Source organism: Plecotus auritus, assembly GCF_963455305.1.
Source record: "Plecotus auritus genome assembly, chromosome: 4".
NCBI classification, from domain to species: Eukaryota; Metazoa; Chordata; class Mammalia; order Chiroptera; family Vespertilionidae; genus Plecotus; species Plecotus auritus.
In genome coordinates, this window is record NC_137775.1 from 53909766 (window position 1) to 54053944 (window position 144179).

Consider the following 144179-nt stretch of genomic DNA (forward strand, 5'->3'; position numbering starts at 1 on the left):
ATTTTCACACTGGTCTAAGTTCTGGGGTTGATGGTTTATAGGCACTACCGTAATTATAATAGTTCTTTGACACCAACAAAAAAGAAATTCATTACTACGTTGAGAAACTTTTAATAAACACACAAAACAAGAGACACATAAAGATTTAACTAGAGATTTATGTGGCACTTCTTTAATTTGGGGAATTTTTTCCCACTGTTCATCTAAACATATTATTTTAAGATATACATATTAAAAAATATACATATGAATCTTAGTACAGGCTACACCCAGATAAAATTAATAAAAACATAAACTTTGGACCATTCTTTCCCCAAATTAGGAGATCTGGGAGAAACTGTGGTTAAGCCAATTAAGTAGCAGGTCAAGTTTCTGGGATAAGTGTTCTTATAATGATTCCCTTTGAGTTTGCTCTAAATCCAGACACATGTAATTTGCAAATTACTCTCCAGTCACATAGTAATCTCAGGCACACAGTCAAAATATCTGTTTCAAAAACAATGTAGCCTTTGCATTTCTCACTCTCTCTTCACAGGGTAATTTCCTCCTCATATTTTGTTTCAGTCACATTTGGAAGAACAGAAAATACAATAGGAAAATAAAATTTTCTTTTTTAAAATAAAAAAGGTTATTGTCACAGACCAAATCTGAGATGGAGATGTGCATCTGAGATTTCTATCTGGGAGTAGAGCTCTTGGTTACAAACCTTGTGAGGAGTGAGGATTGAGCCATAGAACAAGGTGGGCTGAGATGGAGCCTCAAAAGGAGCCTCAGCAAATTCTGTGCCTTGCTCTGGAGTTGTGATGACTCTGAAGTGAAGCCCCAAATTGAGTTAATGAGACTCAGAATTCTGTCCCTCACTAGGTCCGGTCATTGAATGAAGCATCCCTCCCCACCCCTCCCCATGAGAAGGTACAAGCTTGTGTGAAGCAGCTCTGTTTGGTCAAGGGAGAAAGACTCAGCCTTAAGCTTTCACATTCTTTCTAACATTGAGGTACAACTTAAAAATATTTATTGGTTAATGCCCCTTGCCATTTTGCATCTATTGACTTTTAATAGATACAGAACCAAAAGAGTTAAGTTAGTAAAATATCTATAACTGAGACGACAATAAGTGTACTGAAATAAAGGTTTTCTAAGTAACATATGTATTGCAAAATAAGCCAATTATTTTTAAGAGTTTATTATTTAGGGGATGCAGAGCAATATATACATATATATACACATATATATACACATATATATACACATATATACATATGTGTGTATAATGATATAGCATAATATATCACAGATAATGATAAGAATAAAAATAAAAACTGTGATGTCAAAAGAAGCAAACAATGAGTTTTTATTCAGCATAACACACCTAGAATATGTTAACACCTATTGCAATCAGAACAAGTTATTTTAGGGAAAAATTAATTTGTCTTATATCATAACTCATATGCAAATGGTTAAATAATTATCAACTATTACACATAAATTTAGATTAAAATGAAAATAGATAAATCAAGGAATTTAGAGCCACATCTTATTTCTCCTTAGGAAGAATTATTTTTAGTCTGCTTGTGAGAGTGTGGGCAATTTAAAACATAAAAATTATATGGCCCCAAGTTTCATAAACATCATGTTGGAATGCACTTGGATCTCTTCTTGGAGTCCCTTCTCTATTATCAGACCAGAAACACCTGACTTAACCTCCTTTTCACCTTTCTTTGCCCATTCTAACTGTTGGATTTTGGTGGTTTCCAGACTATTGAATGCCAGTTTTTTATTTGCTAACTATCAGGAAGCTGGTGTCAGAAAAGACGCAAAAAGAAAATGTAATTTCCCTAAGAAGAAAATGATAACATAAATGGAGCCTGCTCTTTCTGACAAGGAAAGAATAATTGTCTTACTTTTTGAAAACACATGAAAGCCTATTATTGTTAGTATGGGTTGTCATATAACCTTTGGAATGAGGTGTAATATAAATGCATTTAATAATAAATGACTATTGTTACTATGGTTACAATATGTTTCTCTGATGAGAAATGATGTCTTAAATCAATTCTAATGAAATAGCTCAAGGCTTTATGACACCACAAGCTACAGAATTCATTAGGACTCCTTCCTCTCCTCCTTCTTCCTTACCTTGAGCACCATAGGCATCTGTCGCTAAAATCATGTGGACTCTTAACCAGCATTATAGCTTATTACTACTTTATTTTCATCCTCACTGCTACCTATTTAGTTGAATCTTTGTCATTTCTTAGCTGGCCTTTGCAGTGGTCTTCTAATGAACTCTGCCTCTCATTTCCTCCACTAAAGTAGCCCTCAAATACCTTAGTAAATCAGAGACCAGACGCATCTTACTTTTTTTTTTTTCAAAATCTCTTACATAGCATTTATAAAATGAAGTACAAAAGTATTTAGCATAGAATTCAAAGCACTGCCTCAGCTCTGTGAATCCAATTTATATCATGTTCTTCATTCTCTCATGTTCACTCTTGTCACACACTATCCTGATCATACCAGGAAAATCAGTGCATCTATGACATTTGTATGTGATCCCAAAGCTGAGTATGTCTTTCCTTATCTATATGTCTTTTATCCTATTCAAGGTTCAATTTAACACCTAATTTCCATTAGTTCTCCCTTATGGTCAAGAGCATTTCACTGTTGACTGCCCATAATTTGTTTACTTTTCACTTGATATGAATTTCAGCATTATATCTTATAATATAGATATACCTGCTTTAGAATAATTATTGTTTGTTCTAGTATTTTTGTTCTTCTTTATCTTAGAATCTAGTATTTTACCTTATATGTAAGATGCAATATATCAAAGTGGTGAAGTAACTGGGCTGTGGAATCATATCAACCTGGGTTCTAGTTCTGAATCTCATATTTAGTAGCATCTTGAACAAATTATTTAACTTCTTTAATTATAAGTGTGATCCTAGAGAAATAGTATGTTTATAGTGCCTATTTTAGAGGGTTCTTCTGAGGGTTTATTCCATACATATTTATCAAGACACTTCTTTGGTCCAAGCATTGACTGGGGTGTATACAGTGAAGATAAAAACTAGCGATGCCTACCTCCAAAAATTATTATAAAGATTGAATGATATGATGTATATGATAAGCACTTTATACTTACATTGCATATGCTGAAAATGATTAGTAAGTAACAATGTAAACATTTATTGAAAAACTACTAAATACAGGATCTGTGGTTTCTCTAGAGAGAAAAGCATGGCTCTTAAATTTCAGAGCTTAAAGCATAACAGGAGAGCAAACTAATAAGCAAGCAACATGGTGCAGAGAGATGGGAATTCATGTACTGAGTATTATGAGAACATAGGGATGGGGTGTAATCCAGTACCAGTGGAGGGGAGGAGGTTAAAGGAAGACACTTTTGTCAGCTCTTTATGGTCTGATAGGGTTTTTCCAGATGATAAAAAAAGAGTACATTCTAGGCAGAAGAGGAGCCTGTGCAGAGGTAGGAGGCATAAGAGACCAGAGGGAAAAGATAAAGATCTACACGGAATTGGGTGAAACTAGAAAATGTGGCCAAGGGCAGGAAGGACCATGGGAGCCAAGTCATGATGAACTCTGAATGTCATGCCAGGAAGTTTGCACGTGATCTTGAAATTCATAAGGAAGATTTTAATTGGGTTAGGAATATGAATGGATTTGCATTCCTGAAGGATCATTCACTCTAGTTGTGGTGGGGAGAATGAACTGAGGAGAAAAGCTAAACGCACAAAGAGAAGTTGAGGGATATTACAGTAATCCAGGCAAGATGGCTATACCTGAAAGGCTTTCAATAAATGTTTGTGGTATATATCAGCAATTTTAATAATTTACACCCTTCAAATCCAGAAGCAGAATCTGTTATTATTTTATTACTATTTAGAATTGGCCCACACTACAGTTGTCTATTTGTAAACATTTAAGATGTATCCACTTTGGGCCAGCCATTACTCAAATATTACATGGCAATGTGAATAGGTAAAATTATAAAATATAGTCCTAGCCTTCCAGGAGCCTATTATTTAGACACCAATCTAACACAAAGATATAATGAATAAATATTAAATAATAAATAGATAAATATACACATAATAAATAAATATAATAGATTTTAAAATACCAGGTGGACTTCAAAATACCTGGTGAGTGATGAAAGAGATTGCTATGGACTGGGCTGGTCAGGGAGCTTCATCTGGCCTGATCATGAGGAAATTTGGCTAAGTGAATTTAACTAAAACAACTTAAAATGCAAATATTTGCATGTTGCTTCCTAATGATTAAAACTGAGAGGACTTGGTCAGATAGACCATGTAATATTTTGAGTTGAGACAATATTAAATAACTGTTGCTACCTTTGGCATTTTTAAGGCAGGTAGTCATAAACATAGTTGGATATTTCCTGATCAATCATCTTAGTCACTTCAAAATACCAATTAGCCTTTGCAAACGTTAATAATACAGGCAATAAAGAACAAACAGCAGCATGATCAAAAACAGCTGCTGTTCTCCTGTCATACCAAAAGATGTGAGCAATGTTTCTACACAAGGGCCCAGCAGAGGAATTGTGATGAAATTTCTGCTGCAGACCCATATATTTTCTATCTAAAGCTGCTTAAAGGCATTTATAGGCAGTAAGGACCGTAATGGTGTTGCTGATGTCCCCTGTGTGGAGCGTCCTTATATAACAGGCAGGTCACTTGTGCAAGCCTGCCATCGCACTTGGGGATAATCTCCCCCAAGCTCTGGATAAGCTCCCCGGGATCCTTCAGTGCTCTGCTCTTAGGATCTTCAAGAGTTTTAAGAACCAGCTGCACAGACACTTAATCAAAATGCACTCCAGTGTTTCACACAAATGGGATCGTTGCCATCAACAAAGACAAAAATACGATTTTCCCGAGTCCACCTGGAATGGCCACTTATGCCCTCTACACTGCCTGCTCAGAGATTTTGATTTCCATCTACTTGATCTTCTCTCACTCTTTCCCCTCCTGCTCACCCCACCCCCGTCTTGCTCCTGGGCCAGTAGGAACAGAGCATCGAGAGAAAGTATGTCTGATTCTTTAGCAGTACATTCAACTGATATGTTGAAAAAATCCATTATACATGAACACCTTCTGAAATATTTTTCTTTATATTCATCTGCCATAGAAATGGGTATTGTTTATTTTGAGCAGTTCATGTAAGTTCAAAGACTAAACTCTCAAATGACTATAACTATCTGATCCCGAAGTATCTCAAATACCTGTATATAATTTCTTGTATGTTTGGATGAGCGAGGAATTTAGGCACATACTTGTAGTCTTAGAAAAGGCAACATTTCAGATGCATCTACCTGGACTTACAGCAAACTTAAGCCAAAGCAGCTGATACACTGGCTCAGGGAAAATGAACTTTCTAGAGCCAGCACAGTGGTGTCCAGAGTGAGATCACTTAATTATAAGTTCATACAATTTTGGAAATTTCTCCCCGAGGATGGACAGGAAAGGGTTGAGCAGCTACTCTTGAGCAGGATGTGACTGCTCCTGGATACAAGCCCAGGTGAATGATCCAGAGTAGGTCTTGTTTTCACAGCCACGGCAGCCTTCCAGCCTCTCTCCCTTCCCCAGCTGCCCCGGAGGCCCCCCACTCTTCCATGCGCACAGCAGTTCTTTCAGAGATTGGCTAATTACACACCAAACTTAATTTAATTTCTTACTAGCTCACAGCCAGACCGCATGTCCCAGTTTCACATAGACTTTGGCATGGATATGAGTGTGAGTTCTAGGTAATGAAATAGGAACACCAATATTGTCAATACCTGGCCCTTAAAAAGCTCCCATCTATGTCCCTTATATTCCCCCCTGCCAGCTGCTTCATCCAAACAAGCATTCTGACCTTGAGAGCCAAGTGCTGAAAATGACAGAGACACAAGATAAACGAAGCCTTGGGTCCCTGAGTGTCTGGATTTTAGTCTTTGCTGGGGTCATTCTAGCGTTTCTTCCTCTTAGAATATGGCCCTTACTATAGGAATGGTCCTAACCTCTAAGATTCGGCCTTGAAGTTCAACCGAATCCCTGAGTCCTCAGTAAAGTCTTCTCCCCAGCTGCACCAGAACTCTAAAACCCACTTCACACCCTGTGGTCACTCTGTTCAGATCTCATCCCTGCAGGAGCTTCTCTCCTCTAAGGCCTAGGAAGTCCCTCCTGCTCTGGTGTAGTCCAGCCCTTGGGCAAATCCTATAGTGAACTAGTAAATAGACATCTACCTCCACCCCTGTCTGTCACTGAAAGCTTCTCTTCCCTTATGTCATGCAAATTCCTGTCACTCCAGCAACCCTGAATTATAATATCTACCACTTACATCTCAGTAAAGTTGCCACTCTGCTTGGACTCCACCTCACTGCACCAAAATTACTCGCCAAATACTCTGAATATTACTGAAGCAGGCTAACCTGCACTATTCTCTACTTCTATGTCAGTAAATGTAATTCATGTGTGTGGTTCTATTGCTTTATATAATTTATTTTGTATAAAAGGCATGCTTTTGTAATTTTATGTGCATCTATTTTGCTGATGTGTTATAAAAATCACTTGAGAGTGTTTATAATTCAGGAAAAACAGTAGTTGCTTTAAAATATCTGTTTTAAACATGGAGAAAGCATGGCATAAACAATATGTTCAATTGGAAATAAAAAAGCAGTGATTGGTTAAAGATGCTGCTCATAAAGGCAGTATCATTTCCAGTTGTGATTTTACCTTGAGGAATGGGAGAGAAAGGAGGCATTTCTGATCAGAAAGGAATACAGAAAAGTCCATAAATAAAATCTTAAAAAATGTGATTATAGAAAAACATGATCATGACCATTCTAATAAAAAAAAGACAAGTCATGACTATTGATACCAACATGTTTTTGTTAAAAAATATATTAATAATGTCTCCCGGGCTCATTATTACAACGAATGTGTGTCATCTGCATAATGAAAATGTTGTGTGTGTTTTTAAAGAAAGGTATGCAGTCATATATTGATACCAGAAAATCTTTATAATGAAGACCAAAAAAAAAAAAAAATAGCCAAGATATAAAAACATGGTAGACTAGAGCTCTTGAACAAAATTTTATAAAATTTCTGCTGCCATTTAAACTATAAGCAATGGTTAGATATGTAAAAAGCTACTTTGACATTATAGTAAGCAACCAGGATCTGTGGCATATCTTGGGTAAAAAAATGTTAAATGTATTATGTGATAATTTGTTGAAAAAACTATATTGAACATAAATTATATAAATTAACAAACAATGAAAATTGAGATTGTTAAAATTATCCTAATTTTTGTTATTATTTGTCTGCTCTTCATTCTTACTGTAATCAAGGTTAATTAACTGATAGTTTTTCATACAACCTTTATTCTTACGTTTCAGAAATTGAACAAGATTGGAACTGAAAGGAGGCAGATGAGCAAAGCTTGCGTTTTAGGTGTCTTAAAGATTAGTTTAAAAAAACTCAGCTAAATTGTATACTTTTGATGTCTCAGCTTTTAAGTCAACCCAGACTCTGAGTTCTGCTCTAAATGCAAGGACATCGGTTACCTCCATTTCAAAGCTCTTCATTTCTCAGACTGAGGTGTTCAATTTTTGAAATATTCCAATTCCCTCATGATCAAATGGTTTTTGAAAAAGAACAGAAGCTTCTGAAACATTGTCATAATAAAAAAGGAAAAATAACTACAAAAGAATAGATTCTTGCTTAACCAAAACTAAAAGGCAAAAGGACATATTCCAAATATTCCATCCAAGGACAAAAACCAACAGAAAACCTTTCAGCAGGGGCAAGACACTGCAAATAAAAGAAGTGTACCAAGCTTGTATGTCTAAAAGAGCGAATAGTTACTTAAACTTTTTAATATAGCTAACTAGGTATAAAGAAATAGAGCAGAGAGGAGGATCCAAGATGGCGGCATAGGTAAACACCTAAACTGCTGCCTTGCACAACAATTTCAAAACTACAACTAAAAGACAAAACGTCTATCACCCAGAACCATGGAAAAGCTGGCTGAGTGGAAGTTCTACAACTAGAAGGAAAGAGAAAAGAGCATTGAGACGTGCACAAGCACTGAAAAGCTGAGGTACGGAGGCGCGCGAATCTGGCTGGCGGCAGGCAACTGGAAGCACTGCTTTTTTCAACCCGAAGGGAGACAAGCTCCCAATTACTCCAAACTCCAGTTTCTGGGGAGACGCGGGGGACCCAAACTCCTACGGGGAGAAGCTGGACTGTCTGCCATCAGGTCAGAAAGTGAGGGTGGCTTGCTTGCAGGGCTGCATGCAGGAATAATTGTTTACTGTGCTGGGGCGCGGAACGTGGGGACGTGGTCGGAGACGCAGAGCTGGCTAACTGGCAGCCATCGCTGTTTGCCACGCCCTAGCTTAGTGATGCCCTGAGATCCCACCCCACACAACCTACAAACCCACCCAAGCTCCAAGCAGTGGCTTTAGCATATGAATGGCCTGCCCTGTCGCAGTTTAACCTAACAAACTTGCAGCCCGGGTCAGACAGCTCCAAAACCTCCAAATCCCAAGCAAAGTGGAGAAAACTGTAGTTCTCACTGTAGCTCCTGCTGGGTAGCCTCAGACAGTAGCTGACCTGCACCCCATTGGAGATCCAGAAGCCAGTGTACCTAGTGGTCAGTGTGAGACACCAGATTTCAACTACTCACATTCATAAGTGACACATTCAAGAGGCAGACTCAGTGAGCACCAAAGCCCCACTGAAACAAGTCCTGCCCCCTAAGCGTGTCTCCAGAGCAGCAGTTCTTCCATTATAGACACAACGGGTCCTCACAGCCAATTGACCTGGAGGTCAATTCCTCCCAGTGTACCAACAGCAATCAAGGCTTATCTACACCAAGACTTTGCACTCAGCCCACAAAGGGGTGTAACAAGAACATCCACCTCAGGTGATTGGGGAGGCTGAGCTACTGGCCCCTATAGGTCACCTACCACACAAAGCCACTCCATCAACACAGGGAAGCAGCAAAATGCGGAGACAAAGAAACTTGTCACGAATGAAAGAAATGGAGGAAAGCAAACTAATGGACGACATAGAGTTCAGAACCACATTTATAAGGTTACTCAAGAATCTTCTAAAAACCACTGAGGAACTTAGTGAGACTTTAAGGATCTTAATGAGAATGCCAAAAAAATGGAAAAGGACCAGTCAGAAATTAAGCATACACTGTCTAAAATAAAGAATATACAGAAACTCAACTGTAGAGCAATGTACCCCAAGAATCAAACCAAATATCTGAAATATGAGGAAACAAAAAACACCCAAGCAGAAAAACAAAAAGAAAAAAGAATCCAAAAATATGAAGATAGTGTAAGAAGCCTCTGGGACAACTTTAAGCGTACCAACATCCGAATTTTTGGGGTGCCAGAAGAAGAGAGAGAGCAAAATATTGAAAACCTATTAGAAGAAATAATGACAGAAAACTTTCCCTACCTGGTGAAAGAAATAGACTTACAAGTTCAGGAAGTGCACAGAACCCCATACAAGAGGAATCCAAAGGGGACCACACCAAGACACATCATAATTAAAATGCCAAGGGCAAAAGACAAAGAGAGAATCTTGAAAGCAGCAAGAGAAAAACGGTTAGTTACCTACAAGGGAGTACCCATATGACTGTCAGCTGATTTCTCGGCAGAAACTATGCAGGCCAGAAGGGAGTGGCAAGAAATATTCAAAGTGATGAACAGCAAGAACCTACAACCAAGATTACTCTACCCAGCAAAGCTATCATTCAGAATTGAAGGTCAGATAAAGAGCTTCACAGACAAGAAAAAGCTAAAGGAGTTCATCACCACCAAACCAGGATTACATGAAATGCTGAAGGGTATTCTTTAAGAAGAGGAAGAAGAAGAAAAAGGTAAAGATAAAAATTATGAACAACAAAATGACATCAAATATATACCTACCAACAAGTGAATCTAAAAATCAAGTGAATAAAAAATCTGAAGAACAGAATGGACTGGTGAATATAATAGAATCAAGGACATAGAAAGGGAGTGGACTGACAATTCTCAGGGGGAAGTGGGTGTGAGGGGTGCAGGAAGAGATTGGACAAAAATCTTACACCTATGGATGAAGACAGTGGCGGGGGGTAAGGGCATGGGGTGGGGTGGGAATCAGGGGGAGGGGAGCTATGGGGGAAAAAAAAGAGGAACACCTGTAATAAACTGAACAATAAAGATTTATTAAAAAAAAGAAATAGAGCCACTTAATAATGATAATTGGGCAGAGAAAGTATGAAATGTTAAAAGACTATCATTATTCTTGTATATATGTTAATACGAAAAGGAAATAATGAATTTCAGTTAAAACTGCAAAATTTACATTAAGAAATGGTGCTATCAAAGTGGTAAGTGTTTGTACATATACACAAATCACACACATACAATCACACACACACACACACACACACACACACACACACACACACACATAAAGCACTTAAACTAAATAGCAAAGATCAGTCAATTCATAGCCCTTGTGTTCAGCTGTCTCTCATTCATTCAGCAATGTTTGGTCTTCTATAAGCCGGGAACCATATAAGGCACTGAGGCTTCCATGATGAATGCAACATACATGATCCCTCAATTATGATTCTTAGTAACCTATTAGGGGAAATGGAAAATATTCACATAATCAAGATGATACAATAAATTTTCAGGAAATTAAAATGGAGGATAAGTGACCCCCACCCCCAAAGTGAGCGTTTTCGTGGTTAGAAAAGGAAGGCATTGATGGAAGCACCCTCAGGATCAGTCATAGCAAGTCCAGTCATTCCTGAGCCGGAGTCCAAGTGTATATGTTCCACACAAGCTGCATAAAGAAAGCAGTGATGCACGTGGCATCAAATTTTTCTTGTCAGAGTGTTGTAACTTTTCATCTTTATATTGAATTATAGTACAAATGACAGTATAATTTAATGAATCACATTTTTAAAACCATTTATAAATAAGTACATCCAATATTCCACATGGACATATATTCGGGAATCATTATGAAGGCTATTTTTATTATCTTTTTAAGAAATATTAATGCTATAGTGGCAAAGAAAGAGCAGCAGTGTCACATTCTAGGGACCAACATGCACAGTGTGATTGTTGGACCAAGAACACATAGCAAAATCTCATCTTCTGAATATTAAAACACAAGTTTCAGGCTTGTTGGCAGAAAAGCCCCAGGAAATAAGAATCTGCATAAGTGGCCTGAAGCTGTCTCTGCAGAGTACACCCAGCCCCTTCCCCCATCCCTTTCTTTCCCCAGGGCACACTCTCTCTCTCAGAGTATCTCTTTCTTTTCCACTACACACTCATCCTGAGCCCCTTTATAGTAATAGCACTGAAGAGATCCAAAAATACAGTGGCTTTCCCTTTAATAATAATAATAATAATAATAATAATAATAATAATAAAGGGTTGCAGTAAAAGGTGGCATTTTACCATCATGCAAAAACCTCTAGAGTGCCAAAGGAAATATTTTACAGTTCCTTTAATAGACATACCATAAAAGCATGTTCCAATAGTTTTAATTAAGAGATACATTCTCAATAAATTTACTTTTCATTTTTATTATCAAGATTTCTTTAGTATTTTGCTTTGATTAAGTGTATATTACTATTAACGGGTTATAATAATATAAACAAGAGCTTTAAAAAACACTTAGAATTAATGGTTGCAGGAACTTAATAGAAACAAATTTTCAATCCACATTTTTTAGGGGTGCATAGAAAAATGATAGCTAATCCATAAAACATTACAAGCATAAAATGATATCACTTTAGCATAAAAGCCTGTGAAGAAATTTGAAATTGATATATAAGTTCAAGGAGGAAAAGAAAAGTTATAAGAATTTCAATTATTTCAGAAGTACTTGTTCATGTATTGTTAAAATGCATAGCGGAAGATATTAAATCATTGTGGTATTTGTATTACATTTGTTGCACTTAAAACAATGCAACAGTTTTATTTTAAAAATCTCAATATTTAGTGTATGCTGACAATCATATCCTTTAAAATTATCTAAACTTGAAATGAAAAAAAATTTTGGATATAACTTTAAAATATGCAAGGAGTAAAATAATTTTCAATATTCTCTTAGGTTCTATTTTACTCATTATTAGTTTATTTATCCAGTCAACATATCCAATCAAAAAGAACTAGTAAATACCAGTAATTGGGATAAATGTGAGGGCTTGGGAGTATGGGATTTTCTAGAGCTAAAATAAAGATTTCTTAAAATTGAAGGGTTCATAGTCTAGTAAGAAAAATAGCAAGTAATAAGATGATATTAACACATTATAGTGTTGTGATGAAGTTACATGCAAGCTACTATGGAAGAATAAAAAGGACACCAAACTCAGGCTATTGTGGGGTGAACAGTTAGAAACGACATCTGGATTTCACAGGTTGTATGAGGAGCCATTTGCTAAATCCTATCTAATAAAGAGGGAATATGCTAATTGACCCTTGTGCCTTCACAAAGATGGCGGCACCCACAGCCAATAAGGAGAGAATATGCTAATTAACTGCCACGCCCTCAAAGATGGTGGTGCCCCCACCCACAAGATGGCGGCGCCCAGTCCCCTCAGCCCCGCTGGGGTGGCAGGCATGCCTCCAGAGTCCCCCAGTCCTCTCAGCCCCCCAGCCACCCAAGGCCAACCCAAGGCACAGGCAAGCCTCGGATGGCTGCTGCCCAGATGCCCAGGGCCACCCGAGGCTCAGGTAACCAGGGCCGGCTGAGGCTTGTGGTGCTGGCAGTGGCAGCAGCAGAGGTGTGATGGGCATCGCCTTCCCCTGATCGCCCAGTCACCTCCCGCTCCTGAGGGCTCCCGGACTGTGAGAGCGGGCAGGCCAGGCTGAGGGACCCCTCCCATCCAGTGCATGAATTTTCATGCACCGGGCCTCTAGTATTAAAATATTGTTAAAAGTTAGCTGGGTGAAGCCTGTGTATGTGTATATGTGTTGCAAGACCGATAATGAAAACCGATCCAGCTAGAAAAATTAAGCTGGAGATGAATGTATGTCACAATAATAACCTGAAATATTCACTTGTGGATGTTCATCAGTTCTTCTCTGAGCCCTGTCCCAGAAGTACCTCCCCCTTAAAACATGAAGACTTGGTCACCCAGACAGGAATTATTACACTGAAACCAGAGAACAAATGCACCTGCTTCTCAGCTCCCACCTCAATTAATTGTGTTGAGTGTAAACCTGTAAGTTTGAAAGAAGACACCATCACATTGAAAGAGTTCTTTTCCAGCCCACACACCAAGAGCAGAAATATCTCCCAACCCGGGTAGAGAGCATGTTCGGAGAGGAAGAGGGGAGTTGGATGTATGGTAGGGTCCTCACTCTGAGATAATCTAGGGACTTGATAGGTTTATTTACTAGTTTTCATATTGTTCATTTAGCATCATCTGAATGCAGAGAGCAGTATGTCTACTTCACCAATGCAGTCCTTGACACAGCGGCACAGTGAGGAGGTGCAGAGAAGGTGGTAGGGAGAAGTTCCAAGACGAGCCCTACCAAAGTGTCTAACTCCGCCCGGATGAAGTGGGCAGGAGTACTGAACTTCCCAATGACCCCCGGACCGATGAAGTTATGGAGAGAAAAACTCTCTGAGACATCCAAAGGCACTGCCCAGTAGATCATGAGTACATGGTTTCCTGCAGGAATCTAAAGAGATTTGACCACCAGTTTCAGGGACCCACAATAGGAGTGACATTGGTATCTCTTGAGAAGCCAGCCTGGAACCATTCAGATCTGAACTCACACAGGATGCATGCTCACCCTCCTGCCCCAGACTATCCCATTGAGGGAGGTGGTCAGGGGAGAAGACATATAGAAAACATCCTAATTATTATTGTATTTCAAATCTAAATTGACTAAAAAAATATGGATGATTTGAATGGAACAACCTGGAAAATGTCTAGATTAAGGTGTCTGTCATAGCGTTCCAAAGTCAGAAAATCAAATTGAGTAATTGAAATAAAGAAAGTTACATTTTTGCACATCAGAGCCTGAGACTTGGCTATTTATAGCTACCACAGATGAAAGGCCTTGTATGGCAGACTAAGGAGTTTGGGTTTTGTCCTGCAGGCAATGGGAAGCAATTGAAGAATTTTAAATAGAACATGAGAGAAGCAGACCTGAATTTTATAGAACTGATTTTAGCAGCAGTGTGGAGAATGGATGGGTGAGTTAGGGGATGGGGATATAGAAAAGCAGAGGAAGGGTGCCCAGCAAAGAGCCTTTGCCCTAAACATGGAAATAAATAAGAAAGCACAGACATGAATAAGCTGTGACCGTGAAGATGGAAAGGAAAGGACTGATTTTGGAGTGTTTAACTGACTGATGTCTCCTCCCAGCTCTGTCCATTCAACCTCAGTAGTTGGTCAGGGAGCCAGATTCTGACCACAATGCCACCAGTACGCCACTCCTGTTTAAACCAGTTTACTGCTCCTGCACTGGCCCTGGCAGCTCCTAGATTCATGCTCATTTGCCATCACGCTTTGTTTTATTTTACTTCTACTTCTTAAAAGGTGACAAGTTACCACCTATACACACTTTACACCCTTTTACAGGTAATTGCATTGCATTACATCTATTGACAGCATACCATAGCCACAGTCCTATTATAAAGTATTTCCAAATTAAAACTATATAATTTAAAACACTATTTATTGACTGAGCATATCCTTCTATCCCAAAAACTAATCTGCTGTTTCTATAAAAGCTTCAGGCAGAACAGTCAATGAGTTAAATATAGTCTCAGAGAACACAGTTGTTTGGTTCAAATCCTAACTTTAAAACTTGTTAGGCCCATCATCTTTAGCAAGTTAATTTATCTCTCCATACCTCTGGTTTATGGTCTGTAAGGTGGGGATGATACTAGCACCCACTGGGTTTAATGCACTTAGCACAGGGCGGAGAACAAAGAAAGCACACAGCATGTCTGAACAATTGACTGTGTGGCAAATTTGACATTTCTTAAATGTGTTTAAAAATTTTACTTGCATTTAGCACCAAGAAGTTTCCTCACCAAAATCTGTCTTCTGCTAATATATATTCAAACAAGGTGACCTTCATATGAAAAATCTATGGATACAAAAAAAAAAAAAAAAACAACCACACAATTCACACATTTTTCATTAGTCTTCCCTTTGTTTTGGTCACATACATACAGATATTTTTCCCTCTTGACACTAACTCTAAAACACTTTATGGAAGGGCAGGGTGGAAGCTGTTCTCTGTATTTTATGAGTTCAGATGTAAGCATTCAATTTACAACAATAATAAAGGCAGATAAGAAATAATCCAAATGGAAAGAAGACTTTTGCCAGTTGGGTTATTTCTGCTGAGCAGAATGTTTATTTTTTTCATAGAACAAATTAGAAGTTTTCCAGATGGTTTATCTAAAGTATTTTTCTCTCCCCCAGGCAGAGGATAAATTAGAAGTATTATAAAAAGGTCATTCCCACATCTCCAAGAAGCACATTTTCATAATTAAAAGAACTAAAGTTTAACCACGTGTGAAGTGATCTCTGTTCAACATATGAGTTACACTTGTATATATTACAGGTAATTATTTCATACAAGGTTTGTAAAAAATATTTTAAAGCAAATAATCACCTTTTGTGGCCTTTTCTTTGTTAGAAACACCACTCTTCATCATAACATCATAACACTAGCAGAAGAAATGCCTTACACTCATTTGCCAACAGCAAAAAATAGAGAGTTTTATGCAGCTGGACAGCAAAAAACATCTAGGTGGGCACAAGATTTGTCGTATAACAGCACATTGTCAGGCTGTTATTGGAGAGGAAAGGGGTTTTGTCTCTGGGACAATATCTTCTGATTAGGTAAACAATTTATTTCTGACTCAATCCTCCAGAGATGGGGAAGAGGGAAGAATTTAATATTGAGTTTTGCAGGAGAGATTTTATCACTTGTCAAATTAAGATAGTTACCTTTGTGGGATGGAAAATGAATCAGAGAACAAAGCTTGTGGCTGAAGCAGACATTTCATCTAGATTCTAGGACAGTTTTCAGATTGCCCTTTGGTCTGCAAGTCCACAGGACAGGGTCTCTGGCCGTCAGAGGAGGACAGCTCTCCACCTGCCAGTCAAGCAGAAGGGAACCCAAGCTTACAAACCTGTTGTGAGCTTTTATCCTGGCCATGAACATGTTGTAAATTATGTTCCTGATCATGCAGTTCAGCAAAAGGAGCAGGAAGTTACAGTAAACCCCTTATCCACAGGGGATACATTCCAAGAACCCCAGTGGCTGCCTGAAACTATGGAGAGTACTGAACCCTATATATAGCTTTTCCTATACATACATACCTATGATAAAGTTTAGTTTATTATAGGCACAGTAAGAGAATAACAACAATAACTCATAGAATAATTATAACAATACTAGAGGCCCGATGCACGAAATTCGTGCATCCTTCCCCCGGCTGCCAGCACCGGCTTCCCTCTGGCACCCGGGATCTGGGCTGGCTCCCCTCCGGCCACCCTCAGGCACCTGGGACCCTGGCTGGCTTCCCGCTGGCCCCGGCTTTGTCCAGAAGAAAGTCCGGTCTAATTAGCATATTAGCCTTTTATTATTATAGATGCTGTAATAAAGTTATGTGCACACAGTCACTCACGTCAGGGGATCTCTTGCTGAAGTCTTTGTATGGGCTTAATGCTTTCTCACACATCACATTGCCTTCAGTCAGGATCCATTTTCAGTTCATGTCTTCCACCCTCAAATTCAATGCCTTTACGATCTTAACTAAGCACTTAGCATGCACTTTAGCTGTAACTTTTGCATTTTCAGGCGCGACAGCAAAACTAGCATGATTTCTTTTTCCTTATTCACAATTTCAGGTATACAAGATTCGTTCTTACTGTAGATCTTAGCAACCTCAGCACATGAATTTTTTTCTTGCCTCATTAGGTTGAAAACTTTCAAGAAAAGAAAGCACTTTACTTCTCTTTGGCATATCAGAATTGCCAGCATCACTACTCTTGTGCTTTGGGGCCATTGTTAAGTAAAAAAAGGGTTATTTGAGCACTGATACCACAATAGTTGTTTTGATAACCAGATAGCAACTAAGTGACTATTCACTTAGCATATTCAGTATGGATATGTTAAACAAAGGGATGACTCCTGTCCCAGGACAATAAGATAGTGAAGACCTGGAAGGGTGGGTAGGGGCTTGGAGAAGGGGGGTAAAGGGGGAGGAAATGAGAGATATCAGTAATAATATCAACAATAAAAAATGCTCTTAAAAAATCAATGGAAAAATATTCTCGGGTGAGGATCAAAAAACAAAGTTATAAATTGTTTATTTGTGGAATATTCCATTTAATATTTTCAGACTGCAGTTGATTATAGGTGACAAACTGTGGAAAGTGAAACCACAGATAAGGAGACTAATATATCACCCAGTAATTATGCAGGCAAAACAGGATGATTCCAATATACAAGGATTCCTTTTTTATTGATAACCATGAGGCAGTTGAAATTTTAAATTAAGAGATATAGTAGAGGCACTTATTGCCACATCTTTGCTCTTCCATTGTTGTTTGAGAGAGTCGTATGCACTAGAGGTAAACCTCATTTTTGGATAGTGAATTTACTTATGGTTGGGGACCTAGTCAGTTATTATGGAAGACGATTTAGGGTCATCTTATCATTTTCAAGTCTCAAATTCAGGAGAGTGAAGACATAGTAGCATCATCTATGATCTCTAATAACTGTGGAACTTGCTCAATGAAATTGTTTCTAATATAAGTTACTATCAATGTACCAATTCATTAAAATGAGAGATAAGCAGAATTATTTGGTCTACAATTAGGAAGGATCAACCCGTTTCTTATTATTAAAAGTTTCTCCTCCCTTCCTTCTACTTCTACCTGTGGCAATTGATTGGAAATCTTTTATGATTCTTGTTCTGTTAAAAAGTAGACAATGTTATAGTTTTAATGTTATCATTTAAGTCTAAATGATCCAGGGGAATTTTAAAGACTATTATCACATCTCATGAATAGTTTGAACACCAACTCTTAAGTCAATAAAGACTCTGTAAGCTCCTCTGCACTATTTCAGCTAGGAAGTAATAAAATAAAATTCCTTAGAATTATTTAGCTCTTTGAAAAAAAGATGTACCTTTTTTTAAACATATGTAAAAGAGTCCCTTCAATGTTTTCCCAACTTCCCTTGACTCTTTTTTATCCTCAAAATGAGAGAAATTGGAGCTCTTAGCTTTCCAAATAATTTGGCTTAAGCAGAACAAGTCTGTGGTTGTTGTTACATGTGTGGTGGGAAAACCATCTCAGGGGCCTTTCTGAATCCAAGCTCTGGGTTATCTGTGGAGGGCAATATGAGCCTATACTTCTATTCAGCAGCCTCCACAATGTCAGCCCTCACCCTAAGAGGAGGCGGCATCCTCATAGTCTCTCCCCAAAAGCTATTTGGGAGAATCTTTTCTTGGAAAAATACTTGATTTTCTAAATTCTTATATTGCTTACAATTGATTTCAGTTACACTGGGAGGGTCCAGGGAAAAATTATTTACAACCATTGCCTATTTTTCTATTGAAGAAATGCTTAGATATTCTAGTATTATTTTTGTCACCCATCTAATAGTTCTTTGTATGGTAGTTTGTTAAAAAAATAAAATAATTAATTTTAATATTCAAATTTAGTTTTCCTTAGAATATGTGTTCTTGGAGTCATGCTTAAAATGTTCTTTCCCATCCCTTGGCCATAAGGATATTCTATAATTTCTATTTTTTTATAGCTTCACCTTTTACATTAAGTATTTAATCTGGAGGTTAAAGGTGTTAACTTTTGATTCTGGTCTCAGGCAGAGATTACACTTTATTTTTTCCATATAATTAAAGAGTTTCTTTATACCATCTGTGATACAATTCATATTTTTTCTCTGATTAATGATATTACCATAAGCTGAGGTAATATTACTATTTAGACATGAGTTTTTCCTGTCCCAGTTGTCTAAGTATCATGAGTTTTTCCTGTCCCAGTTGTCTAAGTACCTTAATATTTGGTAGAGTTGTCTCCCTCTTTAACCAAACTTAATCATGAATGTGTGTTCTTCTTTACTTATTTTAGAATCAGTTTGTCAGTTTTCTCAAAATTTTCTACTGCAATGTTGATTAAAATGGCATTACATCTATAGATTAATTTGAAAAAATTAGAATTACATTTTTCATTTATATCATCTATTAATGTAGTTTAATCCTTTACTTAGTTTTCTTATTTACTTTAGTTTATTTTCTTTAATATTTAGGTATTTCCTATTTATTTATCTCCTTTAGTATTTAGTTGTTTTTTTTAATTTTTTAAAGCATTTTAGTTTCATGCATTATTTTATTAGATTATTTTTAATAACTTTATAGTTTTGATTCTTTTATGAATGTTTTTAAATTTTGATCATATTTTATGCTTTCTGTTCTTAGTTTAGAGAAGCAGTCTTAATTTGTAAATTTACCTTGGATTTAACAATTTTGTTGTATTTTTTTATTCTAATTGCTGACTATTCATCTAATGAATCTTCTGTATAGATAGTTTGCATCTGTAAGTAATAACCATTTTGTCTTTTTTATAGCTATTATTATTTTCCTCAGATTTGGCCAGTATTTAAGTTCAGTAACAGCTGTTCTAGTCAATAGCATTCTGGTGTATCAAGATTTTACCCACTCAAATGAGTCTGTAGTGCAGAGGAGAGCTAGAAGTAAAAGAACTCCCACCAAAATAGCTATTCAAGATAACAAGCTGGCCTGACAGAATATCTAAAGCTCCGGGGTTAGAGATAGAGGAATGTATTATCTATAACAATAGCCTAGCTAGAGTATAAACATACTCACAGTAGCTCCCCAAGCCCCACATTCCATAGGGTGTCATAAGTGACAGGTGGAGTCTTCATATCCAGTAGACCCTTTGCTTGGTAGTGTGCTACTTTTATCACAAGCAGTTAGGAAGGCTGCACTTCTTCTGAAGGGAGATCAGATGCATTCACTGCAGGACTGTGTGCTGTATTCCTGAAAGGCATTATCTGACTTTTTGAATTTGAGGCTGCAACAATCCCCACAAATAGCCCAGGTGAAAACCCAGTCAGGGCCTTGCAATTGTGGCACACTCTGCAAGATGGCAAGACGTACAGGGGAGCCCATGGCAGTCCCCACATTGTGTTCTTGTTGGTTCCCAGTAGAATGACAAAAAGTGAAATTTGCTGCTAAGTATCATGTTAAGTTTTTGGTTAGATAAGATCTATAATTTCAGGATATTTTCTCCAGTTTTTAAAGTGGTTTATTTTAAAGAGATATTGAATATTTTAAGTGCTCTTGCTGTATCTATTGAAATAGCTATGAGATTTTTTTAGGCTATTAATGTGATAAATTATAGGTATGTGAATGTTCTCATATTTGTAAGATAAATTGTGCTTCATGACAATATATTTTATATACACTCTGGGGTTCACTCAGCTAATATTTAACTTCGAGTTTTGTATCTTGTTTAATGTGAAGTGGGCCTAAATTTTCTTTTCATGGAGTGTTATTTTCTCTAAAAGCTAAGGTTATATTAGCCTTAGAAACCAGATTTCTCTTCTTTTCCAATTTCGTGGAGCAACATATCTGTCTCTTTAAAGTTTGTAGAGCACATGGTACACCTTCCTGGGTGTGAGTAGAGGGGTGCAGTCTTGGTTTGTTGGGATTTTATTTTGTCTTTGAATTTTGTTGCTGAGAAATTCTGATTACTATTTCAATATTCTTTAGTGATTATCAGTAAATTCAATTTTATCTTTCACTCTGTAAAGTTTTATCTACTTTGTCTAAGTTTAGAATTTATAGAGTTGAGCATATTTTAAAATGTCTCATATCATAGTTCTTTCCCCTTTTTTAATATGTGTAATTTAGTTGTTATTTTTGTTCTCTGTTGCACTGAGTTCTAGTTTTCTTCTTGTTTCTTTGGACTTATTCTGTTACCTTTTCTCTAGTGTCATGCTGAATACTTACCTCATTTGTTTTTACTTATTCTTCATTATGTATTTAAATCTTTAAATTTATCTCTAAGACTGTTTTTGTTGTGCCTCACAATTTTTAAAAAACAATGCTGTCATGGGTATTCAAACTTAATTATTTCATTGTTTCCTTTATGAATTTCTCTGACCGAAATATTGACAGTTTTTAGTTTCTTGATATAAAGACTGTTTTATTTTTGTCACTTTTATATTGTTACTATATATATATATATATATATAGATAGATATATATAGATATAGATATAGATATATATATATATATTTCAGAGAGGAAGAGAGAGGGAGAAAGAGATAGAAACATCAACGGTGAGAGAGAATCATTGATTGGTGGCCCTCTGCACACCCCCCACTGGGAATCAAGCCTGCAACCCAGGCATGTGCCCTGACTGGGAATCAAACTGTGACCTCCTAGTTTATAGGTCAATGCTCAACCACTGAGCCACACCAGCTGGGCAATAATTTAGTCTTAAAAAACAGAATAAATGAACAAGAAGAACAGAAATAGAAAGATAACGTTGTATGGTTGCCGATGGGAGATGGGTTAGGGGGGTGGGTGGAAAAGAAGATTGAATTAAGACGTACACAATGGTTGTTACAAAATAGTCATAGGAATGTAGAGTACACCATAGGGAATATAGTCAATGATATTCTAATAATTATGTATGGTGTCAGATGGATATGAGATGATCACTTAGTAAGTTATATAATGTCTAATCACTAGGGTATACAAGTGAAACTAATATAATAATTTCAGCTGTAACTGGAAATAAAAAAATGATTTAAAAAAAGAGTTGTCCAGTACCATAGCTATCACACAGAATTTCTAATAGTCCAAAACAACATTCTATTGTAAAACCTTATATTCATTTCCAAGGACTATATCCTCCTCCAGTGTAGTTATACTATAAAAGAATCTTTCAAGTGCTCTTATGTTTTCTATATGCTTGGTCTGATGACTTTCAATAATAGTGGCAATTTGTAATGTAGCAGCCTCTCCAATACTCTGAAAAATCAAAGCATACAAAAACTATTTCTCTTGATACAGGTTAGGATCAAATAAAAGAAAAAAAGTGTCCAACATAGGAAGACTACTCCTTACCTTATGAATTTTTGGTAGAAAAAATGTTTCTGAGGTTTATTTCTATGTTTTGCTGTATAAAAACACATAAGAAAATACACACCTCAGTATTTTATGGCATGTTTATTTGAAGACTTAAAAATGAATGTTTTTTTTATCAGATTATGAATGAACCAATTATCAGAAATTTACTCAATTTGAGAGAGAGAGAGAGAGAGAGAGAGAGAGAGAGAGAGAGAGAGAGAGGAGAGAGAGAGAGAGAGAGAGAGAGAGAGAGAGAGAGAGAGAGAACATAGCTGTGAGAGAGAAATATTGATCCATTGCTTCCTGTACACACCCTGATCGGGGCTCGAACTACTAGGTATGTGCCCTGACCAGAAATGAAACCCACAACCTTTTGGTGCATGGAATTACACTCCAACCAACTGAGCCTCCCAGCCAGGGTTACTTTAAAATCTACTGTAATTAAATATATGATTTCTTTGCTATCTGAGTGATGTCTTCATTCTCCCATACAGAATACTTAAATAACTGTATAAACTTAGAACATGCTCAAGTCATAAATGGCAAATATATTTTCTAAAAATAAGATCAGTTTTTACTTTATCAACGGAATTTCAATAGCATATTAAATTCCTGAGATTTCAATCATCTTATGAACCTAAGTTCCTATTGCTTCCAATGAATCTGTTCTTGCTAGAATTCTGAAGACCTACAAACCATAAACATGAAACTTATTTACCAATTATTCACTTGTCAAGCAACTGAGTACCTACCATATTATATGCCAGCTAATAGAAAGCTACATGGTGCCTACCTGACCACAGAAAGCTCACACTCTAGTAAAGGTACAAGGCATTTCACTTAATGGTATGAATTCATTCATGAGTATAGCAGGGCGATTCATTGATAACAACCAATGCTTTCATTTCAAATTTAATAATTCCCTTCTGGCTGGTAACCAATTCCCCACTTTTCTAGCAACTTGGGCTATTCTCTCCCACAGCCTCAGAGAGTGCAGGTGCAGAGAAAGGGTTTAGAGTCAAAATAAGTTGATCAAGGATAACCAAAAGTCAAATTCATGCCAGGCTGGTGTGGTTCACTGGTTAGCATCAACCCATGAGCCAAGAAGTTACTGGTTTGATTCCCAGTCAAGACATATGCATGGGTTTCGGGCTTCTTCCCTTGTGGGAATACAGGACACAGCCAATTGATGTCTCTCTCTCATAGATGTTTCTATCTCTCTATCTTTCCTTCCTCTTAAAATCAATAAAGACATATTAAAAAATCTACTAAAAATGCCTTATCAAATGCATGCCTTCAATAATGGCCCTGGAAACAAGTGAGGATAATGTAAGAGTAAGGGCCATGTTTTTATTTCGTTTGTGTTTTTTTGTTTGTTTTTGTTCCATGGCCTGAAAAGTGAAGTGAATACTCTAAAGCAGTGGTCGGCAAACTCCTCAGTCAACAGAGCCAAATATCAACAGTACAATGATTGAAATTTCTTTTGAGAGCCAAATTTTTTAAATTTAAACTTCTCCTAATGCCACTTCTTCAAAATAGACTCGTCCAGGCTGTGGTATTTTGTGGACGAGCCACACTCAAGGGGCCAAAGAGCCGCATGTGGCTCGCGAGCCGCAGTTTGCCGACCACGGCTCTAAAGGACCAAGAGAGTTGTAACTAATTGGGATGTCTGAGGAGGAGCTATGAACACCTAACATCCCAACAAAGGATTAATTTTTGTTAATAGAAGGTTGTGGCAGGTGATAAAACCACCATCTATGATTGGAGACTCATTAGACAAAAGAGCTGATTTGGGCCTGCTTCCCATCTGGAACACTGGAAGGTAAAGGTTACACTTCCTCAGAAACTCTCCACATCACCATAGTCAGGAAATTAGAGTAACAGCAAAGACCTTGCATGACATGCGAGGGGTAGAGAGAGCCTGAGGCAACACTCAGTTCTGCTGCACAAAATGACTTAGGAAAACAGCCAGAATGTATGCGCCTTCAAGAGGGAACAAAAGTGGAGAGGGAAAGAGTGTGTGTCTACAGACCCGAAGGTGTCTTGGGGGACTGACAAGAGGATTCACAGAAGAATAAGTCATGAGCCAGAGTCTGGAATAAAATGGAAATGTAGACACTCAGGGGATATAAATAAGGACAAATGCAAATAATTGGGGACCAGATTCTGTAGTCCCTGTTCCTCAGCCCCAACACCGCCATGCCATAGTCTTACATTAAATACCTAGAAATGTAGGTGTCACAGTGGAGTTAAAAAGGAAAAAAAAAAATCCCTTAATAAATGAGTTTAAATCTGAAATATACTAATATATTACTGGGAAACTAATAACTGAGAAACTAGAATATACTAACTTTTCTTTCTCAAAGGATAAATGAGGTACAGGGCTTAACATAGAAGCAAAATTGATTTATAGAAATAGAACTTTACTGAATCTCTAATGTTTGTGGATATTTAGAAAATAAAATGAGAAGAACTTTTCAAAATGCTTAAATTTGAAAAATAATTAAGGTTCCAAAATTTTACCTTTCTTCCAAGTTAGCTTGCTACAGATCAGTGCATGCTGGCAGAAGACATAAGACTCCTAGGTCAGTGATGAAAGACCATTTATTACTCAAAACACTAACAGTGGCCAAATATCAGCATTTTTGGTGGCATCTCCCTGAACCCCAATTCCCACAGGCAAAAATAATAGGGCCAAATGACACAAGCAGTGGGATGCACTACAAGAGAGCAACTCTGAATTTAGGAAACCCCAATCTTTTATAATGAGCAGTAAATATGCCTGCCTTTTGCTCTGAAGAAAGATTCTTCAGGGCTGTTCACTATTAATCATCATGAAAAAGTTTATTTTTCTAATATGTTGACTTTTGTTCTGATATAATGTTTTAATGTATACATGAACTGAGTTTTCACCATTTCTTCTGCAACTGATTTATCTGCTATATAGGTTTTGCAATCTACTTTAATCCAATGTACATCTCCCTTTGGTCTTTTATCAATGCAGTTAGTATGCATTTTAAAGTGCTCCTTGGCAAAGCCCACATGGGAAATGCTGATGTAGCATGCCTAAAAGGCAGTTGCGTTCTCAGCAAAATCCATGCACTGTAACGTTAAGTGAACAAACAATTGACAAATAATAATAGATAAATGTGTCCTTTTCCTTCCCTCTCCTTGCTTTCTAATCAACCTTGCATACACACTTTCTAAGCAATGCCTTCAAAACACAGTATTGATGCACATGCATCTTAAGCGGGTTTCCAAGGAACTAGTATCAGTTATTCTAACTAAATATAATTTAACTCACCTCACCGTTAACCAGGTATTTTATAATACTCAGAATATTTCAGGATATATGTGGACTATAATTTCACTCATTCATTATTTCAACCAAGATGCCCTAAAAAATAGCAATTCATTTGAATGGTCTAAACATTTATAAAATCCTCCTTTCTATTAATCAACATCAAGTTTATTTTGTACCATACTATACTATACTATACTATACTATACTATACTATACTATACTATACTATATTCACATACATACAGATACCCAGTGGATATTAATATTTTTGTGCCCACATTCCTTATAACAAGCACATCCCACATTTATCAGGTCTGCCTGTATTACCTTTTCTATATTAAAACACTCCTTTTCAAAACCATTAAAAAGGGAATTTCAACAGAACCATCTCAATCCTAAATGGTTCAGAATCACTTTCCTTAGGAAAATTTTTCTTTCTTCAACCTTAGGTTATATTACTATTTTGTTCCTTAGGCATATGTATTTGCGTATGTGTGTTTGTGTCCATGTTACAGAATACCCTATGATTCTGAAAGGATTAGAAATGTATTCAGATGTCACCTTCCAATGTGCATCATAGATTTTTTAATATGGTTATATAAACAACAACAAGAAAAACCTGGAGTCACTTAAAAATGCTATTTACTCCCTAGTGTAACAAGATAACAAAGAATACAACAATGTTCACATGATTATCCTATCTAATAAAAGAGTAGTATGCAAATTAACCACCACTCTGCTACACCCACTAGCCAATCAGGAGCAAGTATACAAATTAACGCAACAAAGATGACTGAGGCCACGGAGAGAGCAGGAGGCTTGGATTTCCCTGGCAATGGAGGAAGCCAAGCTTTCCGCATACCCTGGCCAGCCCAGGCCTCCACTCAAGGCTACAAAGTTTCAACTATAGAAGATAAATAAATCCAAACAAAAATGGCGGCAGCCACAGAGCTGGAGAGAGCAGGAGGCTTGACCTGCCCCCGGTGATGGAGGAAGCCAAGCTTCTGCAGCCCTGGCTGGCCTCAAGGCTACAAAGTTTCAATTATAGAAGATAAATAAATGCCAGAAACCAGGGCCTCCACTTGGGTCACCGGGGGGCATGGCCAGCCTGCAAACCACCACAGGCCCCTCACCCAGGCTGCCCCACACCCCAAGAGAACCCCCACCCTGATCCGGGACACCCTTCAGGGCAAACCAGCTGGCCCCCACCCGTGCACCAGACCTCTATCCTATCTAATAAAAGACTAATATGCAAACTGACTATCACTCCAACACACAAGAGGCTGCCCCCATGTGGTCAAAGATCCTGCCTCCATGTGGACACAAGATGGCCGCCACAAGATGGCCAGCTGGGGAGGGCAGTTGGGAGGGACCAGGCCTGCAAGGGAGGGCAGTTAGGAGTGACCAGGCCAGCAAAGGAGGGAAGTTGGGGGCAACCAGGCCTGCAGGGGAGGGCAGTTAGGGGCAAACAGGCTGGCAGGGGAGCAGTTAGGCATCAACCAGGCTGGCAGGGGAGTGGTTAGGGAGTGATCAGGCTGGCAGGCAGAAGTGGTTGGGGCAATCAGGAAGGCAGGCATGCAAGCAGTTGGGAGCCAGCAGTCCTGGATTGTGAGAGGGATGTCCGACTGCCCATTTAGATGGATATCTGACTGCTGGCTTAGGCCCAAATTTTGGGAGGAGGACATCCCTCGAGGGGTCCCAGATTGGACTGGGTGCAGGCTGGGCTGAGGGATACCCACCCCCCACCCCCCGTGCATGAATTTCATGCACCGGGACTCTAGTTTCTACCATAATAAAGAACCACAGCGTCATTACAAACTTTTCCAATCAACAAAAGGTTTACTCCGTAAGTAGATCCTAGCTCTATTGATAGTGCCAGACATTTTTGTAATAAGGCTTCCCTGCATTTCTACCAGGAAAATTAAAATGTGGTCTGATTTACTATGTAGCAATTTGAAAACTTGTTGTAACTCTAAGAGAGCATTTCTTTAGCAAGTTTTTAATCAATCCAATTGAAATTTATAGCTTACTTAATGATGAAAAAGAGTGAGGTACTAAAAACATACTGATTTTCTCTTTAAATAAATAACAATAATTGAGTTCTTGGTATGTACCAGATACATATATTATTTAACTCTCACAACATATAAAATAAAACAATTGTAGGAGAGGTAGGTTCTATTATTAGTCCCATGTGAGAAATACTGAGAAGTACATAAGAGAAAGAAATATTTAAAACTAGAGGCCCAGTACACAAAATTCGTGCACTGGAGGGGGGTCCCTCAGCCCGTCCTGTGCCTCCTTGCAGTCTAGAACCCCTCAGGGGATGTCCACCTCCCAAGGTTTGGGCCTAAGCCGGCAGTCAGACATCCATCTCACAGTCCAGGATCCCTCGCTCCTTATTACCCGCCTGCTCGCTGCTCCTTATCGCTCGGCTCGCTGCGTCTGCCTCCTGGTGAGGAGGGACCATGGGAGGGCTCCAGGGTGTGTCCAGCCCATCTCACTCAGTCCTGATCGGCCGGACCCCAGCAGCAAGCTAACCTACCGGTCAGAGTGTCTGCCCCCTGGTGGTCAGTGCACATCATAGCAAGCGGTTGAGTGGCCTTAGCATATCATTAGCATATTACACTTTGATTGGTTGAACAGATGACCAGATGACCAGACACTTAGCATATTAGGCTTTTATTATATCAGATAGAGGTAGTGGCATGCCAGTTGTTGGGGGGGGGGACATGTCCAGGGGGTTGTAGAGGAGCGGTTGACCCCAGAACAGTGTATAATATATGCCATATACATATAAATATAAAATGAGGGCTGCATTGTATATAGAGATGGTAGTAGATGATAGATAGATGATAGATAGATAGATAGATAGATAGATAGGTTGCATTTCTACAGAGAATTTGAAAATAACACAATTAAAAGCCAATTTACTTTATATTACGAACATGCACTAATGGTGAACAAATATTCTTCCCTGAAAATAATATTGTTTTAAAAATCCAAGCCCCAATAAAAAGTTACAATAACAGTTGATGTTTAAATTAGCTTAGTATTATCACTTACTTTTTAATAAATATTGAATTCTACATGGTCATTTTAAAGTTGAAAATACCATGTTTGGTTGTATAATAAACCCATGAGAAGCATTATACCAGTAATAAAAATTATATATTACACAATGCTGATAGCCATTCACAGCAGGTAAGTTGTTGGTCTTTCTCTAAAAGCATTTTACTCTTTTCCTAGGAAACTAAGACAATGATTACCTTTCTTTCCAAGTTTATATTACATAAGTACATACATACATACATAAGGCAGGGTTGGGAACTGGATGGAGGTTTGAGAGCATTTGGTATTATTTTACTATAGGATTTTGGACTTCCCATTCCACTTTTGTGACTTTTACCATACCTATTCATATTGATCCCACTTCTGTCTGCGCTCTCTCTCTCTCTCTCTCTCTCTCTCTCTCTCTCTCTCTCTCTCTCTTTCTCTCTCTCTCTCTCTCTCTCACTGAAGATGAGGAGTTGGTTCACTGAGCAACTGTGCACACTAGTCAATCTAGGGCCTGGAACCAATTTATTATTGTTTTATTCAGTTACTATATGCACATTTTGCATTTCACTCCAAGTTCATTCCTGTATATCTTAAGGATGACCTACTGCTGGGACTGACCAGCAGACCCTGAGCAACGAATGAATGATTACTCTGACACAAGTTTCTAAGAAAGAGAGGGCTAAGGGACTGGCTGTTTAAAGGAACCAGACAGCCCCATTTGCCTGCCTTCTTAGGCTTTTATTGTAACAACAGCTTGAACTAAAATTAACTATTAGATACTATCGGCAGGGTAAGCATCCTTGAGAAGACACATGTGTCTGTAGTGTCTTTAAGCAAGGATGTTTTGAAGTCTAAATATAAAGATTCCAATGAAACACCTGGGGGCTCAGACTTGTTTGGAAAAGTCAAGGCAGGGTCTGCCACCTTTGGCAAGGTCCCCCTAGAGGCCCCCAACCTTTGGGAGATTCCTCCTTACAGACTTTCCAACCAAGTCCCGTGCTTTCCCATAACCTATGTAATCCCCCTTCCCTGAGAACATTCCTCCCCAGTCATATGGTCAGAGGGAAAAGCTCCCAGCAGACATGTTTGTCCCCTGAGACACCACTCCCTGGGCACACCTGATAGGTCCAGGATGGGTAGCTGAACCAATGCAGTCCCTGTCTCATTAGTCTGTGTTTGGCAAGAAGAGATTAGTTTCTCAGTTTGGTATGGCTCTAATAAAGAAGACAAGTAAAATTTGTAGGTTATTTAGGGAACTTATTTTCCACATATACACTGCAAAACACATAAATTGGGCTACAGGGATACAGAGAGAGAATGAAGCAACAATGTAGGGAGTGGGAAGAAAGAGAGAGAGATGCAAGAACAAATATGAAAAGACTTCAAACAATTCTTCATCCCAATTCCAATATATCCCTAAGATCTAGGATGAACTCATTACAGTCATATAACAATTGCTTTTCTATTTCAACTAGGTCAAGGGTTTTTTCATCCCACAAAAGACCAAAAAAGAAATATAGTTTATTTCTATACAACTAGGGTCTAACTCTGCTTTAAAAAAAATAAATGTGATAACATTAACAAATCCCTTTCAATTTCAAGTCCATAGAATAGGCAATTTGCTTCTATATGACTTTACAGATTAACACCAAACATCATTCTCAAAACTGGCTTAAGCACATTTATCTAAAGATGGACCATACTTAGAGAAGTCTCTCTCTCTCTCTCTCTCTCTCTCTCTCTCTCTCTCTCTCTCTCTCTCTCTCTCTTTCTCGCTCACACACACACACTCACACACACAAAGACTATACATATTTTTTATATATCCAAGTGTTATTGCTCACAGAAAGAATGATTTATGATTTGTATGGAGGCAACATGACACTGTGATCCTCCCCAGACTGAATATTTGTAAAATGGTGTTAAAAAGTGATTAAAGAAGACAAGGTAGGTGATACAAACAAACTTTATTTAACACTTCCTGGAGTAAACAATCTTGGTTTGGAGAACTACAAAATGGGATGGAAGGAGGGAAGCTTTTATAAGATAAAGAATAAAAAACAGGGCAGGGAAAAATAGAAAATATGTGGTAGGCTGGGGCCATATAGCTGATCTCATTTGGGGTGAGAAGGCCCAGAGTTGCTTGGCATTTGGGGATTAGCTGACTGAATATATTTCATTTCTGGCCAAGTGGGTCATTTAGAAAGAAGATGAAAATATCTAAGTTTCAGTTTCCTGGCATGGTGCTCTGGGTAGGAGCAATCTATCTGGAGCCTAGAAAGTTATTTCAACAGTGGCCACAGTATTGTTCCATTGTATCTCCAAATATAGGCTTTGGGTATATTACAAATATCACATTCACCATAATTCATCCTTATTATCTTCTTCATTATTAAATATAGGCTATGTTAAACATCACATGACAGTCTAGGGCAGGGGTTCTCAACTAGAAATTTTATCCATAAGGGCACATTGGCAAGATCTTGAGAAAATGTTTTGTCATAACCCAGAGAGAAGGGCTACCAACATCTAGTGAACAGAGACCACACATGCTGCTATGCACAGCACAAGGCACACCAAAATATTATATTCAAAATGCAATAATGCCAAGACTGAGAAATGTTGGTCCAGTCCTACTCATCCTAAAATCCTGAAATAGAGTTAAGCTAGCACGATGTACCATTTGTGACATGAACAGAGACAAGATGGCTTGGCATGAACACTATAGATGGGCTGAGGTGAGATAATCATCAGCAAAGTGCTTTGACAAAATATTTAAGACCCAAAGGGACAATCTATATAGATAAAATCCTAATATGCAAATAGACTGAACCGCAGGACAACTGAACAACCAGTCTCTATGACGTGCACTGACCACCAGGGGGCGTGCGCGGAACATGGCGGGCGTTGGCAGCAGGCGGCAGAGCATGACACATAGCGGAAGGTGGGATGGTGGAACAGGTGAGTGGGGGTGCCAGACCAAGGCAGGGCACTAGTCACTGTCATCGGGGTGAGCTCTAGTGGTTACTGAAAATTCTTTGCTCCCCCCCTCACACCACAGTCTCACCTGGCACTCACATCTGCTGCTGGTGCTGGCCCCAATCACTCGGCTCGAGCAGAGGTTGCTTGCTCTAATCGCCCCTCAGGGCTTCTCCACCTTCCTCTGCTTCTAAAGGGCGATTGGGGCTGGCAGCCACCTCTTGCACCCACTGCCGGTGATGGTCCCACTTGTCCCCGCAGCCGGTGCCGGAGCCACTGTTCGCACCCGCTGCTGGCGCCCGGCGCTGGTCCCAATCACTCAGCACCACCAGCAGGTGCAAGCAGTGGCTGCTGGCCCTGATAGCCCCTCAGGGCTTCTCCACCTCTCCCTGCTCCTGAGGTGTGATCGGGGCACCAGCCGCCACTTGCACCCTCCGTTGGCACCGGCCCCACTAGCACCTGCTGCTGGTGCTGGCCCCAATTGCTCCACACCGTCAGCGGGTGCGAGCGGGGCCAGCACCATCCATGCGTGGGAGCAGCGGTGGTGGGAGCAGGGCTGCTGGCAGACAGGGGACCAGGGGCCGTGGTAGGAGGGGCCAGGTGGGGGCGTGGAGGATGGGCCGAGACCCACCCCTGTGCCCACTGCAGCCTCACGGCCCACAGTTCCTTTCAAGGTGCACGAATTCATGCATTGGGCCCTAGTACAGTTAAAAATGTGATATCCATATGGATGACAAGGAAACCACATGGCAGATGAGCCTCAAAACATGGCTACGACCAATGTTCTTTGACAGAGATTCATGGACCAATTCCAGTGGAAATATTAAAGCTTCCTGAAGCTTTGGCTCTACACATGGAAAGAAGTAACCACCAGCAAAGAAGAAAAGGTTGTGGGCCACATTTCTAACTTTGCTGTCACACAAACACTAATAGACTACACTCCCCATCAACAGCAGCATCTTCAGACATGAAAGATAAATACAAGTGTGCTTGGGTATATCCCAGCCAATAATCAAGCAGAAAACAATGCCCAGGTAGGGGAAATTGATTAAAATAGAATTGTACACAGGAGCATCATTCATGCTTACCTAAAGAATAAGCTTTAAAAAAATCTTGTGTCTAAATACTAGTGTCATCATATGAAAATGTTGCCAGAGCCTACACTCTTTGTTCTGAATGAATTTCATAATGCTGTCTGAAATCTGAGCACGTTATTTAAAAATTTAGCATGTCGACTCACGTTAGTGACTATGGGTAATTGTAATTCAAACTGACAAACAGGTGGAAATAAAAGATAATTTGACAACATTCAAATCAAGAAACTATGTTTCCTTAGTCCTACGTTAATTTTTAATAAATTAAACACACCAACAAATACACCCCACACTTTGTCATAATATCATTAACTCATTTTCTTAGTCTGGTAAATGTTTATCACCACAATTTGGCTACAACCCTGAATTAATCTAGATCTTTCTTTGTAGGCCCTGCACCAGTAATTTTCAAATGATAGGCCACAGGGCTATTGTAATGGGTCTGCTAATCTGTATATTTACATCAAATACAGTCTTTGGAAAAACATGTCTCCCTTACACTATTTTTTTAATTTTTGTAATTAATAAGGTAAATATTTTCTTCCAATTATTTAATTAATTCTAATGTATTCACAATCATTAAGTGGTAGAAATACAATTATTATCAACGGAGTACTTTTGTATTATTTACAAATATAAAATGTTAAAAACCACTATCTATGCTGGGAGAACTGAATTTCTGTTTTTACATTCCTTGCATTTATGTAAAAAAATGTCAGCTAACCATGGGATATTCCTTCTCATTCCACATTTGCGCACTGTGGCATTCACAGCTGTCCAAATCTACCTTGGAATTCATATTTCCCTTCAAGATCAAAGTTTAGTGTACTTAGCTGTGGGCTTTGTTGATCCATTCTTCTTGAACTTCGTTTGGGCCCATAATTACATGCCCAATATAGAGAAAAATGTCAAAAAAGAAATAGATTTCAATTTCAAGCTTCAGAGGAGTTCTGATAATAAAAATGTGGGGAAAATGATGAAAAATACTTTGGCGGATGTACCCTGGTTTTTAGGGACAATACACTATGTAGTGACTCTAAGAAAGGATACCTGTCAATTCTGAGTTTTGGCTATTGCTAGGGGAAGTTGTCATTTTTAAAAAAGGAAAAACTCTTTTTGATGTAGAAAAATATCCAGCCATGCTACTTGCTATGCAAAAACAGTGGGATTGCTTTCTGCATGCCAGAAGCAGGGCAAAGGTACAACGCACCCACTGCTGGGGCCCATTAGCATCTTTTGTCATAATACATGGCAAATGGACCAGTAACTACCCACTGCCAATTAGAGTGATGATGAGCCAACCTAAAATAGGCAGGTGAGCAGACTAAGTGCCCCTGTGGTTTGCCAATTACCTAAATTATCTGCGGTAGTTTTAGCGCACAGCTACCATGAATACAAATATAAAACACTCTAGTATTCAGGAGAGTTAGGCGCTGCTTGGTGTCAAAAAGCAGAGAGAAAATAAGCAGGATTTCCAGAAGCTTAGTCCTAGCAATTGTGATATCCAGTATCACCCAGATGAAATACTATCCTGCATTTTGTTTGACAATTCTGTCTCCTCTAGGGAAGGCTCCTGAAAAGAGGAAGCATTAATTCTGTGCTCAATGTCACCAATCAATTGCACAAATCGTTCTCCATGATTCTAAGCAAATGGACATTGGAACAATCCATGGCACTGAAGGAAGAGTTGGTATCAGAAGACCTCAATTAAATGAAACTACTTTTACCAGAAAAAATATTATCTATAGTAGATCTGGGGAAAGAACCAGAAAGAAAAGGCAAACAAGAGAATTGCAATTCCTGCCATTGCCTCAAAGGATAAAGAAAGACTTTTTAAAAAAATCAACAATGTCCTTTGTTGCAAATCATAAAAGCTGAGCAATGGTCTTGTGAAAAGACTTTGACTTTTACTTCATCCTAGAACATCTATTTAGGTAGCGTTACTCTTTCAGGGGAAACCACTTTCATTTTCCCATCGTTCTCACATTGGAAATTACTAGGAATAATGAGAGAGCTCAACACTATTTTAAAGGCAATGCAACATTTTCCGATTAAAAAAAAATGATGCTAACTTATATGTTTAACATTTCCCCATCTTTCAGAAAATTACATACATACTTGCTTCTGAATGTGGCTTTGGGTATGAGTACATGGTCTGATGCCATTGTGTTCATGTTCACTTAGACTTCACAATAGGGTAGCATAGAGTAAATTACTTCAAAAGAAGGGTGCATGCTCGGTGGATAATATGCACAGTGGCTGTGTTTAAGGTTAATAGCAGCAGTCAGGAATCTGAGTTATACCGCTCCAGCACTGAACTAATATGTGATCTTTGACAAGTCACTTAATCTCTCATCATTCTTAACTGTAACGATAGTTTATCTAAATTATAATAGCAGATAATAATACCTTGCTTGGAGTAGTGTGGTAAGACTTGATTAATTGTCATGTGTGAAGCACTGTAAGGTCTTTGGATAAAATGTATTACTGAAGTGCACAGCATTAATATTATTCATCCATTAACAATGTTTTCTTGTGTAATGGTCCAATATACTATCAGTTTGAGACACATAGGGGAACACTGTTAAGATATAGTAATAGAAGGATAAGCATTTCACTGATCCTTGCATACATTCATGTTTTACAAACTAGTCTATTGTACAGAATATTCAATATAGTTACTAAATTCCACACCGACTGTTTTATTATGCTAATTGATAATCTACTGTGCTCCAAAGATTTAAAAAAATGAAATTAAACTGAAAAATCAAAGGGTAACAACTTTATAATGCCTCTTTAATTTACCGAAATACAATTAAAGTCACACAGTGATAGAATTGAGTGTGAATACTAAGATGACTATAATTGACAAAGTAAATGTTAGAGCCAAGATGAATAAAAGCAAAGGAAAATGCCAATACAGTGCAATGCCATGGGATACCTGTGTCGGCTTACAAAAATGAACTCTAAGAAGTCCATAGATGTCACAGAAGAGAATGTTCTGAAGAATGTTTATGTCACTGGAAACGTTTTTTGAATCAGATAGAAATGCACACATTGAAAAGTAACACAAAATTCATTATTTTTTTATTAAGAAGAAAAACATGCTGAGAAAGAATTAGACCTACTAAGCTTATCTGAGTTACTTCATATGGTAAACAGATAGGATTCAAGCCTTCCTGCTTTAATATAAGACACAAAACATGCACAGGCATGCATACGCTCACACACACACACACACACACACACACACAATCTATGAATATATAATTTAAATGTCCAATCGAATTGATAACTCCAGTGCACTTCCCTTATGTAACCAATAGGAGTGGGCCTTTTCTGTGACATATAGTAATTCCACAATTGCCATTCTTTACTTGATTACAGCCTAAATGAAAAAATGACTATACTTAGGTAAGCTGAGGGGATGGTAAATTGGTACAAAGCCTTAGATCAGATCTTAAAAATACATATAAAACCCCCCTTCTAGGAATTTAGCATCCCTATGGCTGTATTCTCATTCTCATATTTTCTCAGCAGAAAGTGTGGAAGGGCAGAGAAACTTTTATGAAGGGCAAAATATTTCTGAAGAGTAATGTTCTAACTTTTAAACTAATGCCAATATTATACTAGTATGTCACTCAATAATATATGCTTAGTTTTAGAAATCAGAAAACTCTCAAACCTTTGAGATAAAATTGACAGACAATGATGGTATGTCTGTTGCTCCTACATCGGTCTGTAACTCTCAGCAATACCACAAGCAAAGATACAAATATGTAAGTAGAAAGTGAGAAAAAAAAATAGCAGGTAGTAAATGAACAGGGGACAGTAACAGAAAACAAATAATTGGGAATATATCTTATTGATAGAATGTCATCTTTGAGGAATAAGCTTGTGTGTGAGGAAGGGGTAACTGAAAGTTTGAGAACTTTTTTCTACAAATGTATATATTTGCTCTTAATTAGCTTATTTATCATAGCATTGTGAATTTTAAAAATGCATATTATGTTTTAGCAGGACTATACCAGCTTTCTCTATGTGATGGGATAATGGATGCTTTTTTAATACACTGTTTTTCTTATTTGAGTTTTATAATATTTAAATTACTTTTATGATTAGAAAAAGAAGAACACTATTAACATTTTTGGCAGAGTATATGAAACCGTTGCTTCCTGAAACATTGACGTTTGTTCCAAAAGTTCCAAATTTTCTCTCATCACTGATAAAATCTTACTCAATATGTAGAACTTATATGATTAAAATACAAAAATAATATTTATATTGATGAACACTAGAGTCCCAGATGCTCCTACCATGTTTCATACTTCTGAACAATACAACTATAGCTTTCATGAGAAGCATGAAAAAATAAGTTTTAAAGCAACACTTAGTATTTCCTAAATGTATCGGATGGAAATTGTTTCACTTCAAAGTGAAATTTCAAGGAGGCTGCTCCAAACTAAAGACAATAAAACATTCTGGATTCCGGACGACACTTTTATAAAGTGGCTATCTATCTTCTGAACCTGGGTGCCAGAAATAGCATAAAAAGCATGGATAATGTAAAATTCCTCCTCCACACCTAAACAAATGAATGTTCATCACGCCTGCCAAGGATATCAAAGGGAAAATGAATTTCTTCTCTTCTCATAATATTTCTAAAGGGAACCATCATTAGCAGCAGAAATAATGCAAAAGAGTGAGACAATAGCAGTCAAGATTTATGTGCCAGTTGTTTATATAGGTCTCTGCTCAGTTGGATTTCTTCCAAGCCAAGCCGCCTCTATTAAAGGTAGTCATATTCACCACAATCACCCATTTGCTATGAACCACCCAACCAAAAATGTCCCCCAGTAACTCTCTATAAATACGTAAACGTAGTGGCTGATGCACCAAATATTTTTCAAAAAAATTGTTTAATCTCTCATATTTTCTTTTTAAATTTATATTACAAATGTCTGCTAAAGAAAGAAAGAAAAATATATGCTCCTATATATGACATTGTACATTTGGTTAAATCAATAGTGGGCCCGTGACATTTCTTAGAAATTACTTTATTGGTTTCATGAACTATGATGTAGTCTGGTCAGCATTGTTATACAGATTAAATGAGAATGCATATAACTTTCTGGGAATATAGTATAGCTCTGTAAAATATGTTACCACATAAAATGTTAAAACAGCATTCTAGTAATGTACAATCTTCTTGTCTTCAAACATAGTAATGCCTGCCTTTAACAAAGTCTTTCAACTCCCTAAGAATGTATTCTATTCTGTTATTTTGATATTAGTTGTAACATTATTGGCATCTTGTCCTAGAAATTGATGAAGAAACAGTGTCATTTTAGCAGACAGTGAGGTGCATTTTTAAGATCAAAGCATTAGAATTACTCACCTGGACTCATTTCTGGCTTCACCACTTGCTGTCTGTGACCACAGGCAAATTGAGTGGGCTCTATTTATCAATTTGCCCAGTAAGATTCTCATAGGAGCATCACAACAATTAAGATAAAAAATCCGTGTAACACAGTAACTAATCCTATCTAATAAAAGAGTAATATGCAAATTGACTGAACCTCTGCTATACCCACAAGCCACGCCCACCAGCCAATCAGGAGTGAGTATGCAAATTAACCCAACCAAGATGGCTGCGGCCATGGAGAGAGCAGGAGGCTTGGGTTTCCCTGGTAATGGGGGAAGCCAAGCTTTCTGCACACCCTGGCCGGCCTAGGCCTCTACTCCAGGCTACAAAGTTTCAATTATAGAAGATAAATAAATCCCAGATACCAGAGCCTCTGCTTGGGTTGCTGGAGGGCATGGCCAGCCTGCAAACCACCACAGGTCCCCTTACCCAGGCTGGCCCACACCCCAAGGGAACCCCCACTCTGATCCAGGACACCCTTCAGGGCAAATCAGCTGGCCCCCACCCGTGCACCAGGCCTCTATCCTATCTAATAAAAGAGTAATATGCAAATTGACTGTCACTCCAACACACAAGATGGCTGCCCCTATGTGGTCAAAGATCCTGCCCCCATGTGGACACAAGATGACCACCACAAGATGGCCAATAGGAGAGGGAAGTTAGGGGTGACCAGGCCGGCAGAGGAGGGAAGTTGGGGGCGACAGGGCCTGCAGGGAAGGGCAGTTGGGGTGGACCCAGGCCTGCAGATGAGAGCAGTTGGGGGGGACCAGGCCTGCAGGGGAGGACAGTTAGGGGTGACCAGGCCTGCAGGGGAGGACAGTTAGGGGTGACCAGGCCTGCAGGGGAGAGCAGTTAGGCATCAATCAGGCTGGCAGGGGAGTGGCTAGGGGGTGATCAGGAAGGCAGGCAGGCGAGCAGTTGGGAGCCAGCAGTCCTGGATTGTGAGAGGGATGTCTGACTGCCCGTTTAGGATCGGGCCTAAATGGGCAGTTGGACAACCCTTGAAGGGTCCCAGATTGGAGAGGGTTCAGGCTGGGCTGAAGGACAACCACCCCTCCCCCCCCCATGCATGAATTTCATGCAACAGGCCTCTAGTATATAATAAAATTTCATATTGTAGTTATTAGAATTTATCTCCAAAGTAATGATTTTTCCAAAAAAGAACACTGCCATTTTGCATACTTCAGGGAAACTGCTACTAAAGAGACAAATAAGAGTCAAATTTTTGTAACTATATACTGTATATAGAAATATAATTTGTTTTGCTTCATTGCTATATTGTCATTTATTTAGGATATCGTTTATTGTTAAGATTACCACAAAGAAAAGCAATCGAATTATTAAGCTTCTGGATAACTACATTTAAAAATTATGCCTCCACACATCTAATAATGTTGAATTCATTGAAAACGTTAGTTAAATTTCATTTTTGACATAAGTTATGATAAAGAACTCTTTTTTATTCATTTTATTTATTTTATTTTTTAAAAAATATTTATTGTTAAAAGTATTACATATGTCCCCCTTTTTCCCCCTTTGACTCTTTCTAGCCCACCCCCCTACCCCCCAACCCAGGGCTTCACCACCCTCTTGCCTGTATCCATGGGTTATGCAAATATGCATACAAATTCTTTGGTTGATCTCTTCCCACCCATCCACACACACCTGCCTTTGACTAAATCTTTTACTTTTCAGTAATTATTTTAAAATCTTCTAGAAGTTGAGGCATAAAACATATAACCTATCAATAAATAAAAAATGCTGATTTATTTTCCATTCCTTAAATAATACACCAAATATTTACATTTAAAAATACTTTTTAAGAATTATCTTTCTGGTATCACAGAAAGATGTTTAGTCTTTGCCTCCAGTTCCTGGACTCCTGGCACAGAGTTCCCAAAACCCTTGGGATTTCCTGAGTGGTAAGAGTGATAAAGCCTCTTTTCTTGTAATGAGGAGATTCTTGGTGGGTCCAAGAGAGCTTCAGAGTGGGTGCCAGAAGCCAGAAAGATCAAGTGTTGATTACAAACTTGAAACTTTCTGCTGTACCTCACAACCTCCAGGTTGGGGAGAAGGGCTGGAGACTGAGTTCATCAATGTCATGGACTGAATGTTTATGCCTTCCCTCCCCACTCCCCCACCCCCACCTTTGCCTTCAGAATTCAAATGTTGAAATCTGTCCCCCATGGGAGAGGTGGGGCCTTTGGGAGGTAGTTAAGTCATGAGGCTAACACCCTCAAAAATAGGATTAGTGCCCTTATAAGAAGAGATACTAGAAACCTTGCTTCCTCTCTTTTACTGTCCACCATGTGAGGACATAACAAGAAGATGTCCATCTGCAAACCAGGAAGCAGGCTCTCACCAGATACTAGATCTGCTCACGGCCTCCAGAACTATGTAAATCAATGTTTGTTGCTTCAGCTGCCCAGTCTACAGTAATTTTGCATAGCAGCCCAAACTAAGACAATCATCAATGACCAATTTCATTAATCATGCCTACATAATGAAACCTCTAGAGAGACACCTAAATGTTTGGATTCAGGGAGCTTCTGGGTTGGTGAACACATCCCTGGGCTGGTCAGTGGTCGGCAAACTGCGGCTCTGTTGACTAATGACTTTGCCAACCACTGCCTTAGGCCATGGAGCAGAGTCTTCTGCGCTTGGGACTCTTCTAGACCTAGTCTATGTACCTCTTCATCTGGTTATCCATCTGTATCCTTTATAATAAACCGATAACTGTGACTTGACTGTTTCCTTAGTTTGTGAGTCATTCTGGCAAATTATTAAATCTGAAGGAGGAGTAGGGCTATGGGAACCCCCAACTTTGAAGCCAAGTCAAACAGAAGTATGAGGAACCTGGGAAATGGATCTTTTGGGACTGAGCCCTTAAGCCTGTGGAGTCAGAAACTAACCGGATACTTAGACTCAGAATTTAATTAAATTGTAAGACAACCAGTTGGTGCTAGAATTAGTTGGTGTCAAGAGGACAAAATAATGTTTCACAAGACCTTGATTTAATGTCCCATAAATTAGTCTAATTACTTCTCTTAGTTCTGAAGAAATTGTTTTCCCCCTTTTTGTTCTTAAAAACATTGCCATTTCAATAGAAAATAACAGAAATTTTGTTAATATTAAAATTATTTACATTTGTATAGTTTGGAACTGTTTTCAAAAGTCTTTCAGAACCTTAAGAGTGTAAAATCCCTTAAATATGTTGTCTTTAAAAAAAAACATGTTAAAATTTAACCTTTTAACCTGAAATAGTATGTCTCTATATAGTATCTGTCTTTTCTTCCACTGAGCAGTTAATATCTTTATTATATTTTAATTGGTTTCAAAATTTTATTTTTTCCTGAAACATTAATATTTTTAACATCAGCTCAACAATGTGATTATATGTGTTGAATTATGTATGTGTATATATACCTAATTTTTTATACATGCATACAAAGGAAAGCAGAATTAACCTTTAAAGTTTTATATACATAACATTCGGAGGAAAAACTTTTTTATTACATGCTATCATTATGACTCTTACATGATAGCATCAGATGCCTATAGCTACAAAATAATAAGGACAATAAAAGGTTCATTCGACTGCATATTTCTTGACTTACTTGTAGCAGTTGTGGAAGCAAATTTCTGTTTTCCAGGAATAGTAACAATGTTGCAAACATCTATTTTCTGGTATAGTTAAATTAGAAATGCCTGAGGAAAAATGTCCAGATTAAAAGCAAAAAGTAAAACCAGAAGGTAAGTAAAGAAAAGCAAGGAAGCAAACAAAGAAATAAATAAATAGGAAAAATAGCTTATGTTCATTTAGGGACTTTACCCAAGCAAATGCGTTAAGAATGGAATTTATGGATTTTTTTTTTAAACTTCCTCTTAAAAGTATTGCAGCTTAGATTTCCTGTGAAGATGGCGGTATAAGTAAACATGGTACTCAGATCCTCCCATAACCATATCAAAAATTACAATTAAACTACAGAACAACCATCATTCAGGACTGCCTGAAATCAAGCTGAATGGAAAACCTACAACTAGGGAATTAAAGAAGAAGCCACATCCAGACTGGTAGGAGAGATGAAGATGGGGGATGAGCTGGTCCCACATCCACCCGTGGCAGATAAAAATCAGGAGGGATCTCTTGGCTTCAGAGGTCCCCCCTGAGGAGTGAGGAGTCCCCGCCCTATACCAGGCCTCCAAGTCCAGGGTTCCAGAGCCAGGGAAGAAGTCCCTGTAACCTCTGCCTGTAAAAACCAGCAGGAACTGTGGCTGAGTGAGGTGTGCTACCTGGAGTCCTATTTAAAGGGTCCATCCAGACATACTTGGATTCAATCCCTCTGAGCTCCACTGCTGGGGCAGCAACTTGAAAGAACCCAGGGCCACATGGGGAGGAACTGAATTGTCTGACCTCAGAATGAAAGCTGTGGGGGGGGGGGGGGGTGGTCAGCTTTCTGCTAGCAAAAAGTGTGTATAAGTTATTGTTCCTTTTCTAAGAGCCTCCCCACCCACTCTCCTCCCTCACCCTCCCTACCTGCTGCCACTAACAACAGAACTAACAGGCAGGTGCCATATCTGAGTCTCCATCAACCTGGCTCACATTGATAGCCCTGCCCTGGTTACTCCCTGAGACCCTGCCTTACCCAACTTGTGGGCCCACCCAAGCCTTTTCCAGAGGTTTTCCATACAACTGGCCTCTCCTGCTTCATACTTCAGACTTCCTTAAAATCTCTCAAACAAGCAGCATCTGGCCTCTGCATACTTTGTACTCTCTTGCAAAGAGGCCTCCATAAGACTGTCAACTGATTTCTCAACAGAGACTTTGCAGGCCAGAAGGGATTGGCATAAGATATTAAAGTGATGGAAAGCAAGTATGTACAACAAGATTACCCAGCAAAGCTTTCATCTAGAATTGAAGGACAGATACAGAGCTTCCCCCACAAAAAAGAGCTAACTGAGTTCATCACAACCAAACCAGTATTATATGATTGGGAAGTTCTTGGATATCTGTCAGGTGTCCTGGATTCCAGCCTAGGTTAACTCTTTAAAGGTAAGTACCACTCATTATTTGTATCTAGCTCAGTGCCTACTATGTAGTAGATGTTTATTAAATGTGCGCTAACAAGTAGAATTTAGTTTACCTGAATTTGGAGCTAACTCATTGAAGCATGTAAGTACTCCTTTACTACCTCTTTCTATTGGGGTGGTGGGGGGCTTCATCTCTTAGTAATGAAGATCATTCTCCTTAATTTAGGGAAAAAAAATTAACAGGTCAGCCAATCAATATAATTTTAACTGCTTTCTCTATGCCATCTGTTGTGAAGAGTTGAGAAGCTGTATCTTTCTATATTTTATATGAAAGCTATCCAGAAATTGAGCTGCTAATATCCTTTTAGGTTTTGAATGAAAAAGTGATAGGTGAATTAAAGTTAAACTTAAAATCCAAATACTTTACAAAAATTTAATTAAATTTGGCTTTGTAATACACCTTCACATTTTCCAGCACCTCTAAGAATAATCTTGGAAAATATCTCCTCCTCAGTGTAATAAAATCTGCAAGCATTCAGGACTTGAATTTATTAAAGTAAAACGCCTGAGTACAGTTCAAAGTGAAGATGAGAACTTAACATAAACACATGATATGCTAAATATTATATATTTAAAATATAATACTCTATATAGGTTTTCCTACTAGCACAGTGGAGCTCCCAAAATTGATTTAAAATGTGTTAGACAATGCCTTAAGCAGCAGAGAGACAATGATGAAGACTCAACATTGGGTCTTTAACTGAATCTAGCAAACGAGGAAATGTGAACAAAATAGATATAAATGTGGTGTGACATTGAAGTTACGCATACACATGCACAAAAAAAGTAAAAATAATTTTGGGCAGGAGTATTGTAGGCAAATATGAGAGCTGAAGAAAATGTCGAGGTGGGTTTTTAGAGGAAAGTGAAGCTAAGTAAAGAGAGACAGGAGGGAAGGCATTCCAGACTAAGGAAGAAGCAGGAAGAAATAATATATGATGAGTCTGAGGACTTAATGTGGCTAAATCACCGGGTGAGAGTGATTTGAAAGGAGATTATAAGTGTAGATTGAAGGCACAGTGTGAAGTCTATGTAATCCACACTAAGGATTTTGAATTATTTTTTACCTTGTAAGCAGCAAGAATTCATAGAATATTTTAAGCAGTGAAAGGACAATAAGTAAAATATAGCATGTTTTTGAAAAAATCATCCTAAAGCTTATTTCAAGCATTCCCTTCAGGAAGGGAACTAAATTAATATAGTAATTAAAGTGAGTATTGTGGCCCAGCCAGCGTGGCTCAGTGGTAGATCATCGACCTATGGACCAGAGGGTCACGGTTTGATTCCTGGTCAGGGCACATGCCTGGGTTGTGGGCTCACCTCCTAGTAGGGCACGTTCAGGAAGCAGCTGATCAATGATTCTCTCTCTCGTAATTGATGCTCTTTCTCCCTCTCCCTTCCTCTCTGAAATAAATAACAGTATATTTAAAAAAATGAGTATTGTGTTTTCTAGATTTCTTTCCAACCTAGGTAACTTGAAAAAAATAGTTATGAAATTTTATTTTATATAGAGCACAGTGAGGAGATAGGATTTGAGGATGAAGTAAACTTTGATTCAAAGTTTGAAGTAATCATGACATTTAAGGGGGGAAAAGACTCTTAAAAGTCAGATGCCAAGTGGCAGATTTCTGGTTTTAAGAGAGTAGCCCTGGGTGGGAGGAGGCTGTCTGAGAGGAAGGGATGGGGACAACCCGGGCTTTGACCACTTCTTGGAGGAAAGCACGTTCCGTTGGGAGTGTGAGAGCTGTGGAGGGCAGGAAGGGACTAGACCTCGGGGTCTAGAGTCAGAGTAGAAAAATTTAAAACAACCACTTGGAAAGGTCACCCCCGCAGGCACTATAGAACTCCCCGTTCCATAAATAAAAGAAATAGTTTCTGCCTGACCACCACTCCCTTACCTGCCAGAGGCATTACAGAGCTGTCTCTGTAACAAACAACCCATATAGGGAAAGGTCCGGTGTAGAACTTCCTCACTGCGCGAGCGAACCATATTAGGAAAAGTCCAGGACAAAGGGGTCCCACATTCTCGGGTCATTCAAAGGGGCCAATCAGGGAATGCCAGGCCAATGGTTATAGAGGGAAGGGGTATAAAGGAAGGGACTGCCCCTTTCAACGGCGCTCTCGCCACGGCACTTGCCTGCTGCTGCATCAGCTACGGCGGGGCCCAGATTCGAATCTGCAATAAACTTTTTCCCTGTTTGATCCAATTTGTCTCGGTGGTCTATCTCCGGGGGACACGCTCCGTTACAAGAGCCATCAGCAATTTCAGGAGGGATGAGAAGGAACAGGGACTATTCATGCCACTGAAATCTGACTTGAGGTCCACAAATTGTCACACTGTCCTCTACACCTAAAAACTCAGGAACTGGTACAATTATTCTGGATCCATCCCAAAGAGGCAGTATTTGTGTGCATATTTGTGTGTGTGTGTGTGTGTGTGTGTGTGTGTGTGTGTGTGAGAGAGAGAGAGAGAGAGAGAGAGAGAGAGAGAGAGAGAGAGGATGATGATTTACCACAATCAAGCTGCCATATAGATTTAAAAGACAAAACCCATTTATTTTATTTAATAGTTACTTATTAAAGACCTGGGAGAGAGAGAGAGAGAGAGAGAGAGAGAGAGAGAGAGAGAGAGAGAGAGAGAGGATGATGATTTACCACAATCAAGCTACCATATAGATTTAAAAGACAAAACCCATTTATTTTATTTAATAGTTACTTATTAAAGACCTGGTGAGACCAATGAAGCAGGAGACCCTGCCATCAATGGAGTATGGCTCTAGGAGAGGAGACAGACCGGCAGGAGAAATAGAGCATTCTAACAGTTAACAGTTAACGAAGGCTTACTCTGTTGCTTGGATTTCACATTCCTTTATTAATGGCTGAGGCCTACACCCTCAGCTGCATGTGGTCAGGGATTTGTCCTGTCACCACCATATCCCAGTGCCTGGAAGAGTTCCTGGATCATAGTATGCCCTCAGTAAATGTTTATCTTAATTGATTAATAGATTATGAAATACGCATTAGGATAACAATTTCAAAGAGAATGAAACTGATGCTAAAAAAAGGTTAAATAACTTGCTATGTGTATGTAGCTAGTAAGTGCCAGAGTTAGGACTCCAAGGCTAAGAACACTTGTATAAGATTTCCTATTTCAGTCATGCATTTGCCTTTTAAATATCATTCTCATATAAACACTTTTGAAACTGATATGCAGAAAAAACAGGTGTGGTCTTTACTTAGTATGGGTCAATTTTTACAGCTGAAAAAGGGAAAAACTTTAATTATCATTCAATCCACTTAAAATGGCAATGCCCTTAAACATAGGGGCTATTAGTAATACAAATATGAGGTCTCCGCTATTGTGAAAAGCCTGCTTAACTAAACAACGGGCCTCCAGAGGCAAGCCTGCTTCCAGAACTCTCTCTGGCTTGGCTATTCTCCATTTTCACATAAACGGCCAGGCCTGCCAACCCCTGAAGGGCTAAACATCTATAGCTTGTGACAAAGGTTCTGCAAAAAGAAACACTATGCACTGTGTATTCAAACTCTCCCGCTTTTCATATGTTCGGGTCACTACATGTTAAGTAATATTTGAGCATCTAAATGAACTTTTAAAACTGGCCTGGACTAGGTCTGGAAGATACAAACCTATTTATTTTCACTGCAAGTCCATAGAGAAAGATATATTGATGTGGTAGACTCAACCCTTCAAGTTGAACATGATGAAAAGTTTATTTCCTTGAAATGAGACTTTTCTAGGGCTCAAAGACATTTGGTCAGCATTTCTGAAAATCTATATGAAACCAGATACATTTATGCTCTATAAAAGTCTCATATTATAAAATGAGTTATAAATTAAACCAAAAATACCGATCACATGTTGTCATCTCCCTTTCTCCTGTTCTCTCGTTTATTTGTTTTATTAATATCCTCTAGTTATTTAATGGCATTCAGAAAATTTGTATAATATATCTTTCTATGATAAACATTGATTTTTAAGAAAGAAAAATCAAGTTAAATAAATGATTCACGCGATAACATTTTTCTTGTTTACAATGTTAAGTCAGAGAGATACATTGTTCCTAATATTGATTTAAATGGGAATGAAAAATGTCACAGTTTTCATACTGGTCCCTGACTCTTTCTTCCAGAATTAAGAATCTAAGGCTATTCCAAAAAATTAAGTAAAACTTAATGAAGAATACACGCAAAAGATACTTAGGATTATAATTAATTTCATAGTAAGCTACCTTTAAACTACTATTAATAATAATGAAATCTATTATTATTACTTACTTTATTTTAGTTGTTAAATGACACCATTTAGTGAGTTGATGGGTATTATAAATGTAGCTATTCTCAAGCCCAAGGGCCAGACACTTTTTTTCTAAAGGGACAAATAATATATATTTTAGGTTTTGTGGGCCACATACGGTATATTGTGGTATATTCTTCTTTTCCATTTTTTAAAAATATTTAAAAAATCATTCTTAAATGATGGTCTGGATCTGGTCAACCTCTGCTCTCCTATTCTAGCCTTGTCCCTACAAAGCAAAGCTCTAAAGCCTTTGCTGATACTCTTAACTTGTATATGTGGAAGAGGAAATGTTTGCTCAGAGATGAGAAAAATAAAACTTTCCCAATTTAATTGCTTTTATTTTTCTTTTCAGTTGCACACACAAAGTCTTGTGCATTCCCAAGTGTCGACAATTTCAGGGCCTGCTGTGTGTCAGCAAAGGGGCTCAGGGTTTCCCAAACACAACCTTACAGAGCATGAAATCTGAGTCATATAAAGACTCAGCTCTAATTATGCATGCAAATGAAAGGTCCAGTTTCACAGCGAACTCTGTGTATGTGAATGACCCAAAATCCTGGTGGCCTGAATCTGTCCTTTCTTTGGCAAATGGCCATTAAGTGTTCACATATCTCAGGCACTGTGCAAGGTTGAAGGAAGATCAAACCTGAAAGGCCCCTACCCATGTACCTCTTGAAGCAGAAAGAGAGATAGAAATAAACACGTGTTTAATGGGGAAAATAAACAGATGTGATGGTGAGTAACAATGTCTGGGGCAGGGGGGCGAAGGGGGGGAGGGTTGTCAATTGTTGTGTTTGTTTTTTTTAATACAAAGTTTATAAGTTGATTATGGAACTCAAAAATAGAATATTTTCCAGGCACACTTAATTCAAGTCAACAATATTCACCCAAATTGAGGTTCCATATACGAATAAAAAAGAAATATATTCATTGCTTTTATTCTGGGGTGCAGAGTATAAATAGGATAGTCAGAGAAGAGTGCTGATTTGCGTATAATACTGAATGTTACATGAAACAGTATCAACCTCTAATGGGAAAATTATCAAGAAGAAATAACAACTGCCATAGAACTTTAATAACTCTTTTTAGGACTCTGGTAATCTTCATAATTTTCACAGAAAGAACTTGTCAGCTTACCCCAGTTGTCAGCAAAGTGTAATATCCAAGAGATAATATGTCCTATTGAGAAAAATTCCCCAATTTTACCAAGGGTATTATACGCACTTTCCAATGCATTACGAATTATTAAAAATAGGTAAAAACAGGTCTTTAAAATAAATACAGAATTTCACATCCTGTGCTTTCCACATTCTTGTTAATCCATAAAATAGAACATCCTGCAATAGATCTCTTCCTCATTATTTCAAATTAGCCAGCTTCCCTAGTGTTATATTTTATTTCCTTACCATTAAGTACATCAGATCATGCTACTTACTAAAACTGACATTCATTCTAAATTGATTCATTTTTCTTTTCATGTCACGATTTTAAATTTATTCTAAATATAATCTTAATTAATCAAAATAACAAAGTACAGCACACAATTTTTTGCCATAAATGCTGCCTTGGGAACTTGATTGAATTATTGAGGTACTGAGTTATATTTCAAAAAGGGTTTGATAAACCTCATAAGAGAAAAAGTTGAAGAGAAGCCACTAAAATCAAGTTTTAAAATGTGGCCTTTGCAGAGAAAGCAAAAGGATTAAGACAGCTTGGCAAGGAGGAACAAAAGATGAAGCTAGCTAGATCTTCTCAAATGCAATGAGGTTTAGAGAAAAAGAGTAAATATTAGTTTCATTATTCAAAGAATTTGGGTTATGGCTATCAGTGATGTATAAAATGAAATGGAAGGAGAAACTGGAAGAAAATTAGGAAAATCTATCTTAAAGAAATTATAAAATAGGCCCTTATGTATCATCAATATATATGAACATTTAGCAAAATTCAATTCCTGCATTTTATTTTTAGGGTATCATGAAGGTCTTTCTAATCTCCTTCCTTTCTATTTCCAGAGCAAGACTGGTAAATCTGGGTGAAACTGCCTCTGCTCAGCTCGGGCCCTGCGGAGTTGTTTTCTTCCCTTTTTTTTTTTTTTTTTCCTGGGAGCCCACCCTGGGGAAGCAGGCACTCTCAGCTCCTCTGTGCCTTAGTGCCTGGCCAGGAAGGCAATGCCCGCAGGAGCTCTCTGCATCCAGCGCTGTCTGCGCCTGCGTGAGCAAATCAGTCTCAGTTCTCTCTCCAGCAGGAGAGAGCCTTGAGTGGTTCTGAACTGAAGAAATGTTACTTGTCCCACCAACTAACTTGTCCCTAAGTGAAGAGGGCGCCCCACTAGAATCAGCATCAGGAAAGTGGGATCTCAAGGCTCATTTTAGCATGAGCCTATTCTCTCGCCCCACAAAAGGCTGCCCCAACTTCTCCAAATTGTATTTTGCCATATGGTGATGTTTGTACTGGATTATGTGTGAGGTTCTTCCAATTATTGATCAATCAAAGTGACCTAAAATGATATGCCAATCCAAAAGCATTTTATTAAAACTGAAAAGGCATTCTATATAAGTAAACTACAACTACCATTAACTAGCTGCTCACCATATGCTAGCTACTCTGCCAAATATTTTATACTTACCACCTCACTTTTAACTTTCACAGTCTTGAGATCTATCAGTCTTAACTCCTTTCTACATTAAGGAATCTTAGCATTAGGACCAAGCATCTACCCCAAACTGATAGAGCTAATAACATGCAAATTGGGGATTCTTCTAGGTCAGGGTGGCTTTAACATTCACATGGTCCCTTAGCAAATAGACTTCCACCAAAATTTACTGTTATATATTTAATATACAAGGTAAATGAATTGAAATACTCTGACACTAGTCATATGATTTGTCTCCCAAAGCCCTTTATTATTTTTCTTCTATATACTTATTTGTATAGACACACACATATAGTACAAAAATCACAAATACATGTTATATATTGAATACATATTAACTTTATATATTAAATATACTATTTATATATTGTGAACATACAGTACACATTATTTTTTTTCTTTTTCCTTTCCTCTGTCTTTAATGTTTTCTTTAATCAACATTTATAACTTTAAAGTATATATCATGACTAACTTCATAGATTACAATCACTAGAAAATAACCATCTTATAGTTTACTATGGGTTATATTAAAGAATTCACAATTTAGATTTAGGTCATAGAGAAAAATTGCTAATAGGTTCTCATTATATCAATTTATCTTCCTGTAGTATTAAATGTCTTCATAAAATTTTTTGTTTAAAAAATTAAATACCTGAAATCCTCAAAATGTGTAAATCTAGTGAAATTGGAGAGGCTATCACTTCCATTTTTTAGTAAATAATAACTAAATTTCACTTAGGTAAATTTTAGGTTTTACATGAGACACTAATTTTCTTATGCACTCCAAAGTCAATAAAAATATCCCCTTAAGAATTTTAATGTTTCCTAAAGCAATAAAATACAGTGCTTGAATAATGACAAGCTTTATGTTTTTGCAAAAATGATAGTGACTTAGTTTATAGTTCCTTGTATGTAAATCCATTTTGTATTCAAAAGTAATGTGATCTGTAATTAAAATGCCTGAAACAAGAAAACACCATAAAAAGTGTTGGGAAGCATCAGCCCCCTAAAAATCTTTACAGACGTAAAGCCAGAAAATTTGTATTAACTTGTAGAAAGACCAAACATTTATTTTTATTAAAAAAAAATGAAAGAGAGAAAGGAAGAACATTTTAACATTGTGTAAAGCAAACTAGAAAAGTGGAATTTGACATTCTGGACTCTCATTTCAACTCTGACACTTGTGTGACCTCAGGCCAGATAGTGGATGTCAGTTTCTGCTCCATCTGCTCACTTGAAAGGGTAATTGTGAGGAAATAGATGAAAATTTCCTGCAACATACAAAGAGCGCAAAAGTCAATTGATAACTGACAGTAATGTTGTATATTTCCAAACAAATGCTAATAAAAATCTCAGATTTTCCCCAGATGATAAGGAGCAATCAATAGCTTGATGGTTCAAATCAAAACAACCATTTCCATCAAAACAGCATTAACCATTTATAGCCCTCCTTTCTTCCTAAGCCTTTAAATAGCTTTCCCTGTTTGTTGTAATATAATAGTCACACCTTAAAAATAATAAAAACAAAAAGCTCCAGTATTCCTAACTCTCAAGAATCAAACTTGGAAAGTATGAAAGAAGTGAAACACAATAACCATAACAGGTTGCTACACTGAAGTATCTCCAAATGTTCATGTGCTTAATATATAATTTCAGAGTAGTATTTGCTATGTGCTATATTCTAAAATGTGGTAAGCTGGTCATTGTAGAAACAATGGTTATGTTCTTCATAGAGCCATATAAATCCATCAATAAATAAAATAACTCTTATGGGCTAGTATGAAAGATTTCAGACATTCAAGGCAATAATAAGGATATATATCTATACTAGAGGCCTGGTGCACAAAATTCGTGCACGGGAGAGAGGGGTGTCCCTTAGCCCAGCCTGCACCCTCTCCAATCTGGGACCCCTCAAGGGATGTCCGACTGCCCATTTAAGCCTGATCCCAGTGGGATCGGGCTTAAACGGGCAGTCGGACATCCCTCTCACAATCCAGGACTGCTGGCTCCCAACTGCTTGCCTTCCTGATTGCCCCTAACCGCTTCTGCCTGCCAGCCTGATCACCCCCTAGCCACTCCCCTGCTAGCCTGTTTGCCCCTAACTGCCCTCCCCTGCAGGCCTGGTCCCCCCAACTGCTCTCCCCTGCAGGCCTGGGTCCCCCCCAACTGCCCTCCCCTGCAGGCCTGGTCACCCCTAGCTGCCCTCCCCTGCAGGCCTGGTCCCCCCCAACTGCTCTCCCCTGCAGGCCTGGGTCCCTCCCAACTGCCTTTCCCTGCAGGCCTTGTCGCCCCCAACTTCCCTCCTCTGCCAGCTTGGTCACCCCTAACTGCCCTCCCCTGCAGGCCTGATTGCCCACAACTGCCCTCCCTTGCAGGCCTGGTTCCTCCCAACTGCCCTCCCTTGCTGGCCATCTTGTGTCCACATGGGGGCAGGATCTTTGATCACATGGGGGCAGCCATCTTGTGTGTTGGAGTGATGGTCAATCTGCATATTACTCTTTTATTAGATAGGATAGAGGCCTGGTGCACGGGTGGGGGCCAGCTGGTTTGCCCTGAAGGGTGTCCCGGATCAGGGTGAGGGTTCCCTTGGGGCGTTAGGTGGCCTGGGCGAGGGGCCTGTGGTGGTTTGCAGGCCGGCCACACCCCCTGGCAACCCAAGTGGAGGCCCTGGTATCTGGGGTTTATTTATCTTCTACAATTGAAACTTTTTAGCCTGGAGCGGAGCCAAGCCTTCTGCTTGCTCTGTGGTGGCAGCCATTTTTTGGGGGGATTTATGTATCTTCTATAATTGAAACTTTGTAGCCTTAAGCGGGGGCCTAGGCCGGCAGGGTGTGGGGAAGGCTTGGCTTCCTCCATCACCGGGGGGAACCCTAGCCTCCTGCTCTTTCCAGCTCCTTGGCTGCCCCCATTTCTGTTTGGATTTATGTATCTTCTATCATTGAAACTTTGTAGCCTTGAGTGGAGGCCTAGGCCAGCAAGGGCAGGAGGAAAGCTTGGCTTCCTCCATTGCCGGGGAAACCCAAGCCTCCCTCCTGCTCTCTGTGGCCTTAGCCATCTTGGTTGGGTTTATTTGCATATTAGCTCCTGATTGGCTGGTGGGCGTGGCTTGTGAGTGTAGCAGAGTGGTGGTTAATTTGCATATTACTCTTTTATTATATAGGATAGTGTCCCAAAAAAAATGTATACACACTTTAACAGCTGATAACTCAATTTTCAATCCTTTTCAGTTTTAACTGATTTGAAATAATGGGTAAAGCCAGACTAAACTTTGAACAAAGATAAATTTATCCTAAAGTGCCATTAGACTTTTTATAATGAGGATACATAAAAGATAAAATTTATGGTACAGAACTGGCAACAGTCAATGAATTGAAGGCACACAAATACTGAATGAAATGATTCTTGATGTTTGTGATTCCCTTGCTTTGCATTATCAGCAGTGCCTGGACCAGAATGGGCCTCAGTTTGAAAACAGGCACTGACGAAAAAATTATTCATTTCTGTAGATTCTTTTAAATTTTGAAAATGAACTGTATGTTAATAAACACTGACTTTATAATCATTAAAAGTGTATATACATTTTTGGGAAATGCTGTGTGTGTGTGTGTGTGTGTATACAGGGTGTCTCACTCAGATATATATCATACCACAAGGAAAAAGATTTTTGGTGTATAGTCATCACCAACCTGGTATGAAAAAAATATTGTGAAAGTTTCAATAAATAATTTTAAACACCATATTAGAAATATTTAATTGTGATACCGAATTTTTGGACTGGACCCCGGATTCTTTGTCCACCGGAATCGAAGAATGAATCCACGGACAGAAAGTGGTATAGCAAAGGTGGAGATTTATTGAAGAATAGTACAGACTCCCACATGGGGAGAAGGAAGAGTCCTACAGAATGGACTCCCAAGTAGGGAGGGGGAGAAGGTCCCACTGAATTCCTTTCCTCATGGCTTATAAAGACTGCAGATCCCAGTGCCCCGATATCCCCTCTGATTGGTCACTATTCCCCCTTTGACATGTGTGGTTCTCCTTCCTCCTTCCCTCTGGGCTTTCTTCTTTTCCATCTGAATGAAGGGCTTCCTTCTCTTTATTTTGTAAATATAGACCTTTCCTGCCTACTTCCAGTTCCCTTGCCTTATGGATTTGTGACTGCACCTGGCTTTTGTCTTATGGAGATGTGACTGTACCTGGCTTCCTTGTGTTATGGAAATGTTCCTTCTCCCAGTCTGCAGCCCCATGCTTCTCCATGGACCCCAATTCTAAAAAATCCCTAAGTTTGCCTATGTGTCCCCCTAAAATTCCTGCTTCAATTGTTATGTCCTATGTCCTAGCAAACAGGTTGTCTGATTTTACCCAGAGGGTGTTACGTGTCTGGGACTCTAAGTCTATTTAGAATATATTGAAGTCTACACCTACCAGGCACACTTATGTCTTTAAATAAGTAAACAGTCTGTAATGCCCCCTGTAATTTTTTCTGATCTGAGAAAACCACAAAGATAATACTTTCCAGTAGACAAGGACACAGAGGCATTACAGGAACATGCATTGTTGTATATATAATCTACAGGTCAAAAACCATCAAATGTCTTTTGAAAGAGAGCATCTGTGCTGTTATCTTCTACAAAGAGTAACGATGGTCTATTTGAATTTGTTTTGTTTCACCACTTCCTTCTAACCCTGTCCACAAAATATATACCTAGCATATTTGGAGGCATGCACTTTATGACAGATTAGAGATATTTCTAATTCTAAGCACCCAAGCCACATATTTTAGTGTTTTATTTTTCCTTTTATTCTTTACACATATATTTTTTGAGGTTTTTTTTTTTTTCTTTTCTTGCACGGATTCAAGCATTCTCTTGAAAAAGTACTATTTCCTCAAATATTAGGTTAATATGTGTTGCAATATTCGGTATGTCCTCTACTCTGCACCAATTCTCCCAGGGATAGTGAAATCTTTTATAGGATTGGTTGAGAAAAAATGCATGTGGAAGCAATTTGTAATCTATGAAACGCTCTATCTGCCCAGTGCCACACAGCAAGAGGGAACACAATAGGTAACTTAATGATCAGAGAGAAAGTAATGATGTTAAATCCAAGTTATGCTTAATCTTTAACATTCAGTTTGTGTGAGCACAGGCCTGCAGGTGTTGGAACATGATGGATCATTTTGCAGAAAGGTCTTAATGCTAGGGGAGAAAAGACATAATCTATGCAGTCAGATACAGAGGAATGCCACTGCCAGCTCTGCCAACTACTACCTACTTATTAGACATATTACTCTACATAGCCACCTTGCACTTTAGTTTCATCACCTATAAAGTAGTGAAGCAGGAATTTTAGGGGGATATAGGCAGCTTAGGGATTTTTTAGAATTGGGTCCATGTGAAAAAGTACAGGGCTGCAGACTGGGAGAAGATACATTTCCATAACAAAAGGAAGCCAGGTGCAGTTACGTTTCCATAAGACAAGGAGGCAGCAACAGGTATATTTACATTAGACAAGGGAACTGGAAGTAGCCAGGAAAGGTCCATATTTACAAAATAAAGAGAAGGAAGCCCTTCATTCAGAAGGAGAAGAAGAAAGCCCAAAGGGAATAGGGAAACAATGAGGAAGGCGGGGGGGGGGGGGGGGGGGGGGGGGGGGGCGGGTAGTGGTGGGGAGAGAGGGATCTCACATGTCCCATGTGAGGTTCAACCTTTGAGCCCAGAAGTTACTACAGTAACCAGTCTATGGGAATATTGACCAATTAGAGGGAATATCAAGGCACTAGGATCTGCAGCCTATATAAGCCATGTAAAAAAAGAACCCAGTATGACTCTTCCCCCTCCCCACGTGGGAGCCAGTTCAGGGACTCTTTTCCCCCTCCCTACTTGGGAGTCCATTCTGTGGGACTCTTCCTTCTCCCCACGTGGGAGTCTGTACTTGTTCTTCAATAAATCTCCATCTTTGCTATACCACTTTCTGTCCCTGGATTCATTCTTCGATTCCGGTGGACAAAGAATCCGGGGTCCAGTCCAAAAATTCGGTATCAGTAGGGATAACTATTCCTACTACATAGCATTCTTGGAAATATTAACCTTCCTATATGTGTAAAAATCCTAGCAAGTAAAACTTCTGATGCATTACTGTCTTTTCATAAGTGTTAGCATCATTCATTCCTCGTTCCTCTTCCTCATCATTTAAATTAAACTCAGCAATTCCTTACTGAGCACTTTGTATGGCAGTGGTCGGCAAACTGCAGCTCGTGAGCCACATGCGGCTCTTTGGCCCCTTGATTGTGGCTCTTCCACAAAATATCACGTGTGACGCGCACACACAGTGCAATTGAAACTTTGTGGCCCATGCCCAGAAGTCGGTTTTCAGCTCTCGAAAGAAATATCAATCGTTGTACTGTTGATATCTGGCTCTGTTGACTAATGAGTTTGCCGACCACTGTTGTATGGTTACATAGTAAGCATTAAGGGATGCTGCCTTCAAGCATTTACAAAGCTAGTGAGGGAGATAAACACACAGCCCATTCACCCCCATACACAAATAAATAAGGACACTCAGCCAACAGCTATTTTGTTTGTTTATTTGTTAATGGTGTCATTATCATCCTCCTATTCCCTTTCTTCCCACAAACTGAACCCTGACTTGACCATCAATCATCAGACCTCATTAGATCTACCTCCTTAGTATCTTTTGCATCTATTTTATTCTTTGTATTTCCCTTCTGGTCACTATTTTGAGAAGGCTAAAAAGGGCTAATTCCAATGTAACCCTGATATTTGGGGCTAGTGATCTGAATCCAAGCCAGCAAGCTCAGTGTACATTCCTGATAACCTATAATTAAGTCCCTCTCTCCTTCCCAGATACTGGTCTTGCAGAACCTGTTAATGCTGGTGCCAGGCCAGACCATCAGAGATGGCCTGGAGACCCCCAACACCTGTGGGCCTTCTTGCAAGGCCTGCGAAAAGGACTGGAAGCGAGATATAAAGAAAAGCCCCATGCGTGTTCCTTCACTCAGATTTGGAAGGCTGTTCCTTGAGTCCACCAGCATATTAAACAGTGTCCCTCTTTTTTCTTAGAAGCATCTTTGGTTTTCTTTGGTCTTCTGCAACAGCTGGTTCCCTGACCGAGAAACCAACTGTGCTTGTCTTTTTTGGCCTCCGGTGAGGGGACAGGGCTTGGGGCCCGGGGGCGCGGGATATGCCTCCAGAAGGCGCGCCCTGCTGAGTTTAGCAGAATTGAACCGGGGGACTCCTGGCGCTCCCAGACCTCAGCCTAGGACCCGGCCGGCATCTGGAGAAAGTGGATGGACACTTCTGGACCTGTCGACAGAATCAGTAACGTAGGGGCCCCAGTCAGTCAGGCCCACTTCAGTGAGTGGAAGGGGGAGCTTGATCACCTCTCCGGAAGTCATAGGACTTCATCAGTTAAATTGGTCAGGAATCGGGTGGACTGTGTTTTTAAACTCTGAGTGAATGTCTGGTGAAAGTGTGTGAGTGTGGAGGGAGAGGGCCTGCCCTCTCTTATCTTTTGTGTGGCTCCACGACCTTGGTTACGGAGTCCGAGTGGGCCCCAACCTGCAGTTCCGCGATTTGTCATATGGCATAACGGTGACTCACCCCCACGTGGAGGTGACAAGGCCCAGCGTTTATACGGGTGCACCTTAGCTAAGACAAATCTAAGCTCCCAAGGGACATGGCCAGGCGGGCATCTGAGTGAGGATCTGTGAAAACAGGTCACCCCCTCCCTTGTCTGTCTCACACCACCGATCATCATGGGTTCGGGACAGAGTAAACCCACTGTTCTCTATTGCATGTTGGAAAATTTTGAAAAGGGTTTCAATGGAGACTATGTATGGTATTAAAATGAACCTCAAAACACTGTGGAAATTCTGTGAATTAGAGTGGCCAGCCTTCAGGGTCGGCTGGCCCTCAGAAGGCTCCTTAGATAAGGGACTGGTTGGGGCAGTCTGGAATGTAGTCACGAAAGACCCTGGACACTCAGATCAGTTTCCCTACATAGACAGCTGGTGAGAAATTGCTCAAACCTTGCCGCCTTGGGTCCGGTTCTGCGTGTGTAACAAGGGACAGAGTGAAGTTTTAATAGCAGGAGTGAAGAGGCAGGCAGGGCAGGTGAAGGCTAAGGAGAGGCAGGCAGGGCAGGAGCAAGCTAAGGAAAAGCAGGCAGGAGAGGAGAAAGCAGAAGAGAAGCAAGCAGGCGAAAAGAAACAGGTCCCTCAGAAGGGAACCCAATCCTCTGTTCTGCCAGGACCCCCTGAGGAAGTCTCGCCAGTTTTACCACCTCCATATGTGCCGCAAGCAGCACCAAATGCTCCCCCTGCAGGTCTGGAAGGTCCGGAAAATCTGGAAACACCACCCTACTCCGTCTCTCCTCAACCAAGCTCTCCAGAGCCAGTTGGGTGGCGCCTGTGTTCAGCTGATCAAGGGCCCAAGCCACAACCAGCACGTCAGATGCCTCTCAGGGAGATTCAGGGTGCCCAAGTGCTTGGTGAAGATGGGACCTTGCACGAGGGAAGGCCAGTCTATTATTATCAGCCCTTTACCACAAGTGACATCCTGAATTGAAAACATCACAACCCAGCTTATCCTGAAAAACCTCAGGCCATGGTAGACCTCCTAGAAATGATTTTCCAGACCCAGAAGCCCACCTGGGTGGACTGCAAGCAGCTCTTTTCATGTTCTTTAACACTGAGGAGCGCATGAGAGTAGGATCAGAGGCTCGGAAGTGGCTCCAGACCCAGGCCCTGGCAGGGACATTAGACACAGACAGATGGGCCAGGGAGGCCTTCCCAGACGAGGAACCTGATTGGAACCCGAACTCAGAAGACGGAAGGGCCAGGCTAGAAAGATACCGGCTGGCCTTCCTCCAGGGGGTCAGGGCCGGAGCCAAGAAGCCCACCAATATGGCTAAAATCTCTGAGGTTTTCCAGAAGCCTGACGAAAGTCCAGCAGCTTTCTATGAGAGTCTATGTGAGGCATACCGGATCTACACCCCCTTTAGACCTGAGGCCCTGAGAAAATCACACCATTGTAAATGCCGTTTTTGTAGGGAAAGCCCAGCCTGGCATCAGGAGAAAATTACAGAAACTGAAAGGGTTTGCAGGAAAGAATGCCACCGAACTGCTGGAGATAGCCAACAAGGTTTTCATCAACCAAGACAGTGTGGCAAGGAGGGAGGAAGAAAAGAGAATACAAAGAAGGGCCAATATGGTACCAGTGGCTTTTAGAGGCTCAAGCTCCCAGACAGATCAGAAAGGGAAGCAAGAATACAGATCAGGGGGGAAAGGAAGAGTGAGCCTGAGACGAGACCAGTGTGCCTATTGTAAGGAGACAGGACACCGGAAGAATGAATGTCCCAAAGGACAAAGTAAGAAAACTGGACCCCCTTTTCCACCCAGTTACTATCAACCAGAACCACTCAAAGCAGATCTCATTGGGCTAGCAATGGCTGATTCCGACTAGGACAGACCGGCTCTTTTCAGCTAGGCCCCCACGAGCCCATGGTCAGAATGAAAATTGGGGGCCAGACTGTGGACTTTATGGTTGACACAGGAGCTGAGCACTCAGTAGTCACACAGAAAATAGCGCCTCTCTCGGGAAAGGAGGTCACCATTATTGGAACTACTGGGGACCAGATCCGTAGACCATTCTGCTGCCCTCACCGATGCCAACTTGGCGATCATCAAGTAATTCATGAATTCCTGTACTTGCCAGACTGCCCAGTGCCTCTAATGGGTAGAAACCTTTTAGCCAAAATGGGTGCAGAAATCACTTTTGCTCCAAATGGCTCAGCACAGCTTTGCCTAAGTGAGGAGACCTCCCCAATGATCCTGTTCCTAGCAGTGCAAAGGGAGGAAGAATGGAGACTTTATACCCCCCAGTCAAAGGCCTCACCATTAGAACCTGAATTAGAAAAAGAATTCCCGCTGGTCTAGGCTGAAGGAAATCCTCCAGGCTTGTCTAAGGACCACACCCAGGTGCTGATTGACTTAAAGCCTGGGGCACAGCCTGTTAAAATCTGCAATATCCAATTCTGAGAGAAGCACACCTAGGAATCCAGGTCCACTTAGACTGGCTGCTTCAGTGGGGACTTGTTAAACGATGCAGGTCTCCATGGAACACGCCACTCTTGCCTGTCAAAAAGCCTGGGACTAATGACTACCACCCTGTCCAGGATCTACAGGCTGTTAATGAGGCTGTTATAACCCTGCATTCAGCACTGCCGAACACCTACATTCTTCTGGGACTCATTCCATCAGAGGTGGAATGGTTTACATGCCTAGATCTGAAAGATGCCTTTTTCTGCCTTAGATTAGCTCCTTCCAGCCAGCCTCTTTTCGCTTTTGAATGGGAAAACCCAACTACAGGGGCCAAGAAGAAGCTCACCTGGACCAGACTGCCACAAGGGTTCAAGAACTCCCCTACTCTTTTTAGTGGAGCACTAGCGTCTGATCTGTCTAAGTTCCCAGGACAGGACTTGGGGTGTGTTCTACTCCAATATGTAGATGACCTCCTACTGGCTAACTCCACACGAGCTCAGTGCTGGGAGGGAACACAAGCCCTTCTGAGATTATTAACTGAAACAGGTTATCGGGTGTCTAAGATTTGTCAGAAAGAAGTCAAGTATCTAGGCTTTCGGATCACCCAAGGGAAATGAAGGCTAGGGACTGAAAGAAAGCAGGCAGTATGTGCCGTCCCAGTCCCTAGCACCCGGAGGCAGATTCGGGAATTCCTGGGAGCGGCAGGGTTCTGTCGAATTTGGATCCCAGGGTTTTCAGACCTGGCTAAGCCTCTCTATGAAGCTTTAAAAGGAGAAGAGAAGGCACCCATCAACTGGGGTCCCGAACAGGAGAAAGCCTTCATCACCATAAAGGCAAAGCTCACTGAGGCCCCAGCACTAGGGCTACCAGATATGACACAAGACTTTAATCTTTTTGTTCACGAGAATAGGGGGGTAGCCTTAGGAGTTCTAACCCAGGAGTTTGGACCCTGGCAATGACCAGTAGCCTATCTCTCCAAGCAGATTGACCCAGTAGCCTCTGGGTGGCCCCCATGTTTCAGGGCCCTTGCAGCCACTGCATTGTCAGTCAAGGAAGTGGATAAAACTTAAATGTAAAAGTACCTCATGCTGTTGTCACCCTGATGGAAGCAAGGGGGCAGCACTGGCTGACTCATGCTCGAATGACTCAATATCAAGGCCCGTTAAGTGAGAACCCAAGGGTACGATTAGAAGCAGTGAGAACTCTTAATCCTGCCACCTTTCTACCCGTTGCTGAGGGGGCCCCTGAGCATGATTGCCTGGAAGTCCTAGAGGAGGTTTATTCCAGCCGGCCAGATCTAACGCATAGGCCCCTGTCAAACCCGGACTTGGTATTGTTCACAGATGGCAGCAGCTTCTTAGATGAAGGAAAAAGACAAGCCAGATATGCAGTGGTATCAAACTTTGAGACAATCTAGGCACAGGCCCTGCCTGAAGGATGGTCAGCACAGAGGGCAGAACTTTGGGCCCTTGCCAGAGCCTTAGAACTCAGTAAGGATAAGCGTGCCAACATCTACACTGACTCGCGCTATGCCTTTGCTACCCTGCATATGCATGGGGCCATATACAAGGAAAGGGGGCTCTTGACAGCTGGAGGAAAAGGAATCAAAAATCAGAATGAGATCTTTAAGTTACTAGAAGCAGTCTGGGAGCCCAAGGAAATAGCCGTCATCCACTGCAAAGGTCACCAGAAACAGAAAGACTCAGTATCAGAAGGAAACCAATGTGCTGATGCCGCAGCCAAGCTGGCTGCTAAAGAACAAGTGGCACCTTCACAGATCATGTTGGCCCCCAAATTACCTGAACCTCCAAAGTACACTCCTCAGGAAGAGGAATGGGCCCAGCAGGAAGGGGGCAAGAGAACGAAGGAAGGCTGGTGGATACTCCCAGATCATAGGGTCTACATCCCAGAACAGTTAGCCCATAAGGTAGTCCTCCAGCAGCATGAACTTACTCATTTAGGGAAGACTGCCCTAGAAGCTTTGTTAGGCAGATATTACCTAATTGCCCATCTTCCCTCCTTGTGTGCCTCAGTCTCTCAACGTTGCCTCCTCTGTGCTCAGAACAATGCCAAACAGGGTCCCGTGGGACCGATAGGAGTTCAGTGCTGTGGGCAAGCTCTTTTTGAGGACTTAGAAGTAGATTTTACAGAAATAGGGCCTAGCAGAGGGAATAAATACCTGCTGGTTTTTGTTTGCACCTTTTCAGGCTGGGTCGAGGCATATCCCACTCGCACGGAAAAGGCGAGAGAAGTCACTAAGGCATTGCTGAAAGATAGAATTCCACGGTATGGAATGCCTCTGACCATAGAGTCCGATAATGGCCCAGCCTTCGTAGCAGAAATAGTACAACAGGTAGCTAAGGCTTTAGGAATTAAATGGAACCTACATACAGCCTACAGGCCTCAGAGTTCAGGGAAAGTGGAGCGCATGAACCGGACTCTAAAGCAGGCTATGGCTAAGCTATGCCAAGAGACAACCTTACCCTGGACAGATATCTTGCCTCTTGTCCTTCTGTGGGTACACTGTGCCCCAAGGGCCAGGGTAGGTTTCTCTCCCTTTGAAATTCTATATTAATTCTTAATTCGGCCAAAGGGAGATTTGGGGAAATAGGGAACTTAGAAATCCAGAAACAACTACAAGGACTCGGAAAAACTGTCTTTGAGGTACACAGATGGGTTACTGACCGACTACCCATCTCTCTAGGAACAGCCGTACATCCTTATAAACCTGGAGACCAGGTTTCGGTAAAGGACTAGAAAAGGGAGCCCCTCACGCCTATCTGGAAGGGACCCTATCCAGTCATATTAACCACCCCCACAGCTCTTAAGGTTGCAGGACTAAACACCTGGATCCATCACTCCCGGGTGAAGGCAGCCCACCAGCCGAGTGATGCCCAGCCTGAGTGGAAGGTGACCTCTGACCAGAAACACCCCCTGAGGATCACTCTCAAGAAGACAGCGGATCTGGCCCATCAACCTGCTCCAAGGAATTCAGAAACGCTCTGCTGAATTCTCCCTAACACTAATCTTTCTTTCTTATCTCCTCCTGAAGGTAATATGCTCTGGTATTTCTGGATAATCATTGGTTTTATCTTTCTAATAATTCTCATTTTGTCTTTTTATGAGTGCCACCGGAACCCGAGGCTAGTATCAGGAGGAGAACTCATCTGCCCTTGCTGAGACACAGAAACACCATAAAATTACTGCTTCCCACACAGCAAGGAAACAAAGGCCTCATCGTGAATTGTTGGACTACAGCTTGTCATGCCATCCTTGGCTACAGCTGCCTTGCAGGAATAGCCATAATACTGCTCTTTGTCCTAGCGGTTCACTGTTGTGGACCCCCCACTGAACAGAAATAGAGGGAATAACATGCTCCCACTAATAATATTAGCTAGCACATAGTTGCCTCCCATAGGGACCACTGCCATGTGTCCTTGCTTAGAAACTCACTACCCAAATACGCTAGACTGGGTAGCCTATGGAAAAGCCCCATCAAGCCAGATGTTTGTTAGCTATACTTATCAGCTGGCAGCATGTTACGACTCCACTACCAAATGCATGTTGCCGGGGGGGGGGGGGGGGGGGCGGGGGGGGCGGGGGTGGAGAATTGTATTGGACAGAAAAAAATAATAGGACCTGTCACGGCCAATGTGCAGCTAACTAATGTTGCTATTATTTGTTTCAGCAGTACCCAGGGCCAACATCCAACAGGTCGCCTCCCAGATGAACTATGCAACTCTACCCTCAAGGCTACCTACACCTGGTTCTCCCCTGCAGGAACATTCTATGTGTGTGGGACCACTGCTTACCTCTGCCTGCCTGCAAACTGGACGGGAATGCCTTTAAACTTCAGAATTCCCTACAAACCCCTCACGGGATGTTAACCCCTTTGTCATTGTCCTTTTTCAGCTAGAAGCAGTTAAGAGTGGTCGTCATCCATGTTCACCATAACATCCCGTAGTCATTGTACCACAAGGCTAAGAGAAGTTTGTGGGACAAGTGGGCGGGGGGGGGGGGGGGGGGGCAGGGAATGAGAAGGCTAAAAAGGGCTAATTCCAATGTAACCCTGATATTTGGGGCTAGTGATCTGAATCCAAGCCAGCAAGCTCAATGTACATTCCTGATAACCTATAATTAAGTCCCTATCTCCTTCCCAGATACTGGTCTTGCAGAACCTGTTACTGTGAACAGTGCACTGCCCCAGAGAGAGGGTTATTAATGCTGGCACCAGGCCAGACCATCAGAGATGGCCTGGAGACCCCAACACCTGGGGGCTTTCTTGCAAGGCCCGTGAAAAGGACCGGAAGCATAATCCATGTTTGTGGGACAAAGACCACAGGGAGGGAGATATAAAGGAAAGCCCCATGCATGTTCCTTCACTCAGATTTGGAAGGCTGTTCCCTGAGTCCGCAGGCTACTAAACAGTGTCCCTCCTTTTTATTAGAAGTGTTTTTGGTTTTCTTCGGTCTTCTGCAACAATTTCATTCTTTTCATTCTTCTGCTGGCCACTAATCTAATTTCAGTTCCAATTGATTTAACTACTGCGAGTTTCTTAACTTGTTTTCATGCCTCCAAACTTTCTAAATTATTCTTTGCATTACTAGCTTGATTATTATCATTAGAACAAATTTTATTTCCTTTTTCTATCTCCTAAAACTTTTGAGTTGTCTATGTTAAACAAAGCCCACTTGTTTAAATCACCTCTTCCTACAAATCTAGCTTCTAACTGGCCAACCCATTCTAGGTCATAAAGAAAATAAATGTCTCTTAAACTCGACTTGCTTCCTTTTTTCTTTCCTCCATTTCTCAAGTTGGAACTAACTTCAATGATTTATCTTTTTCTCATCAAAATATTTTCTTGTCCAATCTCATCCAAACTTTGTGATCCTGATCTGCGTTGTTGGCATGAATTCTTCTTCCTTATTCTCATATCTCTTTAAATGTAAACTCTTATAGAAATCTGTATGCCTGTGCCTATAGATCTCCTCCACTGGAATGTGAGAACCTGAAGGCAGGGAATATCAGACCCAGTGTGGATATCCTCAGGCCTTAAGATAATGCTTTGCTATTTTGGAGAGGCTTAAGAAGAGAGACTTTCAGATGCAACTGGGTTCAGCTTCACTTGGGCAAACCAGTTCTCACTGACTTACCTTGCATTTTTCTCTCATCTACTTAGATATTACCTTTTAAAACTTTTTAATATAGTTTCCTAACTGTTGACTGGTGGTATTCAATCCCACACTCTCTTTTATTTTAGACAGTTTAACAGTTTCCTTCTCAGTGGAGTATATAGTCACCTTCCTATTTAACTATAGAGGAACCACATGATGTCATTTGTCAAATTCAGCCTTTATGAAATCCCAAACTTACAGTAGAAATGTCACAAACGGATTGAATTAATTGACCACAGATAGAATACACCAGAAGTACACAAGATGAAGATCATATCACAAGTTGGGACTCACAAAAACCATCACCTATAACTTGAGTATTTCTTATATCTATTGATGCATTACAAACTACCCCAAAACTTAGCAGTGGCTTAAAACGATGACAATTATTTTGCTCACAAGTCTGGGATTCATTTTTCTCACAGATTCTACTTCACTTAGCCTAACATGGGTTGGTTAAACATTGGGGCCTGAAAACAAATGCAAGCTGCTCTACTGGAACTTTACCTGGGGCTGTATTCAGCCCACCTATAGATAGCTTTTCCATTTGGCTTTCACAGAGCATGGTGGCTGAATCCTAAGGGTAGGCTTCATAAAAGGAACAAGAGGAAACAGTATAGCCTTTTATGATAGCCTTAGAAGTCACACAGTGTAATTTCTGCTGTAGTAACAAATTCAGGGCAGAATGTACACAGATACCAGCTCTTGGTGGAAGGAGGTCAATATCATATTGTCAAAGACATGCAGACGGGATATATTGGTACAAAATGTTTGGAAAACACAATCTTCTACATTGAGTTTAAAGATGACATCTGCAGGCATAATTCTCCTGTCTTCTGATAATGTTCCCCACTGCATATTATTAAATGTAGGTTTTTATGATAATGGTGGGGAGGAGACTAGGGTTATTGAAGGTATTGCCCTACAGAGTAGAGTTTACTGCCTGGAGTTGCGATTAAGACATTTCGTAGCTAACTACGGATATTCTCAAGCTCTAGGACACTTGTTTAAAGATTCAGATTCCACCCTAGCTGGTTTGGCTCAGTGGATGGAGCGTCAGCCTGCAGACTGAAGGGTCCCAGGTTCGATTCCAGTCAAGGGCACATGCCTGGTTTCGGGCTCGATCCCCAGTGGGGTGCGTGCAGGAGGCAGCTGATCAATGATTCTCATCATTGATGTTTCTATCTCTCTCTACCTCTTTCTTCTTCTCTGAAATCAATAAAAATATTTTTTAAAACAAGATTCAGATTCCTAGAAGCCAGAGATTTAAAATCAGTAGGTCTGACTTAGTGAAAAGGTATGTGACAAAAACATCCTCAGTGCTTCTGAGGTATTTGATTTAAGATGCACACTTTGAAAAACACTGGTATGTGATTTCAGCACATACCACATGATTAAAAAAAGGCTCAGCCATTTGTGTATTTCCAGTACACAACTCGTGTTTTGGAAGGGTAGAGTTGGGAGGGAAATGGTCATGTTCAGTGGCAAGCAGTATAACAAGCTGTGCTGATGCTTTCATTTCTCACCCTTACTGGCTTGGTCTTTAGAAGTCTTTACCAATACTTGCCACATGAGACCTGGGATGTGGGAAATAATAATTATTGATTAGGGGTAATCTCTGTACATACTTTTCATTTTAAATTTCAACCCACATCCATGTACATTTTCATAAAAGAAAGCTGAAGTATAGAAAGAGGAAAACTGCATACAATTAGAAAAGAAGGTAGAGACAGAACCAGGATTCAATGTTTCTCCAACTCCCAAGACATTGTCTCTTGGTCCACTATACCTCAATGCTCAGCATCGGTAGTGTAAAATGTAAAGTTGATATCATGTTGAGAAGGCTAAAAAGGGCTAATTCCAATGTAACCCTGATATTTGGGGCTAGTGATCTGAATCCATGCCAGTAAGCTCAGTGTACATTCTTGATAACCTATAATTAAGTCACTACCTCCTTCCCAGGTACTGGTCTTACAGAACCGGTTACAGAGGCCATGGGGCTGTGGACAGTGCACTGCCCCAGAGGGAGGGTTATTAACGCTGGCACTAGGCCAGACCATCAGATATGACCTGGAGACCCCCATCACCTGGGGGCCTTCTTGCAAGGCCTGCGAAAAGGACCGGAAGCATAATCCATATTTGAGGGACAAAGACCACAGGGAGATATAAAGGAAAGCCCCATGCGTGTTCCTTCACTCAGATTTGGAAGGCTGTTCCCTGAGTCCGCCGGTGTATTAAACAGTGTCCCTCCTCTTCTTTGAAGCGTCCTTGGTTTCCGTTCGTCTTCTGCAACAATGTCATCCAATTTAGTTATGTGAATAATTTACTTAACATCCAACGTCATGCAAGGACCATGAAAAGACTTTTCACCCCCAGCAGAAAGTCTTTGAAAACACTTGCCATAAGTATGTTTCATCCTGCAGTCATCTTGTCTCTGCAATGCAGCACTGAACACAGAGGTTTGACCAATTACTCTTTGAAACGCTTTGCAAGATAAAACACTCCTCTTTCTGAAAAGAATTGGCACCACTTTCAGGTAACCCTGCTCCCACAACTGAAGATGAATCAAGTTGACCTGCTGTCTGGGCAAGTATATAAGTTTCTCTCTTAAACTTTCTCAATTCAGGAGCCACTTTTCCTTCTTAACTGTACGTTTTTCACTTTAGCACACAACATAGGCTATCTGTACTGTAGGGACCTGTGAGAATTCAGTCATGAGTTAACTGCCACCCAACACAGACCAAAGGCTCTTGCAAGACATATGATGTTGGAGGCAGTATAATGGGCATGTTAAGCATTCCTTCACCTATTCTCCAGGCGCTGTCCTCACTATCAAGTTTAATCATCAGAAAGTGGAATACCTGGGCCATTTCTTCTTATCCCCTGCAGAAAGGCCTTCACTGAGTACAATTTAATGTTATGTTCTCAGCTTGTACAGAAATCAATACCAGAACTGTCCATTTGAACAGCATATCTGTTTCTTGCAGACATGGTCTCTTATGTTATTTAGAACCACTTACATCAGGAACCACATGATAAATTTCTCCAAAAATTTGGTCCCAGGAAAAAGTTTGTTTCTACAGAGGAATGTGTTTATTTTCTTCCATCAGAAAAGAAAAAAGAAAATGTGTAAACCAATGCATTTATCTTCTTGCCTTTCCTGCTAGAAAAATACTTAGAGCCATTTTGAGTGCCCAGCTATAGTAATTCACTCATCCCAAGGGCCTGTGGACATCTACTTGGACTTTTTGCTCCTTTTAAAATTTTTTATCATTTCATATTTGTATTTGTAGCTTTCTTGGTAGTAAAATTATGGATAGGTTAAAGAGTAGATTATTTAAAAAATGCAGGGTACAAGAAATAAATATTAAATAATTTAAAACACTATCTTCCAAGACTTAATGAATCCTCACCCAGTATTTTGTAAATTTTCTTTCAATAAAAGTTTCAATAACAGGGTTTTTTTTATTAGTTCTACCATGAAGGTATTAGAAACTCAGGAAGTCTTTTTTATTGAAAATTACCCCTTTCAGTTCTTATCCACACATTAGGAAAATCATGTTATTGTCAAGTGTTGCTGCCAATCATTTGTCAGTTACCAAAATGATGGAAAATAGTATAGTCATGTCACATCTGGACCACTTTTAACCTCCTTATTTCTGTAGCTTCAATCATTCTGGCTTTAAAATAAGGCTTATACTTCTCTTTAAATGTCTACAAGAAGATTCTGAGTAACAATGCGTGAAATAGTGTCCAAACCTAGATTTTCATAATGTATTGATATAGGACTAGTACTGCTTTACAGATTGTTAACCTAAACAAATATCCTCTTAGGTAAGTAAGAGAGCATGAAATTTAGAAGATAATGTGGAAAGTAGAAAATGTAAGAAATTGGGCTGAAATTTATGTGTATAAGCTAAAACTACAAGTGACTCTGCTCATATTCTCTCCAAAATTTGTGACAGTGTTGTTGCAATTAGTGATTTGGCCACTTAGTCAGGAATTTCTTTTGTAACCAAGCCTTCATTTTAGTGGTTCAGGATCCAAAATCATACAGATGTTTAGAAAGGTTATAATCTTCCCACCTGAATCACTTGAAAGTACTTTACTGTTTATATCCCATAAACATTTTCACATAATTTGACTGGGTTAAAGAAAATAAAGAATTGTTTTCAGATTATAAGTCAAAGAAAAGTAAAAATCTGAAAGCACTTTATAAAGAGGTTTTTACCTTCACTTGCTCATTTTCTTTACAAGGACAAAGAACTCTAATTTTCTGGGGTTTTTTATTCTGCCCCACCAGCACGTACACACACACACACACACACACACACACACACACACACACACAGAAGAGAGAGAGAGAGAGAGAGAGAGAGAGAGAGAGAGAGAGAGAGAGAGAAATATTTTCAGAAAGGAATCCTTTCTCTGATGATAGTGCTGAAATAAAAATTTAGTCCAGTGTCTCTCCCACAGATTTGGATATGGCCCTGTGGGGAATCACACTATGACTTCTAAACTAAGAACTTCACTGTGCTTCTGAGATTCTTTGTGAGGAAAATGTAAATTGTTTGCCTGATGCTTCCAATTGCTCTATCGAGTTTTATAATGAAACACTTTATATAAACAGCCCTGAAATGAATACACACAACACATATACGTACATATACATAGTAGGTCTTTGGATTTTGCCATTTTTAAATATTTGCATGAGTAGTGTGTGGAGTTGGAACATTTTTCCATGTTCTCATCTCCAAAAATATGAGGTGCATTATGTACAGATGGATGAGGGCTATGCATTAATAACAGACAGTTATTTCACTCACAGAATGAAAAATGTTCATTATTAGCAAATTCTCATTAACTAAAAATTAATTCACATCAGTAAAGGTGGTATTTAAATAAAGTACAACTTCCTTCCTGGTTGTATACCACATTCATGCAACACAGAGAATAAATGACATGGCGGAAGTTTATTTAAAATTAACCGGTCACTCTCTCTCCAAAAATATGTTGAAGATAATCTGAGTTCTGAGGTACTCATTAGAATCTACAAAAATGTTTGAGTAAGAGGTAAATGAATAGCATTATTTATGCCCTAGTTACTAAAAAGCTAACATCACACCCCAAATTGTTTTTTAAAGAGACTATCCTTATTTCAGCGAAATAAGTCAGTCAGAGAAAGATAAATATCACACGATCTCACTCATTTGTGGATTATAATAAACAACATAAACTGATGAACAAAAATAGATCCAGAGACAGAGAAGCATCGGTCAGACCATCAAACCTCAGAGGGAAGGCAGGGGAGGGTGGGAGGAAGGGGAAGAGATCAACCAAAGGACTTGTATATGCATATAAGCATAACCAATGGTTACAGACACTATGAGGGTGAGGGCACAAGGTGGGGGGCAATGGGGAGATAAGGACACATATGTAATACCTTAATCAATAAAGAAAAAAAAGAAAGATAAATAAATAAATAAATAAATAAAATAGACTATCCTGCAATATACCCAACCTTGCCTTACTTTGTTTACAAAAATTAAAATCTGTATTAAGGAGACAATAGAAGTACATGCTGTAGGGATTACATGTAATATTTTCTTTTAAGTATAATAATAATGTTTAAAAGTTCATTTTTAACTTATCTCATTTTTAATGATAATGGAATGAAACTTTCCTTTTTTAGAAACTTAAAAAATGAACTACTGGAATGTATGGGAAGCCTACATCTTTTTTAAAAAAATGTATTCCCTTTTCAGTTTTATAGCATGTCCTACGTTACAGACAGTCATACATCGCTGTCTCATTTCACTCTGGGAAGCAGAACATAAATCATGTTCATGTGTCCCTTAGATGTGCAAGATCAGGTGTTCAATGTCCACCTTCTCATCTTTTCCTTTCTACTGTGACACTGGTGACAGCTATAACAACACCTTATACTCATTTCTCTTTAGTTATTCGCTGACTGAGCTATAGATTAGATAAAGTAATTCTTAGATTTAATGAGATATATTTCTTTTCCAGCTCCCAGTTCATGTAGTTTCATGCACAGAATGGCCCAGGTGAACATTTTACAACTTTTAGACATTTACACCCTCACTCATGAGCATAGCGGCTCAGGCAGCTCTTGGGATGTAAAGATAGGTGTAAACAAATCCAGAAGCCTCTTCATGTCTGTAAACTTGATGGAATGTATGATGGGAAAGGGGGAGCTTTTCTGAATCAATGTTTGATTGGTTTAGGCTATAAAATATAAAAATGTATTTTCTTCCAGAAATACCAAGCCAGAAAATATAATTACCAAGTAGACTTCCCAAAGCAAAGTTTCCTTAGGTGGTAAAACTTCACTGCAAATTGAAATTACAAAATATTATAAAAAGCACAAACATTAAGAGTAGAAAGAGGCCATAGAAGCCTTTGATGATGAGTGCTAACAGTTAGAGAGCACTCATCCTGGGTTTGGAATGAAGAAAGTGCTTTTACGTGGCTATCTTGTTTAATACTAATAAGAAGTGTATGAGAAAGGTATTATTGTTATCCCCATTTTATGGACTATCAAAGTAACGCTTAGAGAGGTTAAGACATTTGCCCGGGGTCACACAGGCACCGTACGAAATGCTTGGACTGGTACCCAGAGAGCCGGGCTCCAGGGTTCAGATTCTGTCACTCTTCTTGACAGGCGCTCTAATGTAACCCTGTATTTTCATTGAAGCCGGGCAGGGAAGTAACAGATCCATGAGCCGTTTAGCATGCAGGGACACACCAGATCTGAAATCAAGGCCAGCTTGGCACTTAAAAAAAATTACTTCTCAAAGAAGGAGCCAGGACAGTTGTCATTCCTTAGGTGAGGCAAAAAGAAGTGTCCCTGGAGCAGGAGTTTGTGTTTAGTGTGCCATTTGGACTACCCCACTCCCCTCGCTCTCCATTCTCTCCCAACCCCACCCCATTTGCTTTGTATCCAACCTCATAAAATACTCCTGTGTGTATTACACTGGCCAAGCGCACAACTGCAATGCTGGCCTGGTGCGTGTAAATTGCCTCTCAGTGGGTGGCTATTATATTTATATTGGTTTAAACTGTTTCCATTGCCAATCCATTATGCTGGAATTCCCCCTTGCTGAGGGCAGCTGTGTTATTCTTTTCTTTGACTGAAGCCCAAGAACTATCTCTCCAACTCCTTGGGAACCAACCCTTTAAGAGTAAACATCTTGATTCAAATGGGGCCCCTTCTTATCCCACTGCCACTTGCTAAATCTGGAACATTCCCCTCTGGCCCCAACCGGTTCACATTGTTAATTTTTTTAAAAAGAGATAGAAATTGGAGTGGAGCAAGAAAGTGATGGGATGCCTATTTATGCAGAAAGTCAAAAGAATGTACCAGGAATAACACTTGTATCAGTAACTCTTCCTTAGAAGGCAAACAATTCAAGCATAACCAAGACAGGGAGTCCAGATGGCCCTGGGTATGTCCATCCAAACACCCTTTGAGTAAAATGCAAGTGTGAGCGCCACTTTCTGAACAGAATCTTCTAGCAAAGATTTGTGTCTGTCAGTACTGAGCACACATTTTTTAAGTGAAAGTTCCTTGGTTCCGTTTAAAGTTCAAAACTGGTGACTGAAAGTCAACAACTAATTGAACATCAGTAATATGCATTTCTATGTATAACTGAACATCAGTAATATGTATTTCTATGGTAATGTGACAGAATTAGGAAGTAAGTTTACAAATTTTTTAAAAATATTTTTATTGATTTCAGAGTGAGGAACAGAGATGGAGATAGAGAGATAGAAACATTAATGGAGAGAGAATCATGGATCAGCCTTCTCCTGCATGCCCCCCACTGGGGATAGAGACCCAAACCTGGGTATGTGCCCTGACCTATAATCGAACCATGACCTCCTGGTTCATGAGTCAGCGCTCAGCCGCTGAGCAACACCAGCCTGGCACAAGTTTATAAATTTAATTGTTTTCTTGCATGCTAAGTTTATCACTACAAACTGATGACTGTTGATAACCTTACCCAATTTATCCTGTAAACATAGACCTTTGATCCTAGGGGAAATAAGGGAGAAAATGTGTATATATTAAAGCTATTGATACAAGTGCAAAGGCAACCCAAAAAACTTTACTAATAGTGCATCAGTTTCATCATTCCTCATTAAGAATTCACACTTACCAGTGGTAGTTGTAAGAACAAATACAATTAAAAATAATAATTCTACCTGTTAAAAATGGACAAAGAGATTGCTGTCCCCCCTTTTCTTTAGAGCATTTACTTTAGAAAACTTAAGGTTGTAAGTACTTTCTCCTTACTTGGAAATATTAATATACAGTATATCCTTTTGAAAACTAGGTAGGCCTTTTGTCATCTTTAAGATCCAGGAATGCTTTTCCCTGGGACTCAGGAACCATCTCTAAGAAATGTAAACATCAAACATGAAGGATAAAGCGCCTCCTCTCTCTCCCAGCCTCTGTGGAAGGATAGGAGCCTGACTTCAGTGGGCACCTTGCTCCAAGTTGCAAAACTACCTCCTGACATAAAGACATGAAGTTTCTTTCTTCCTCCGGATAAAGCCAATTCGCTAACACAGATGGTCATTCCAATACCAGTTTAATTAGGATGAACTCTGTGTGATCAAAGAATGATGCTGTCAAGTCTTCCTACTTGAAGACTATTTATCTTGAAAACATATAGAATGGGGTGTGTCTGCTTGGCTATAAAAGAGTGTGAGATTTCTCTCTCTTTGCAATCTCTTAGTGACTTCCTGTGATTGGCATTACATTCCGGTTTAATGCTTATTCAAAGTAAAAGTAAATTAAAAATAAAAATAAGTTAATAAAGGTGAATACAACTTTTCTCTACTACGTTTGTGGATAAGATTTCTGGATAAGGAGAAGATTTTGTTTTTGATTATGCTTCCCCAACATCATCAAGTTTTGAAAGGAGAAAGAATCTATATAGACTTTGGATTGTAATGTGTAATGTGTAATGTGTAATGTGTAATGTGTAATGTGTAATGTGTAATGGAGCAGGTTTTCATCTTTATCTAATACACCAAAGTGCACCACGCAAACCAACCTCTGCTTCAATCAAGACCACAGTCAGACGTGAAGTGCTTGTTCTGCTTCTGCATGTATGTGTCATGTATTGGGGTTCATGAAATTAACATTACCGCCGTGTCATAGTGAAGTCTCTAAAGCAACAAAGGAAAATTAAGCTTTTCACATGTTCATGAGAAAAACAGATAAATGTAAAGTTGAAAATCATTTCAAGGAAATTTTAAGGAGACCAAAATAATTTGTTATACATATGAAGTTTCTATTTGATATTTGAGAAAGGTAATTTATTTGGACTCAATTTTAGTTCTTGTATTTAAAATATATGCCAGTCATTCTCAAAATTTAATAAGCATGAGAATCGCCTGGGAAGCTTGTTTTAATGTAGTTTCACAGGATCCACCCCTGAGATGTTGGTTCTGTGGATTCGGGGTGGGTCCCTGAAATCTCCATTTTTCATTGCACTTCAAGTGATCCCTATGCAGGTGATCCAAGGTCTCTAAATTAAAGAAACTGGTACATGCAATGAATACATGACATTCCAAAGTCCAGCCTAAATGGGAACCTCAACAAATCTAGTCTCCCTTTTACATAAGTGAAATGATTATATAGTAAATTCTTATGCTTTTATTCAAGGATTATTTAGTTTTGCACTATTTTTTCTTCATAACCAGAAAAGAAAGAATACTTATAATTATGGGAAAAACATAAAATAAAAATGGTTAGATGGATGTATTTCAATATAGCTAAAATAAATAAAACCTGGAGTTATATATGGAAGCATTATATTAATTTGCAATATAAGAAGCCAGAGACTAAGGAAGGCAACTTACATTAAAATAAGAATAAATAAAGAATAATTTTTCCTTAAAAGTCCATACCAGAAGTTTCATAGCACAGTAGAAACTTTATCTAATCATGTTGGAAGAGAGAATTCAGCATTTGAAATGTCAAACGATAAGCCTTCAATGAGTGGAGACAGAGCCACAACCACCCTTGGAGAGGCACGCGGGGTACCTGGATAGTGCACGAACTTCAGGATTTCTGGGAGGCAAGTTTAACGGGAATTACCTCAGAAATTTTTCCTTAGGGGCGCAAAATTTAAACTTATGCCACTGTGGAAAGATTAGCACTGTTGAAATTGAACTCCCTTGGTGAGAGTTGTAGCAGAACAGTATCTCCTGCTAAACCTGCTGTCGGATTCAAGCTAACCCAATCTCAATTTCTTTGCTTTTTAAAGCCCCCTGAAGCTTTATAAAATGCTGCTGATATACTTTCTCTTATGACACAGATCAGTACTGTCACAAAGAAAAGTATTCCTGACTCTATCTCCATATTTCCAATATCAGCATTGCCTTCTTATAATATTTCACATCAGTCAAGTCTTCAGTCATAGGATTCAGATGCTGCACTTTTCAACCTCACAAAATGACGGGTCATCTTCCAACACACAACAAAAACAAAATCCCGCACAATCTAGTGTGTTGTAGAACTGGATTCCTATTTTTTTCTTCCTCATTCCTTTTCTTCTCTTTATCCACTTTTATGTCTTTGTCCCTCATCTGCTCTTTTTTCCTGTGTTAATATTTAATGTATTCTATTTTATACCTTTGTACAACCATTCACCTTTTTAAAAAAGTTTATGTACTGAGCACATTAATGTATTTTATTGTATATTTTTGCTGGCTTCTTTTTTTAACCTGTTTCCTACATTAATGTATTCTAATTATGCAAGAATTGCTTTTATACCTTATGCTTTACACTCCAGCTTTCTTTCTGTCCTTGATTCCTTATATTTTTACTAATTTTAACATATTACTAATTTCCCCTATTATAGGCTAATTTGTGACCCTCCAATTTTATATGTAGACTAGAGGCCCAGTGCATGGATTCGTGCACCGGTGGGATCCCTTGGTGTGGCCTGCAGGGATTGGGCTGAAACCAGAAGTCCAATGCCACCTGCTGCTCCTGCATGCCTCTCCTGCTCATTCTGGTCCCGCTGCACCTGCCACCGCCACTGTTCGTTAGGCTCGCTACCACTCTGCTGTGGTCTCTGGGCTGCGGCGGCCAGCTGTGAGCCCTGCATCTGTTGCCCATCGGTCAGCTGAGCAGCACTCCCACTGTGGGAGTGCACTGACCACCAGGGGGCAGCTCCTGCTTTGAGAGTATACCTCCTGGTGGTCAGTGTGTGTCATAGCAACCGGTTGACTGGTCGAACGTTTGAACGGTCACTTGGGCGTTTATGTATATTGAAGTCCTAACCCTCAGTAACTCAGAATGTGACTATATTTGGAGATAGGACCCTTAAAGAAATAATTAAAGTAAAATGAGGTAATCCTAATCCAATATAATTGGTGTCCTATAAGAAGAGGAGATTAGGACACAGACCGTATTAGACTGACAAACAACCATATGAAGACACAGCAAGAAAGTCCATCTACAAGCCAACGATTCCAAACTTACCAGCACCCTGATCTTAAATTTCTAGATTCCAGAACTGTGAGAAAATAAATTTCTGCTGTTTAAGCCACCTAGACTGTAGTAGTTTATGATGGCAGCCTAATATACTCTCTGTTTCCATCTTTCTATCTTTCTTTGTATTTCATTAGAGCTCATCCTTGTGTTTTGAATATTCAGATCAGCATGCATGCCCTGGCTGTTCCTCACTTTTCTTCCTCCTATTTATTCACATATGTTCCTCTCTACTGATCAATACATGAAGTATTAAAAATATTCAAACGCGCTTATTTTGTTCAAAGATTGTCCTGTGAGGCTTTCAACTCTCTGTAGTATAACTTTTTTTAAAAAAAGTATATTCTTATTGATTTCAGAGAGGAAGGGAGAGGGAGAGAGTGATAGAAACATCAATGACGAGAGAGAATCATTGATCAGCTGCCTCCTGCATGCCCCACACTGGGGATCAAGCTCTCAACTTGGGCATGTGCCCTGACCAGAATCAAACCCATGACCTTCTGGTTCATAGGTCAATGCTCAACCACTGAGCCATGACAGTCAGGCTCTCTGTAGTATAGTTTTATCATCTATAAAATGGGGATAATAAAAGTATTAATCTCATATAGGGCCATTGCAAAAATTTCATTCATTAATCCACAAAATGCCAAGAACAGTGTCTGGCACATAATAAACCAAAGTAAATATTAGGTGGTATTATTATTGTTTCTTTTTTGTTGAATAAGTACCCATTGAACGCTTATCCTGTGCCAAGAACTACCTTAATGAAGCTCCCGGTCAAGTGGGAAAAATGACATGATATACAAACTAACCAATACATAAATAAATACTATCAGATTTGATAATTGCCCTGCAATTAATCTTTTTTTCCCTATTTTTAATTTACTTTACTGGAGTGACATTGGTTTAAAAAATTATATAGGATTCAGACATACAATACATCATCTGTGATGTGATACACAGTGATGGGGTGGCTGTTTTAAATCGGGTGGTCTTTATGAAAATGATCCTAGTTCTGAAAAAGAAAAACAAACAAACAAAAAACAGAGCCAGCCATGCAAGGACCAGGTGGCTTAAGGAGAGACACAGAGGGAATGGTTGGTGCAAAGACCCTAAGGTGGACATGGTTTGCTGATTTTAGGGAGTTAACAGAAATCTAATGTGCTAGGGGTAGCTGGAAGCCAGGGTGCATCTTATCTTCATTCTCTACCTCTGGTCTATTGTGCTCTGAAAGAGACATTTTAAGGAAATTTCTACTTGGTCCAGCTTGAGCTTCAAGTTCATTACTGAACAGTCACTACCGTGAGTCACACATCTCTTCCTGTATCCAGGGGAATGACAGCTCCAGCTGCTATCACAAGGTTTGAAGGAGATTCCCAGAAGAAGGAAGGTGCCAAAATGAAGCAATATATTTCCTCTATAGTTGAAAAGAAAGCTCCTACTGGGAAGCAAGTGTGTAGGCACATGGGCTTGGTTTGTCCCTTGGACTGCAAAGAGGAACTCAGTGCGGGGAATGGGAGCCTGGGAGAGACTGTCTGGCTGTGAGCAAGGGTGAAGGGGATAGGAGAAGGGTTGGGGGGGGGGGGCCCTCTGGCCAACCCAATCTTTCATTTGAGCAGGTTTAATACAACTTTGTGATAAGTTATCATAAGTAATTTTCATTCTTACATCTAGATTTTGCAAAGTTTCTTCGTAAATAGGTGTTATTATTTTATTGGCAGCTGGGATACTTGGGACTTTCTCAAACATAACTACTGTGCATTTTCTGGCTGGTCTTCTCACCCCTCCGCCACAGAATATGAATGTTGGGAAGGTGGTCAGGGCTGGTGAACTGCTGAGCCACTATGCCACACACTGTCCAGTGACTGGGGCTTCCCTGGGGTGAGGTGCGTGTCAGTACCTGTGTACCTTACAGAAGCTGCTGTAAACTTAAAGGTGCCTCCGACTGCTATCAGGTACCAGAATACAAACTGCATTCTCTTTTATTTCAGTCCTAGGATTTTACCATGAGGAGACACTGGACAAAGTGGAAAGATATTGTTTATAGTAAGAAATAATTTGGAACAAAAAAGGAAAGGGATATTTGGAGTAGGGACATCTGTTTATTGTGTTGTCTATCATGAAAAGAAGGTAATCCATTTATGTTTTCAGTAAGCATTTATTCCCTACCTCTGGAAGAGATACCTACTGGAGTATTTTCCCACAGCACAAAAATTCCTCTACTCTAAGGTCTATCTGTCTCCCCCAGTCCACAGAGATAGGTTGCCTACAGCTATGATTCATTCATTCATTTGACAAAAATATATTGTATGACTTTGAGAGTTGTCGGTGATAGATACACCAAGAAACCACAGCTCTGCTATTTTACTACTAAGCACAGTGCTCCTATAAACATTTTAAGATAAGCCTTGGTAGACCACATGTAGGCCCTAAAGCATGTATACCTAGGAGTCGAATTGTTGGGCATAGAGTATGCCAATGTTCAACTTCATTGTATACCAGAGCAGTGCTGTCAGATAGAAATATGATGCAAGCCAGGAATATAACTTTATAATTTTTGTAGTTACATTAACAAAGTAAAAAGCCACAGATAAAAATAATTTTAATAACATGTTTTATTCAACTCAATATATCCAAAATAGTCTCATTTGGACTCAGTTAATATTGTAAATAAATTTAATGAGATGCTCTACATCCTTTTTTCATGTTACGCTTTCAAAATTCTAACATATGTAAAGCACATAGTTTAGAGCAGCCCCATTTCAAGTACACATGTAGTTAGTGGCTACTAGACAGTGCCGTTTTGGAGGGAAGGGATTTTGAATTCTATTATTTAATGCTGCGCAAAAGGAAAATTTTACATTTACTGCAACATTTGCCTAGAATATAATAAAACTGAGTGATATGTTTCCAGTTCCAACCAGTTGATAAACTACTAAGAACCAGTTCTAATCAGTTGATAAACTACTAACTGATTGACTCAGAAATGTCAGATCCTCACTAGACCTCAATGAAAATTCCGTCCTTGCCAATGGCCATGATTCCAGAACTAGGTATGGTTCCTTATGAGTAGAGGGTAGCACAGGTGACATCACATGGTAATGCTGCAGACATAAGCAGTGTCTTACATGATTTTATAAACATTGGAGACTTTATCTTTATGTCAGTAATTTTGAAAGTTTTGAGTATATATGAGTTACCTGGAAGCTTGTTAAAAATGCAGATTCCAATTCTAGAATGTACACTTAAAAATGTAAATGTTAAAGCAGTGATTCTGATGTAGGAGGTCCAAAGCCCACGTTTAGATACACATGGCTGTATGTTGAGGGAACCTAAGAAAAACTTGTTTTTGAAAAAAGTTCTCTTGTAGAAACACTTCGAATGGATTTCAAAGGGTGAGGCTGGAATTAGGGAGAACCAATGCAAATCTGCTGCAATTGTTGAGGGAGGAAATAAGGAAGCCTGAAGTAGGGCTTTTGGCTAGAGATAGAAGAGGGTGGACGGAAGAGATTTTAGACTATTTGAACCTAGTGTGATGTGGAAAATGGAGTCAGGAGAGAGGCATAGAAGTCTGGCTGCAATGACTAGATGGACTATTGTGCTCCTATTCATCAAGGTAAGAAATACTAAAGGGAAGTGGAAATGAATGTTTGTCCATTCCCATGCAGAACATACACATGCTACTTGAATGGGTATTCTGACAATTTCTTTCAACCCATCTGCCATTTCTGGCTAGCAGTGGTCATAATGGAGCTATTGTGATATCACTGGTAGAAATGGAGTGATTAGACAGACATATCAAGAACTACTATTGCCACAGAGATATTTAATACTCTGACCCATGAAATAGCCTGAGAAGTCTGCATTTAATTCTTGTTACAAGTTAAAGCGGTTTTCCAATCAGAATGACTGTGAAATTCCTCGTTTCTTAGAAGTTTCTAGAGAACCCAAAAGTTATCTGATACCTCTGAGGGAACATGGTCACCAGAGAGACCTCAAACTAAAAGTATTCAAGTTAAGTAGACAGAAAATGGCAACACTATATACCTCCTGGGGTTAACAAGAAAGCTTTTGACTTATCAGTGATTAAGAAGGACACCAAAACCAGAAACGGTGTTAATCAGAGTCCTTGATAGCATGGCAGGAGGCCTCATCATGCCTCAGTCCTCTTCAGAAAGTTTTCAGTGAAAGAACCTTTCCAGGTTTGGTTAGAGATTCCATGCCTTGATGGACCCTACTGGATTATCAAAATCATGATTATGGCATCCAGAATGAGGAAAATTAGAGAAGCAGTCCCTCTTTAAGAAGATATAGGTATGTGCACTGCACATTGCAATAGCATGCATTTCAATAATAAGGTATGCTGATGCAACAGGCTCTTGTTAAATTGAATTGCTTCCCTCCCTCCAACACCTCAAAAGGTACCTAAAAGCGGCTTTCCATCCACTTGTAGAGAGTAGCTGGAAAGGATGTGAATGCTGTGCTGTCTCCCTCTGGGAGCTTTCTATTTCTTGAAACCAAACTTCTGTGGTTTTTACAGTTTTATGTTCAGAATTTGCCATGATTACAAGAGCTGCTTCTCAGTGATTAAAAAAAAACCACCTCAGAATTTCATATTTTTCCAATGTGGCTGCTATTTCTGCTTAAATCTAAGCCATGTTTACTACAATATTTAAAATGGAAATACACCTGAAAGATAGGAACTCAGTTCAAAAACAATGGACTAGGATATCCCATTTACTCTGACTGGCCTCCAAATATCTACCCAAATCCTTTCTTTTTCTTTCTTTCTTTTTTTTTTTTTAATGTATTTTATTGATTTTTTACAGAGAGGAAGGGAGAGGGATAGAGAGTTAGAAATATCGATGAGAGAGAAACATCGATCAGCTGCCTCCTGCACACCCCCTACTGGGGACGTGCCCGCAACCAAGGTACATGCCCTTGACCGGAATCGAACCTGGGACCCTTCAGTCCGCAGGCTGACGCTCTATCCACTGAGCCAAACCGGTTTCGGCCCAAATCCTTTCTTGAAAATGTTCCAATAAATGGCATTAAAACAAAAAAAGAGAGTTTCCTCTCATGCCTGCTGGACTTTAAGGAGCTGAAGCTTGGGTAGCTTGGTGCCAGCACAAAGCTGCTGACAATAGTGGCAGCGCATCAGCTTTGGGAGTGCCCAGTCCTTCCTGTATCAACACCGACACCTATGAGGTTGTGCCAAGGAGTCAGTTTGGGGAATTATTAGTGACAGGACACATTGTTCAAGGAGACAGAGCTGGAGAGAAAGAAATGGTGGATCCTGTATGGCCAACCTTTCTCCATCTTCTCCACTGGTCCTTTCACTCTCTTCCACCTCTAAACATTGAAGTCAAGAGGGCTTTAGTCTTCACAGCTCTTCTCTTACTATCTGTACTGTACTCATTCTACAGGTGATAACATTTGGTTTATGACCTTAGGCAGGCCATATTTCACTGACTTCCAAATTTATACATCCAGCCTGGACTTCTCTCTTGCTCTCTTCATTTGCATATCCAAACAGTTGTTTGATGATTCCATCTGGATATTTAACAGGTATTTCAAACTTACCATGTCGAAATTCAGATTTTAATTCTTCCCTTCAAATCTCCTTCCATACTTGTTTCCTCCTCCAAATGGCAACTCTGTTTTTCTGATTGTCCACACCAAAAATCTTAGTCACTCTTGATTTTTTTTCCTGTCACACCCCATATCCAATCCATTAGCACATGTTTGAGGATAAAAATATTTATCCTCAAAATACATCTAATTTCACTTCATGTCCAATGCTACCATCATGTCTTCCCTTGACTGCATTATCTTCCTCCCTGGTCTTCTGGTTTCTAACTCTGCCATCTTAACATGATTTTCTATGTAACAGCCAGAGTGATGCATCTAAAACATGTTTCATACCTTGTTTCTTCATGGATGAAAATCCTCTAATGGCCACCCGCTATAATCAGGATAAAGCCCTAGTCTGCACATTCACCATGCCCCATGTGCTAAGACCCTAGCTCCTCTCAGACACTGCTACCCTCCTCCCTCCTCTCCAGGCACATTGGCCCCTTTCTGATCCTGAAACACAGCATACTCCCAACTCCAGAGGCTGGCTGTGCCCTCTGTTTGGAACACCCTTTCAAAAAATATTCACATCTTTCTTCCCTTATTTTTCTCAGTCTCTGCTCAGAGGTCACATGATGAAAATGAACTTCCTTGAGCACCCTATATAAAAAAGCAGTCCTGCTCCCGCCATCACATTACCTAGCTTTTCTCCATCATATCTGTCATCAGCCGATTCACTACATATACATTTGCTTGTTTATTTGTGGATTGTCTGTTTCCGCCAGTTGGTGTGAAAACTCCAGGAGGTCAGAACTTTGTTTGTTTTCTTCACTGCTTATCTCCAGGACCTATGACAGTGCTTGACGTATAGTGGGCTGAAAAGATTTATTGAAAGAATGATCTTTGGAAATATGTCAGGGGTTCACAGATTTGGGTGATCATCAAAAGAATACATTTATCTGGGCCCAGTCCCAAACCTAGTAATTCAAAATTTCTAGGACTTGTGCTCCAAAATCTGATTTTCAGATAAACTCCTGGGAGATTATGATAATCATTGAGACTTAAGAACCTTGAAATCTAAAAACTAGTTCTCAGGGTTCTTAGGAAACTATCTCTCAGAACCCTTGAAGCTACTTGGGAAAGAATTTGAAGGGGCTGGAATTCCCAAAGGTGGGCCAGGCCAGAGTTAGATAGACACAGTTTCAACACTGTTATTATGACCCTATTCTACCTCCAGGCTACCCCAGAATGGGAAATGTGGGTTATAATGAAAAGTGAATGATTCAAACTTACTATCACATTTAGCTTAGAAACCTCAGGCTAGTGTCTCCTGTTTTTCCCAGGAGATACCAGTACCACCTACAGCCAAAGGGAAAATATAGAAATGGCCCTAAAATGTATCTGCACAGAGGCAGAGGGAGAAGGGAAGCCTTGGCCTTCACATTCCTAAAGGCAAAATCTACAGCTTATGTCCACATGAGACTGAGGTGCAATAGTTATTACTGGGTGCTACAATGGAAAGAACCCTGGACACCCAGGCTCTGATCCTAGATCATCTTAAGTTGGGTATGTGACTTGGAGCATGTTATGGACTAGCTCTGGGCCCTCAACTCTCTTCTGTAAACTGAGGTCAGTCCTTTCTCACCCCAAGGGCCTACTGAGTCCATGCATGATCTCAGCCCTTCAGTAACTTACAGAAATATGCCTGCAGCACTCTTCTCTCCTGAAGATGATAGTACGCATGTCTAACTGAGCAGGGTGGATGAGGGCAAGACAAAGGTACCGGACCCATGTAGAGGTCATTTGCGCCAGCCCACATAGAATGGGTCTCAGAATCCAAGACAACACATACATGTTCACTCCTTCATACTCAGACTCTCGCATCCTCATCCTGGAATATGGACAAAGAGGAAGAGGCGGCCTACATCCACGAAGTCCTTTGCTGTCATTTTGCTGTGAATTGATTAGGCCAATTGCATTAGGAGAGGACCTGTCAAGTCTGATGATGTCCTTAACTGCCCGCAGCAGGAAATAAAAAATGATGTTCGGTTTGAGTGCATCTTAAGTACTGTAATTATAACACCAGTTTACTTTAATCCTGAAAACAGCCGTTCTCCATCTCAACTCAGACTGCTCTGAAAATGACTTGCCGCTCTTTTCCCCAAGCAGGCCGGATGCGTAGAAGTGCGTGTTCACATGCTCCTCTGGGTGTACATGTGGACAAATGTATGCAGAAGGTTCTTTTCAAGTAGATTAAGTGAAATGAAAAGTTTAATACAGAGGCTCAGCAATTCTGCTAGGATCTCACTTGCAAACAGCCATGAAAAAGAAATTACGTAGGAGGGAATGAGTGGATGCTTGCCGCCTGCTGCAGGGCATCTCAGAAGCAGCAAAGAAAACCACAGGCCTGGCCAAGGATTGTGCGTCTTAACCAGCCTCCCTGGGGAACATGGCACCTGATATTGTCTGGGAACTGGATGGAAAATGACGAGCACAAAACACTCCTTCACAGGTATATAGTGTTCTTCATAGTCAAAGCTCTTTAATGTCTCCCTCAGGAGCCTTATGAGATAAGAGAGGAAGTGATTATATCCTCAGTTTGTGAAAGGGAGAAGCAAAGCTGAAGCATCAAGTAATTTGCACAGAAAATAATTGAAGTCCGTGCCCAATCGACATCAGGCCTCAGGGGTTCCTGGTGTGGAAGCCAGAGCTCCGAAATAGGAGGCCCAGAGCCTGGGTCTGAAAAGCTTACATCAAAGGAAACAAATGTCCAAGCACGGCCCCATAATGAAAAGTGATTATACAAAACTCAGTCATGGTGCAGAATAATGCAGGTAAATTCACCACTACAATGACAAATAAGTGGCACTTCACTTTAAAATTAAATTAATTTCCTAGAGCATATTTCTGGAGGTATATTGGCATTTGATGGAATCAGCTGTGCATTGATAAAAAAGCAGAGATCAGAATAAAGAAAACTCTGAATGCCTGAATTTATCTCTAAAGAATCAGTGCTACCTGCTCAAAAGGAGCCAAAGTTAATTTTAATTAATAAAAATTTAAGTTTATATTCCTCCATATCTAGCTTTTTGTTTCTTCCTTCCATTTAATGTTTTTGTTTTTTTCTTCAGTGCTGTTGGCAAAAATAAGAAAATATAGGAAAAAAAATTAGATCACCTTTAATTCAAAGACTACAAGAAATTTACATAATATAGACCAAGAACTCCAATTTCTAGCTATGACAGAAGCCATGAACAGTGATGTCTTTATTCAGGCTTCCCTTGATCCTTGCTTGAGAAGAACATGCTCAGTGAGCACTCCTAAATCACACCTGAAGACCTATCTATCATCTGTCTATCTATCTATCTATCTAGCATCTATCTATCTACCAATCATCTCTCTCTGGTGACCAATGGGGTATAAACAATGAGGGCTCAGAGGTCAGACTGCATGTGTTCCACCTTAACTCTACTACCACAGATTTGTGTGTCTTTAGGCAGGTAAGTATTCATACCGGTAGCTACTAAGTGGGCAATACTTCAAAAGGATTATTGTTTGTTTCCCTGAAAAATACATGAAATAGTATCCTATATAATAATCCTATATAATAAAAGGCTAATATGCAAATAGGCTGAACAGCAAAACAACCAAACAACCAAACAACCAGTTGCTATGACATGCGCTGACCACCAGGCGGCGCGCACGGAACATGGCGGGCATTGGCCGCTGTGAGATGGTGGAGCAGGTGAACGTGGGTGCCAGACCAAGGTGGGACGCCAGTTGTTGTCATTGGGGCGAGCCTCTGGTGGTTACTGAAAATTCTCTACTCCCGCACGCCACAGTTCCACCCAGTGCTCGCACCCACTGCTGGCTCCTGGCACTGGCCCTGATCACTGGGCACCGGCAATGGATGTGAACGGCGGCTGCTGGCCCCAATTGCCCCTGAGGGCTTCTCCATCTCCCCCTGCTCACTTGCACCCGCTGATGGCACTGGACCCACTTGCACTCACTGCTGGTGCTGGCCCCAATTGCTCCGCGCCATCAGAGGGTGCAAGCGGGGCTGGTGCCGTCAGCATGTGGGAGTGGCGGTGATGGGAGCTGAGCTGCCGGCAGATAAAGCAGACAGGGGACTGGGGGCCACGGTGGGTGGGGCCAGGCAGGGGTGCAGAGGATGGGCCAAGACCTGACCCTGTGCCCACCACAGCCTCACAGCCCACAGTTCCTTTCAAGGTGCATGAATTTGTGCACTGGGCTCCTAGAGTATAAATAAATTAGCATAGTAACTGGTGGAAAGCAAATATTCCACAAAGGTTAGATTTAAAATAGAGCATTTTGGCTTCTAGCAAATTACACAAACTGAGTGACTTCAAATAGCACAAATTGACTACCAACAAATTGGTTGAATAGGCTGAGTCCAACATAAGTCTTACTGGGCTAAAATCAGTGTGTTGATAGGGCTGCATTATTTCTGGAGGTATCAAAACTGGTAATGTTTCATCTCTCTGTGCTTTTTTTTTCCCCCCTATAATTACATCTCCTCTAACCTATTCCATCTACCTCCTTTCACTTTTAAGGACCCTGTGGTCATATCACCCCATCTCAATTCATCTCACAGAAACTGTGGTAGATAGAATAAAGCCCCCTACAATATTTATGTTCTAATCCTTTGAATCATTTTGTTACTTCTGTGGCAAAGAGAGAGAGAGAGAGAGAGAGAGAGAGAGAGAGAGAGAGAGAGAGAGAGACTATGCAGAGGTGATTAAAGATCTTGAAATTCAGAGATTATCCTGGATTTTCAGGGTAGCCTCCAAATGCCATCACAACTGTCCTTAGAGAAGAGAGGCAGAAGGAAGTTACATGTACAGAAGAGGAGAAGGCAACATGACCAAGGAGGCAGAGATTCCAGGGATGCACCCATAAGTCAAGGAATACTAGCAGCCACCTGAAGCTGGAAGAGGCAAGGAACAGATTCTCCCCTTTGGGAGCCCCACACAACTTCCAGCATCTAGCTTTCAGCCCAGTGAAACTGATTTCAGAATTGTGGCCCTCAGATCCGTGAGATAATTTCTTTTGTTCTAAGCCACCAAGTTTAGAGTAACTTATTATAGCAGCTACAGGAAACTCATACAGCAACCATAATTCCATCTGCAACTTTAATTCTCTTTTGCCATGTAACATAGTCCCAGGTTTTGGGGTTTAGAACATGGACAACTTTGGGGGACCATTATTTTGCTTACCACACTCCTTTAATCCATCAGCTCCATAAATATATATCTATAGCTCCCTCCACTCCCTTCCACATAATATACTACAGCATGGCTCTTTCTTTAAATTCTATACTTTAGTGATGGAGAGTGCTGATTTTTTGGCTGTGTGACCCTGGGAAGTTACTGATTTAGTTTTCTCACCAATAAAGTGGAGATAATTTAGTACACCTCATAGGGTGGTTGAACTGATCAAATAACATAATGCATGCAAAGTTCTCAGAGTACTGTTTTGCAAATAATAATCTCTCAGTAATGTCACATAATATGAGTATTATCCTCTTCATCACCACCATCATCAACAACCAGGTGGTAGAAAGAATGTGGCTATGTCAGTTTTCTATTACACAGTAATAGTGGCCTACACAATAATCATGTATTATTTCATGATCATGTGAGTCATCAGTTTGGCTGAGCTCACTTGAGCAACTCTGCTGGTCTCACCTAAGCTCACTCATGGGGCAGCACTCAGCTTGGCAGGCTGCATGGTCAAAAGTGACTTCATTCCATGGCCGGTGATTGATGCTGCTGCCCACAAGGTGTTGAATCCTCAGGGAGACTGGCCCAGGCTCCTGTGCATGGCAGTCTCAAGATAAAGCCTGCGTCTTGAGGTCTAGGTTCAAATCTCCCCATTGCCACTTCTGCTACATTCTATTGGTCAAAGCATAGCTCAAGGACAGCCTGAATTCAAAAGTGGGGCAAGACAGGCTTTCCCTCAAGATGGCAGAAGTTAAAAACTCACTTCTCTAACGAGAATGCTTAAAGTAGTGGGAAGAATTTGTGGCCATTTATGACAATTTATCACAATGAGCTTCAGGGAGTAGTCCTGGATCTGAAATTTTGCAAATGATGACCTTGGGTAAATCCCATAACCTTCAGTACAATAACAGCATTTAAGGGCCTATTTCATGCCAAACAGTGTAAAATTTGGAGATACTAAGACAGCCTGAGATAGGCTTCCTTCTCTACAGAAAATAGTTTGTAAAACCTGAGTGATCTTTATCTAGAGCACTGGTGTGAAGATAAAATAGGTAAGGCATATTGAATGTCTAGCTGCTAGACTCTAGCATAGTGTTTGGCAGTATCTGGCATATGTTAAACACTCAGTGAATGAGAGCTATCATTATTATTCACTTTCCACAAGAATGTCCAGATTTCACTTTTAACTTGGTATGGAATACATGCCTTCTGTAGTGGTCTGCTCAAGCTGCCATAACATAATAGACCAGTGGTCGGCAAACTCATTAGTCAACAGAGCCAAATATCAACAGTACAACGATTGAAATTTCTTTTGAGAGCCAAATTTTTTAAACTTAAACTTCTTCTAACGCCACTTCTTCAAAATAGACTCGCCCAGGCCGTGGTATTTTGTGGAAGAGCCACACTCAAGGGGCCAAAGAGCTGCATGTGGTTTGTGAGCCAAGGTTTGCTGACCACTGACATAGACTGATTGGCTCAAATAACAAAAATTTATCTCTGGAGGCTGGGAAGCCCAAGGTCAAGGTGCCAGCAAGATAGGTCTTTTTCTAAGGCTTCTTCTCTGGGTTGGTAGGCGACTGCCATATCACTGTGTGCTCACAGGACCTCTTCTTTGTGTTTATGCAAGGAGAGAAGGGCACCAAGCTGCTAATATTAAATGAGGACACTAATCCTATCATGAGGGTCCCACCCTGATGACGGTCATCTAACCCTATTACCTCTCAAAGGCCTCATCTCCAAATACCCACACAGTGTGTGAATTAGGTATTGAAATGTCTGGTATTGAAATTTCCATGTAATTTATTAGGACTTCAACATAAGATAAGAATTGGGGGGCGGGGGGGGGGAGGACACAGACATTTATTCTTAACACCATCCAAAGCTTTTCATCTTTCAAGCCCAGAGAATAAAAAGCTGGGGTGTGAGCTCTCTAATGACCTAGAATTGATTTCATAGCATTGAATTGTAGCTATCTTTTAAGGCAACATTCATAATCACAACTAAAAGTGTACATTGAACCTCAGATTTGTTCTATACAAAACACGTATACACATACAATCATATGCATAAGGTGCAATTACCAGAGCTATAAACACATAATGCACTAATTTACTCTTCAACAAAGACAGGTGTTTAAATGCCTTTCAATGTCCAGGGAGTGGCAAAGCCTGGATAACAACCGCAGTCTCAGGCACAGCTTATTTTTTTGTTCAAAGGCTTATTGCAAATCCTGGGTGTCAGAACCAGGCAGCTTGAAAAGGGAGTGGAACTGGGAGTCTGACCACCTGGCTTATAGATCCAGCATTAGCACTAACAAGCTCTGTGACCTAAAGTAACCTCTCCCAACTCCAGTTTCTTAGTGCACAATAAATGGAGGGATTGACTTAGCACATTTTTGCACTGTGTGTCATGGTGCCATGGGCTAATGTAGACCTGCAGCAGGGATAGGAGCGTGGATAGCTTGAAAGCACTTAGTATCCATATCAGCCCTGCACCCCTCCCTTGTCTAAGCCTCACCTAAGTCATTTAAAGGAAAGATCCTGTATAGGGAAAATTTAAACGGTTCGAGGTCAGTGGGCTTGATCAGAGTTTTAAACTCTACTGCGCTTGGGAAGCAACTGAGGATCTTTTTGAAATTCAGATTCTGATTCCATAGGTCTGGGAGGGAGTATTTAAGAAGCTCCTAGATGGTGTCGAATTGCCTGTCCCCAGACCATGCTCTGTATAGTAAGGGGCTAGATTACAATAGGACTCTTTAAGTCCAAATGTGTCATTTACTGAGGGAAACTATTTCTAGTGCAGGTGCATGGGTATCAAATGAGAGAGGCAGATGAAACTTGGTAATCTTAGGGACATTCCGACAGATCTCCTATCCAGAAAGCTTTGCCCGCAGAAGAAGCAGATATGAAATTACATTTGGAGGGGCAGGCACACCTGGACTGACTTAGGTGAAGTTTGTAGGTGCCTCATACTTCATGTGGAGTTCAAAGCAAATCTCTTCAAGGGGTCAGTGCAATTCTATTACCTTCTCCATTGTTCTTTTCATTTTCTCACTCCTCTGGGCTGCCTGTTTCCAAGTAAGATAGGAAATAGAAGGACCAAAATACCAATAATACGAAAGGATTTTCTTGCAGTATTTGCAGTCCTGCTGGGATTGGGAAGTAACAACAACAAAAATCTCACAAGCAAAGCAAATCTTGCTGCCATCCAATTTGGTAGAGCCCTGAATGACTGACTAAGAATCTAATGGGGAGTGTATCTATAGTTTTGGGCCTCTAAAGTCCCCCCATTATTCATTTCAATACTGGCAATTTACATACAGCTCTGGTTCCCCAATAAGTTGGGTAATTAGCTTGCTAGCTGCCCCGCCAGGGAACTAGTCTTAACACTATTATGTTCAGAGGCACCAACCTCCCTGATGAACCATATTATTAGAGGTTGCAAAGATAATCCAGAGACGAATAGTCTGCAAAGCCCCATGAAAACCGCAAAGATGAATTAAATTACATTCCAGAGACTAAAGAATAAATTGAAAATGAGGCCATCTCTTATTCAAGAAGACTTCCTCCCAGTTCCCTCCAAATGTAAACACAGGGCTCTCTGCAAAGGATGGGGTCACCCACTGCCTGGGGAAAGCAGCTTGAATTTTATTACCTTCGTGATCCCTGGCAGCATCCACACTTCAGGAGGCACAAACCCGGCTCCCCTTTACTTTGTCTCAGGTGCTGGTTTCCAGCTCTCATAACATTTTAATTAAATTTGGGCTTGTCTTTCTCGCTCACCTTACTCTCTGCATCAAAGGAGAGGCTTTTCACATGCTGCCTGGCTGGGGTCCCTGCCATTCATCCATTCCAAAAGCTGGCTGCTTTGCCATACAAGGAGAGTGGCAATTAAATCAAAGCAGAGGTAACCTAACCCACAGCTTCTCAGAGAGATAGCTGCACACAACTTCAATGTGACTTATATATGAATGTAGTGAATTCTATAATGCAAATTTACATATGGGTCAACTAAGAAATAGCTTTGCATTTGATAGTACACTGGGTACTAGGTAGTTGTTACACAATAAATAATTCATCTTGCATAGCCACTTGCTATGTAAATGATAGTCTATGTATATTAACGCATTTAGCGCTTAGAATAAAATGGACAGCTGGGGCCAAATGACTCTCTCTCGGGACATATTAGCATTACTGCTCCCCAGTGAGTTTAACTCTTCACTTCTGAGGATGGTAATGAGGATATTAATTGAATAGGACATGGGATTCATTTAGATGAAATCAGGATTACACAAAAACAAGTGAATAATTTCAATGCACCATGATGGCATTGACTTGGGTTAATAGTAATAACTCACAAATCAATCTGGTTGGGATTCAATGGAATTCAAGCAAATGATAAGCGATTTTTAAAAAATATATTTTTATTGATTTCAGAGAGGAAGGGAGAGATAGAACATCAATGATGAGAGAGAATCATTGATTGGCTACTTCCTGTATGCCACACACTGCAACCCAGGCATGTGCCCTGACTGGGAATCGAACCATGACCTACTGGTTCATAGGTCAATGCTCAACCACTGAGCCACAACTGGCTGGGCAATGTAAGTTATTTGCAAGTGTCAAACTCCATTTACATTCATTTTCTTGTTTTGCTTTTTGTTTTGTTAATCCTCACCCAAGGATATTTTCACAATGATTTTTAGCGAGAGTGGAAGGGAGGTGGAGAGAGAAACATCTATGTGAGAGAGACACATTGATTGGTTGCCTCCCACAGGCGCCCCAACCAGGGCTGGGCATGGAGCCTACAACTGAGGCATGTGCTCTTGCCCAGAATCGAACCCAGGACCCATCATTCCAGGGGCTGATGCTCTCTCTACTTAGCAAAACTAGCTAGGGCTACATTAATTTTCTTTCAGTGCCATTTGGACAAATGAAAAACACGTTTCACCTTCTAACCATTCACCCCTATTTCTTGATCACTTCAAAGCAGCTGTTTATGTCTCTTCTGCACAAACATTTGCTATCCTCTTGGATATCAAATCCATGGAAAGAAGAAGTCATTTTCTCACTTGGAAACATGCTAGCAACTGAGTTCTGGGGTCTGCAGTTCAACTTAGCCAAGCTGACACATCTAAAAGCCATCACAGGGCTAATATCCAAACTTGTCTAGATCCTTCAACCCTGAAAACACATGTCTTCTCCTGGGGAGAAGGTGGGAATTATATAAATGGAAGAGCTGTGGTAGTAAATGTTGTAACACTTTGGAACTTAAGCAGCTTTGCAGAGGAACCCTCTCTTGTTTTACCTGTTGGGCATTCTACAGGAGGGACATTTCCTTCTAACACTGCAAGAGGAATGCCAAGAGGGAGAGTAAGTGGCTCCAGCTTTGCTGCAGTTAACTGGACTCCAGCTCACACAGAAGAGATGTTGTCCTCAGCAGCAGCAACAGGACACGATTTGCTCTTGGAATGGCTCTTCTGTGTCACTGATGACATTGGAGCTCAGCCTTAGTGGTGAAAGAGAACGATGGATTCATGAGCACATGTTAGCATGTCTAGGATAGCAAGAAGACGCTTGGTAGAGTGGACACCATAAAAGGCTGGGCATACTGGAGCCAATGATGTGGGGAGTTGGAGCCATTAGAATTTGAGAGGTAATGTAAGTGGGACTACAGTTATACTCTCCAGCTACTGTCTTCTCAGGGACTGGTGCGGCAGCTGCATTTTCATATTTTAAACCAAGTGTCCATGGAATGCTCTAGGGTAGTGGTCGGCAAACTGCGGCTCATGAGCCACATGCAGCTCTTTGGCCCCTTGATTGTGGCTCTTCCACAAAATACCACGTGAGGGCGCGCACGTACAGTGCGATTGAAACTTTGTGACCCATGTGCAGAAGTCGGTTTTCGGCTATCAAAAGAAATTTCAATCGTGACAGGGTGATAGTAAGACAGAGCCCAGTCTAAGGCCTGGAAGACCAGAGCTGATGGACAAGCAGTTAGAATCAGGTTGTCAGGGTTGGCTTGAAAACAGAATCAGAATCTCAGGAGAGGTAGACTAAGGAAACTGGATGCATGACAGAAATAGATAATATTGTAAAACCAAACTCAGAAATAAATAGGTAGGAACAGAAAAGCAACAAGCTCAACTGTCAAAAAGCTAGTCCTTCAAGGTCACAAAATGCTTGCTACAGCTGGTAACATCACTTTCCCACCTGACTTTGGCTACAATATAAACCTGGGCTTCATGGTCTACCTGACTCCCTTATAGAATTCTAACCACAGCTCACCATTTACCCCAGGTGTTCCTTATGTAAGAGAGAAGTAAGAGCTCTTAGTGGAAATTTCAGAGACAAACAAGGGACAATAAAATAATCCCAACAGGAAAGTAACGAACTCTCACTTGTCATCACTTGATAAAACATACAATTTAGCTAATTTAAGTAGATTTGAAAAACTTTTCTGTAAAACTTAAAATCAGCATAATGCTTCCTTCCACCCTTCTCCTGTGGCAGGTTGTGATTAATCACAGTTGTAAAACACAAACAATATAAACATATAATTGAAAAACAATTTATTGCAACATTATTAAAATGGGAATGAGAAATCCAGAATACTTCGAATTTCTTGGAAAGAGAATAGTCAGAAGTGGTGGAAAATCCCAAATAGGAAAATATAAAAGAGATTTTTATTAAAACGGGGGTTATCAAAATTCCACCTAGAATTCAAGAGATTTGTGTATGTGATATAGGCAGTAAATGTATATACATATATGTTTCATATTTCATACATATTTGTTACACATTTTTCTTCTGGTAACACATTGCTAGAACTGTCAGTAGAATAGAAAAAGAGGATGCAGAAAATATAATCAAAAGATGGAGACAGAAAGAGAAGAGAGGGGGGGGAAAAAACAATCGAGGAGCAGTGAGTGAACAGAAAAGAGATGCAAAGAGAGAGAGGGAGAGGGTGAGGGCAAGGGAAGGAGAATGAGAAGGCAAAATATAAGGAGTGCCTGTAGAGGAAGTAAGGAAAAGAGGGGTAAAAATATTTGAGAGAGGAAATCAGGAAGGACCGAGACATAACATAGGTAAAAATATTTCCAGAGAACTCCACTGTATGAATGGATTGTTCTGTGTGCCTGAAGCAGAAAGCAGTCTAATAAAGAAGAAAGAAAAAGGGGTAGACAAAGAAAATGTATCATGATTAAGGTTAAGATGCCCTATGATAAGACTGAATGTTAATGATCTCCTTAGACCTTTCATCTAATTGGAAAGGAACCAAAGAATGTTTTTAAAGTAGGGTTGAATTAAGGGGGATATGCTTTATAGTTACAAGTTGTGCCCCTGCAGTTCTTCTCTCCTTCCTTCCTCTAGTGTCAAAGGGTAACCACCCTCAGCCAGTCTCTAGTAAATCCTTTTCCCTTCTTTACAGAGCTCTCACTCCACCAGGCTTTGTCATGTCCTGGTTCAACCTCTCTTTCTCAATCAGATCCTTCTTTCAGCAGCCAAAACTCACTCTGTCACTGTTCATCCCCATATCTCCACATCCCCTCTAACTGTTGCCAGATCTGTCTACTCTTCAGGAGTATGATATGTTCTATGGATCAGCTCATACTTACCTAAAAAATATGCTTACTTTTAAATGATATTCTTAAAATAATAATTCCTAAAATTTTCACAAAGGCCATAAATGAAATAAAAATATGTTCTCCCTTTGAGAAACATCAGATAGTACCTGAAGAGGGTCAAATGCAGACCAAAATTACTAAATACCTATCATTCAGAAAGAATAATTAATTAATATGATGTCTTTTTACACTGGTACAATAAAGGTTTTTATTTTATAAATACTATCACTATAATTAACAAAAGTATAAAGGGAGGTATTTGCTTTCATTCTACAAAATATGAGATTTAGAAATGTAAACTACTTACAAAATGCAAATAGCTATTTTCTGAACTATGAGCTTTTAATTTAACGAGCAACTTTGGAATTAACAGAAATAATACATCAATTTAATAATTGTTCATTATTGGGACATCATTAGCCAGTTAGGTCCCTAGTAGAGATTTATATTTAAAGGTCAAGAGTGCAGCTTTTAGTCCACTAGAAACACATTATGTTCTGGGTGATATCTTGATGACCTATAAGAGCTAATGTGTTTCCTAACTAAGCACTTTAGACCATTGTTAGTGGTGAAACAAGCCCAATAATGTATAGCTAGCAGAGTATAAAAAATTTTAAAGATAATGTGTCTTACTTGAAGCTCTAAAGGTTAATTAAGCGAGGATGTATTGAACTAGGAGAAGAAAGCTTTCTTGTAAAAACACTATTAAGCACTAAATTGTAAGCACAAGATTCCTAAACAATGTCATCACATAATTGAGACCCCAAAACAACTTCTTGCTGAAATATCTAGCCCAGAAGAGCAGTTTCCCAGGCAGTTGTGCCTCATCACAATGGGATTTATGAGCGAGGGTCAGAACTTTGAATTATTAATCAGCAACTAGAGCAGACATCAGGATAATCAAAGGGCAAAGACCTTGGTGTAATAATTAGTCAGAACTTTGGACATGTACGGAATCTAAATAAAAGGCATGAAAATATGCATCAAGTAAAGATGACTGATGCTAGCAAAACAATACAGTACAGAGTCGGCGAGGCCCAAGTGTGAGAAACTCGACATAATGAAAAGTTACATTATTCTAAACTTCAGGAGACCAAGTACCTAGTCCGTTATGTTGCTGAGCCAATATTTCAGTCTCTTGTTTATTGAATTTCAGTTTGCTCTACGTTATTAATATATTTTCCCATTCATTTCTTGCTTGGCTTGCAATGTGTGACTTTCATTTATATACTCCCTTTATCTATTTAACGCCTGTGTTTTAGATAGGTTGTTGTTGGTTGGTTTTTCCCCCTTTTTCATTTACTGTGTTTTTTATTAGTTTGGGTAAAGTTTTATCTCTACTTTCATATCTCCTGTGTTATTATTTCTAGGGCTTGCATTCTCTTCCTCAATAGCTCACTCTTCTGATATCTTCTAAAGGCAGTTCTTATCCATGTAGTCTCACTCACTGAAGTCTAGTGATAATGTTTTATTAAATGTTACACTGAGGCTGCAATCCCCCACAGCAGGTAGCCCGGAATCATTACCAGTCTGAATATTTTCTGCTCCAAGATGATAATGATAAGCAGAAAGCCTCAGTTGGAAGCTTACCACTTATTACTTAATCCACATTCCCTGCAGGTATATTCTGGTGTCTTCAAATGCCCACCCAAGGGTTGTACAAAAGCCCAAAGCTAAAATACATAAATAGTTTTGAAAAGGTCTTATTATACAACATAAGCTTTTGCTTTAGAGAGATTGTTATCTTACTAACAAGAAGCCCAAAGTAACCCAAGTATTTGAAAAAAATAAGCACAGCACTAAGTGCCCCTTCGAAGTATTTTGAAAACTCTTTCTAAAATATTTTTCTTATTTCAACTAAGACCCAACTAAAATACCCCAAATTGCCATTTAATGAAATGTTTAGATAAGGGCAATGAAAGCGCTTTTAAAAGAACTGTCCTCAGACATCATAAATTCTGCAAGTCAGGCTGGCTGAGCATTATTCAAATCATAAGGAGGACCGCACGACAGGCCCAAAAGGCCAAAGGCCTCAAACGTCACCCTAAGCCACACAATGGTGAAAACACACATGTTTATGAGAGCCAGGCATTTCAATTCTTAGCGGCACTTGGTGTCTCTAAGCTGCGAAGTAACGAAAAATTGTTTCTCATGATATGTGGACTTGCCAGGTCTGCTTTTGTTAAAGAAAAATATATATTGGCTAGGCAGATAGATAGGCTTTCAGATCAAATCAAAGAGGTGAGAGAGTTGAGCCCAGATGGGCTGCAAGGCTGCAGCCCTTCCTCACTGATGCCAACAAGGGTTTAAAGATAGCAATCACAGAGTGAAAAAATTAATCAACTGAGAATTGAAAAACAAATGCTTTCCCCATTTAAATTCCATTTTCAGATCACTACAGGGAAGAGATTTTTAAAATCACCTTTTTTAAAAAAAAGACAAAGCTTTAATTTCCAAGCAAAATATTTATGCAGTTTGAGATATGGCTTGCTTTCTAATGATAGCTAAGCCACGGCTCCACTAGTCCACAGGGAGTCCCAGGGAGTCCTGGGAGAGGACCAAGCACTTGATGCAAATTGGAGGTGAGCTGGGCAGGGATCTGCTTGTACACATTCATCCTTGTGGAACTTGCATTCCAAAGCGGTATGAGGAAGCTGGTATGAAAGGCTGTGCATATCATCAAGAAGAATACAATATAGTGCCTGTCCCCAAGGAACTGGTGAACCAGAAAAGAAGAATTTATTTTTTTTAGAAAAGGCAAGTTAGATATAACTATGATACAAAATAAGGAAAACAAGGGTTTTAAGAAGAATAAGGCCTCCTCTGGCTGGAGTGACCTAGAAAAGAGGTGTTTTCCTTTTTCTTTTTTAAATTTCTCATAACAAAATAAATATATATTCTCAATAGAAATTTTAGAGGATATAAATAGACAAAAATAAAAACTGTGACTCTCAGATATGGCCATTGTTAACATTTTGGCCTATATAATAAAAATATGAGCATTTAGTTAACACAGGTAACTTAAAACATTCTACCATTAGAACTAATAGGATGGATGCTGTTAACATGGATATCTATTCACAATCTATGGTTAAGTGAAGACAGATTATTAAATTGGTTGTTTATACATAAATAAGTACATAAATTGAATCATATATGCTGTGGTAGAATAAGTTTTGTGTTGTGTTTTAAATTTTTATTTCTTTTTTTTTCTTTTTAAAGAATAGGGCTTTAAAATGAATTTCTAACTTCATAAATCACTTGACGGTTTTTATATCCTAGGTCAGTGGTCGGCAAACTTATTAGTCAACAGAGCCAAATATCAACAGTACAACGATTGAAATTTCTTTTGAGAGCCAAATTTTTTAAGCTTAAACTTCTTCTAATGCCACTTCTTCAAAATAGACTCTCCCAGGCCGTGGTATTTGGTGGAAGAGCCACATTCAATGGGCCAAAGAGCCTCATGTGGCTCGCGAGCCGCAGTTTGCCCACCACTGCCCTAGGTTAACTATAACAACAATCAATAAGATATTATCTGCTTAATTATCACAAAAATGGTGAGAAAATTCAACCATTTAGACAAAAATTGTTTACAACTTCAAGCAAACAAGATCCCTCTACTACAAACATTCTTCTTATTGTGGTTTCCTAGAAAAAACGTTTCTAATTTTTCAGACGTAGTCTCAAGGTTATTAGCCAACGATTCTTGAGGAATAAAACTATTAAAGCAGAACTATGGATTTTATAAAAAAGCTTTTTGTCTTTTTTAATAAACAGAAAGAAACTCAACATGTTGATGATAAGATACAGGAAAACTATAGATTTAACTTTATATTTATGATAATGGAATGAAAATATTCTTTAACCTTCTTCCTTATCTTTCTAAGAAAAGGGTAATAGTCAACTCACTGCTTTACATTCTCAGAGACTCACAATGTAAACATTACAAAAGCCAAAGTATCCTCTAAGAACCATCTGAAAATTATGGCATCTTGTTTCAACTATAATTTTAATACACTGAATCTAAGTATTTGGGCTCTATTTCCCTAATGCATGCTGCCAAATAATCTGGTGTTATACTAGTACTAAACATCTATTCTTTTTTTATAATGTTTTTTTCTTTATTGATTAAGGTATTACATATGTGTCCTTATTGTCCCATTGCCCCCCCACCCCCCATGCCCTCACTCCCCTATTGTCTGTGTCCATTGGTTAGGCTTATATGCATGCGTACAAGTCCTTTGGTTGATCTATTCTTGATAAGGATTATTACAATATGACTTCTATGGCTGCATGATGGTCCTTTCTAGGGCTAAACCATACTTTAACAATTATTGTTGGACATTGTAAATGTTTCTAATTTTTCATTCTATATTGGTAGATTGGATTATAGTTTCCCCATATTCAGTGCCTCTCCCTAAGTTGCTTCTCCCTGTTGGAGAAGTATGCATCCCACCCAAGGAACTCAGGTGTGGCTGTGCAAATTGCTCTGCCAAAAGAATTGGAGTGGAAGTGACATGCCTCAACTGGAATGTTAAGAATTAGCTCTACATTACATTTTCTCCTTTCTCCTGCCATAACAGTGATATCCTGATGAGAAGCTGTGCCTGGGGCGAAGCGCTCCTGGAAAGAAGCTGCTCCTGAAACCACAGTTGTCTCATCATGAACATGCTAGTATACTGTGAGTAAGAACTCCATTTTTATTGTTGTGAGCAAGTGATGGTTTGGTGTCATTTGTTCTTAGAATAACATGGGCTTTTGTGAAAACTTAAAAAGCTTAAACCAAAAGTGAGAAATAACAACTCCCCCTCCAAAAAAAAAAAAAAAAATGTGGCATTCACTTTAGGGCTGACAAGTGGTCAGTGAAAAGATTATCTGGGGTAGATAGATAGTAATTCATGTCATATAATGGTGAAGCACCCAGCCTCAACTTGGAAGTCAGGTTGTGAACCAAAGTAGTGTGTTACTGGGTGAAGAACTTGGGAAACAGAATGTTATTAGCATGCCTTAGCTACTATGTGGCTTACTTATTTAGCAAGATGCTCTAAAAAGGAGGTGCATTTTAAAAATAACTCACTTGTCACAAAGAAAAGAGTCAAGAAACACTGTGATTACAGTGTTGGAAGACACAGCTAGTTTTTTACCAACCAGGAACAAATATAACTGAAAAAGCCTTTGGCTGATAAAGAATAATTTAAACTCAGCTTTGCATCGCTGGTGTGCCTCAGTGGTTGAGTGTCAGCCCATGAACCAAGAGGTCATGGGTTCGATTTCTGATCAGGGCACATGCCCCATTGCTGGCCAGCACATGCCCAGTAGGGGTGTGTAGGAGGCAACCAATCAATGTTTCTCATAATTTGTTTTCTCTATCCCCCTCCTTTCCTCTCACTCTAAAATCAATAAAAACATACTTTAAAAAATTAAAAACAAACACAAAACAACTCAGCTTCATGCAAGGCCCAAATCAGGATCCTTAAAGCTGAATTGTTAGCACCCAGTAAATTCAGATAAAAGAGATTAGAAGTGTGGCTTTCCCAAATCCCAGCCTGAAAAACTCAAGGTACCCAGAATTATGTGTAGAGAGTCAAGTCTTGAAAATATTGTGGATGTGAGTCCTGGAATACAATCCAAATTGAGAGCAAATAAATAAAAAACTGACTATGTTTTTTAACTGAACTCTCCAAATTGCCACAAACCTGACCTCAAAGGGATTAACTATTTGAGAATTAAAATAACCCTAGAACAATAGATTGAGAAAGCTTAAGGAAAATATGTTCTGCACAAAAGAACCAACAGAATGAGAACTATGGAATGGGAGAAAATATTTGCAAACCATGTATCTAATAAAGGATTAATCTCTAAAATAATAAGGAATTTATACAATTCAAAAACAAAAAAAAAGTAATACTCCATTTTAAAAATGGACTAAAGACATTTGTCCAAAGATGAGATACAAATGACTAACAGGTATAAAAAAAGCTCATTGTCACTAAGCATCAAGGAAATTCAAATCAAACCCATATGAGATATAACTTGTTAGAATAGCTATTACTAAAAATCTAAAGACAAGTGTTGGTGAGAATGTGGAGAAATTGAAATTCTTACATAACTGTTGGTGGGAATGCAAAATGGTGCAGTCACCATGGAAAACAGTATAGAGATTCCTAAAAAATAAAAATAAATAAAAATAGAAATAGAACTATGTATCATATGATCCATCAATCCAATTTCTGGGTATAAAGCAATTGAAATCAGGAATATGAAGCGATATCTGCACTCCCATGTTCACTGAAGCACTATCCACAATAATTAAGAAGTAGAAACAGTTTAAATGTTCAGTATCAGATGGATGGATGGATGGATGGATAAAGAAATATGCTACATTTCTTTTTGGGTCCATTTGTAAACTTAATGTTCTTTTCCATTTATCTGTCTTCCAGATGAACAATATTGTAACAACTGTAAATATATATATATATATATATATATATATATATATATATATATATATATATATATTAGAAGCCAGGTGCACGAAATTCGTGCATGGGGCGGGAGGGGATCCCTCAGCCTGGCCTGCAACAATGCCAGTGTCCCGCACCCCGGCTAGCCTCTGGCCAGAGGCCCACCCACCCGCCCTCCCTCCACAGGCTGGGGGGTGCGGGACACTGGGGCTCGTCACTGGGGCGATGCTACCAGCATCCAGCACCCCAGCTGCTATGGTGCCGCCATCTTTGTGACAGAGTGATGGTTAATTTGCGTATTACCCTTTTATTAGATAGGATTTTTAGAACTTGTAAAACCAGATACCCCCAACCACCCCTATCATTACTCTTATTTTTCAAAATTGTATTGTCCATTCTCATTCTTTTTATCCTATAAATTAACTTAATAATTATTTTTGTCAGGTTCCCTCCAAAAGTCATTAAGAGAATGATTCCTCACATAATTTATAATTTATTTGGAAGAATCAACATCTTAAAAGATTGAGACTTCTTGTCAAGGAAGATGGATGGATGTCACTTTACTAATTCAAGTTATCTTTTATTTTCTTTCTGAGTAGAGTTGTCTATTCTGTCTATAGAAAGTTACAAAATGTTATTGCAATTGGAATAATAAACAGATACTAAGGTTTTGTACATTTTTAAATCTTTTCCAACAAAATCTTTTGGATTTTTAATCAGGCAGCTATATTATTTACAAATAATGATATTTATATTAATTTGTAAAATTAATATATAATGTTTCTTCTTTAATTGCACAACTAGAACTTCATGAATAATGTTGAATAATAGCAGACATTCTTGTTGTGTTTGTTATTTTAATAGTAATATTCTTGTATTTCAGCTTTCAAAGTAACATGAACTGTTGGTTCTTAATGAAACTATTTTCATATGAAATAGCTATCAAGCCTTAGTATAATCTAAGCTTTTTTTATCATAAATGGATAAACCCCCATCATTTCATAGAAATATAAGATGATAACATTACCAACCAATAAGATTATTATTTTAACTTATTTAATATGTATTCTAATATCTTTGAATTTTAAGAAGAAATCAATTATGTATAATGCATTGTTTATTTAATGCCCTAGTGGCTTTAATTTACTACATTTTATTTACAATTTATTTTAATTTTTATTTATTCACTTTAGAGAGAGAAAAGAAGGAGAGAAAGAGAGAGAGAGAAGGAAAGAAAGAAAAAAGAAAGGAAGGAAGGAAGAAAGAAAGAGAAATCTTGACTTGTTCCACTCAGTTGTGGATTGACTGTGAAATGCGAAAATTGAACTGGAATGCATGGTTTTTCCTCTAGGCAGGATGCAAAGGTGAATTCCTGGGTTCTTGTCCCGATGGGTTTGAAGAACGAAGCCATGGACAAACGGTGAGAGGTGAAAAGTACAGAAACTTTACTGAGCAGACACTACCTCTAAAACCTGATTCTGAATTCTAAGCCTCAGACTCTGTCCCTCCTGGACGGACAGGGGGCCCCTGGGAAGGGTGACTGCTGCCCTTTGTCTTGAGGCATTAAATAGGCTGCGGTTCTTTGGCTGAACCTGACCCCTTCTTATGGGTCATTCTGCTGCAGAGAATTAGTTTTCAGAGCTCAAAGCCCACGTGGAGTCCCCACCTCCCCTCCCCCTTACCTTGTTGATTGGAGTCACTGTTGATGTATCTTCTGGCTCTCCCAGTTGTGCTGGCAGAGAAAGCCTATCTTATGGCCTCCCAGCTACTCAGGTCAGGGCTACTTCTGGCCTAGCTTATGGTCACTTTCATTGCTCAGACCAGAGATACCCCTGTCTGTCCTCGGTTTATGGCTGTCTTAATTGCACAGGCCAGATATATTTCTGTTTGCCTGTGGCATTTCTCTATCGTCTGTACGAGTAAGATAAACACCCTGGTGTGTTCAAGTCTCCATTATGTATTCCTTCCCCCATAGACCCTCCTTTTCTCTATGGCTCCCTAAATCTGCCTAATTAAGCTAGCTAATCCTTTCAACTGGTTGCCTCTCATATGTGCCCTGACTGGGGATGGAACCACAACCTTGGTGTATAGGGACAATGCTCTAAGCAACTGAGCTATCTGGCCAGGGCTCTTTACAGATTTTTTAATTTTGTTAGCATGTAAGCTCCATGAGGTCTAGGATCCCCACTGTATCTCTTCCACAATTTACTATACATTGTAACATTTAATAATTATTATTAATGCACGGACAACTACATGTCTTTAAGTGAGATTGCTCATTTTGTGTCTGCTTTCATAGCCAGATCACGTCATTCTAATACAAGGAACATCTCTGAATATGGCATGTTAAATTGACATAGATGATTCCACTCCCCTATTCTCTGCTACAAAAATTTAAATATGATGGATAAAACATAACTTAAAAACAATTTCACCCCCTTTTAAAAAGGAAAAAAGAAAGAGGTAATTGCTCTAGCTTCAAAAATAAGAAGAGGAAGCAAAAGCGGTGTAGTAAGCCTTAGCACAAATTACCTGGCCAATTGCAGGGCTTTTGATCACACATATATGATAACACATATATGCCCAAGATGTTGGAGGCTGGCCCATAAGGCCCCAGGGAATTAGAAGATGTGGCCTCAGTTCAAGAAGAAAACAAACATACTGGTAGAGTGAATATTGACCCACTGGTATAAGGCAGGGTCCACCAGTGGTCCTCTTCTGTTGAGAAGGAAGGAAGGGATAAGGAAGCTCACCTGTATCTAGAGCATAGAGTGAAAAGAAAAAAAGTCAAAACATCAACCTTACCAAGTTGATCTGTGAGGCCCAAATTTATATGACACTTGTGTAATTTAGAAACAAATAAGAAATTAATATTTTAAACGGGTCGAGGGCCACTGTACCTTATAGAATAAGCACAAGCTCAGAGTGCTCTGTAGGCAGCTTGTCCCACCTCAGGGCCCACAAGAAAAGCAAATCAACAACATCGAAGTAAAGATCTGAAGACCACCAGCTCCCAGAGAAAAGCTATAAATTACATAGAAACAAATTATAAGGTGGAATTAGCAGATGCCACAAACAAGACAATTAAGACAGGATGAACTTCAGATTGCAGAAACCTATGAAAGAAACTAGAAAATAGCTGTGATTAAAATGAGAAAAAGAAAGGAACTTAAACGAAGATGAACAGGACACTCTAAGAAAGATAAAGGTGGATTTGTAAAATAACCATATACAATTTCTTGAAGTTGAAAAGAAAGTTGTTGATGCTAAGAACTCAGTGCATTGGTTAAATACCAGAACTGGCATTTCTGAAGAGAAAAATAGTATATATATATAGATTTTAAAATATCAATACATGCATAAATACACTAGAGGCCTGGTGCACGAAAATTTGTGCACTCGGGAAAGGGGGGGTTCCTGAGCCCAGCCTGCACCCTCTCACAGTCCGGATCCCTTGGGGGATGTCCAACTGATGGCTTAGGCCTGCTCCCCGGGGGATAGGGCCTAAGCTGGCAGTCAGACATCCCTCTGGCAGCCTGGGAGCCCTCGGGGGATGGCCCACTCCCCGCAAGGACCGGGCCTAAGCGGTTAGTTGGACATCCTTAGTACTGCCACAAAGGTGGGAGAGGCTCCCGCCATTGCTGCTGCACTGGCCAGCCATGAGCCCGCTTCTGGCTGAGTGGTTCTCCCCTGTGGAAGCACACTGATCATCACGGGCAGCTCCTGTGTCGAGTGTCTGCCCCCTGGTGGTCAGTGCGCGTCATAGCAACCAGTCATTCCCAGTCATTCCACCATTAGGGTCAATTTGCATATTACTCTTTTATTATATAGGACTAGAGGCCCAGCGCACAAAATTTGTGCATGGGTATGGTCCCTAGGCCTGGCCTGTGATCAGGGCCATCTTCCCCGGCTGCTGGCAGCCAGCCCTGCCCCCTGCTGCCACCCACCCCTGGTTCCCTGTTCGCCATTGGGTGATCGGAGCTTGCCAGCCAGGGGGTGGGTGGAGGGAGGACCAAGAGGTGGTCAGTGCACCTCATAGCGACTGGTTGAGCAGTCATTCTAGTTATTCCAATGTTCGGTCAAGTTGCATATTACTCTCTTTTATATAGATTATATAAGCATACTTATAATTATATTTTATTTTTCTAGATTCTCTACAATTTTTATATTCATTTTATTTGATATGAGTTACCTTAAATAATAAAAATAGCATGATGTAACAAATATTTAAATAATATATAAAAAGTTCCTGATACTTAGAATGTACTTGGTAAAGGTTGCCATTATTATTTACATGAATGACCTAATTTAGTTCTTAGAGCAACCTTATAAAATAGGAATTAATATTATTTCAATTTTATTTGCAGGAAATAAAAAAGGTACTAGGAGGATAAGTAACTTGCCCAAGTTACATAGCTAGTAAGAAGTAAAGTCAAATTTGCACCCAGGCTCCTGCAGAGTAATGGTCTCTAAGGATGTCTACACTCTTCACCACAGAACTTTGTAATTATCAAGTAGTTCATGTTTTGTTTGTTTATATGTGATCATTCAGATATTATACTCTAGCTTTCCTACATGAGAGCCCAAAATCATAGCTTATTCAATTCCTACTCTGGAAAAATTTTGGAGTATTTAAAAAAATTCATATATGTGATTTCTGATTATAAGTTCTATATCCTGATATTAATCTAGTTGATTTTCTTAGGTAATTTTTCAGGAAGAGTTTATATGTGGTATGGCAAATAATTCTTTATATATCTGAAAACATTTGGGTGTGTCCTAAAGTGAATGTTAATTGGACAGTAAATAGAATTATGGGAAATCCATCTTTTACCCTAAGAAAGCCATATGTACTATCTATTGAGATAAGTATGGCTTTTGTTGTTGTTGTTTTTCAAATTATAAGAGAAAGTTTATTTAAAAAGTTACAGAGGTAAGAGAAGTGAGCCAGCTGGGCTGTGCAGGCTCAGGAACAAGTTACAGAAGCAGAAGAAGGGCCCTTGGAGCTTAGGAGAGGGAAAGCCAAAGGTAACCTGCCTCGGGTGGGAAGAAAGGGGAACAGGAAAGGCCTGGGTGTGCTCCTGAGAGGGAGAGCACACAGATAACTGTGTTTCTAATGAAGTTCACTTCTGTTCCTCCTGGGCATACCTTTACAAGCTTCTAGGCAGTTAAACCATGGTATGTGGGTAATGAAATGCTGGGTGGAAGCTATGGATATCACATCATGGTTGCCCCATAAATATCTCACTGTTTGGCCAGGTGGCTCGGTTGGTTGGAGCATTGTCCATTGCACCAAAGGTTGTGGGTTTGATCTCTGATCAGAGAGTTTACTGGAGGCAACCAACTGATGTTTCTCTCTCACATTGATGTTTCTCTCTCTCCTTCTCTCTCTCTCACTGTCCCCTCCTCTCCCCCCCTGCTCCTTTCTCTAAAAGCAATAGGAACATATCCTTGGGTGAGGATTAAAGGGAAAAAGAAAAAAAAAAACTCACAAGCTTCTCCACCCTCCTTTTCCCTATCTACTGACTTTGAAAGGAGAAGACTCTTGAGACCAAGAAGAAGATGGAGCTCAAAGAGGAGCCCTCGAGTCTCTGAATGAGAGCAAGGAAAGCCAGAGCTCAGAAACACTTGTTGGGTTTTACATAAGCAAGTAATTTCACTGCGTTGAGCCACTGAGATTGGTGCACTGTCACACCACAACCACGCGGTGCACTGTCACACCGCAACCACGCGGGGCACTGTCACACCGCAACCACGCGGGGCACTGTCACACCGCAACCACGCGAAAATAGTTTTCTGAATCATGGTGTTTCACAGGCTTTATGCTAAGGTTGTCCTTTTCTTCTATGTTAATCATATTTTAAAAGCTGATGCTTGTTAATTTTCTCTTTATGCTTGTAATGTATGTATATGCCATGCACTCACTGCACTCTTTCCATATGGACACACAGGTTGGCAGAATATAGGTCCACATCCCACCTCCCGGGAGCTGTGACGATGGTACCTCCTACGGCAAAAGGGACTTTGCAGATGTAATTGTGTGAAGGACTTTGAGATGGGGAGACCCTCACGGAGAACTTTTTCCAGATGTAGTTAAAAGAGATATCACAAGAGAAGCTGGCCCACGAGCCAAGGAATGTGAGTAACCTCTACAACCTGGAAAAGGCAAGGAAACAAATTCTCCCCCTGAGGCTCCATTAAGAAATGCAGTCTTCTGACACCTTGATGTATCCCAGTGTGATATGTGTCAAAGTTCTAACATAACTATATGATAATACATTTGTGTTGTTTTAAGCTACTTCGTTTATGGTAACTTGTTTAGCAGCAATAGAAAAATAATACACAGGTCTTTGATCATCTCAGGTAATGCTTTTGTATGGTTTAGTTTATTACTGTTTTTCCCCCTGTAAATTCTATTGCCCCCTCCTAAAATTCAAATTACATATTCATTGGATCATATAAATATAGCCTTCATTACTCATATTTCCCTCATTACATTTCATCAATTTTTTTTTCTTCACCTGATTGCTGGTCTTCTAATGGACTAATTTGGTTTTACCAACATTACTAATATGCTTTCCTTGGGAACAATTAATTTGTTTTAGTTCAGCAATTATTATTTTAAATCTCCCAAACTGTATCATTATATCAAGATCTTTTGTCAGTATAAAATTTACTTGAGCCTCATTTAGAATCTCTAAAAGCTTTAAAAAGTTGTCTCCAATTTCCTGTAATAATTGTGATTCACTGGAGAACATATGTTCTGAATGCTCAAAATGGTTCCTCTCTTTCAGAATGCTAAATTTTTATATGCCTAGTTGTTTTTCTCTGATGGTTCATCCTATGGCAGTGGATATAATTATTATTTTTGGTATTTAAACTAAATTTTAAAATGAGAAGAATATTATTAAGATATATTGTGAATTTTCCTTGCTTAGATAAGTAATCTGATATATATATATATTTTTTTAAATATATTTTTATCGATTTCAGAGAGGAAGGAAGAGGGAGAGAGAGATAGAAACATCAATGATGAGATTGGCTGCCTCCTGCACACCCCCTACTGGGGATCAAGCCTGCAACCCAGGCATGTGCCCTTGACCAGAATCGAACCCTGGACCCTTCAGTTCTCGGGCCAACATTCTATCCACTAAGCCAAACCAGCTAGAGCAATCTGATATTTTTTACATGATTAGGACGGAGGTGTCAAGTGGCAGGAGGTGTCCGAAGAGGTATGGAGTTTCATCCTTGTTTAAAAACAGTTTATTCTTTTGTTGCACTTAGCAGAATAGAGCCAGCTGGACATGGAAGCCTGGCTAGTGGCCACTTGGCAGTCGCTAACCAGGGGATTGTCCAATACCCACATACAGCCCACTCTCCTCATTTTAGTTTGTAAAACCGTAAGTGGCATTGGGTGAAATTATTATTATTTTGATCTGCGGATATTAGGGAGAGGATATTTTAGGCCTAGGGAATACAAACATGTAGTGAGAGACAGGCAACATATTGGAGGGAATATGGGCCTTGTGTTTGATTGGTATCAGGTTTCATATCATTACTTTGCACCTCAAACGACTATTTAAAAGTCATGAATTTTCCTTTGGATTTCAGAGGTACTAATTGTAACAATCAATGTTGGATAGAGAATAAATAATGCCAGTTAGTGGAAATGGCATATTATGATAAGTGGTTCTACAAATATTATCTTATTCATATTTGCTTAATTCTTTAAAAAAATTACTAAATAAACTTTGTAATCTACATGTTAGAGAGAAGATAACCAAAACTCAGAGGATTAAATATTGTTCAAGAAAACATAGCTAGCTATAAATTAGTAGAGCCAGGATTAGGATTGAAACAAAGATTGACCAAATCCAAAATCAGTTCTGAAACTGAAGTGCAAATATATTTAGCAGTACATAGTCACAAGATGTGCTGTCTGTATATAAAGGAGCCTGTATAGTTCTTAACTGCGAGGTCAGTGGTATAAAAGGCATCGGTGGGTCCTGCCTGTTCCGGAACTCTATCAGAGAGTAATGTGAGGTTACCGAGATCAGAGAAGTGATGGGATTGATCAAGAATCTTTTGCACTTTTTAATATAAATTACATTTCTGTGATTTTTCACCATGTAATTGCTTCTGTGTGCAGTTCTTTTTCATGCTAAATTTTACATTTCCTTGATGTGGTCAGTTCTTATGAATTAGAATCAGTGGAATTCAAACAGGATTACCTTTCTTTCATCTAAATAATTTATCTTAAAAAATGAATGTGAAGAGAGTGGCTTAGAAATAGAAGGCATTGGATACACAGAATCTGCTCTTGGCTTCCAGGAGTATGAAGGGAATTGCACAATAAATAAATTTTTATGGATGCAATTGACTTGCAACATGTGCTGCTTTTAAAAATTAATAGGTGAAATAATGAAGATTCAAAAAACGCTCTCCACTGTCATTTTGATTAAATCCTTGATATGAAGTACAGATGACAGCTGCAATATTTGAAACTAGATTTTCATGCAGTCCAATCAGAGAAAACCCAGATAGAGACCATAGTGGCCAATACAGTCTTTTAATTTTTTTCCCAATTAATTTGGTCCCATGCATAGACATGCCCTATTCAATAAAGTGAAAGTTTAATTATTTGTATAAATATTATTGTAAATGCACAATAGTGCCTCCACAGTACAGGTGCCATCATTTTATATTAATATTGCATTACAGAAAAACAGGCAATAAAGTGCTGCTCGGGAGAAATTGTGCATGGGATTTTTAACATGTTGCTCAGCCAGGAGACGAGTTTATTAAAGTTACGGAATTATGTAGTGGAAAAATGGAGTTACTAAAACACTACCCAGGGAAACTGCAGCAAAACTGAGACAATGATATGGTTACAAGAAATCAGAGGCCAAACTTTGTGATTTTTTGGTACCAATGTGAATAGCTTCAGCTCACTATAAACCATATACATCCACCCAAATTAATTACTGGTACATTCATGCAAGCTTATGAAAACCACTGATAACATAACGCAGAAAGGTACAGGCCAGACCAGCATGTTCAGTTATAACGATAGAAATAAAGGTCCTCACAGAGCTCTCCTGGAGGACCCTAAAGTGCCCCACAGGCAGAGAAGGATGCAGTTCTCATTTGGATGTTATTGAAAGGGCACTTGTCATTCATCTCCTACTACATGAACTTGAATGGCTGTCAAACCAATTTCTAAATTCTTGAACTTACACACTGAAGTTGTTATTTTATAATGGAAAGCATTCTTAGAGCATCTAGGTGCGTGTGTTTATATTTTTGTTCTTGTTTGCTTATTAACTTAAGGGAGTATATTATTTGGCCCATGACAGAATAAAGCACATCAGTCTAGCCTCAGTTTGCTTCACAACTCTGACATTTGCTGTGTGAGTCTGCACGAGTGAACGAGCTTCTCTGTTCTCAGAATTAAGTATTTCCTGTAAAGTATCTAGCGGAAGTTCTAGCTTAAAATGTACAGAATAAATATTACTTATTATCACAATGTTTTGTTTCAATTTGAGTTGTATCTATGTAACAAACTACTGCAAGCCCCGAAACATGAACTGGCAGATAAAACAGACCACAAAGAACTTCCAAAAGGATGGAACTGGGTTGATGTGTGAAACATTTAAGCAAAACTTGCTATAAAGGTGATGAATAGCTCTTAGAATTTGAGACAGGGAAAGAGCATCCTTTACAAAGTAAACTAGATTAAAAATCATTCATTACTCCTTTCTAGTATTGAGGTGGCTTGGCCTTTAAAAATATATATATAGTAGAGGCCCGGTGCAGGAATTCGTGCATGGGTGGGGTCCCTCAGGGTGGCCTGAGGGGATCGAGCCCCAGCTCACACCCCCAGCCTCACAGCCTTGCAGCCCCGCCTGGCACCCCGCTGTGGCCTGGGGCTGCCTCCTTACCTGCTCCACCATCATGCCTTCAGGACGACTAATCCAGCCTGCCTCCACCCCCCCCTGCCCTGGCTCCCTCAGTGCCTGAGAGCCGAGTGGCGGCCCTGTCCCCTTATATCCCCCCACCCCCGCTGCCACCACTGCTGGTTGCTGTCTGCAGGGCAATCAGGCCCCTGCTCACACAGCCTTGGCCTGGTGTCGCCTGCTCCCCCTCTCGTCGGGGCCCATTGGGGGCGGCAGCATCTCCACTGCCACTCACTGTCAGCGCCACATCACTGATGCCTGCCATGTTCCGTGCCGCCCCCTGGTGGTCAGCACACATCATAGCAAGTGGTCAGAACTCTCGGTCAAACGACCGCCCGAGGGGACAATTTGCATATTAGGCTTTTATTATATAGGAATTTTTGTATATTTCTTATGTAAAAAAATGCTATAAAATGAAAGTTCATGAAGAACTTTCCCATTCCACCCAGTTAAATAATGTTTCTCAAAATTGAAGATTTTCTTATTTTAAGGTCAATTAAGTATTGTATGACTTCTATAATTTTTAAGCTATTTAAACATGATGCAAATGACAAATCACAATATAAATATAAGTATATTTTCATCTACCTAATAAAAGAGTAGCATGCTAATTGACTGTACCTCTGCAATGCCCACCAGCCAATCAGGAGTGAGTATGCAAATTAACCCAACAGAGATGGTGGGTTAATTTGCATATGCAGGCACAGAGTGGCCGGGGGTGGGGTGGGACTTGGGCCAGGGCCATGGTGACGACGCAGGAGTTCCTCACCACCCCAGCTGTTCCGAGCCTCTGGGTAGCGTGGGAAGGCGGAAAGGCAGCTCCGGCCAGGGGAAGAAAGGCCCATTTTTGCACAAATCTTTGTACATCAGGCCTCTAGTTAGTAAATAATTTTCATGTTCCATATCATCATCTCTGTCAAGTTATACCTTCTAAAAGATGTGTAGCAGAAGCAGACACCTATATTCCATGGCTCAACTATAAATACTACAGAAAGCTTCAGTCCCAAGAGAAAAAAGGAAGTAAAACTGCTACAAAAATCAAAGGCCAAATTTTGTTTATCATACATTCCTGGTGAGTATACAACCTGAACCTCAGACATTGTGAAATGATTCTAAGAAATTTAAATCAGGCTGTATTTCTTTAGAACTTCCCAATCAATGTAGTTGGTGTTAACATTTTGATAAGCTAATGGTCTACAAAAAGCATTTCATATTTCATGCCCACCCTAGGCAGCCTAGGATTAACTGGATAGAAAACCTAGGAAACATTAAGAAAAACCAAACTTGAATGACTAAGGTTTCATAGAATATAAAAATTCACAAACATTTTAATCTATTAATATATAATTTAAGGATTACCAGAGGGTAATAAATATAAATCATTCCTTCTCAGGAGAGTTCAAAGAGTTTAGTGTAGGTTTTCAGAAATCATTTCATCAGTGTTAAAACAGTAGACTTTCAAATTTGATTTTAATATCTAATTCAAAATGCTTGCTTTACAACAGAGTTATATCATATAGCAGTATTAATACTTTAACTTTTCAGTTTGCAAGTTCAATAAAATATTTTTAATGTTTATTGAATAGAATTAGGGAATGTCATAACTATGATGATAATAAGTTCATAGAATGTGTAGATATTATTTTAAATTCTGCTTAAAATTCTAATTTGTGAAGAAAAATTACTATAAGCAGTTTGTACTAATGTCTCAAGGGTCTCCAAGACCACCCTCAGGTGTCTGGAAGTACTCACAGAACTCAGAAAAGCTGTTATACTTAGGGTTATGCTTTATTACAAAGAAAAGATACAGATTGGAATCATCAGAGGGGAAAAAAAAAGCGTGTAGGCTGGAGTCCAGGAAAAAGCAATTGTTCTTTCCCAGTGGAGTTGCATGGACAGTTCTTAATTCTCCCAGCCACAATGTGTGATAAGTACAAACGTGAAGCTCACCTGAACCTTGGGTCCAGAGTTTTTTAGGGGATTAGTCATGCAGGCACAGAGCATGATTGACTCTGGCTACTCAGTCTCTAGTCCCTCCAGAGGTCAAACTGATACATCATGGCCCAGGATCCCAGGTGAACAAAAACAGGTATTCACCATCAACCACATTGTGAGCATAAACTATCTGACATGGCCCAAGGCCCAAAGTATACACATACACTCTTGTTAGGCAGGATATTTTAGGATGTTGAAGGTTCCTCCCAGGACCTGGTCTGAGAAACAGGGGTACCGGCCACAAAGCAGGGGGCCATCCTGGGATACCTCAGATTAGAAGAGATAACACGAGGGAGCACTTGTTTCCCCTTTGATGTAAAGATGGTGGATGTAAAGGAACTAAACCTTTCTCAAGTTTCTCCAAACCTGGGCCTTAGCCAACCTCCCAGAATTATTCACTGAGTTGAATCCAGGACGAGCATCCGATTTTACTGGGCTTTTCTTGCTTGGGAAGTGATCCCATTGCAGTGAACGTGGCTCTGGCTGTCGTGTGAGGCATCTGACACTGTGCTTCATGGAGGCGAGTAGTAGAGGGCAGCAGCTGAGATAGTTTGGTGAATAGGCACTGAGGAGGAAGTCAGTGCCTGGTAAAAACTTGTACCTCCCCTTCTTCTGTCCTTCCCTTCCTTCTCCTAATTTTTAAAAATTCGCTCAAGAAATGTCCATGTTTATACAGAATAGGCTGAATAATGGGAGCACAAGATAGATACCAGGTCTTAATCTGGAAACTCTGAATGCTGACTTATATGATAAAAGGATCTTTGCAGGTGTGATTAAGGATCTTAATATCAGAAGTGTTATGGGTTAAATTGTGTCCACCGAAATTCATATATCTCATAATGTGACCTTACTTGGGAATAGGGTTGTTGCAGATGTAATTAGTTAAGATGAGATCATATTGGACTGAAGTGGCATCCTTATAAAAGGGGAAATTTGGAGCCCGACATGCACACAAGAAGAAGGCCATGTGAAGATGAAGGCATAAATCAGGATGGTGTGTCTACAAGCCAAGGAATGCCGAAGGTTGCCGAAAAACTATCAGAAAACAAGAGAGGCATGGGACAGATTCTTCTTCATAGTCTTCAGGAGGTATCAACCCTGCTGACACCTTGATCTTAGAACAATAAATTTATGCTAACCTTCAGAACAATAAATTTGTATTGTTTAAATCATCTAGCTTTTGTCGTACTTCATTATTGCAGCTCTAGGAAACCAACACAGGGAGATCTTTCTAGACTGCCCAGGTGGACACTGAATGGGATCATATGTGTTTCTATAAGAGAAAGGAATAGGGAGATTTCACACAGACCTAAAAAAAAAATGTAGAAAACACAGCTAGCACAGGAGGAGGTGATATGATCACAGAGGCACAGACTGGAGTGATGCAGCACCACGCTAAGAACTGCTGGAAGCCTCCCAAAGCTAGAGAAGCCAAGAATGGATTCTCCCCCAAAGCCTCTGGAGGGAGCACAGCCCTGCCAACACCTTGAGTTTGACCCAGTGGTATTGATTGTAGACTTCCAGCCTCCAAGACTCTGAGAGAAAGAATTTCTGTTGTTTTAAGCCACAGATTTGTGGTAATTGGTTGCAGTGGTCATGGGAAGTCAATGCAGTATATATTCACTTAACATAGGACCTGTGGGTCCCTGTTATGTGTTCTGGAATGGAACCTCTGAAGATACCTGTGGAGAAGGGAACTCCAGGGCACTGTACCAGTGGATGGTGAATGTTTTATCTGCCAAGTTACATATTTAAGACACTTTATCAAATACAGGAATCAAATTATAGCACAAATGAGAATACAGACTTTAAGGGTATTTTATCCTACGATCTACACTAATAAAAGAGAAAGATGTAAATTGACTATACCTCCACGACGCCCACCAGCCAATCAGGAGTGAGTATGCAAATTAACCCAACAAAGATGGTGGGTTAATTTGCATACGCAGGTGCCAAGAAGCCAGGGACGGGGCGGTGCCAAGTGGTCTGGGTCCCGGGGATGGGCCCGCAGCCTCCCGGGACTATCGCTGGCCCCGGGAGGGGAGGGCAGCTGCGACAAACCATGCCCGCAGGCTCCCAGGACCATCGCCAGCCCTAGGAGGCAAGGGCGACTGCGCAGCTTGACAGCAGACAGCAGGGCCTGCTTGGCCGTAGCCACGGCGACCCAAGAGCAGGCAAGCAGGCCCGCAGGCAACACCCAGCAGGGCCTGCTTGCCCATCGCCATGGTGTGGAGCAGGCAGGCCCCAAAGAGAGCAGAGAAGCATGGGGAGCAGGCCTAAGCTGTCAGTAGGACATTCCCTGAGGGCTCCTGGATTGGAGAGGGTGCAGGTGGGGCTGAGGAGACCGCCCCTTCCCCCCTCAGTGCACGAATTTAAAATATTTTGAATGACCTTTATGTATTCATTGCTGGAAAAATGTAAAAATTTAGACAAAAATAAGTAATAATAACTGGGAAACAGCAATGGTTCATTAATCAAGAGTTACATCAGACCAAACATATTTATTTTCTTTGTTGCCATTAGTAGATAATAAATTCTCAGAAATATGGGGTGGGTCTGTCTGGATTAAAGCCTTTGGACAAAGGTCAAAAAGATGGGCTGGAAGTAAAATTGTAAGAAGGTAAATATGTAATTTATAATTAGTTACTATCACCCTAAAGGGTGCTAAGATGTAGGTCAATGTCAAGGTGAAAGGATTTTCAGGTAATACAAGCCAGCATTTACAGGGCACTTTCTAGGGGCCACACACTATTCTAAACCCTCCTGCTTTTACACAGCATTTGTTCCCTCCATATACTCAGAATTTCTCTTTGGCCATCCTTTTCTTGGTCACCCTCCCTCTTTCTCCTCCTTCCCTTCCCTCTTTCTACCTTCTCCAGAGTCTAGTATTTCTGCTCATTTCTTAGGCAGATTTAGACATGAAAAACTCCAGATTGTGTTGTTCAACCCAATAGCTATTGAGCACTTGAAATACAACCAGTTCAAATTGAGATTGGTGTAAATATTAGATTTTGAAGACAGTATTAAAAATGTAAAATAGCCTGTCAACAAGTTCTTATATTGGCTACATACTGAAATGATAACATTTTAAATCTACTGAGTAACATATGTTATTAAGGTAACTTTACCCAATTAATGTGGCTACTAAAAACTAAAAATGACAGATGTGACTCATGTATGTGGCTTGTGTTACAATTTCATATGACAGCCTTGCTCCGGACGAGTGCTTAGGGGCTTTGCCTTTGTATCATAAGCAAAATGTTTTGCTAAACAAAAGATAATCTATGCCAGAAAAATTTTGTGCCACTCCCTTAGAGCCAGAAGTGTCCACAGGCAGTTTTGTGGTTTGAAATAACAATTATTTTTTTTCTTCTAACGGATGACAAAAACTACTTAATCAGTTTATTGAATTTGTTGGACACAGTTGTACCATTACCGAGAGCAACCATCCCCCTTCAAATTCCTTATAATTATTTTCTTTGGAGGCGATCTTTCCCACTCCTGAATAAAAATCTCATGTGGTCCCAAAGCGTTTCTGGTCCTTTTCAGAAAGAACAATCTCATTTCAAAAATTTAAAAATCTCATCAAATCTAACATTACATTTTAATCTGTTCCACAATTTAAATGACCTTCCCCCAGCTGGGGCCTGCCTCAGCTGTTTTTCCTACAAAGAGCAAGGAGAGTTGAAATTCTTCAACTCCACCCTCCCCACTGCTCTTGTCCCTCCGGAAGCAGTGGGTGAAGGGAAGAGAAGAGGCAGGGGAAACTCCCAACACCACGGACTGGAGTGGGTAGCACATGACTGCAGGGCCCAGGGGGCAGTAGATACAGCTCCTTTTTCTCTCCAGACCTTAGCTGATTGCTGAGTCCCTCCTGGTGCAGACCTCCAACCACCCGGGCTTTTGTGAGGCAGGTGATGTGGCCTCTGTCTGGCCACAGACACAGGAGCCGGGGGGCTTCAGCTGTCCACCCAGTGCTGGGTCTCTTCACCCCTCCATCCCTTTCTGGTAGGACACCCTGTCAACATGGCTGCAGGCTGGCTCCCTTTGGGGGAGGGCACATCTGTTTTGGGAGAACCTGACACATTTACTCCATGCTTCTCAATCTCTCTCCCTCTTTCATTTTTCCCTCTCCCTCAGTCTCTTTTCCCTGTCACCACGTGGTCTGCCCTGGGATTTCGAGTCAACACCCTCTGCATATCCCCAGATTCCAGGGCACATAAAGCAAGCTCTCCACATGAATTTCTTCACACACCCCCTCGTTTGGCTGGAGATGGTGCACATCCCCCTGACCTCCTCCGTGAGTAGCTGGAAAGGGAAATGCCATCGCACTCCCACAACTCTTTCCAAGAGAATGCAGGCTCTCTGTATTTGCTGTGCAGGCTAGAAAGCAATAACAAATAGAACGCCAACTTTCAGTAGCTTGAAAAGGAAGTGTAGATAGCTTTCCTATAGCAGCTCTGTTAAATCTCCTGTGGGGGCTGAAAGAAGTGGCAGGCTGTCCTCCAGCTGGTCATGGAGAGGCTCTTTCTGTCTAGGCTAGGGCCTCTCCACCACATGCATCCGGACTGAAGAGAGAAGGGGAACATGGAGAGACACGCCCTCTCTCAGTGCCCTACCCTGGAAGGGGCACACACCTCTTCTGCTCGCCTCCCCTTGGCCATGCCTACTTGCTTGAGAGCCTGAGAAATGCAGTCCAACCAGGTGCCCAACTAAGCCCTCTCTTTATAGGACAGAACAGATTTTGTTTTGCCGTTGTTGATCTGTGCCATCATCCCCAGTAACTGTAAGCTCCCCGTACATTTTTTGCCTCCACTTGATATACCCTGGAAGAAAAACAGTAATTAAGGCTGGGACTAATAGTTTCACAGTGCCTTATGGCCTGCCCTAAGAGAGGCTATGTCCCTCATTTTATTAAGGAACACTTGTACTTATATTGCTTTTTATAGCATTTTGAGCCTCAGTAGAAACTACAACAAAGGGTATCCTTACAACATTCTATTAGTCAATTATATATTAAGTATGCATTCTATGCCATGCATTTCATTATTTATTTATTTATTTATTATATATTTTATTGATTTTTTACAGAGAGGAAGGGAGAGGGATAGAGAGTTAGAAACATTGATGAGAAAGAAACATCGATCAGCTATCTCCTGCACACCCCCTACTGAGGATGTGCCCGCAACCAAGGTACATGCCCTTGACCAGAACTGAACCTGGGACCCTTCAGTCCACAGGCCGATGCTCTATCAGTGAGCCAAACCGGTTAGGGCTATACCGTGCATTTTATATTTGCCATTTCATTTTTTCTTACAATAATTCTTTGATATTAGGCTCAGAGAGGTTATTTAACTTCACTTAATGAAAAGAGGCAATACAAAGAGGAGCTGAAATTCAACTTTAATTTTTCTGGTTTTTATGATAAACTGTCTCTTGGCTAGCCTATTTCATTCTTGACATTTTATAATATTTACTTTTCTCTATTTTATCAACTTTTAATTTTCCTTTTAAATTCTGACATCAAGGATATAAAAGAAATATATGTATATAGATACATTTATATGAAATCTATGCAATACATATGCAGTATATATACACATATATACTGATGATAATTGAAGGAATATGGAAACAATCACTGTGAAAATTAAATAAGATTTATTTGATGAGGGAAAAACATTTCTTCAAAATTATTTACTATCCATGGAATATGTCTTAGAATTTTTTATTGAAAGAGACATGGAAAAGGAAAAGCATTATTCTGAACATAATAATTTGTCAATCAAAATAAAGCAAAGTACATCTGTATGAAAAAATACTTGACTTCATAATTTCTAATATATTCAAATATTTACAAAGTCTCTTGTGGGGGAAAGATTACTATCCTAGAATGTTTATTCACCACAATTGCTTCTTCCACAACACCCCTCCTGTGTGCCCTGAGCCAGCCAAATGTTTGCCCAGGTCCCCACGCCTTGACATCCATGAATTTAGAGGATGGGCATTCTGACCTCCTCTATGGCTGGAACCAAAGCCCTCCACAAAGACACTTGTCAGCCAATAGCGGAAGCAGCAGATGTGTGGCCTCTGCTGCACGACATTGCTATCTCCCTTCACGTTTCACCATGGGTCCTCTGTGTAGGCAGAGCTCCATTACAAGTCAAGCTGTAAGGGAGTCTTGCTGGAGCCTTTGCCTGCATAACATTATGCTGCAAGGAGCAGGAATGAACCTGTGTGAGTCCATCCACTGTATCTACCAGAGGTTGGAAGGCAGTTAAGGAAAACAATCAGGTTGTACAAATAAAAATTGGTTTGAATATCTTTTTCATGTGAAAAAGAATAAATTATTGTTAGATAATTTACAAGCAGGCACTGGGATTTTGATGGTGTTTTAAATGTGTAATCTTTCTCCAGATGAATATATTACTGCTATTTGGAAAAGTCTTGACATGACAAATAAGGAGCTAGCCAATGACTTCAATTACAGCTGTTTTCACAAGGACCCTTGAATGGGTCATGCTATGACTCATTATTTTTTATTTTAAACAAAATAATTAATTGCATTCATTTGGGAACAGTTTTATCTGATGAAGATTATAATTTCATTCTGAAAATCTATTTCTCTTCCCTTAACTATGTGTTAGGTGTTGAGATACAGTGACTACAACAACTTTTAAAGATAGGAAATACTGGTCCTATTTTATAGTTAAGAAATTGAAGCTTGGAAAGGCTATGTAATTTGTCTAGAGTCAGACCACTAGGAAAGAAGTTTAAACGAGGATGTAAACCCTTTGATTATTAGGAGATTGTAGCACACTTGGTGCTATCCTTTGTACTCAATAACTGCTCAGATATTTCCTTTATGCTTGTGGACTTTGCCAGACTTCCACATGGGCAGTCACATGTCATCTTCATGATATGCCATCTCAGCTGGTCCTGGTAGCTACTGAGGAAGAAGGGCAGGGTCCTGCAATTTCATGGAGCAGAGAGTTAGAGAGAGTGGTAACAGGGAAAGAGCTGAGATTGGGTATCCAGTGTTAGTGCAATCAGATAGACAACTGGGACCTAAGCAAACCAAGGCTGCCTCTGCAAGAGATGGAGAGGGGAGAGGAAGGAGTGGGAGAAGAGAATAAAATTCCCAAAGAGCTGCTATAGCTGACATCAACAGAAAATCTGCCCATGGCGAGGAAGGGAGGAAATGAAAGGGAGCAAGGAAACACAGACTTCTATGTAGAACAGGGCTGCCATTCATATCTAAGTAGATTCATAAGCCAGTATAATGTGGGTAATATTGGTTATGGTAAGCTTGTCAAACAGTAGAGAAAGTCAACAGTGGGAAGTAATACTAAATCAGGAGTTTGAATCCTTAGAGACTAATAGTAATAAATAGCCAAAATTTATAATCACATTCTAAATTGCATATATAATTATAGTTTTAATAAAATGCATACTTATGTAAATTCATGGAGAAATCACTTTTTATTAAGATAAGGTAAACAACTATTTTTTTTTAATTTTTTAAAAGTATTTTTATTGATTTCAGAGAGAAAGGGAGAGGGAAAGAGGGACAGAAACATCAATGATGAGAGAGAAACATTGATCAGCTGTCTCCTGCACATTCCCCACGTGGGATCAAGCCCGCAGCCCGGGCATGTGTCCCAGGTGGGAATCGAACCATGACCTCCTGGTTCATAGGTTGACGCTCAACTGTTGAGCCACACCAGCAGGGCAAGCTAAGGTAAATAACTGTGTTTTCAGTGAATATAATTCAGCTGATTTTTAAGCCACTTAGAGAGAATTCAGAGTATAACTAATAAGTGTCATCAATATAAAGATATTTAAAAATATTTTATAACTATGATGTAGCCATATGGATATGTAAGTTTGGTGAAATTATGGGTTTAATCTTTCCATGTTGCTATCCTGGCATTGTGACAATTGTAGGCATTGCAAATAAGGGAAACTCTTTACCTGATATGGTCAATATATTTGAATTAATTAATTTCCAGTGATTTTTTTTTCTATGTTGGTCACTGATTTAAATATATATTTTTGAATAAATATTCAATTTTTTGAGCTAAATCACTCAGAATTATCCAATCAGTATGTACGAGATCTGATCAGTGACTTTGCTCTCAAATAAGAATTTCCAAGAACTCTCAGTTGTTACAATATACTTCATATCTCTATGTAATGAGAAGCCAGAAGTATATATTATACCAATGCGACAGTATAGTCTTCTTTCCACAGGGAAAGTCTCTTCACATTCAACATTTCAAATGCTTTCCCCAAGTAGAGATATTTGCTTATTCTTGCCTCTTATATTTTTTTTTGTTCAGTATTATTAATGCAAGTAAAATTACATCACTCCACTAAGCCAGTCTACCTGCATATAGAGCCTGAGAAGGCTTCCCGTAGGTTATATTCACTTACCGGGAATATGAAATACTCCAGTGGAGTTTCACTCTTGACTTAATGTACCATAAATTTGTTTTAAAAAAATTGAAGTGCTATCCATTTTTATCATGGAACAATGACTCATTGAAAAGTAATTCTATGGCACTGGTAGTTCAGATATTTTTTCAGAAAACTTTAAACTACCTTTCTATTTCAAATAATTTTGAATTTTAAATAATTTATAATCATAAGAAATATCAATCATCTCAAATTTAGCATCACCTCTGATATCAGGGTAATAAAATATATTTTCTAATACTGTAGCTTTTTTAAAGGTGCCTCATGTTATTGGCTTATACAGTATTTGATAACTTTAATAACCTTATTAGAGGAAAATAGTGAGTTCAACTAGCTATACATCTACACAGGAGTTTCTGGTTATGAACTGAAAACTAACCAAGACATAAACTGAGAAATTAGGATGGTGAATCTATCTGGAGGGTGTTGTTATTACATCCCTGAAGGTCTCATCTTTATGAATGCAAACATCTTCCTGAACCATAATGAGACTCAGTGTAAATCTCTTCGGGGTCATGTTTAACAGTCTGTGCCAATGGAAATCATAAGATTATCTGCAACACTGCTCAGTTTCTTCCTGTTTCTAGCTAAATTAGTTCTACACTATTGCACAGTTGAGCATCTGAGTGATTTCAAAAACAATAAATATGATGATCCTCAGGCTCTGAAAGGCTGACTTTAACTTCCTGAAACTTACAAGAGTGTATATTAATCATAAGGGTAAAAATTCTCTAGATATTTATTAAAGTAAAAAAATAGCTTAACATCTTTATAAATCCTACTGTATACTCTGCTGACTTCAGGCCTGGGCCAGCAATATTCACCAAATTTGAAACTAAAAAAGCTAGTCATCTACAAAGCTTTACTTGGTCTTACTCCTAGATATTATAATGCTAATAAATGAGAATGTAGAAACTATTTTTACACCACCAATGAGGCTGTGAAGCAAAGTAAATAAAAGAGAAAAGAGTTATATTTCCTCCTGGAAATAAAATATAGTTGTGAAGACAGAGAAATATTGAAACAAAGAAGCTCTAGGTCTACTTCCTTTGCTTACTATAAGAAACAGATTATATTCAGGCAGCCATTATGGGTAGCATACAGAGAACCAAACAGTTAAAAGTAATTGAGCAATATCACATTCATCAAAAAAAAAATTTTGTTGTTGTTGTTGTTAGCTAAATTGTGTGTGTGTGTGTGTGTGTGTGTACACATACATAATATATTCAGCTAAGTAACAAAAACACAGAGGGGCTATATTATTTTTAATAAATAACTTTAATTCCATTCTGCGTTAGTATTTGAATGAGTGAAATTATCCCTAGGACTACCTTAGCATATGAAATATATGTTAGAATTCGTTTTATTATCATTGACAAATTACTGAAAGAAAAAATTTAAATAACAAAAATAACTTTCATGACAAGTAAAAAGAATGTTACTTGCATTTCATGTCATTTAATTAGATATATTAGTCATGAAAGAGTCTAGATGTACAGAGTGAGGACTGAAGTCATTTACTGAGGGACAAGGTACAGTTTATCAGGTAGCACATTCCCAGGGCTGTGACTCAAGTTAAACCCTGCTCCTTCCTGCAATATGTGCTCTACTAATATCTGTTTCCTCACTGTGAGATTCAAAATAATACTACCACCATCTTCCCAGAAGATGGTCTGAGGATAAACAGATGAATACTCTCTAAATAACATTAAAGAATTAAATCCATAGTAATGTAATTGTGCTATATAAACTCATAGCTACAGTCAAGTTGGTAAAAAACAAGAGTTTTATTTATGGGTTTATTATTCACTTTTATTGTAAGGTCTAAATTCCCACAGAAAACTATTTCAAAATGTTTAAGTTTCTTTTGATTATTTACCTGATCCCCTCCCCCACCCCCAACCTATGAATACTTCTGGGCATGTTGAGTTTACAAAGAAAGTGGTAATGATTAATGACCTTGATTTGAAAGGTCAGAGCAGTACAGAGGAAGAGGACTGGTTCTGGAGCACATTTCATACTCATACTCTGACATCATTTGTATTATTATAAGCACGTTTTAAATTGGTCAGAGTTAGTCTTCTTGTCTGAAAAAAAAAAAGAAGTGACAAGAGCTTACTTCACATAGTTGCTGTGAAGCACTAGTCCAGGTACCAATGAGCCCTGCAAGCATCATATATGATAGTGGAGGTTAAAGATGAGGCTGCATCATATATGGTCATTAAATGTGAAGGCAATGCTGCATCATATATGGTAGATGAATTTGAAGGTAAGGCTGTATCACACATGGTAGATGAAGTTGAAGATAAGTCAATATAGACAAGGCACTAGCCATTATCAGTGTCTGAAGCCAGGGGTTTGAAATTTCTTTCCAAACAAATAATGTGTTAATATTCATATGTGGGCAACTTGGAAAACATCTTCCCTAGTCTGTTCTCTCTTCTCTATTGAATCTGTGGTAAATTTTTAATTTAAGAAGCATAATAAAAATAGTAAGTCCAAATCGAAATGTGACGACATGTTGCATTATTGTTTCAGAGACTGCTTCACAATTACATTAAGTTCACATCTGGCAAAGTGTCCTACTTTACACAGCATAACTCTCCAGTAAACAGGGGAAAATGAAGCATGAAAATTATGGTCCAATAGCTTTTATATTTGTTTATTAAAGAGTTTATTCAGAAATGAATCACTTTCCATCCCCACAAACTCTCTTGTTTGTACTAGTCCCAGGTTCATGTGCAAACATTTTAATTGATATTTAACTGTTGTCACTGTGACTGTTGATATAAAATTATTAATTTAATGTACAAAAGCATGAACATCTTCATGACACAGCTTGTATCTTATGTGTGTGTCTGTGTGGTATGTATATATATTTCCCCACCATTCCCATTCATAAAAGAACATGTAGAAAGACATGTCAATTTACTTTTTATTTTAGAAAAAAATAATTGCTAAAACAGAAAATTAACAATGTAGATCCTAATTTACATGGCTTATAGAAGCAGGGTTGCAAAAGGTCACGGGTTTGATTTCCAATCAGGGCACACACCTAGTTTGCCATGGTTGGGGAGCACATGGGAGGCAATTGATTAATGTTTCTCTCTCACATCGATGTCTCTCTCTCTTTCTCTCTCTCTCTCTCTCTCTCTCTCTCTCTCTCGTTGTAGGGCCAGAGGATGGCTGGTGCACAGTTAGTGCTATGAGAGAGAGGAAAAAAGGAGCCTGGAGAAGGGAGGGGTGAATCATAGGTGACCTTAGAGCAGCCGTGGGCAAACTACGGCCCGCGGGCCGGATCCAGCCCGTTTGGCTGTTCTACCGGGCCCACAGAGCCGAAAGAGTGGAGGGCTCTCTTGCTCTCCCCTCCGCTCCTTCACCAGCAGCAGTGTTAACATGGCAACGTCGGGAAACACGGCTGCAGCTCCTTCTTCTGAGTGGGCGGATTTATATCCGCCCATTCAGTAGAAGGAACAACCTCTCAATCTTCCAGAGGCTCCTTGTAATGCCCGCGGACACGTCCCCAGACATCACCCTGGGAATGCGTAGACACGTTATCGTGGTGATGTAGGGAGACACGCCCCTGGAGAGCACAGTATCAGAGCATTAGCTAAAAAGGAGACCAACAACACTGTTCCCACTGAAGCTGATGTTTTAAAGACCAAAAACCTTTCAACCCAGTCTACAATGCCATCTACATCTACGTCCCGGGCATAATTTGGAAGTCGCACTAAAGAAAATGTTTAATTTACTGTTTACACATTTTGTTCTTTTCTGTTTGTTTTAGTTTTAAATTATTTTATTATATTTAAGTTTAATTTGGAAGACTTTTGTACCTTTCCTTTGTTAGGCAATTTTATTTTGCCTTTGCCATCTTCAATATAAGGTATGTTATTGTGCTATGATTCCTCCATTTTTTGAAGTTTCAAATTGTAATAATTAGTGTTTACATTCTTCTTGTTAAAATGTTTGAAATGAATAAAACTATTAAAGTAAAAAAAAAGACCGTACCCTTTTATGTAATGATGTTTACTTTGAATTTATATTAGTTCACACAAACACTCCATCCATGGTTTTGTTCCGGCCCTCCGGTCCAGTTTAAGAACCCATTGTGGCCCTCGAGTCAAAAAGTTTGCCCACCCCTGCCTTAGAGACTGCAAATTTCAGACACCTCTGGAAGCCCCAGTTTACATCCTCTGGGCCAGTGCTTCTCAAACTCATTACTTCTCAAAAAAGTGGATTCTGGTTCACTAGTGCGGGGGTGGTGCTGAGGTTCTGCATTCCTTGCAAGCTCAGAAGGGACACAGATGCTTCAGGACTCTGGACCTCACACTGAATAGCAAGGCTCTCGGGCTCACTTATTACTCTATCTGTGGCACCCTTGGGACCATTGAGCCATTCTGATGCATGCACAAACCTGGAAGTGTGAGGGCATTAATATTCCGTCAGGTAACCCTCAACAATGGGAACAGAAGCCAATGCATTACACTCTTGCCAACTCTCAGCATGGCTCCTCAGAACATCCTGGTGTGATAGAGTCTTAGCTGCCTACAGTGGTGACCAGTTCCTTGGCATATCCTTGTTTTATCCATTCCTCCTTCTCTGTTATACCTTCCTGTCCCTCCACTGTTCACTGCCCAAAATAAACTCCCTGCATGCAAGGCCTTGTCTCAATCTTCTTCCTGGGAAAATCAAGCTGAGACACCATTGTCCTAGGTCAGTGGTGGTGATAGCTCCTATCTCCAGATACTTGATACAGTGAGGGATGCAGTCTTATTTATCTTTGTATACCCAATACCTACAGGGCTCAACAAAAGTTACACAATTAAAAATAATTGACTCTAAGGTTATTCAAATTAGTCGAAGGATTTTCACAAACTGTTCAAGAAGATTATAAAATGCAACATAAGAGAAGAAGCATAGTCTAATGGCTTGGAGCAGGCCTCTGGAGTCGGATCACCTGGGTTCATATTCCTACTCTGCTGCCTTCTAGCTGTGTGAATGGAGGTACAGCATATACTTTCTCTGTGTCACAGTTTCTTCATGTGTAAAATGGGGATGAAGTAAATGGCACCTACCTCATGGAGTTGTTATGCAAATTCATGAATTAGTGTCTGTAAAGCCGTCAGAGCAGTGCCTGTATCATAATGAATATCCTATTTGTGTTTGCTAAATAAAATTTGATAAACATGTTAAGAAACTCAAAAAGAAAATCGTAAAGTAGTTCTCAACACTGGTTTATAGACTAATACTATTGTATAAAAATCGACTAAGGTCCTTACCAGGACCCCCCTGGCACTAAATTAGATTTTGTGGCCTGGGATGAGGATTCTGTACTTTGAACAAGTTACCTCAGTGATTTTGTATAGAACATAAATTGGGAGCCATGGTTGACAACCTTTCTACCTAATTAGAGTTTTGTCAAGTAACTATGGCATCAAGGATATGTGTGCATGTTACAAGTTTATTTTTATTGAGTGCTTATTATTCTTGGCTAAATTGTAATCTTTGTTCTCAAGGAGTTTTCAGTCTTTGCTGATGCTCACTGAAATCCTCTATAGCAGGTAATGCAAGTATTATTAGTTCATAGCACAGTCTAAATGGTTCAGAGAGGTTGGTCAATTTGCCCAAGATCACACAGTCTGTAAAGTGGCAGAACTAGGATAAGAATTCTGGTCATCTCAATCCACATTCTCTATTACATATGGTCATCCACTTATAAGGGGGTTACATCATGATAAAACCCATTGTAAGTTGAAAATATCATAAGTTGAAAATGCACTTAATATGCCTAACCTCCTGAACGTCACAGGTTAGCCTAGCTATTTTCTAATGCATGCCCATTGCTTTCACATTATCCTGAAGGTGAAAAATTGTTACATCAAGCCATCATTATGTCAGGCACCATCTGTATTTTCATTATACCATGCAGTACACCAGTTATATACTAAAAAGAACATAAATAAACACATTGGTTTTACAATACTTAAATTCCCAATGTTAAATGTTAGTTTATAGAAAATCTATGTGTTAATGAGAGTTGTGGCTTTGGAAAATGCCTCATGATGTGAAATCCTATATAATAAAGAGGGAATATGCAAATTGACCGTACCTCCACCACAAAGATGGCGGCACCCACAGTGGAGGCAGGGGTTTCCGTAACACAAGTTGGCTGCACCCACAGCAGAGGCCAAGTTCCCTTAATGAGCAATCATGAGGGACCTGAGGCTGCACCTCCCTGCCCAGTGGGGCTTGACGAGGGACCTCAAGGTGCACCCCCTCGCCTCAGTGCTGGGCTGGGGGACCTCAGGCCACATCCCCCACCCAGCGGGGCTGGACGGGGGACCTGAGGCTGTGCCCCCCCTCCCAGAGGGGCTTGAGGGGGACCTCAAGGAGTGCCCCCCACCTTGGCCCAGGCTAGGGGACCTCAGGCCACGCCTCCCCCCCGCTCTGGCCCCAGGCCAGGGGACCTGAGGCTGCGCCCCCGGCCCATCGGGGCTTGACAAGGGTGGGACCGGCCGGGTCTGGATCTAGCCCAATGGGGGTGGGGTGGCCGGGTCTGGGTCTCGCGCGATTTTGAGGTGCACGTGGGTGGGCGGGGACTTGACTCTGGGCCTCGTGGTGTGCCCCAGACTCTGACAGGAGGAAGATTTCATATACATTTTACTAATTTTCTTTCATCTCTGACACTTCTATTACAGAGAAAGGGCAAATAGCAATATTAAAATATTTCCTCTAATTAATCCCCTTTTAATGTGCATGAATTTCATGCACCAGGCCACTAGTAGAATATAAAATGCATACCTTCTTTAGATATTCAAACACAGTCTCATTTTGTAATGGCCAATAATGGCCTATAATCAAACTATAGCTTGTTAGATAAATAAATGATTACCTTGTTTGCTAGAAATTTAAACATGGACTAATTCATTAATTTGCAAATTGTTCCTTCATTTTTCATCCAGCCTACATTGTCTTTGACTGTGTTTATACATGGGGACCTGGGCATGTTTATGGATGAATTCAGGTGTGAGACTAGACAGCTCTTGGAGTCAGAGGTAGCTACCCAGTTGAGGATCAAGAGAGGACCACTAGATTAACTACCACCTAATAACAGACACTTATGATGGGGAAGCAAGCCCCTGGAAATTCAGCTTTCCTATTTCTAAGTTTTTCCTTTAATTTCACAACCAGAATTCTCACTCTAAGAAGCACCATGATTTTCCTGGACAAGTTTGCATGCATTTGTCAATCCCTGACTATGTCACTCTTTAACTTACATGTACATTAAAAACCCACACATCAAGTTTTACATTTACATTATGCATAAAAGTTGACATTATTGTACCAAAAGGCACCTGGAGATTAATAGATAAGATACAAAATGGGAATGATATTCTGCTTTGGACTTTAAAATGCTAATTGTTTTCACATGAAAAATTTACAGACAATGAAAAAATGTGCTTTGATTTTTACTATTTTAAAACCTTGCTGGCGTGTGAATTTCCAACTTGAAAATATAAACGCATTTTACCTATTTTACAAGGACACAGTGATGTTAGTGGACAAGAATGTTGATAAGAATATCAAGTCTCTTTCTACTGGCCAGACACATCCATGTCTCTTTATCAGATGCAGGAATTATTTTATTTTTGGCATTTTGAACACCTTGTGGTCAGCAACAGGAAAAGAAGCTGTTCATATCCTACAAAAAGGTTAGAAGGTGAGTGAGAGAAGGCTCACTAAAATATAATGCCTGGAAAAGTAAACAGACTGCATCTGATCTTTCTTCTTCTTCTAATTGTCTAACTTCACTTGCTCTGAGGGGCTCCAGGCTCCCGAGACATACTTGAAAGTGACTGCCTCTCCTGTCAAGGCGGCAGAGGTATTTCCAAGCCTCGTCCCTGTGTGAGGGCTCGGTCCAGGCTGAGCCTCGTCCAGACAGGAACCTCGAGGAGGCTCAGCTGGGTTTCTCTCAGCTGGCCCCAGCTTCCTTCACAGGAAAAGGAGACGCTATTAAAAACAAAGGGAGCAGAGACATGTCTAAGATAAACAAATGAAGTGGCATTTATGCTGCAAGGGATGCTATGAAGGGTCTGCCCACCACTGTTTAGAACCTGATACTCCCTATGATAAGACAGATTTTCCCACTTTGCACAGATTGCTCTGGGTCTATCCCAAAATTGGACTAAAGTGCCCTGTTGTTGGAGTAAAACACTGCTCTTCCTTACAAAAAGCATTGTTTTTATCTATTTTAAAAAAATGGCTCTTGTATTTTTATGTAAAATGAGGCCACTGCTCTGTCACTATAAACTTGATTTCACATGAGCTTTTTTATGGGTCTACATGTTCATAGTCAAGAAGCAAAACCTATTTGGTGGGAGGCATTGACATTTTGATTGTAAAGAGAAGGCAATGGCAATAATTTCTCAGAAGCCAGGCAGATTATAAAAGAGATAAAGAAAATGCAACCCAGGCTGATCCTGTAACACCTCTAAAACACAGATGGTTGCCAGCAGGCTGATAAGATGTTACCCCCACTGAATTAAAGCACAAAGATGAAATAAATCAAATGCCCACCACTGGGGACCAGCTAGCACATGGAACCATTTTCCCTCTGTTCCGCGTTCTGTACTGACACAAGCCGGCTGTGAGAACCCCCAATACCCACCAACCTTTTCAAATTCAGTGAGGTGCTTTATGATACTACGCTTCTGTTAGAGATATGCAAATTGCTCACAGTACTAAATACTTAATCTGACTAGCTGCACACTTGCTCTATCTGCACAACTCGGACTTTTTAAAAACATAGGGTATGTGGATTCTAGATAATAAACATAACATTTGCTAAATAATTCCAAAGTCATCTTTAAAGGTGTTATCTGGCATAAAAATGATGGATATATTTATTCTCCCTTTAAAATAAGAGACCAAATAACCACATCCATACATTGTAAGTGAAAACACAGTGGTGTGGATGATCTTAACTTTGGCTTACTGGTTACTTTCTGTTCCCCACACGCGAACGTAAGCTCCCGGTGGGCAAAGATCTTTGTCTACGTTACCCATTGATAAACCCCAAGCACCTAGAATGGGGCTTTGTACTCAGAGCAGCACTCAATAAATACACATTGAGTGAAAAAATGTTAACATTTCACATCCAACCTTGATACTTCTTATATATCATGTCATCTTCAGACTATATTCTTTCATGTAAGAAATAAAGGCTATTCTCTCAATTTCTGAAGATCAAAGGGGACTACATGTAGGGTTCAGTGACTACCCTAATTTCTAGACTGTTTTTTTCACACCCAATGAGCACTCACATTGGAACATTTTTTCTAATAACCTGTACTTTCAAGTCAACTCACCTTGTGTTTTTCTGTAAGAAAGCGCTTTTGTGCAGAAGGCCTCAAGTTCCTATCACATCACTTGCACAAACTCTGAGCACTGACCAGAATTAATGGAATCCCCCAAGGCTCTCAGACTCTTGCTCATGTTCACTTCACACCGTTGAAAACTCTCAGGACCCCACCAGCACCTTTCTTGATGGTCCTGCTTCCCCAATAACTAATCTTCTTTGACCTACACTTTCTGGATGACAGGCTTGTCCCCTTCACCCAACTACTTACAGTCCTCTGGGAGGCCCCTTCCTTCTCTATTTTTATCGAGTAGTTTGCAACACATATGTCATATTCTCATGCTAATAAGGATCATCCACAACCCCTACCTCTTTGTCTCCAGGAACTCTAAAATTAATCTTTGTTCATGAACCTGAACACTGACGGCTGATAAAACATATATTCATGACTAAAAGAATTTCTCTTACAACCATGAAGCAAGTTTTCAAAATAATTTCAACAAAGATATTTTCTTCAAAATGTCATTAATTACATTTAAAATGTCAATGCTTTAATTGTTGACCTATAGAAAAATTTTCAGTCTAAGGACTCCATGACCGTTTTCTCTTGTCTATAGCTGGTGAAGACTGTGAAGTATTTAGAAACTCTAAATTCTAACTTTTCTGACACTTAAAGAGAGTCTCCATTTCAACTTATTTTTCTATGTCCTCAATAATCTCACTTCTGTGACCTTTCCCCTTCAGTCTGGGTTTTCAGCTGTTTAATAATCCTCTAACTTCTAACTTCCCCTGACCCTGCACTGCAGCGTTTCATCATGATCATTTCAATTTTGTAGCTACTCTTCAGCTACTCTGAAAAGTAATATTTTTTTCATGAGAATGCCATATATCAGATACCTACATTAAGGTACAGTACATATAAAAAGTCTTTCTTTTCCTTTTATTTTTTGGAAAAAAAATGTCTAAAATAGCCTTGATTATAAGAACATAAATAATATCAGGGCATTTCACTCGATAGAATCTATAATATAAAGAGGCTTATACAAAATGAATAGAATTATATACAGATTGTACATGTACTCTACACACACACATACACATACAGTATGAGGGAATAAAGAAAGAAAAAAGAGGAGGGGGAGCTAGCTTGTATTCTTCATTAAAACATGATATCCTCATGCTCTCCATGGTGAAGATGTTTGTGTGTTTTTTAACAAATGAGTGGGATGAAGAAAGAGCAGGGTTCTGGAGTTGTAATTTATTTCTGAGACAGAAGGATAGTTGTGCTCTGTAGCTCAGTAAATCTCAGTCCTAGCTGAGTTGCAGACAGGTACTGAGAGGAAAACGGAACTGTTGAATTCAGGCAGTATAAATGATAAGAAAGACATTTGAATAAGAAACTATTAAGTTCAAAGTTTCGAGAAAACTAACATGGCAGTGTGCTGGCTCAAACATACAATCAAACCCATGAGCTTCCACAAAACACAATTTCTTGGTTGTTACTTGACTATTTTTCATGCTGATAGATGTTTTGCCCTTGGGGTGCACTGCTTTGCACATAAAGAATGATTCTGCTTTGTTCCCATTAGTTTGAAAGACAAGACAGTGACACTGTGCAGAATAGAGTCCAGTATGAACACTGTATTCAGAACAAACCCACTTTCAATAGCCCTATTCCGATGATAAAACAACACAGCGGTGATACTTTTTGTGTCTGAATTTGTGATCCTTGCAGGATGAGGGGGAAAGAAATCGAATGTGTCCCCTGAATAACAATGAAGTATTGGAAAGCCATGACATTCTAATCACTACTTCAAATGTCAGTGCAAGGATGCTGTGGGGAGCAGCCCCTACACATGAGTTAACAGCGTTACTGTAAGACCACAAGGGAGCAATTAAAGGGAAGCTGTTACTAACCTTCATTCATTCCATTGCTCAAGTGTCTAGAGAAAAGGTCTAATTATAGTTCTAACCTTTCCCAATGGGCCATGAATTACTCTCTAAATATAGGTTGTTGTGTAGAAAAAACTGTGATGAAGAGATAGAATTAACATATAATTGAATTTCCTAATATAATACACCCGTAGTAGAACAACAAATCATGTTGGTATCTTGATTTTCACCAGTTTATCTGCCATTTTCTCATTAAAACAAAAATATTAAACACTGTGAAAAGATGTATGATTGAGGAAAATGGAGTAGTCAAACATAAAACTTCACATGAAAGACATAGTATCAGCATATTGCATTATATCTTAATTAAAAGCATCACCATTTAAAAGGCAAGTATTATATTTGAAGGAAAAGCTAGGACTGATATAGAATGTGAGACTTTGCAGCCCATTAAACAAGGTGACTAAAGTGAACTTAGACAGCAATGTATCTTTATTTCACAAAAGCCTGATAATTATAAATGACATGAAAACATTTGCTTATAATAGAGAAAAATTAAAGTGCAATATCACTTTTTGGTAGGCACACATTCCAAAATGTACATTTCTTTGTTGTTTGTTCTAGGTAAGATATCTCGTACAGTGTGGAAATTGATATTTCTATAAATTCAAGAAACCCTAGTCATTTAAAAATATTTATTGAGATTTTTGTGCAAGGCAGCAATACTGAGACGGATAAATTCTCTACCTTCAAGAATTATATAATGTATGTAGAGATTTAAGACAATACTAAATAAAGCAAAGATGTAATGGGATCTCGATGAGTGGATCACAAATCAAGTGATACTTGCTATAGGGGGCAACCCTAGGTCCAAGGAGGACAGGGGTGATCTGAGCAGCTTCCTGGAGAAGCCAGGGCAGAAAACGTTACTGGGCTTTCGGTGAGGAATGCCATTCACTAGGTAGTCCTTACTTATTATGTTCCTTGAATAGGGAGAAGGAAGAATTATTATCCTAATTTCATCCAAGAAAAAGCTATAGATTTTATGACAGCCTACATGATCAACTCTTCCTCTCCTCTCCTCCCCTCTCCTCTCTTCCCACTTAAATTGTTACCACTTCCCCCTTTGCTCACTCTGCTCTAGAGTGTCATCCAGAAACACTCCAGAAACTCAGGCACCACTCTGCCTTAGGAAACGTGCACAGCAATCCCCTCTGCCTGGACCATTTTGTTCTGCAGGCACCAGTCTTCCACCAGACAAATGCATGGCAACTTCCCACACTTTCTCAATACACTGTCCCATGACCATTCTCCTGAAAGTTGCAACTAGCACTCCCAGCAAACACCCAGCACTCCCCACACCTAACGCCAGACGTTAGGCATGATTAAACGCCGGTGGTCTTGATCCAGCATCTAGAAGGGTTCAGCAATCTAGAGAGGGCCTGTGCATAGATTAAATAAGAGTCCAGAGTCGAAACATCATAATTTTGAAAGGCATATGGGGGCAGGGGCAGAAGAGCTTAGGTGAAGAAACCAAGTTCTCCTTGTCTCAGGACCCCTTGCTTTTTATTAACACCAATTGTCCTAAGGCAAGGTGGAGATATACACTTCAAAGGGTAGGGTTTTGTACAGAATCCATTGTCAGATTAGGGAATAGCCTACGGCTGTTCAGGTGTTTGGCCAGTAGGAGGCAATAACATGTAGATTAAGATGCCCTGAGCTGTCTGGCAGCAAACAATCAATTTAATGCATCCTTTTAGGTTTGGGGAAATGCCTTTAGCCATTCCCAGATGATTCAGCCCTTGCTGACATGCTGGAATTGGCTTCCGGCACACACCCATGTCCACTCACTCTGCTCTAACTGTTGTTGTTTTTTTGTTTTGTTTTGTTTTTCAGCACTTATTACCATCTAACTTGGATATGTGTGTGTGTGTGTGTTTTATTTGATTTGTTAATTTTCTCTCTTCCCTGCTAGAACATAAGCTTCACACAGACTTGGAATCTCTGCTTACATGATGTATCTCAAATCTCTGGAACAATTCCTGGCACAGGATAGATACTCAATAAATATTTGTGAACTGAATGTTTGAAAGAAGTTTTCAATAAGTACATTTTAAATTGTAGTTCCATTTTGTGAAAGAAATTGATGAATAATGTATTTTTTCAAATTAGAAAGCAATAGCTTTTCTCTTTCCCACATGTATAGTCTGGAATCACAGTCATCTATTTTTAAAAATAGGTTTTCAAACACATTTAATCTCAGTCTCTGCCTTTTGCCTTGCTGAAAAATTTTAATGTAATTGTGGTTATTTTAAAATGTATTATTTGGATAAGATTAACATGGCAGATAGGTAAATACTTGCAAATAATTTCTTTGTTTTACTTTAAATTCCTCACGTCATTTTTACAGATATGAATATGTCTGATAACTTTGGAATGAGTGTTTTAAAGATCTGACAACATAAATCTTTTCTGAATTCTTCATTAACTTTTAACAATGCAACTACATTTGTAAAGCAGTATTGTATTATATCATCAAGGTAGTTTTAGCAAGTTTTATTTAAATTTTATCTCAAGTCTATATAGTAACTTTAGTTTGTAAAAAGTTTAGGCAGAAATAAACAAATGAACTTTGGCCACCCTGCCCAACGCCGCTGGTAGCTTTCGCTGACCCGCCCTCCTATAGCTCTCCACCATTTGTAGATCGGTCATGATGTTACTGCATCCTGGCAAATTAGCATATTTCTCTATTATTAGATTAGATATTATAAATATTCATATACTTGTTTGTTTATTTTATGGATGTCTTCTGTGCTTCACCCAAGAGGGAGCAGACATGATGAGTAATATAATAATCAATGAGCATATATCCATTAAGTCAAGTGACATAATGTTTAAACCCTAGGACACAAAATTTCTAATGTGAACTCAGGGGTTGAGTTGTTACACTAATGCAAGACAACAACAATGAGAAGTACTACAATGCTCTGTGCTCCAAGTATTTGAAGCTTTATCTGGATGAGAGTAGTTACTCAATAAGTTTTTATGAGATAGGTTAATGCACATTGTTTCCTTTAGAGTGTTTTTATGAAGAGGGCATGTTCTCTTGCCTTTTACATAAGAAAGTGGAAATAAACAATGCTGATAAATTAGACTTAATTTTTATTCTTAATTTTACGAATATTTATTGATCACTTATTATGTTTCAGGTGTTAATAAGATTATTAAAGTAGGCTGGGCAAGTATTAGAATACTGGAAAAGAGGTTGAACTTTATGGGAAAGATTTTTTTTTTGTGGTAAAGCAAGACATTGTAAGTAAATATAACAAATATAAAACAATATTCTACAACATCCTTAATGAGCTCATAATCTACTCAAGGATGTAAAATTTATACTAAAAAACTTGCTTTTTTAAAAAAATATATTTTATTGATATTTTACAGAGAGGAAGGGAGAGGGATAGAGAGCTAGAAACATCGATGAGAGAGAAACATCGATCAGCTGCCTCCTGCACACCTCCCACTGGGGATGTGCCCGCAACCAAGGTACATGCCCTTGACCGGAATCAAACCCAGGACCCTTCAGTCCGCAGGCCAACGCTCTATCCACTGAGCCAAACCGGTTTCGGCTATACTAAAAAACTTTCATTCAAGTCAGTAATGATGAATGATACATTAAAAAGAAAAGATTTTCACTGAAAGTAAATCAAAACCTTATGTTGGGTGGTTCTGCATTTGGTTCTTTCTATTTTGTTTCATTGATCCTTATGTCTATCCTAACACCAAGAACACACTGTTTTGTAACTTTGCATCCCTTTTTCAAAGTTATTTTGACTATTCTATGTCCTTCACATTTCCACATAAGTTTTAAGATCATCCTGTCAATTTTTACAAAAAAAAAAAAAAAAATGGTTGATGGGATTTTGAATGCAATTGTGATAGATGGACCAATTTGGAGGAAATTGACAACTAATAATATGGCGTCCTAACCCATGACCTCTCCATTTACTTAAGTCTTTTGTAACCACTTTCAGCAACATTTTGTAGCTTTCAGTGTACAGGCTTTGTACAATTTGTGCTAAATGTATTGCTATGTACTTCATATTTTTTATATTGTAAATGGTAGTTTTCAAAATTTCAATTTAAATTGTTTTTTAAATTTCAATTGTTATTTGCTAGTATATAGGAATACTATTGATCTGTTTAATATAAACTACCCTTGTATCTTGCAACTTTGTAAATTTCTTTTTATTTCTGGTAGCATTTTTTGTAGATTTTTTAAAATTTTCTAGATATTTTGTGTAAATGTATATTATTTCATCCCCACCTTCAGGGGCAGATAGCTTTTACTTTTATCCTTCCCTCAGTAGCACCCAATCTTTTGTGTTCCTGGGAGAAACAAGAATTTCCTGCCCCTCACTCAACAGCCAAAGCTTTTGCCTCCTCTCAGAGAAGGGTAGAGAATGCAAGTGGACTTTATGCCTGTCCACCAGTGGGAGACCACCACCAGGTAATATTACCACCTGCACCACCAAAGGGGGCTCCCTGAAGTCTTCCATCCTGCTCCCAATTCTCCTCATTAGTATCTGGTGAAGGCCTATGGAAAAGCATGATGAAGAAGTATAGATCTCCTATGCCTGGGGCTCCCACAGATTCAAACCGTCATGCTACCACACACTCAGACTTTTAAAATTCATTATAATTTCCATGGTCTCCTCTGCACTTCACACCTGAATGGCTGATTCCACTTCCCCTGAGGTCTGCCAAAGGTTAAAGTTTTATGGAATTCAGGTCAACTGGTAGTCTTGGAACCTCAACTCCAAGATGGGCTCAAAAAAATAAAAATAAAAAAGATGGTTTTGCATATCATCTAGTTTTTCTTATTGTTAAAGAAGAGTCAACACTTCCTGTGGACTCCTACAACCGTGTTGTGTGTAGTTTTGGAGGAACAATGTAACTCATCCAGAGGAGGTGAACAATAGACATTCTTCTACTTCCCTCTAGTTCCACTTGCAACCTCCAGGTCAAGCCATCAACATAACCTCCATATTGGTCTCCAATCCCCACTTCTACTCCCTAAGGTAGTCTGCAAAAAGCAGTCAGAAGAATCTGTTTTTTAAATGTACATCAGCTAATGCCCTTGCACTGTTTAAAAATTCCTCAGTGGTTTCCTATTAAATATCATATAAAATATGAAATCCTTACAATGATCTACAAAGCCTTGCCTCATCTTTACATGGCCCATATCTCCACCTCCCCTTCCTGATATTTTCCCCCCACCCTTTCCTGCTGTGTTTGAGTTACCTTGGTTCCTTTTCTCTCTTAGGCTCTCCCTTGATGCTTTGCCTTTTCTCTGAAACACTACAACCTACTATTTGACCATCTAACCCTACCCCGCCTTCCCCTGCCACACACACATACACATACACGCAGGCTTTATATTATTGCTTCTTTCTTTTCTTAAATGTGGATTTTTTTATTGGTTTCAGAGAATAAGGGAGAGGGAGAGAGAGATAGAAACATCAAGGATGAAAGAATAATTGATTGGCTGACTCCTGCACACACCCACACTGAGGATCAGAGCCCGCAACCTGGGCATGTGCCCTGACTGACTGGGAATTGAACCATGACTACCTTGTTCATAAGTTGAAGCTCAACCACTGAGCCATGCCAGCTGGGCAATTGCTTCTTTATTATTTCATTCTTCAAATCTCAGCTGAAAGTCAGGGAGGCCCTTTTGAACCACCTTTTCTCTCCACCGACATTATTCTCCATCTCTGCATATTGTTTTCTTGTGAGACTAACAAAATGTATTTACTAGTATTTGGTGCTTTTCTTGTTTGTTTTTACTCACTTATGGTCTTTCTTTTCCATTGTCATCTTCATGAGGACATGGACCATTTACATCTTGTTGGCCAGAGCCGATGCTGTACCTAAGACAATGCTCAGTCTATCACTCATTCAATAAATATTTTAAAGTGTATTTTAAAATTATAATACCTGATCACTTATTATAGATTATATCTTATTGTATACTAGAGGCCCAATGCACGAAATTCATGCAAGGGTAAGCCTTCCTTCCCCTGGCTGCCAGCACCGGCTTCCCTCTGGCACCCAGGACCTGGGCTTCCCTCATAGCCCCACCTTCGTCCGGAAGGATGTCTGGTCTAATTAGCATATTATGCTTTTATTATTATAGATTAAGTAATCTAAATAAATTATTGTATTGTAACATATTAATATATTTACTATAAAATATTTATATTAATTTTAAATTGTATAAATGAGAAGAGAAGTGAATTCTAGACAAAGCTTCAACCAAATGATAGAATCTAAAAAGTTAATCCCTTAGAATCCAGGTAGACTGGCACTTAAATTACCCTGAATGCATTTCTAGCTATTTTTTAAAAATAGAAAATATTTATGTAAAGAAATACACAGATGAGTATCATTTTCTGGGGAAAAAATATCAAGGGATATAAATGAAAGTCAGTTTGCAACCTCCTATTTCATGAGTCTATTCTTCAGGGATTTTTCAACTTCGTTTTGTAGAATCAAGTAGCTCAGTTATTTGGAATAAGCATGTGTACTTTTAAGGGGTTATTCAAACTGAATTGCCAGCGTTTTAGGGTTTAGTGCTCACTAAATGTTATGTAGAACTAGAAAGATATGGATAGTAAAATTGCAGGGACTCACCAAAGTATTAACATTTTATTCTACTGTGGGCAAGAAAATAGCATCAAGTATCTTTACTAGTAAAAGGGTAATATGCTAATTAGACCAGATAGACCAGACGTCTTCCAGACATCCTTCCGGACAAAGTCATGGTTGCGGGCACCGAGACAGAGGCAGTTAGGGGCAATCAGGCCATCAGGGGAGAGCATGTAGGGGCAATCAGGCTGGCAGGGAAGAGCAATTAGGGGTGATCAGGTCAGCAGAGGTGGTTAGGGGCAATCAGGCAGGCAGGGGAGCAGTTAGGGGCATCAGGCAGGCCAGCAGAGTGGTTAGGGGTGATCAGGCAGGCAGGCAGGTGAGCAGTTAGGAGCCAGCAAGTCCTAGATTGTGAGAGGGATGTACAAGGGATCAGACTAAACTGGCAGTTGGACATCCTCAAGGGGTCCCAGATTGAAGAGGGTGCAGCCCGACTGAGGGACCACCCCCCCCATGCACAAATTTTATGCACTGGGCCTCTAGTCTATATATATAAAAGGCTAACATGCTAAGTGTCCGACCATCTGACTGGTCTCTGTGACAAGCACTGACCACCAAGGGGCAGATGCTCAACTCAGGAGCTGCCGAGCTGCAGTGACTTGGCAGCAGCAGTTCTCAGGTGATGCACCCCGAAACCAGAGAGGCCATGCAATTCCACCTTTGGCCATGGGTTATGTTGTTGCTGGGGCACTGTTGGCCCCGAATCTGGTTTACTGCACACTTGCATTTGCGTTCCACACCCTGTATGACAGCAACTTTGCAGAGTGCCCTCTTGCACTCCGGGACCCCTCCAGGGATGTTAGAGAGCTGGTTTCAGCCCAATCTCTGTAGACCAGGCTGAGGGACCCCACCTGCAAGAAGGATCCCATTCACTCCACAGACCCCAAGGAGGGGCTTTGGGAGGTTGGCTTCAGGGCGTGTCTGGCCCGTCTTGCCCAGTCCCACCCCGCCAGCCACCTTCTAATTAATTTTCTTTCAATGTGCATGAATCTGTGCACCGGGTCACTAGTATTTATATAAGGTAGAATGTTGTCTTAGAATATATAAGTCATCCACATGCCTGAAGTATGCTTAGGGATATATTGAAAACTTGTTTTTTGTTTCTGTTGACATATCATAAAATAAAAGATTAAAATAATGTTGACTAATACATTGAAATGGAGTTCTTCATTTAAAGTGGCCCAGTAGCCTAAAGGATCTTGTGCAGCAATTTATTTCTTAGCACCTTCTAAAGTCTTCCAATAACTAAAAATAATTTTTGAAAATCACTCTCCAAAACACCTTAGAACTTTGTTTACCACTAGAGGCCCGATGCATGAAATAGGATCAGGCCTAAATGGGCAGTCGGACATCCCTCTCACAATCCAGGACTGCTGACTCCCAACTGCTTGCCTGCCTGCCTTCCTGATGCCCCTAACCGCTTCTGCTTGCCAGCCTGTCACCCCCTAACCACTCCCCTGCAGGCCTGGTCACACCTAAGTGCCCTCCCCTGCAGGCCTGGTCTCCCCCAACTGCCCTCCCCTGTAGGCCTGGTCCCCCCAACTGCCCTCCCCTGCAGGCCTGGTCCCCCCAACTGCTCTCCCCTGCAGGTCTGGGTCCCCCCCAACTGCCCTTCCCTGCAGGCTTGATTACCCCCAACTGCCTTCCCTTGCAGGCCTGGTCCCTCCCAACTGCCCTCCCCTGCTGGCCATCTTGTGGCAGTCATCTTGTGTCCACATGGGGGCAGCCATCTTGTGTGTTGGAGTGATGGTCAATTTGCATATTACTCTTTTATTAGATAGGATAGAGGCCTGGTTCACGGGTGGGGGCCAGCTGGTTTGCCCTGAAGGGTGTCCTGGATCAGGGTGGGGGTTCCCTTGGGGTGTGGGTGACCTGGGCGAGGGGCCCGTGGTGGTTTGCAGGCCAGCCATGCCCCCCAGCGACCCAAGTGGAGGCCCTGGTATCTGGGATTTATTTATCTTCTATAATTGAAACTTTGTAGCCTTGAGCAGAGGCCAAGGCCAACCAGGAAGCTTGGCTTCCTCCATTGCCAGGGGCAACCCAAGCCTCCTGCTTGCTTCAGCTCTGTGGCTGCCACCATTTTTGTTGGGATTTATTTATCTTCTATAATTAAAACTTTGTAGCCTTGAGTGGAGGCCGGGGCTGGCCAGGAAGCTTGGCTTCCTCCATCACCAGGGAAACCCAAGCCTCCTGCTCTCTCTGTGGCTGCAGCCATCTTGGTTGGATCAATTTTCATACTCGCTCCAGATTGGCTTGTGGGTGTGGCTTGTGGGTGTAGCAGAGGTATGGTTAATTTGCATGTTTCTCTTTTATTAGTGTAGATTATTGAAATAAGTAAGCATGTGACATTTTATCTCCAAAGGATTTTTTTTTTTTTACAAAAAGCTGAGAGAATAAAAAAAAAGAATGGTTCAGCAGGCCTCTTTCTAAAGAGGCCTAACTTCTGTGATCAGAGGATGTAATATGAGGCAAATCCTACCCATGCCTTAGCTTTTACTTAGCTATTGAAATCATAGTAATAAATCCAAAATAAAGCATATAAAATATGGGTGGTATTTATATAAAGTATAATATTTTTATAATCATTAGAAAGTTTGAGACAATAGCAGATAAAAGGCATTTTCATTATAAACTAATACTTATATGTTTTTTAGCCTTAAAATACATATACATTATATATGTATATATGTATATAACTCAACACAAAAATAGCCTTGTTAAAAAATGGGGGAAGGACTTGAATACATATTTCTCCAAAGAAGGTATGTAAATAGCCAATAAATACATGAAAAGATGTCCAACAACAAAAATCATTAGGCAAATGTAAATCAAAACCATAATAAGATACCAGCTTACACCCATTAGGCTGGCAACTATAAACAAGCAAACAAAAACAACAACCAACAACCAGAAAATAACAAGTGTTAACAGGGATATAGAGAAATAGGGAACACTTGTTCACAGTTGGTAGGAATGTAAAACAGAGCTGCAACTATGGAAAACAGTATGTCCGTTCCTTAAAATATTTAAGGTAGAATAATCACGTGATCCCACATTCCAACTTCTGGGTATATGCCCCAAAGTATTGAAAGTGGGATCTGGAAGAGATAATTGCACACTCATATTCTTAGCAGCATTGTTTACAATAGTTAAAATGTAGAAGCAACCCAGTGTCCATCAATGGATGAATGAATAGGCAAAATGTGGTTTATACATAGAGTGGAATATTTATTCAGCTTTAAAAATGAAAGAAATCCTGACACATGCTACAGCATGAATGAACCTTGAGGACATTATGCTAAGTGAAATAAGCAAGTCACAAAGGGACAAATATAGTATGATTCCACTTATGTGAGGAACCTAGAGTAGTCAAATTCATAGAGACAGATAGCAGAATGGTAGTTTCCAGGGGCTAGGTGGAGAGAGGAATGGGAATTTATTGTTTAATAGGTACAGAGTTTGAATTTTGCCATATGAAAAAGAGTTTTGTGGATGGATGGTGCTAACAGTAGCACAACAATGTAAGTCTGTACAATTAAAAATGGTTCAGATGGCAAATTTATGTTGTAAGTATTTTACCAAAATAATTTTTTATTTAAAACAAAACTAAAAGTACAAAAATTTATAGCAATGTACCTGTTTGGTTTCTTTAGGCTCACCTAAACTTTAAGATTGTGCCATTTATCTCACCATCCTGTCTTAGATTTTTAACACACATTAGGTGTTCAATAAATAGTACTTAATTTGAAAACTGAAAGGGTACAATATGATTCTCCCTAAAGTATATCATTTTCTATCATTGGAACTTAAATAGAAAATGAGGATGTAACTATCATACCCAGTAGTTCACAATTTTTAAATCCATTCAGAGACACAATAATAGAACTTTCTGGTTCTATATTATTGCTTCCCAATGTCAGACTATTATGCAAAAATAAAGACAGGCAAACAAAGACCTGCGTGATT